Source organism: Bos javanicus, chromosome 1 (genome assembly GCF_032452875.1).
Source record: "Bos javanicus breed banteng chromosome 1, ARS-OSU_banteng_1.0, whole genome shotgun sequence".
In the NCBI taxonomy this organism is placed as follows: Eukaryota; Metazoa; Chordata; class Mammalia; order Artiodactyla; family Bovidae; genus Bos; species Bos javanicus.
This window is the reverse complement of record NC_083868.1, coordinates 70,610,757-70,754,935: the sequence shown is the minus strand read 5'-3', so window position 1 is coordinate 70,754,935 and position 144,179 is coordinate 70,610,757. Positions and strand designations below refer to the sequence as shown.

At 44.9% G+C, this 144,179-nt stretch overlaps 3 protein-coding genes and 1 long non-coding RNA gene across 12 annotated transcripts; 2 read left to right on the top strand and 2 right to left on the bottom strand.

The window, feature by feature from the left end:
- The first annotated feature begins 13,263 nt into the window (after positions 1-13,263).
- MUC4 (mucin 4, cell surface associated) lies at positions 13,264-41,021 on the top strand. The gene is made up of 24 exons (XM_061411387.1): positions 13,264-13,855; positions 14,932-15,051; positions 16,607-16,740; positions 17,629-17,793; positions 18,508-18,663; positions 19,988-20,118; positions 22,105-22,193; positions 24,385-24,564; positions 24,749-24,859; positions 25,625-25,744; positions 26,300-26,508; positions 27,405-27,495; positions 27,912-28,079; positions 28,594-28,695; positions 29,331-29,564; positions 30,665-30,802; positions 32,458-32,639; positions 34,160-34,319; positions 35,254-35,433; positions 35,822-35,895; positions 37,361-37,425; positions 37,511-37,749; positions 39,581-39,743; positions 40,432-41,021. Exons 1-21 carry the CDS (start codon positions 13,264-13,266, stop codon positions 37,391-37,393), a joined length of 3,369 nt encoding a protein of 1,122 aa, XP_061267371.1. The 3' UTR covers positions 37,394-37,425; positions 37,511-37,749; positions 39,581-39,743; positions 40,432-41,021.
- A 9,814-nt stretch (positions 41,022-50,835) lies between these two features.
- MUC20 (mucin 20, cell surface associated) lies at positions 50,836-64,855 on the bottom strand. The gene is made up of 4 exons (XM_061411376.1): positions 64,597-64,855; positions 56,405-58,537; positions 53,950-54,041; positions 50,836-51,195 (listed from the first exon to the last, which is right to left on the bottom strand). Exons 1-4 carry the CDS (start codon positions 64,694-64,696, stop codon positions 51,127-51,129), a joined length of 2,394 nt encoding a protein of 797 aa, XP_061267360.1. The 5' UTR covers positions 64,697-64,855; the 3' UTR covers positions 50,836-51,126.
- A 17,508-nt stretch (positions 64,856-82,363) lies between these two features.
- LOC133244325 (uncharacterized) lies at positions 82,364-92,041 on the top strand. Its single transcript, XR_009735365.1, has 2 exons — positions 82,364-84,961; positions 91,543-92,041. It is a non-coding gene; the product is annotated as an uncharacterized LOC133244325 (long non-coding RNA).
- Positions 89,415-140,538, bottom strand: RUBCN (rubicon autophagy regulator). Of its 9 annotated transcripts, none has more exons than XM_061411029.1 (22): positions 140,266-140,538; positions 126,328-126,481; positions 119,968-120,051; positions 117,292-117,451; positions 116,326-116,432; positions 115,129-115,282; positions 113,962-114,495; positions 112,534-112,578; positions 110,351-110,446; positions 109,531-109,646; positions 108,396-108,603; positions 107,776-107,880; positions 105,612-105,686; positions 98,985-99,045; positions 97,988-98,120; positions 96,961-97,106; positions 96,317-96,381; positions 95,039-95,277; positions 94,444-94,505; positions 93,856-94,009; positions 92,436-92,529; positions 89,415-92,208 (listed from the first exon to the last, which is right to left on the bottom strand). In XM_061411029.1, exons 1-22 carry the CDS (start codon positions 140,328-140,330, stop codon positions 92,030-92,032), a joined length of 3,036 nt encoding a protein of 1,011 aa, XP_061267013.1. In that variant the 5' UTR covers positions 140,331-140,538; the 3' UTR covers positions 89,415-92,029. The 9 variants fall into 9 exon arrangements, with proteins under 9 accessions (XP_061267013.1, XP_061267027.1, XP_061267035.1 ...); XM_061411043.1 differs by having other exon boundaries at positions 115,189-115,282; XM_061411051.1 differs by lacking the exon at positions 105,612-105,686.
- Between the last annotated feature and the right edge of the window lie 3,641 nt (positions 140,539-144,179).

Here is a 144,179-nt window from a genome sequence, read left to right as displayed (position 1 = left end):
GGGTTCCAATCGTCCCACATCTTCATCTGCAAACAGGGATAATTTTACTTATTTCTCATTCCAATTTGGATGACTTTTAATTTATTTTTTTTTTCTTGTGTAATTGATTTGGCTTGAACTCCCAGTGCTTATCTTGGACAAGTTACTTATTAAGATTGAGTCTCAGTCTCTAATTTGTAAAAGGAGGGCACTTAACTAGATCTCTAACATAGCCTGTTTCTTTATAATTTCTTCCCTTTCTAGAAGATACTTTTAATAGAACAAGTTTTCTATATGATAATCTTTTATTTACACAAAAGTAGATACTGGCTAGAATTTTATTCTATTAACTGTTGGATTCTTCTCAATATTTATTAAATTTTGTATTGCTTGACCTTTGGGCTATAATTTTTTGTATTATACAGCTTACTTGCTGGTTCAAATGGTAAAGAATCCACCTGCAATACAGGAGACCCAGATTCGATCTCTGGGTGAGGAAGATCCCTTGGAGAAGGGAATGGCAATCCGCTCCAGTATTCTTGCCTGAACAATCCCATGAACAGAGGAGTCTGGAGGGCTATAGTCCATGGGGTTGAAAGAGTCAGACACGACTGAATGACTAATACTAATATCCAGTACTGTGTTGAATAGAAGTGGCGAAAACAGGCACCCTTGCCTTGTTCTTGATCTTGGAGAGAAACACTGCAGTGTTTCACCATTGAGGATGATATTTGCTATGGCATTTTCATATATGACTTTCATTATAATGATGTAGTTTCCCTCTACTTCTAGTTTGTTGAGGCTTTTTATCATGAAAGAGTGTCAAATTTTATCAAATGCTTTTCCTGCATCAGTTTAGATGATCATGTCATTTCCCACCTTCATTTTGTTAATATGATATATCACATTGATCAAGTTTCTTATGTTGAATCAATATTGCTTTTCAGAAATAAATCTCATTTGGTCATGGTGTATAATCCTTTTAATACACTGCTGAATTCAGCTTGCTATTGTTTTGTTGAGGATTTTTACATCAATGTTTATAAGGAATATTGTCATAAGGGATATCATTTTCTTTTCCTATAGTGTCTTTGCCTGGGTTTAGTATCAAGGTAATGCTGGATGTTAGAAAGTAGTCCTTCCTCTTCGATTTATTGGAAAAGTGTGAGAAGGATTGGTGTTCTTCTTCAAGTGTTTGGTAGAATTTACTAGTGAAGCCATCAGGTCCAGTGCTTTTCTTTGTTTGTTCAATCTCCTTACAAGTTGTATGTCTATTTAGATTTTCTATTTGTCCATAATTTAGTCTTGATAGATTTTGTGTTTCTAGGAGACACATTGATCATTTTATTTAGGTTATCCAGTTTGCTGGTATATAATTGTTCATAGTAATCGCTTATAATCCTTCAAATTTCTCTAGAATTGGTAATAATGCCCCCATTCTTATTTAGTTTTAGTTTTAGTAATTTGAGTTTTCTTTCTTTTTTTCCCTTTAGTCAGTCTAGGTAAAAGTTTATCAATATTGGATCTTTCCAAAGAACCAACTTTTAGTTTAATTAATTCTCTCTATTGTTTTTCTATTCTCTATCTCATTTGTTTGCTCTGATCTTTATTATATCTTTCCTTCTGCTAGCAGTGTGCTTATTTTATCTTCCAAAAAACCAAATTTTGGCCTTATTAATTCTGTTTTCAACTGTTTTTCTATCACTAAACTCTGTTCTTAATTATATTGTTCATTCAGCTTTCTTTTTCTTTTTTATCTTTCTGGTTTTTCTAGGCCATCTTTTCACTGAGGATTTCAGGTTATGCAGAAGATACTCAATTTATAGAAAACATTTCTTATACATTATCTGGCATTTGCAGGTTTTGTAAAGGCTTATCTCTTCTGTCATTTTGCTGGAAATGGAGCTGCACTACTTCAATGAACAAACAAAAACCTTTACTTAAGAATTTGGGTTGTGCAATCATAAAACTTTTGCTACTGATATTGATTTTAACAGAGGTGATGCAGGTTCTGAAAAGGTTTAATTGCTGCTAAGTTGCTTCAGTTGCGTCCGACTCTGTGTGACCCCATAGACAGCAGCCCACCAGGCTTCCCTGTCACTGGGATTCTCCAGGCAAGAACACTGGAGTGGGTTGCCATTTCCTTCTCCAATGCATGAAAATGAAAAGTGAAAGTGAAGTCGCTCAGTCATGTCTGACTCAGAGACCCCATGGACTGCAGCCTACTGGGCTCCTCCGTCCATGGGATTTTCCAGGCAAGAGTACTGGAGTGGGTTGCCATTGCCTTCTCTTAATTGCTGAGAATCTATAATAAGTTTAGTAAGTTTGGTATGTAAATAGCTTCTGTCTGGTGACTCAAAGCCAGATGACAGAGTATTGCTTTTGTTTATGTTCTTAGGGAAATATAATGTCTGATGATAATTGCAGAGGTATGTCTTCCAATCCAAACTAGAGAAACGGAGTTTTGCAAATTTACTGAGGAGAGAGCAAGTATAGAATATGGAGTCCTATAAGCAAGTCTACTCATTATTCTGAATAAAGGAAGTCCCTTTTTACTTATTTTTTTTTTTAATTTTATTTTATTTTATTTATTTATTTTTTTTTTTGCAGTTATTTTATTTTTTTATTTTTTTTTTATTCTTCCAATTTTATTTTATTTTTAAACTTTACATAATTGTATTAGTTTTGCCAAATATCAAAATGAATCCGCCACAGGTATACATGTGTTCCCTATCCTGAACCCTCCTCCCTCCTCCCTCCCCATACCATCCCTCTGGGTCGTCCCAGTGCACTAGCCCCAAGCATCCAGTATCGTGCATCGAACCTGGACTGGCATCTCGTTTCTTACGTGATATTTTACATGTTTCAATGCCATTCTCCCAAATCTTCCCACCCTCTCCCTCTCCCACAGAGTCCATAAGACTGTTCTATACATCACTGTCTCTTTTGTTGTCTCGTACACAGGGTTATTGTTACCATCTTTCTAAATTCCATATATATGCGTTAGTATACTGTATTGGTGTTTTTCCTTCTGGATTACTTCACTCTGTATAATAGGCTCCAGTTTCATCCACCTCATTAGAACTGATTCAAATGTATTCTTTTTAATGGCTGAGTAATACTCCATTGTGTATATGTACTACTGCTTTCTTATCCATTCCTCTGCTGATGGACATCTAGGTTGCTTCCATGTCCTGGCTATTATAAACAGTGCTGCGATGAACATTGGGGTACACGTGTCTCTTTCCCTTCTGGTTTCCTCAGTGTGTATGCCCAGCAGTGGGATTGCTGGATCATAAGGCAGTTCTATTTCCAGTTTTTTAAGGAATCTCCACACTGTTCTCCATAGTGGCTGTACTAGTTTGCATTCCCACCAACAGTGTAAGAGGGTTCCCTTTTCTCCACACTCTCTCCAGCATTTATTATTTGTAGACTTTTGGATCACAGCCATTCTGACTGGTGTGAAATGGTACCTCATAGTGGTTTTGATTTGCATTTCTCTGATAATGAGTGATGTTGAGCATCTTTTCATGTGTTTGTGGAAGTCCCCTTTTAAAGTTGAAGCAGATTGCTCAGATAAGTGCTTAATAAATACTTGTGGAACTGAAAAAAAATAAAATTGAAGCAGAGTCATTTTGGGTGAAGTAGAAACCCAAGGACTTTCTAACACAGGTCTGCAGCTCAATCTGTGCATTTATCCATACCGGCTTAGAAGCATGTCACCTGTAATTAGTTACTATTAATAAATAGTAGGTGAGTCACTTTCAACAAATTAGAGCTACAGGGTGAGTCACTTTTTAATTAATTAGAGCTGATTCATAGTCACTCTCCCTCACTTGAAAGTCAAAGTTTTATTGAAGTATAGTGGACTTAACGATGTTGTATAAACTTCTGCTGTACAGTAAAGTGCCTCAGCTACACATATATATCCTTTGCCATTATGGTTATCACAGGATATTGAATATACTTCCATTTACTATACTGTAGGAACTTGTTTATCCATCAAATCGCTTTTTTAAGAAGAGAAAGTGGGGAAGATCTCCTGGAGAAGGGAGTGGCAACCCATTCCAGTATTCTTGCCTGGAGAATCCCATGGACAGAGGAGCCTTTCAGGCTACCACCATGGTGTTGCAAGAGTCAAACACAACTGAGTGACTGAGCACAAACACACATTCACAGTTGACAAAATTACTTTTGAAGCCTTGAATGAATGTCAGAGCACTCAGCACCTAGAGGAGTGTTTTGAGAGGGCCGAATCCTAACCACTAGACCACCAGGGAGCGTCTAGAGGAGTGTTTTGAATCTGGCTAATCATGAAAAATCCGTCCCCTTCTCGTAAGTATTTTAAAAAAACAGCTATTCAAAAGGGAGAGGATATATATAGATATCTATGGCTGATTCATGTTGATGTTTGACAGAAAACAACAAAATTCTGTAAAGCAATTATCCTTCAATAAAAAAATTATTAATTAAAAAAAAAAAAAAACTGGCTATTTTCCCCTTGGAGAAAAGAGCTCTTTTCAAAGAAAGAGTAGTGTCTTAGCCTTAATGTTCATGTTTCTTAAGAGAACATCTCCTGATTAATGGGAAAAGTATTTCTGTAAAGAACTAAATACTGCAAATTTACTAAAACTGGATTCATTGTTGTATACAACAAATTGTATTGGAAAAAATTTATTGTCCACCTAAGGGTTAAATCAAAAAGATGTTAGCTCTGTGTTTTTTAAAAGAAAATTTTTTTTTAAGTTAAAGGTAGTTTGGGTGAAAAAATCAGATAATGTACCTGAACTAATGTAAAATATAAAATGAAATTAGATTGTCATCAATAAACTGCTACTATTATTCCTCTGTCTTTAACACTGGGTATAGACTTTTGTTGAGAGTATCTATAAAAAGGGCCATCCAATGACTTTTATGGGCCCTAGGCACTTTTGTCTTCCTGGGCTTCTTCCTCTGATTAAAAAAAAACAACATTAAAAGCTATATTTTATGACTGTGTTGGACTAATGCAATCAAAGGTGGATCATTATTACATATTCATTATTATTATATTGATTTTTCCCCCTTCTGATTGAAAAAGAAAGTAACAGGAATGTATCCAAAAGTAGCTTAGGCCCGGCTCTGTGCCTCACCTACTTGCCCGCCTGCTGGCAATTGTAAGGCAATGGTGCCTTGAGAAACAGCTTGCTGAGGTTGGTCTGTTTTCAGGACCTCCCACGTGATTTTACAAATAACCAGAACTCATATTACTCCCAGTTAAAAAGAAAAGTAGGGAAAGTTCTGGATTGTAGGAAGAGGGACCACCCAAAAAGATGACAGTAAAATGAAATAAAAAATATATATCTGAATATAAGAGAGTCCTCCCCCCGAAAAAAAAAATATTCCAGAGAAGAGCGAGTCACTTATACACTTGAGTCCTCATAAATTCTCTTGTATTATTAGGTGCACTCCCAAATGATTTGGGCTTCCCTGGTAGCTCAGTTGGTAAAGTATTTGCCTGCAATGCAGGAGACCCTGATTTGATTCCTGGGTCAGGACGATCCTCTGGAGAAGGGATAGGCTACCCACTCCAGTATTCTTGGGCTTCCCTGGTGGCTTCCCAAATACTTTATACTGGTAAACAAAGTCATGTGAGACAGTACAAGTAATTGACGTGTGCTGTCAGCAGTACATATATCTAGTGATATTAGGTATTCAAATACACAAGTTCATAATGTTTCCCTTTTCTTGCTTTTTGAAGAAGGTCCTGATGGGTCAGCAAAATTCTTAGGTGTTTGAGATGAGATACAAGAGAGAAAGGCTTCCCTGGTGGCTCAATGGCAAAGAATCCTCCTGCCAATGCAGGAGACATGGGTTCGATTCCTGAGTTGGGAAGATACCCAGGAGAAGGAAATGACAACCCACTCCAGAATTCTTGCCTAGGAAATCCCATGGATGGAGGATCCTGGCAGGCTACAGTCAAAGGGATCCCAAAGAGCTGGACATGACTTAGCAACTAAACAACAACAATGAGAGAGAAAGAAAAGAACTCAAGATTGTCGCTGGTGGGGGGGGTGGGTGGAGGCGGGGAGTGAAAACTTTTTAGAGATGGGATTAGGAGACAGGTGGGAAGGAAAACTGAGAGATGAACACTAGGTTAAGGAAAAGAAAAAGAGGCTATGAAAAATACAGAAGGCTATTCATTTCCTTTATCATGTTTGAACAATATTTGTATAAGATATGCAAAATTTTGAAATTTTGTGATTGAATAAACAGTGTGTGTATTTTAATTAAAACACTGTTCTAGGATGCAAGCTCATGTAGCTTGGCTTCCATATAAGCCTTATATGGGGAAAGTTGGAGTGTATTGAGCCAATTTCAATGAGCAAACCCAGAAAATTTATGGTAATGGAGAAAATGTTAGCACAAAGACGTTCATTGCAGTATTATTTATGACTAGGTGGCACAGTATTGGTAGAAATCTTGTTGTTTGTTGTTTAGTTGCTAAATCATGTCAAACTCTTTATGACCTTGTGGACTGCAGTCCATCAGGCCTCCCTGTCCTTCATTATCTCTCGAAGTTTGCTCAAACTCATATCCATTGAGTCAGCGATGCCATCCAACCATTTCATCCTCTGTTGCCTCCTTCTCCCCTGCCCTCAAACTTCCCCATATCCAAGTCTTTTCTAATGAGTCACCTCTTTTCATCAGGTGACCAAAATATTGGAGCCCCAGCTTCAGCAACGGTACTTCTAATGAGTATTCAGGATTGATTTCCTTTAGGACTGACTGGTTTGATCTCCTTGCAGTCCAAGGGAGTCTTAAGAGTCTTCTCCAACACCACAGTTTGAGAGCATCAGTTCTTTGTCACTCAGCATTCTTTATGGGCCAACTCTCACATCCATATATGACTACTGGAAGGACCATAGCTTTGACTCTATGGACCTTTGTCTGCAAAGCGATGTCTCTGCTTTTTAATATATTGTCTAGGTTTGTCATAGCTTTCCTTCTAAGAAGCAAGAGTCTTTTAATTTCATGGCTGCAGTCACTGCTGCCAATGATTTTGGAGCCCAAGAAAATAAAATCTGTGATTTTGGAGCACGAGAAAAGAAATCTTAGACATGGTTTAATAATTAATTCTGCAGCCATTCATTATGAAGCACTGTGATATAGAGTGCTACATGTGAAAAATAATTGTGTTATAAACTCCAACATCACAGAAGGAAACTCTCTTGTCTCATGAGTCCTTGTATCTTATATTTACAGGCACTGCCCAAACCCAGTGGGCATCTTTGACAAGCAGAAACTGTCTGACAAGCAGTGTTACTGAGGACCTGTCCCCTTCCAGCATCAGCCACACACATCCCACATCATCAGAACTGATGACAGGAACAACCTCAGCCAACATCACTGTAGGTCAAGCAAAGGAAATATCACCCTCTGATACTAGCAGCTTTGATCCAGTCACCTCAGCAGTCTCAATAGCAACTGGAGGAAAGAGACAATCAAAGGCATTTTATTCCAGTTCCACTACTCAAAACTATCAGACTCAGCTCAGAAAGACCAAGGAAGAATCCCAAACCACCACTACCACAGAAGTGAGGCAGTCATTACCTTCATCCACTTCAAGTGGACATGCAACACAATTGAAAACTACCCATGGCAAAACAATCTCTTCAGTCTCATCTGGCATGAGTCACACGCTTGCAACAAAATCAAAAATGTTGACAGCACCAACCTCAACAGACAGAACGTTCTCCCCATCAAATGTAAGCAATACATCTCCAATGACATCAGCATCTTCTCAGAACCACCAGACCCCGAGCATGAAAACCACCAGAGGAACACAAACCACCACCATCACAGCTGTGAGAACATCAACTGTCTCATCATCGACACGTGCACACAGATCTACAGAAGGCACTTCCCAGAGGACATCTCCTTCAGGTACAACAACCACTTCATTCCTACCCCATGTGAGGTATACACCTACAGTAACATCAAAAATATGGAGAACAAAGTCCTCAGCAGACACCACTGTAGGAAGCCCGAGGAACACATCACCAACTCTACCGAGACATATCCATCCAGTCTCCACAGTGTCAATGACAACTGGACCAGAGAAACAATCAACTTTACCCCCTTTCACCACTTCTACTGGGAAAACATCAGCATCTTCTCAGAACCACCAGACTCCAAGCATGAAAACCACCAGTGGAACTCAAACCACCACCATCACAGCTGTGAGAACATCAACTGTCTCATCATCAACACATGCACACAGATCTACAGAAGGCACTTCCCAGAGGACATCTCCTTCAGGTACAACAACCACTTCATTCCCACCCTATGTGAGGCATACACCTACAGTAACATCAAAAATATGGAGAACAGAAACCTCAGCATACACCACTGTGAAACCCGAGGAACACATCCCAACTCTCCGGGACATATCCATCCAGTCTCCACAGTGTCAATGACAACTGGACCAGAGAAGCAATCAACCTTACCCCCTTCCACCACTTCTACTGGAAAACATCAATGTCTCCTCAGAACCACCAGACTCAAGCATGGAAACCACCAGTGGAACTCAAACCACCACCATCACAGCTGTGAGAACATCAACTGTCTCATCATCAACACATGCACACAGATCTACAGAAGGCACTTCCCAGAGGACACCTCCTTCAGGTACAACAACCACTTCATTCCCCCCCCATGTGAGGCAAACACCTACAGTAACATCAAAAATATGGAGAACAAACCTCAGCAGACACCATGTAGGAAACCCGAGGAACACATCACCAACTCTACCGAGACATATCCATCCAGTCTCCACAGTGTCAATGACAACTGGACCAGAGAAACAATCAACTTTACCCTTCCACCACTTCTACTGGGAAAACATCAGCATCTTCTCAGAACCACCAGACTCCGAGCATGAAGACCACCAGAGGAACACAAACCACCACTATCACAGCAGTGAGAACATCAACTGTCTCATCATCGACACGTGCACTCAAATCTACAGAAGGCACTTCCCAGAGGACACCTCCTTCAGGTACAACAACCACTTCATTCCCACCCCATGTGAGGCAAACACCTACAGTAACATCAAAAATATGGAGAACAAAAACCTCAGCAGACACCACTGTGGGAAGCCCGAGGAACACATCACCAACTCCACCGAGACATATCCATCCAGTCTCCACAGTGTCAATGACAACTGGACCAGAGAAACAATCAACTTTACACCACTTCTACTGGGAAAACATCAGCATCTTCTCAGAACCACCGGACTCCGAGCATGAAGACTACCAGAGGAACACAAACCACCACTATCACAGCAGGAGAACATCAACTGTCTCATCATCGACACGTGCACTCAAATCTACAGACTTCCCAGAGGACATCTCCTTCGGGTACAACAATCACTTCATTCCCACCCCATGTGAGGCATACACCTACAGTAACATCAAAAATATGGAGAACAAAAACCTCAGCAGATACCACTGTAGGAAGGCCGAGGAACACATCACCAACTCTACCGAGACATATCCATCCAGTCTCCACAGTGTCAATGACAACTGGACCAGAGAAACAATCAACCTTACCCCCTTCCACCACTTCTACTGGGAAAACATCAATGTCTCCTCAGAACCACCAGACTCCAAGCATGAAAACCACCAGTGGAACTCAAACCACCACCATCACAGCTGTGAGAACATCAACTGTCTCATCATCAACACATGCACACAGATCTACAGAAGGCACTTCCCAGAGGACATCTCCTTCAGGTACAACAACCACTTCATTCCCACCCCATGTGAGGCAAACACCTACAGTAACATCAAAAATATGGAGAACAAAAACCTCAGCAGACACCACTGTAGGAAACCCGAGGAACACATCACCAACTCTACCGAGACATATCCATCCAGTCTCCACAGTGTCAATGACAACTGGACCAGAGAAACAATCAGCTTTCACCACTTCTACTGGGAAAACATCAGTGTCTCCTCAGAACCACCGGACTCCAAGCATGAAGACCACCAGTGGAACTCAACCACCACTATCACAGCTGTGAGAACATCAACTGTCTCATCATCGACACGTGCACTCAGATCTGCAGAAGGCACTTCCCAGAGGACATCTCCTTCAGGTACAACAACCACTTCATTCCCACCCCATGTGAGGCAAACACCTACAGTAACATCAGAAATATGGAGAACAAAAACCTCAGCAGACACCACTGTAGAAACCGAAGAACACATCACCAACTCTACCGAGACATATCCATCCAGTCTCACAGTGTCAATGACAACTGGACCAGAGAAACAATCAACTTTACCCCTTCCACCACTTACGGAAAACATCAGCATCTTCTCAGAACCACCAGACTCCGAGCATGAAGACCACCAGAGGAACACAAACCACCACTATCACAGCAGTGAGAACATCAACTGTCTCATCATCGACACGTGTAAATCTACAGAAGACACTTCCCAGAGGACATCTCCTTCAGGTACAACAATCACTTCATTCCCACCCTATGTGAGGCATACACCTACAGTAACATCAAAAATATGGAGAACAAAAACCTCAGCAGATACCACTGTAGGAAACCCGAGGAACACATCACCAACTCTACCGAGACATATCCATCCAGTCTCCACAGTGTCAATGACAACTGGACCAGAGAAACAATCAACCTTACCCCCTTTCACCACTTCTACTGGGAAAACATCAGTGTCTCCTCAGAACCACCAGACTCCAAGCATGAAAACCACCAGTGAACTCAAACCACCACCATCACAGCTGTGAGAACATCAACTGTCTCATCATCAACACATGCACACAGATCTACAGAAGGCACTTCCCAGAGGACATCTCCTTCAGGTACAACAACCACTTCATTCCCACCCTATGAGGCATACACCTACAGTAACATCAAAAATATGGAGAACAAAGTCCTCAGCAGACACCACTGTAGGAAGCCCGAGGAACACATCACCAACTCTACCGAGACATATCCATCCAGTCTCCACAGTGTCAATGACAACTGGACCAGAGAAACAATCAACCTTACCCCCTTCCACCACTTCTACTGGGAAAACATCAGCATCTTCTCAGAACCACCAGACTCCAAGCATGAAAACCACCAGTGGAACTCAAACCACCACCATCACAGCTGTGAGAACATCAACTGTCTCATCATCAACACATGCACACAGATCTACAGAAGGCACTTCCCAGAGGACATCTCCTTCAGGTACAACAACCACTTCATTCCCACCCTATGTGAGGCATACACCTACAGTAACATCAAAAATATGGAGAACAGAAACCTCAGCATACACCACTGTAGGAAACCCGAGGAACACATCACCAACTCTACCGAGACATATCCATCCAGTCTCCACAGTGTCAATGACAACTGGACCAGAGAAACAATCAACCTTACCCCCTTCCACCACTTCTACTGGGAAAACATCAATGTCTCCTCAGAACCACCAGACTCCAAGCATGAAAACCACCAGTGGAACTCAAACCACCACCATCACAGCTGTGAGAACATCAACTGTCTCATCATCAACACATGCACACAGATCTACAGAAGGCACTTCCCAGAGGACACCTCCTTCAGGTACAACAACCACTTCATTCCCACCCCATGTGAGGCAAACACCTACAGTAACATCAAAAATATGGAGAACAAAAACCTCAGCAGACACCACTGTAGGAAACCCGAGGAACACATCACCAACTCTACCGAGACATATCCATCCAGTCTCCACAGTGTCAATGACAACTGGACCAGAGAAACAATCAACTTTACCCCCTTCCACCACTTCTACTGGGAAAACATCAGCATCTTCTCAGAACCACCAGACTCCGAGCATGAAGACCACCAGAGGAACACAAACCACCACTATCACAGCAGTGAGAACATCAACTGTCTCATCATCGACACGTGCACTCAAATCTACAGAAGGCACTTCCCAGAGGACACCTCCTTCAGGTACAACAACCACTTCATTCCCACCCCATGTGAGGCAAACACCTACAGTAACATCAAAAATATGGAGAACAAAAACCTCAGCAGACACCACTGTAGGAAACCCGAGGAACACATCACCAACTCTACCGAGACATATCCATCCAGTCTCCACAGTGTCAATGACAACTGGACCAGAGAAACAATCAACTTTACCCCCTTCCACCACTTCTACTGGGAAAACATCAGCATCTTCTCAGAACCACCAGACTCCGAGCATGAAGACCACCAGAGGAACACAAACCACCACTATCACAGCAGTGAGAACATCAACTGTCTCATCATCGACACGTGCACTCAAATCTACAGAAGACACTTCCCAGAGGACATCTCCTTCAGGTACAACAATCACTTCATTCCCACCCTATGTGAGGCATACACCTACAGTAACATCAAAAATATGGAGAACAAAAACCTCAGCAGATACCACTGTAGGAAACCCGAGGAACACATCACCAACTCTACCGAGACATATCCATCCAGTCTCCACAGTGTCAATGACAACTGGACCAGAGAAACAATCAACCTTACCCCCTTTCACCACTTCTACTGGGAAAACATCAATGTCTCCTCAGAACCACCAGACTCCAAGCATGAAAACCACCAGTGGAACTCAAACCACCACCATCACAGCTGTGAGAACATCAACTGTCTCATCATCAACACATGCACACAGATCTACAGAAGGCACTTCCCAGAGGACATCTCCTTCAGGTACAACAAGCACTTCATTCCCACCCCATGTGAGGCAAACACCTACAGTAACATCAAAAATATGGAGAACAAAAACCTCAGCAGACACCACTGTAGGAAACCCGAGGAACACATCACCAACTCTACCGAGACATATCCATCCAGTCTCCACAGTGTCAATGACAACTGGACCAGAGAAACAATCAACTTTACCCCCTTCCACCACTTCTACTGGGAAAACATCAGCATCTTCTCAGAACCACCAGACTCCGAGCATGAAGACCACCAGAGGAACACAAACCACCACTATCACAGCAGTGAGAACATCAACTGTCTCATCATCGACACGTGCACTTAAATCTACAGAAGACACTTCCCAGAGGACATCTCCTTCAGGTACAACAATCACTTCATTCCCACCCTATGTGAGGCATACACCTACAGTAACATCAAAAATATGGAGAACAAAAACCTCAGCAGATACCACTGTAGGAAACCCGAGGAACACATCACCAACTCTACCGAGACATATCCATCCAGTCTCCACAGTGTCAATGACAACTGGACCAGAGAAACAATCAACCTTACCCCCTTTCACCACTTCTACTGGGAAAACATCAATGTCTCCTCAGAACCACCAGACTCCAAGCATGAAAACCACCAGTGGAACTCAAACCACCACCATCACAGCTGTGAGAACATCAACTGTCTCATCATCAACACATGCACACAGATCTACAGAAGGCACTTCCCAGAGGACATCTCCTTCAGGTACAACAACCACTTCATTCCCACCCTATGTGAGGCATACACCTACAGTAACATCAAAAATATGGAGAACAAAAACCTCAGCAGACACCACTGTAGGAAACCCGAGGAACACATCACCAACTCTACCGAGACATATCCATCCGGTCTCCACAGTGTCAATGACAACTGGACCAGAGAAACAATCAACCTTACCCCCTTTCACCACTTCTACCGGGAAAACATCAATGTCTCCTCAGAACCGCCAGACTCCAAGCATGAAAACCACCAGTGGAATTCAAACCACCACCATCACAGCTGTGAGAACATCAACTGTCTCATCATCAACACATGCACACAGATCTACAGAAGGTACTTCCCAGAGGACATCCCCTTCAGGTACAACAACCACTTCATTCCCACCCCATGTGAGGTATACACCTACAGTAACATCAAAAATATTAGGAACAAAAAGGTCAACAGACAACACTGTAAGAAACACAATAGACAAATCCCCTTTTGTAACTGGAAGTTCTTCTCCATTCACTCCTAAAGCTTCTACACCATGGCAGTCATCAGTACAATCTACTCCTTTCTACCAGTTCTTCAACTCCACAAACATCTATGGTTTTCCATCCTCACTAAAGCAAAGACACAAAGACCACAGGATGGCCCTGTACTAAAAGTTCAATCTCTACAGATGTTTCTTATGAGATATTTACTCCAGATAAAACAATAACACTCACTTCTCCATCCTTCAGTGACAGCCACACAACTCAGTCAGAAAAAGAACCATTGTCAACACCAGTAGCTGCCAGTACATTGATCACAGAAAGAGCATCCACCTCCCCTGCTAGTATTTCTTGAGTTACATCTGAAGTCTCAACAGTAGAAAACAGGAAGAACTAACCACATACTGCTGTCTGAGAATATCTCAGTTAGCATTTTCCCAGACTCACTGGACACGAGGGACAGAGACCACTGGGGGTATTCTTATCAGGAGCACAAGCTCCAGTATGACTCAAACCTTCAAAACAGTCATGTTTGTATCTCCTTCATCCAAACTGTAATAGTCCCAACAAGGCAGTCAACCCCACTGTCTACCAGCATCTCTCCTCAAGAAGCATCAGCTATTTCTCAAATAGTTTCCACACAAGGCACACAGACCACACAAGAACCCCAAACCATGAATTTATTCTCCCCCATGATGAGCACAATCAAAATAGCCTCATCTGCAACTTCATTCAAACCAAGTGGACACTCAACCTCCAAAAGTGTTCTTCAGGGTACATCCACTGCAGATGAAGTGACAACCTTCACCCCAGCACCCTCCAGGGACAGTCACACAACTCAGTCTACCACCACTATCACAGGACTGTGGACAGCACCAACCCACCACGACACCGCCCTGGGAACCTCAGTTGGCACCTCACTTTCCATAACAAGCACCACTAATTCTTTATTCTCTCAATCAGCCCCTGACCCTGCAGTCACCTGGAGCTCCGCCACCCGATTCACAAGTCACCCCACTCCTCTGTCTGTTACCAGCACTTCTCCAACAGTCACAGGCTCCACCATGAAGGCTGAGACATCAGGTAGGGGGACTCTGGGGTCTTGGTCTCTTACAGTAGCCCAGTTAGCTCAATTCAGCTCAGAGGAGTGCCTGAGAGAGGACGTGAGCTAGCACTCCCAGCTGGAAGTCAGGTCCATGAGAAGATGAAGTCAGTGGCAGGTATGGTGAGTCACAGGCTCACAATCCCCTCTACCCCAGGAGATAACTGCTTTTCTGCAGGGGGTGGTTTGGGGATGACCAGAACACAGGTTTCTAGCTGTCTCTCCCAGCTCCTAAAGTCTGTGACTCTCTTAAATTTTACTACTCTCTGACTGTCACACCCACTCCAGTCTTCTTTCCTTGCCTGCCCAGAAAAAAGCACAACCTCACAGAGGGCAGACTGTGGGGGAAGCACAGCATCACTACCCTCAACAACCTCCCAGACCCTTACCACCTCCACTCCTGGGACTTCTACAGGTACCCACTCCACAGCTGCATCAGTCCCTGTTAACCCTGGGAAAGGCAAGTGATTCCATAGAGCTAGAGCCTCTCTGCCCTGGGAGGAAGAGGATGGAGCTAGACGTGGTGGTTGTAGTTGTGGCAGCTGGATTGTATCTACCAATGACGGCCCTTGTGAGTTGTTGGGGGTTCTGTGGATCTCTCCACTGCTCCATCTGGGTCATGGGAAGTCCAGCTGCTCTCCCTATCCCCTTGATAGGGATGGGTAACTGAGTGTTTAGTCTCATCCTGCTTGCTCACAGACTATGTTGTTTCAAATCAGAAGAGCCCTACAGCGGACAATGCAAGAGCATCAGAGTTGGGTGCCGAGGGCTGGCTTTGCACATGGTGCTGGGCTAGGAGCTAGAGATACAGAAATGACCAAGGGGCTGTTTAGAGAGAGACATATCTTCTGCCTCAGTAGATGCCATTAGAGGAACAAACCCAGGATATTAGGTGCACTTATTGGAAGGCCCTAAGGGAATGTCAGGGGTGGATTCAAGGTGAAGAGGAGGCTTCCTGGAAAGAGTAAATAGGAACTGGGGAGATGAAGTGCCCCATGCAGACAGGAGGGCCTAAACAGCTGGAATAAAGGCATGGACAGGAAAAACAGTCCTGGTGTCACCTGGGGAGGAGATCCCCAAAGAATTTGGGGTTACCAGAAATAAGGTGAAAAGTGCCGAGAAGCAAGGCTGATGTGTGAGGGAATCTTGTAGATAACAGATCCTGTAGATGCCATCACAGCTGGGGTCAGGAAGAAATTTGCGGGAGGCCAGGAGAGCGGTGTAGGGCTTCCCAGGTGGCTCAGTGGTAAAGAATCTGCCTGCCAATGCAGGAGATGCAAGAGACTTTGGTTCAATCCCTGGGTCGGGGACATCTCCTAGAGTAGGAAATGGCAACCCACTCTAAGGTTCTTGCCCGGAAAATCCCATGGACAGAGGAGCCTGGCAGGCTACAGTCCATGGGGTCATGACCCCATGGGGTCATGGCAGGCTACAGTCCATGGGGTCAGGGAAGGCTTCTTGGAGGTGAAATGCCCTACCAGCCTTAATGACTTTGGGGCCCTTGAGAACTTCCTGCTCCTCTTTGTACCGGCCCAGGTGTTCTCCTCTTCCCCTACGGGCCAAGTGCTGGAGACCGGGAGTTTGTCAGGAGGACCGTGGACTTCACCTCACCACTCTTCAAGCCCCAGATCGGCTTCCCCCTTGGCTCCTTGCTCTGGGATTCCCTCTACGTGAGTCCCCAACTGCAACCCAAAGGACAGGACTCACGACCTGCATTCCACAGGCCCTGCTTCCCCTCCAGGACTCAAAGATGGCCCTGTGCCCATGAGCAGCTATGACTATGAGGCTTGTCAGGACCTCCTACGTCTCTGCTGCTGGCTCTGTTTACACACACTATCTTTAATGACAAGGCACCAGCTGAGGAAGACAAGGAGTGAGGCTATACCCTGCCCCCTGCCCCCTGCCCCTGCCACACACACACATGTGGACAGAGTGTTGTCACCTCAGTAGAGAGGTCCTGGGGCCCAGTAATCTCTCCACTGTTTTCATGGCCCCCCACCCCCGCCCTTTTTTTTTTTTTTTGAGTAGGAAGCCCTACTTGGGGAAACTTGACTGATGCTGTTCAAATTTTCTGTAATTATTTTCCTGGTTCCTTGGTCCAAGTACTTCATGTCTCATAGAAGAGGGCCGAATGGCAGTTTTGGCCCTCGACGAGGGGGCTGAGCCAGGACACACTGAGAGAGCCACACGGTGATGCAGTGAGAGTATAAATTCTTTCAGCTCTAACTGATATGGCACAAGCTTCAGGGGCGGGGCCCAAGGGGATTTACCCAGAGGCCTCTGCTCTTTGGTGGGCTGGTCTATGGATGGGTCTGCCACTGAAGCAGGACAAAACCTACCACCTTAGGAAGCTCTTAAGATGTGAGGACTGGCCTAAGAATGAAGAGTTTTTGTGGGAAAACTATGTACCGGGGCTCTCCCAGCAGGCAGGGGGATGAGACCATCCATTTCCAGGGGTTGTTGACATCTCCAGGTTCTACCCTCACGAATCCCAGGAGCTGGCCCAAGTCTGGGATGCTCTCTCCCTGAATGCTAATCGGAGGAACCTTTGTGCTCAGTTCACAGATAATGGCCAAATCGTTTTCCCGAAGTCAGACTACCAGATTTTCTCCTACCCCAACCCTCCCCTTAGAGGCTTTTCAGACTGGGACTCTGTGGCCATGGTGGCTCCATTCTGGGATGATGCTGATTTCTCCAGCAGCCGGGGAACCATATTTTACCAGGTGGGCCTTTCAAAGCTCAGCACACAGGGTTCTCCAGCAGCCAGCAAGGAGAAACAAAGGCCTGTGTGGAGGGCCTTGCTAGTGTTCCTGCTGTCAGAACCCTCCTATCAGGGGGTGGGAACTGAAGCTTATATGAGGGTGGGGAGGAAACAGATTAGGACACAACCATGGGAAGACTGCATTGGGTGGGTTGGCCATCCACTGTTGGAATGAGGTTGCAGGGGGTTCCTCCTAATAAGGCCGAGTCAAGCACGGCCCCTGCGTGTGCTCCTGGGTTGGGTTAATGATTCCACTCAGAGAGAGCTCTCAGTGTAGTGAAAGCTACTGCAGGCAAATGCTGATCGTGCCCTGGCCATGGACAAGACACTGTAGAAGATCCAAATGTGGAGAAGCACACACGTGTCTTAAAGAGCCTCTTGTTGGACCCAGAGAGGTACAAATGGATGCAGGTGGTTGCACCATCAGAGCCAGTTTATGCTAAGAGATGCACAAGTTCAAGTTAGAAGACTTGGGTTTCTGGCTCTTGACTATCCACTTCATAACACCCCATGTTTCCCTGCAGATTGATCTTCAGGTCACTAACTGAAAACACAAGCCTGGGAGGGGGAAGGATGGGAGACATGGGTGGACTAAAGTGAGCAGAAAATGGGGGTCCCTCAGGAGTACTGAGATGGTATCCTTATTTCCTTTTCCATATCTGCCTTCTTTTCCTAGGAATATGAGACTCTCTATGATGACTACAACACACTAGTGCAGAAGGTGGAGTCTTCAATTAACACGTTAACGAAAACCAGAAACTACAAAGCCAGATGGACGCTAAAGATCACTTGGGTTCATGTCCCTGCCTATCCTGCCCAGGTGACCATCGGGGTGAGTGGACCAGTGGGCAATGTCCTGTGAACCACCTGGAAGTCAGGCATCCTAGAATCCTAAGCAGGGACCACTTGTCTAAACTCCTCTCTGAGTCAAGGACAGATGGCTGATTAGAGCACTTCCCTCCCAGCCCACCTCTTTGCCTCCCTATCCCCCATCCCCACCACCTCCAAAACCCCCTGCTCTGTCTCCTCAGCACTTACCACATGGCAGGGGTACTTCGGGGCTTTGCTTACATGCCTCACAGCAGCCAAAGCACTGGGTATTAGAAGACTGAAACATGGAGCATGCAATAAGTAAAAAGTGGCTGTGCTAAGTCACTTCAGTAATGTCCGACTATTTGCGACCCTATGGACTGTAGCCTGCCAGGTTCCTCTGTCCATGGGAGTCTCCAGGTAAGAATGCTGGACTGGGTTACCATGCTCTCCTCCAGGGAATCTTCCTGATACAGGGATGGAACCCATGTTTCTTATGGCTTCTGTATTGGCAGGCAGGTTCTTTACCACTAGCGCCAACTGGGAAGCCCCCCAAATGGCTGGCTATTGGCAATATTATATGGCTCAATCTAATGTAATTATCCACATATTAGAGATGAGAAAGATGATGGTTAGAGAGGTTAAGCAACTGCTCGAGGTCATCCAGCTAGCAGATGACAAAGCCAGGCCTGGAACCAAGGTTTTTCTGTCTCCAGACTCTGGCTCATGACAGAAAAGCATCCAGTGGAGAGGGGCCATGCCTCATGCTCCCCCTAGCCTTCCCTCTGGGGCCTCACCACTCTGACAGTCACAGAGTTCTTCCTTGTGTCTGGTCTGAAGTCACCCATTTCTTCATTGGCTCAGCAAGTTCATTGCTTACTCACTGTGTAGAAGCACAGTGCTCGAAATCTGCCTTCAGAGAATCTCCAGTCTCACCTGCATGGTTCCTCTGTGCTATTCAGGATGACGGGACATTTGGACGATATCCTTAAATATCCCAAAGGAAGCTCAGCAGGCCTCTCTCAGCTCTCTGAGGTCTTGGCTAATCTCTCTGGTTGCTGAAGCTTTCTCAGACAGACCCTCTTCTAACAGGATTCCAGCCCAGAATCCTTTACCTTTCCTCACTGGAAAGAAGTCACAAAGAAGGCAAATCCACCACAGCAGGTGCTTTGACAGTCAGGGTGCAATCTCTGCAAAATTCCAAACTTGCCTGTATTTAAGCCCATGCCTTTGCTCTCAGAGGTCAGGAAAAGGTGATGTGGGTGTCAGAGTGGGGGTGTGGGATGGGTGATGGGACATCCCAGATCTCTCACAGGCATCCCTGTTTGTCTCCAACCAACCCCCAGACCAACACCTACCAAGCCATCCTTTCCACGGACGGGAGCAGGTCCTACGCCCTGTTTCTCTACCAAAGTGGTGGTATGCAGTGGACTGTGACCGGGCGACCAGGCAACCCTGTCCTGATGGGCTTTTCCAGGTAGGACAGGGATGGGCTGGCAGCCATGAGCAAATAATGGGAGGTGGTGCAGAGCAGGGCTTGCACTGCACACACACTCTGTCCCCCAGAACTGGGCAGGACTCTTCCTCGCCAATGCTTCTGACTCACACTGATTCTGGTTTCCACTTCTTTTTGTTTCAAATGCAAAGATCCCGCTTCACCCTGCCATTCCCTTTCCTATCCCAGTTCCGTGCATGGTGATAATAAATCCCAGAGCTTTGACTTCTAGGATTTCCATTGACATTAGCTGACCACTCTTGACTTGTCAAGTATCAGTCAACATTTATTACACCAAGTACTTCAGTTCAGTTCATTTCACTCGCTCAGTCGTGTCTGACTCTTTGCGACCCCATGAATTGCAGCACGCCAGGCCTCCTTGTCCATCACCAACACCAAGTACTTAACAGGCATTATTTCATTTGACAATCACAACCACCCCATGAAGGAGATACTATTTATTATCCATTCTGCAGGTAAGGAAACTGAGGTACAAATGGATGAGTCATTGCCCAAAGAGCTGGAAAGTAAGTGGCAAAGCAGAAAGTTGAATACAAAATATAAGGCTGAAATCTGCCTTTCTGACTTTATTAAAACTTTTTATTTTATATTGGAATATAGGCAATTAACAATATTGTGGTAGTTTCAGGTAGACAGCAAAGGGACTCAGCCATACATATACATGTATCCATTCTCCCCTAAACTCCCTTCCCATCCAGGAACTCCCATCTAGAGTTCCCTGTGCTATACAGTAGGTCCTCATTGGTTATCCATCTTATATATACCAATGTGTACATGTCGATCCCAAACTCCCTAATGATCCCTTCTCCCCATTCTTCTTCCCTAGTAACCGTAAGTTTGTTCTCTAAGTCTGTGAGTCTGTTTCTGTTTTGTAAATAAGTTCATTTATATCATTTCTTTTTAGATTCCACGTACAAGTGATATCACACAATATTTTTCTTTCTCTAAATTATTTCACTCAGTATGACAATTTCTAGTTTCTGATGGGCTGAGAATTAACCTCTCACCCAACAGCACCAACAGCTTGTGTGGTCAGTGGCAAAGAGGGAAAGCAGAGAGATGGATGAGCTGTGGTTTCGGACATGGGTTCCCAAGTGTGGGAATGGCTCATTCTCTAACACAATAGTTTTCAACCATGATGCATGTGCAGTCGGTTGTGAAGGTCCCATGTAAACTGTTACTGGTAATTGCTGTAGATGCCTTTCTCCTAGAATGTGTTTGGGATTGTCCCTGTAATTACACTGCTTTCACTTGCTTTTGAACATGCCCTGAAGGAGAAAGGACTGGAATTATCTAACTAGCTAGGAATTTCCCACCATTCTGAGGGCACCCATGGAAGGTGTCATGCCCATGTGCGTCATCTGTCCCATGTCAAAGAGGAGAAAGGATCCGAGTGGCTGCTCTGAGGCATGACCCAGAGTCTGCAGGCCCCACTCTGGGGTTTCCTCCTTCCTGGAGCAGGGTTTAAATACCGTCCCCGGGGCAGGGGGGTGGGGGGGGGTGGGGGTGGGGTGGCACACACATTGTCCGGATCCTCCTAACTCGAAGACTAGCTCTTAACCTGCACCACCAACCGTCCCCTATAGCACCGCCTCTCCGACACCTAGTTGAAGGGAAACTAACAGGAAAGAGGCCTGAGATGTTGCTTTCAACCCATGTCTCAGGACCAGTTCACTGCAGTTTGTGCTCAGATATGAGATAAATTAGGTCCTCCCACCCCTCCCCCATCTGCCTCCTCCCCAATCCTGCTTAGCACAGGGGATCAGTGATTCTGGCTGGCTGCCTGACCAGCTGGCTCGATAGCTGACGGGCCAACTGATAACTAATGACTGGCTGGACCGAGGGGGTGGCTGGCTGATTGACTCGCTGGATGAATGAGCAACTTGCCAACTAAGGGGAAGGACTCTGTGTGTGATGAAGGTCAGATATTCTTTTCTTTGCCCACAGTGGAGATGGGTATTTCAAAAACAGCCAGTTGACATTCCATCCAGTATGGGAGAAGTATCGTCCAGACCAATTCCTGGATTCCAACTCAGGTAAAAGCACCACTTATCAGACTGGAGGGACTCAAGTCCTCTTCTGTCTCCCACTCCATATGCCGTGACAGTCCTCAAAGGGCAACTCCCGTGCATGTCCACAAAAGGGTGTTTCCATACCATCTGACCTCCCACAGCTGGGATCTGGCCTGGGCACTGCCCAGGGAGCAGCATGCCTTCTGCACCCTCTTGCAGTGCAGAGTGTCCTCCCTGGAATCAGCCCAAAGCCAGCAGGACTGAGTGGGGGCCCAGATCCTGGAAGTGAGGACATGGGTATGGCAGGAGGCGGGGACATGAATGGGCAGTTAGGACAAGTCTCCAAGTGTCCTGTCCCAGAGCTGGATGAGAACCCACATGAGATCTCTTAATGGATCTACAGAGAGGAATTCCAGGGGGTCTGACATCCATTCAGTCACCATTTATCGAGTACCTGCTGTGTGCTGAACACTGTGCTAAGAGCCAGAAGTATGAAAACATTTTTAAAAAGAGCAACTCTGTTTGCTCTCAAAGAGCTCTCACTTTGGTAAGAAGGCCAGTACTTTAGGCTCCAAGGGCCTCCTCCATGACTTGCACTGCCTCGGGGCGCCAAAGGGAAAGAAATGACAGTTTCCAAAGTGTGATAGAACAAAAGATATTTTAGCATTAGAAATTAGCCATGTGGACCATGAAGCATAAATCCAGTTCTGTTTGTTCTGTGGCAAGAAAGTCTGGTAAACATAAGCCAAGTCAGATCATTGGTGCCACCTGGTGGAGAAAGCTGTACTGTGAGCTTGGTGGTGATTTAGTCTCTCAGTGGTGTCTGACTCTTTGTGATCCCATGGACTGTAGCCGCCAGGCTCCTCTGTCCATGGGATTCTCCAGGCAAGAATACTGGAGGGGGTTGCCATTTCCTTCTCCAGGGGATCTTCCTGACTCAGGGATTGAACCTGGGTTTCCTGCATTGCAGGAGGATTCTTTACTGACTGAGCTATGAGGGAAGCTCCATCCTATCAGATTAAGGCCCTTCTATCCAGATGCCTCTGCTTGTGACATAAGGGGTGCAGTGTGATTGTGTGTGTGTGTGTGTGTGTGTGTGTGTTGGGGGAGAGTATCTGGTGTGTTTCTCCTGATTGCGGAGAAAACACACAAACAGATATCATAAAATGACTATCCTTTTCAAAACCTTATCAAACTATAGTCATCTTGATGATTTCTTCTTTTGTGTGGGAATAAGACCAAAATCTAATACATTATGTCCTATTGAATTCTGCTGTATTCTGGAGCCCTGTTTCTCACTCATGGCAGCTAGGGGGGCAGTAAATAACTTACAGTTAATTACATGTCTGGGCTTCCCATGTAGCGCTAGTGGTAAAGAGCCCGCCTTCAATGCAGGAGATGTAAGAGACTCGAGTTCAGTCCCTGGGTTGGAAAGATCCCCTGGAGGAGGACATGGCAACCCACTCCAGTATTCTTGCCTGGAGAGTCCCGTGGACAAAGGAGCCTGGCGGGCTACAGCGCTTAGGGTCGCAAAGAATTGGGCACAACTAAAGTGACTTAGCACTCATGCCCACAATTAAAGGTCTATTTAAATTTCAAACGCTCTTCAGGGGTTCTTCTCCCAGTTACCTCCCCCCTTTCCAAGGATGGCATCTGGGCACAGGGGAAGCTCCCCCAGTTTCATATTGTTGGAGCAGGTGTCTGTTTCACATGCCACCTTCCCTGTGGCTCCCCAGCTGGCCTCTGAACATTGGCCTCTGTCCTGGCTGCTTTAGCCACTGGTATGTCTGTGCAAGTGTCTGAGCGTGTGGCTGGTGGCATCACTCACTGAGATACAGGGTACATAAGGAAGAGCTGGTCTGGGGGGACTGGAAGAACTGGAGCTTAGAGTAGCAGGCAGGAGGGCGGAGAATGGAATACACTGAAGCTTGGGCCAGGGTTTGGCTCTGAGTTGGGTACAGATGAGGTCTCCCTGCCCAGCACTTGTCCCAGGATCTCACCCTAAGATCCAAGTTTAGGGTTCTGAAGCGCACGTCAGAGGGACCTTTGGGGGGAATCACAGCCAATCTGCATTGGGCCCATCCCTGGAAGACTGTCCAGAGTGCAGGAAGTGGCACACAGAGGATGTACTGATGAGTTTTGCTTGTCCCTAAAGCTAAATAAGAGCCTGTGGCCCCATGTCCTGGGATATCCCCTACTTCCTTTGCTTCCCCAGGCCTCCGGGGGCTACAGATCTACAAGCTGCACAGAGAGGAAAAGCCCAATTACCGTCTCCGGTGTCTGCAGTGGTTGAAGAGACAGCCTCAGTGGCCCAGCTGGGGCTGGAACCAGATCTCCTGCCCTTGCTCCTGGAACCAGGGAGTATTGGATTTAAGATTCCAGTCCATCAGCAGAGGTAACAGATCCTTCTGGTCTCTGGCGGCACTCCCACCATCCCTATAAGCCCACTCACTCTCCCTCTGGCCGTGCCTGACCTTTCCCTTTTGGGACTCCCTCCGTCCCTCCTCAGAAACACCCCTGCGCAATGGCTGCTGCCACCACTGACAGCCCAGGCCTGAGAGTGTCTGGGCTTGTTGCAGGCAGCAGGCAGCTGTGCAGCTTCTCCTCCTGGCGTGGGGGTGTGTGCTGCCGCTATGGACCCTGGGGAGAGCTACTCCAAGGCTGGAGAGTGCAGAGTCCTTGGCAACTTGGTAAGTGTGTTGGCAGACAACTTGAGCCCGCGTTTTCTGGAGCTCTCTGTCCTTCTCTGTCAGGGACCAGCTTGGGCTCCACACCAGCAGTGGGACCAGCAGCATGAAGCCTCTCGTCCCTGTTTTCTCCCAGCTGCCTCCCGTCCATTTCCTGACCTTGTAAAAACAGGAAGTTTCCAGCATCCCTTCCAGCTGGCATCCTAGGGATTCCTGATTGAGCTCCTCTTGCCCCGTCTCCACTTGGCCCATAGCCCCAGCTGATAGGGGCATCTTTCTAGCGAAGTGGCAGAGGCCTGGTCTGACCTCGTCAACCTGGACCCAGATTAGCAGGCTGTCTGGGGGAAGACATAGAGTCATCTCTTGCAGAGACCCTCCAAAGGAGCTAGAGGGGATGGAGCGGGGGATGGGGATGGGCCCAGGGGAACATCTGTTCCCTGTAAAGGCAGCAGCCTCCTAGTCCCCAGACCACCAGCCACAGCCTCTTGCTCCCAGCACTTTGAGAGTGGTGGGTCTCAGCCCTCAGCCTTCAAGAAAGGAAGGACCCTGTGCCTGCCCACCAGGGGCTTTGCTGCCCATGTCTCCACCAAGCCCACAAGGGAGACAGTAACTGGTCCATGGCCTAAGGTCGTTGAGCAGAGTGGGATCTGAACTCATGTGGGTCTGACTTCCAAATCACATCCTTGCTGCCCTTATCATCCTGCCCAAACCTCCCAGCTGCATCCTGCAGGTCCTCCATCTCTACTAACATGCTGCTCTTCTGCACAGACCAAGAACTGGAGCTGCAAAACTGGTGTTGCCATTTCAACAGCAACCCCTCCTTCTGCGCCCTGTACCAGCTAAGGAGGCCCCCGGTCAGCTGCGCCGGGTACCAGCCCTCAAGTCTTGGTGAGGCTGCTGGGACCTGGCCCTTCCACTTCCAGAGCCCAAGTGGAAGACCAAGGGAGCGATACGCTCTTGGGGTTTGAACGGGGACAGCACAAGCTTCCTGGGGCAGGACTGTAGTCACAAGGGAAGATGGAGGTGTGTGCAGAGTGTGGCAGAGGAGGGACTTCACCCATGGCCTTGGGGGAGGGGAAGGTGTGGTGGATCAGGGGCTAATGAGGAAGTGGATGGGGTGGGGGCACACAAGTGCAAGAGGAATTTTGGGGAGGGTTAAATGCTCCCTGAGCACCTCCCCAGGCTGAAGTCTCCCAGGCCCTTCTTTCCCTGGTCTGCCCTGCCAATGTGTTAGTTGCTCAGTCGTGTCTGACTCTTTGTGACCCCACAGACTGTAGCCTGCTAGGCTCCTCTGTCCATGGGATTCTCCAGGCAAGAATACTGGAGTGGGTAGCCAATCCCTTCTCCAGGGGGATCTTCCTGACCCAGGGATCGAACCCAGGTCTCCTGAGTGGCAGGCAGATTGTTTATCGCCCTGCCAATGTGGTACCTCCTTTTTTCTAGCCTGGATGGTCGGGGACCCTCACATCACCACCTTGGATGGTGTCAATTACACCTTCAATGGGCTGGGAGACTTCCTGTTGGTCCGGACCCAGGACAGAAACTCCTCCTTCCTGCTGCAGGGCCGCACTGCACAGACACGCTCAGCAAATGCCACCAACTTCATTGGCTTTGCTGCTGAATACCGCTCCAGCAGCCTGCACCCTATCACAGTGAGTTGGAGGTGGGGGCACTCCCCTCACACAATGCCTTTAGCTCAGGGACCTTCAGCTGGAGACTAAGGCCCAGGTGGAAAAAGAGAAGGAGGAAGGGAAGGGGCTAGAGGCAGTGAGGAAGCATCCTGCCAGAGCAGTGGTTCAAATCAGGAGTTTGGGATTAACAAATACACACTACTATAAATAACATAGGCCTTCCCCAGGTGGCTCAGCGGTAAAGAATCCACCTGCAATGCAAGAGCCACAGGAGACGTGGGTTCGATCCCAGGGTTGGGAAGATCCCTTGCAGGAAGGCATGGCAACCTACTCCAGTATTCTTGCCTGGAGAATTCCATGGACAGAGGAGCCTGGCGGGGCTATAAAAAGTTAGACACAACTGAAGCAACATAGATAACCAACAAGGACCTACTGTATAGTACAGGGAACTCTACTCAGTATTTTGTAATAACCTATAAGAGAAGAGAATCTGAAGAATTACATATATATATATTCTATGTATGTATGTATGTTTGAATTGCTGTGCTGTACACCTGAAACTAACATGATTTTGTAAATCAACTGTATTTTAATATACATAAAGAGTCAACCCTGGAGACACTGGCTTAAGGTCCTGTGAGATTGAGGAAACAACATCCAGCACCTTGTATTCCTTAGAGTAAAATAGGGATAATAATATTACCTACCTCACAAGGCTGCTGTGAGATTTAAAAGCTAATCTCTGAAACGTATCTTGCTCAGAGCCTGGCCCAGGCCAAACACCCTCATGCATGGTAGCTAGCATCACCTCATGGTCACACGCCCCATCACTTTCACCATCGTCCAAGCCCCAGGCTCCTTCCTCTGTTTCCAGCCCTGTGCAGGTTGGGCTGAGGTCTCTGCCAACTCCCTTCCAGGTTCAATGGCTCCTTAAGCCCAATAACACAATCCATGTTCAGCTCAATAACCAGACCATAGCATTTGAGACTAACGGTGAAGATACAAAAGGTAGGCTGGGCCTCTCCTGCCTCCCTGGGTCAGGGTCGGCGGGGTGCCCAGCACTGGGGAGCAGGGTGCTGGGGTGGAAAGGCAGTGGTCTTGGGGCGGAGCAGCATGGTCGTCACCCCACGGTCCCTCCAGCAGCTGGGCCGGAGCAACTTCTTCACTGGAGCCAGGCCTTAAACTTCCCTCTTCACGTCTCTCCTTTCTCTGGGGCCTCCTCCTCAGTCCCCAGGGAGAAGAGGGTGGGATGGGCCGCAAGCATGTCCTGTGAGTGTGCTTCTCCAGTGAGAGAAGGACCGTGCCAGGCATCTCCCAGCTGCTTTCAGTCTCTTCTCTGCATCTTTAAACTTTACTGCTGACAAGTCCTGGGCCTCCAGGGCTCCAACGCTGGCTTTTTCCTCATTTGTCTCCCAACATTCTAGACCAGGAGATCTTCAACAGCTCTGGAGTCATAATGACCCACCACGGCTCCACGGTATCAGCCAGTTTCGATGGTGCTGTGGCCATCTCCGTGCTCGCTATCTCCAACATCCTCCACATCTCCTGCAGCCTTTCGAAGGGGTATCAGAACCACACTGAAGGCCTCATGGGTAAGGAGTGGGCAGCACTCTGCCTCTGGAGCAGAGCTCAGATCCCCAGCCCATAGGCAGCTTCCCATCCAGTGCACCTGCGGACATCCCGAGTACAGTCTTCTTTTCTCAGCGGAGGAGGAGGTGGGACCTCTTCAGCGGCCTTTGAGGCTCACTTCCCAGCCTCCCTAAGCTGCAGGCCTGGGGCAGCCGAGGGGCCACTGAGGATGGGCTCTGGAGAGCATGGGGCCCAGCAGCCGCCCTTCCCCCACCTCCCTCCCTCCCTCGGGCTTCACACCCTCCTTTCATCCCCCACGTTCCCTTCCTTCTTTCTCCACTTCCTCCTTTCCCTGAAGCAGAGGGTAGGCTCTGAGGTTATAGTCCTCTCCCCTCCTCCTGAGCAGAGAGCAGATGCCACCGAAAGAGGCTTCCCAGGCCCCCTACTCCTCCCCACATCTCCCTGTGCCCTGTTGGATGCTCCCTGGGGAAGGGAGGGCCACCTCCCAGGGTGGCTGAGTCCTGCTTTGTCCCCCAGGCTTCTGGAACGGCAACCCAGATGATGACTTCAGGATGCCCAATGGCTCCACCGTACCGAAAAGGAGCTCCGAGGAGATGCTTTTCCACTATGGAATGACCTGTGAGTCTGGGCCTCAGGGTCTTTGAGCAGATGGGGCAGGTCCCGGGTGAAGGAAGCTGCTGTTCTGTCCCCCTCAGGCCTATGGGAGCGAGACCTCTGTCCTTCATGAGAGAGGAGTAGAAAGGAAGAGACCTGGGGATGCTGGTGCCACCTCAGCTTTGTCCCCTCCACCCCAGATTTGTCCCCTCCATTCCCATCCCACCCACAGTGCTTCAGCCTGGAAGAGAAGATGAGGGAGGTGGGTGGCCCTCACTCCCTAGAGCGGGGGTTTCCAGACGTAGAATCTGGAAGTCACTCTGTCCTCCCCAATCCCAAACTATATAAAGCAAGGGTTAGGGGTGGACACAGGTGGCACTAGAGATAAAGAATCTGCCTGCCAATTCAGAAGACTTAAGATGCAGGGGTTCCATCCCTGGGTTGGGAGGATCCCCTGGAGGAGGGCATGGCAACCCATTTCAGTATTCTTGCCTGGAGAATCCCATGGACAGAGGATGAGCTTTAGTCCATAGGGCCACAAAGAGTCAGACATGACTGAAGTGACTTAGCACACAGCACACACAAGTGGTAGACACAACAGAATATAGCTGGAGCCCCACCCTGGTGCCACCATCATTGCATCAAATAATGTGTTTCAGGGAAAATCAACGGAACAAGCCTTTTTGGCAAGAGGGACGACCATTTGCCTTCCAGCTTCACCCCTGTCTTCCTTTCACAACTGCTGCGAAACACATCCCTGAATAAAAATTTGACCTCTTCTTGTCATGGAGATGATCAATGCATCTTTGATGTCCTGGCTACAGGAAGCGAAAAGCTTGGAAATGACACTAGGGCGATATTTAGAATCTACCAGCAGATGAACACTACCCTGAGTAAGTGGTGTGAGGCCTGGGGAGGCGTGTGCAGAGTTAGGGCACAGATAAGGCGACGGCCTTCCATGACACTCCTTTGAGCTACACATTTGTAAAATTTAACAGATTGTTTTGCTCAAGCTATTGCTCTACTCAAACCTTCCCATGACTTCCCAGCTCACTTTGTTCTTAATGATGACCTTCAAAGCCCTATCCAGTCTGACCCCATTGCCTCTCCAAACTCTTCTCCTAGGACTTCAGCCCCACTCCCTCCACACCAGCCCCACTGGCTTCTTTGTATTCCTCAGACATGCCTGGCTCCCTACCAACTCAGACTGCACATGCAGTTCTTTTTGCCTGCTATGCTTTGCCCTAGGCTGCCTGGCAGGCTACCCCAGGTGCCTGGCGCCCCTCACCTCCTTCCAGTTTCTATTCAAATGTCACCTTCTCAGCAGTGTCTTTCTTGGCTAACCTGTCTAAAATTTCACACTTACCCACACTTCCTATTTGCCTTCCCTGTTTTGTTTTTCCTCCTTAGCATCTATAACTATCTGTTAATAACATATTTTCTAATTTTCGTAGGTATCTTTTTTTATTATTTGTCTGTTGCAGCATCCTCACTACGTAGAATAGTGCAAACCATAGAGTAGGTGCTCGATAAATATTTGTTAAGTGACTGGCTGAATGAATGAATGAACAATGAAATGGAAATAGCAGGGCTCCAAAACACAGAGGCCAGTGAAAAGGTTACACTCCCTCTCTATTCCTGACAAACACAATGCCGATGACGTTACCCTCGTGGTTTTCAGTCCTCTTCCAAATGTAAAACTCCTCAATAGTCTGAACAACGCTGTCCTCTGATTCACTTCACATTACACCTAGCATAGCATTCTGATCAGGAAAGAACTTGAAATAAATTCTGTCTGGGAAGAAGGTTGGGCAATATAACCACAGCCTGATTTTTCATGGGTTTGTGAGCTGGTGCACAGACTAACTCCTGTTTCTGGAGATGGGTCCCAGCCTGAGGAACGCCTCCTGCAAGCTAGAGGACTGAAAAGAGATGGCCCAGAAGGTAAGGGAGTATCCTGCCTTAAACCCCACATCCCTTCTTTGTGTCTCAGATCGGTACCCACCCTCTATCAAGGGTCCTGATGTGATAAAAGCCTACATGGGACAGACCACAGTGGTTAATTACACCAGCGACGCTAAGGACATCACATTCACCCTCAGAGAAAACTGCACGGACTTCAAGCTCTTTGGTAAGAACACTTGGCTGGGGGTTAGCGGATTAAGTCAGAGTCAAACTTTGGGTAATTTTGCATTATTATATCCTGTGCAACTTCATGTCACTTCTTCACTGGAATATCCAGGACCAGCATTTCTTAGGCATGATCACTATAATTCAAGTGTACACCCGTGGTGGATTCATGTTGATGTATGGCAAAATCAATACAATATTGTAAAGTAATTAGCCTCCAATTAAAATAAATAAATTTTAAAAATAAATAAATTAATTAAAATGATTTCAAGTTTGGAAAAATAAAATAGGTGCCCCGCCCCCCATCGCCAGTGAATAGCAGTGATGGGCTTATGGAGATTTGGCCAGCTAGCTAGATTGCCTCTGGGCATATACAACTTATTCAAAGATTCATTTCATCTCAGTCTTGAAATATGTTACTAAATTTAAAACATTGCCTATCTATTAAGAGAAGGATATCACATGGAACAAGATTTAAGGAAATACAAAACCTTTATTTGGTCCATTTCTCACTATTTTTCTGTTTGTCAACCGTGTTTACCTCACTTTGTCTCTCCTTGTCTGCTTTTCTGTGCTTGGGCCAAGGAAAGCTTCATCTTTCTTTCGCAGGAAATGGTGTGAAGACTCCAGTTCAGGCCTGTAACCATGATCCGGCTCAAGAGTCAAAGCCCAGAGAACTCCCTGGCAGTCCAGTGTTTAAGACTCAGCTCTTACACTTTCACTGCCATGGGGCTGGGTTCAAACCTGGGTGGGGAACTAAGATCCCACAAGCTGTGCAGCGTGGCCAAAGGAAAAAAAAAAAAGAGTCAAAGCTCACAGCAAGTAGCTTGCCTTCTGTTGCCAGCACTAGTTAAGCTGGTGACTGTTCTTTGCTAAACCAAAGCCCTTAGGGACCTTATTCTGAACTCCGAACATGTCTCTGACTCATTTTCTTTCTCTGCGCATAAGAAGGGATGCTTTGGCTGCACCCTGTTGCTCTACATGGCATCCTCCCAGGTGTCAAATTAATGGCACCAGGAAATTTTCCCATCCACTTGGCTCCTATCCTGAAGAGCGACGACCTGGAAGTTACACTCATCTGTTCCCTACTATCAGCTCTTCTCAATCTGCTGTTTTCAGGAGACGTTCTTAAAAACACAAGACAGGCTGGATCAGAAGAGTCCTTATTGATAAGTAGCAGTGTTTCACTGTAGTCTGCTGTCTGAAGCAGGCTGGCCAAAATTCTAGGAGATGAGGGCAGTGAAATCAGGGCGAGGGTGGGGCTGTTGTGAAGCTGAAGTCAGTTTGGCCTGCAGTTTAGCCTGGGGAAGTGTTGGGAGGTTGGGAGCAAGTGTTGGAAGGATCCTGGCCTTCATCCTCCGTCCCCCTCCTGATGAACCATTCTGGTGCAAGACCAGGCGTCTCTTCAAGGGGCGGGGCAACACCTTCTGCTTGTGGAGTGCTGCCCCACAACCACTGAGTTGGGCTGGTGCCACCTCCAGTTTGGAGTGTAATCAGGACCACCCCAGGAAACTAACCTTGCTCAAGGAAATGCCAGAGAAGATCAGAGGGGTGGTCTGAGAGGGGTGGGGGAAATCCAGCATCCACACCTGAGTTATCAGGCAGCAGAGCAGATGGGGCTCCCAACTCTCAACAGTCTCGTCTTCCTTGGGACAGAGAATGGGACATTGCTATGGACACCAAAGCTGCTGGAACCATTTACTCTGGAGATTCTAGCAAGCAGGGACCAGGGAAGCTTGTCATCTGTACTCAAGCCAAGGACAGTGGTCTGTGAGTGCAAGGCAGAGAGCCAGTGTTTGTACAACCAGACCAGCTGGGTGAACAACTCCTCCCTGGAGGTGAGTGTTAGACAACAGAATAGGGGCGGTTTCCCTGTAGGGGGGAAAGGAAGTAGGAATGGAAAGAATGTTGTCCTTCAGCCCCTTTGTGTCAGGTGTGTGTTGGGAGTGGGGTAGTGAATGGAGCAGATACCAATCTCGGGTCACAAACGTACGAAAGTATAAGAAAGAACTTTCTTTAATGCTTGTAGCTCAACTGAATTTTTATCTCCCAGCTCCCATTCAGCCAGGTTGGTAGGAAACTTCCACCTCAGGCTTTCTTGGAGTTTCCCAGTTGTTTCCAGCTCCATGGTTCTGGAATAAGACAGAGAAGCGTGGGGTAGGAAGGTGCCTATGCAGTCCCTGGGCCTGAGTCTACACAGATCCCAGCTCCAAGGGCCCTCCCCTCAGGCTCCGTGGCTTCTGTGCTTTGTTCAGACAAAAGAAATCTCCTGTAAGTTGGCTTAGGGTCCCATCTGCATAGAAACACTGCATAGCCACTGTTTTTTGGGGGTGGGTCATTTTCACGGTATTGGGAGAAGTACAGATCCCCTCTGATCTTAGTCCCCCTCCAAACCCTTTTTTCCCCCCTCTTCCTCCAACTGAAAGAAGCATCTCTTTAGCAGTTTGGAGAAAATCCTTCTCCATTCAAGTTTCTAGCCAAGATACCTGGCCTAAGTCACGAATTTGGCCCCATCTCTTTTGTTTTTTCTTGTCACTTTTGAGGGGAGCCAGAAAGGAAAGTGTTTGGCTGGCAATACTCCACCACCCACCACCTCTTTCACGTCTTACACATACACACCCTCCTCCTGAGGCATGAGCAGAGAATCCCCACTTGAAGGGACGGAGGTAGAGGAGTCCAGAAGGCAGAAAATGAAAAAAATACAGATTGGGGGAGGCGGGGTGGGAAGGGGGAGAGATTGAAATCCATACAGTATTTTAGATAATCCAAGATACCTAGTCTTGACAGTAGAAAGTATTGAAAAGTTCCATTTCAGGGAGCTTTCGAGCATCATCTAGTAGGGGAGATAGAAAGAGAGACGTGAACTTGCTGAGAATCTGGTTGGTTCCCCTCCCTGTGCCCTTGTTCTAGTTACCGCTTGCTCTCACCGTGCTCAGCACCAAGTCTCCTTCTTGGGTGGGAGTCAGCAAGGGAAGGGAGAGCAGCAAACTGGGGCTTATGTGGGATCCAGTATTCCAGAGATGGGAGAATATTTTTTTAGCCACCATCTTACCCTAGAAAGGATTTCAGGCAAGGGAATTTGCTGTGAGAGGGAAGAGGCTGGGACCCCGGGGCAGGGGCTGGGCACAGAGCTCAGGATGGCCCAGGGAGGCCACATGGCCTGGAGGACAGCCTGCCCTTGACAGGATCGGGTGGGCCCAGGGCCTGTTGGAGAAGGTGGTCAGTGGATACCAACATAATTAAGACAAGGACTTGGGATCCATGGGTTTTAAGACCAACAGGGTGGGTTACAGCAACACCCCAGAAACCCTTAATGGTCCAGCTCCTTGGCCGCCCAGTGATGAGCAACCCATTCTAGGCAGCGGACTGCAAGTGCGATGGGAATACCTTCGGCCGCTACTGCAACTACTCCAAGGACCCCTGTGACGAGCAGTGCTTCCCGAATGTGAAGTGCATTTCCGGAAAGGGCTGCGAAGCCTGCCCCCCGCACCTTACTGGGGATGGACGTCACTGTGCATGTGAGCTGGGAACAAGGCCTTGGCAGGAGGAGGTTCTGGGGACAGGTGACATCTCGAGGGAGGGCCTAACCATTTCTCCCCACTTTCCAGTGAGTCTTTAGAATGTTCAGTGCAGGTAGGTATGATAAGGAGGTGAGGTGGGTATCGTAGGTGTGAAGCTGAAGAAGAGGTTGTACAAGCCTGGGGGAGGGGTCAGAGCAGAGCAGCCTTGAGGCACTGTTGGGAGAAACCCAGGGCAAGAGACTGAAGACGGCCTGGAGAAGGGAGGAGACTTCCAGCAGCATCCGGGGAACCAGAAGCCAGTGGCAGTGGGCCCTCAGGCTCCTGGGGATTTTCAGATATGCCGGGCCCAGGGTCTCTGCATTTCCCCAGTCAGGACATTTGGGGGCAGGGGCTGCTGTGGGCATCTGGCAGCATGGGTGCCTCATCTTCCCTTTGAGTCCTCCTCCCACCATCTGTTCCTTGACCTCTGAGCCACCAGAGTCACTGGGGACATCACAGTGAGGCGTCCACTAAGCCCCTGAAGCGCCCCAGTGAAATCTAGAGACCACTACATATTCAGAGCAGAGACCAGAGAGGGTAAAACCACGGCCTCATAAATGCAGAAAAGGGGACGGAAGTGAAGAAAACGGGCTGGTGGGTTTTCCTGGAAGAGGGTCCTTTCCTGATGGGGAGGGTCTGATAAACACTCCATTCCCTCAGTGGAAGTGAGAGAACCCTTACCTAGCAGAGAAAAAAAGGGTCGCCTGGCAAAGGAATGTCTGGAAAAAGAAGAAGGATAGTTTGGGGTTCAGAGTGGCCCACAGATGGAACATAGTTTAAGCGGGCTTTGTGAGAAAGAAACCTAGCCTGTCCTGGGAGCAGCTTTCCCTGGGCTGGGGCATGCCCGCTGGTGCCTAGTGTGGTGCTGCTGACCTCTTGGCTCCCCCTGCAGCTCTGGAGAAACCCTTCCTCTGTCAGAATAAGTCCTGCCCTGAGGACTACTGCTACAACAACGGCTTCTGCTCCGTCTCCCACACTCTGGGCTGCCAGCCCGTCTGCACCTGCCCCTCGGCCTTCACCGACGCCCGCTGCTTCCTGGCTGGGAACAATTTCACTCCAACCGTCCATCAAGGTTAAGACCAGATCCTCTGCCATCCCCACTTCTCTCGTCTTGGGTGAAGTTGGGGGACTCCAGGGACCAGGCTAAATCCCTCAAACCCACAGGACAGAGCTCCAGATTTCCCTCAGGTGGTGGTAGATTGTAGGCTATGAGAGCGAGTGGGCGGCAACTGTCACAGCGGGAATCGCTGGCCTGAGCCGTCTGCTGAGAAAAGATTGAAGGTGACCTCACAGCTCAGCACAAGTCAGGGGACCCTTGACCGTAGTCCAGGGTGCACTAGGGTGAGGGTCAGCAGACTTAGCCACTTCTTCTGTGACCTTCTGTCAGCGTAGGATAGTGTGGTCTCTCTGAGCTGGGTAAACCTGTGAGGTGATTATGAATCTGCTTTTCCCATCTCCAGAGCTTCCTTTAAGGATCATCCAGCTCTCGCTCACTGAAGACGAAAATGCCTCCCAAGCAGATGTCAATGCCTCGGTCAGTGCTGCAGGCCAGCTCTGGGTGGAGGGCGGGCCTTGGCAGGTTTAGGCAAGGTTTTAGCCCTGGCTTCTGCCTTCTGAGTTTCAACATCCATCTGGATTCTACTGCCAGAGGAGGCAGGAGCCTCTTGCTCCAGGGAAGGCTGAGGATGAGGAAGGCAGGAAGGCCCAGGATGAAGATTTCCAAGTGGGGTGGAATGGCCAACTCTCAACAGAGTCCGAGGTGACTGGGTCAACACAGCCTCTCCTCCTGAGCATCACTTGGGACCTGCACTTGGATATTATATGGAAGAAACAGAGAGGGTGTTTCACATCAAGGAAACCTTCCTTGACTTCCCCGAGGGACGTCCTCTTCCTGGCTTCCATGCCCTAGTCATTGCCTCACAGGCACAGTAGCACAGTAGGTGTTACTGAGGCTCTCGAGTCCTGCTGCTACTGCTGCTCAGTCACTTCTGTTGTGTCCGACTCTGTGTGACCCCCGTGGACTGCAGCCCGCCAGGCTCCTCTGTCCATGGGATTCTCCAGGCAAGAATGCTGGAATGGGTTGCCATTCCCTTCTCCAGATGATCTTCCCAACCCAGAGATCGAACCTGGGTCTCCTGCATTGGCAGATGGATTCTTTACCACTAAGCCACCAGGGAAGCCCACATAGAATCCTAGCTGGGCTCAAATCCTGGTACTACCACTCACTAGAGCAGGTATAATGATTAGACAAGTTATTTGATCTTCCATCTGTAAAAACAGAAATGATGATAGTTCTTAGGTCAATGGTTTGTATGAAGGTTTAAATGATTATGTAAAGTGCTCGGTTCAGTGCCTAGAACACAATGTGTTAAAAAAGATTGTCCAAATAATTATTACTGCTGCTATTACTACTACAGCACTCTACACTCTGTTTAGTAAAATCTGTTGACATTTGTATACTGAGCCACACTATGGCCTTTGAGAATGGACTGTTCCTAAGTCATACTGATATCCCCTGCACCTGACTGTCCCCTAGGTCTGGCTAAATATAATTGATGTTCATTATACACATGGGGACAGAATGAATGGGTAAGTCAGGAATTAGAGGCAAGTTAGGAGCTATTCACTGAAAGTCCGTCACTCACCAACAAACTTCTATTAAGCAGGGATTGTGTGCCAGTCACCAGACTAAGCTGGGGTGTCGGGATGAAGAAATGATAAGAAACATTCTGGCGGTCCAGTGTCCTCATATTCAAAGAAGGAAATAGGGAGTTCCCTGGTGGCTTAGTGGTTAGGATTCCGAGTTTTCACACCTGTGACCTGGGTTCAATCCCTGGTCAAGGAACTGAGTTCCTGCAAGCCGAGGGGCTCTGCAAAAAAAAAGACAGATATAGAGAGAGACAGGGATGAATAAGTTCATTGAAGTGGGAAGGGTCTCCTCTGTGGACTGGGCCTCACCCTTGCTTCCACTCCCCACCCAACCCCCATCTCTGCTCTAGGTGGCCTATAGACTGAAGAACCTGGAATTGTAGGCCTTTCTCTGGAACAGACAAGTGGATCAAACGTAAGCGGGACTGTCCCTGCCTGGTCCCCAGGTCCTCCCCCAAACTCCTCTCCCCTTGGCCCCTCACTGTGCCCCTCCCGTACAGTAAACCCTCAACGGCACCAGCCTCAGGAAGCTCCCTTCGCCACTGGAACATCATCTCTGAGTTCCAGTACCGCCCTGAGGGCCCTGTCATTGACTTCCTGAACAACCGGCTGCTGGACGCAGTGGTGAAGGCGTTCTTACCCCCGGCTCCCCAGATGAGGGCGAAGAGAAGTGGGGGGCCCAGGAACAACGTGGCCTTCCATTCCATCTCCAGGAAGGACGTGAACAGTGTGATGGCTCGTGAGTCACTATCTGGGGGATAGCTCCTGGGATAGGTGAGGGGATAGGTAGGCAGTGAGAGCCTGTCAGAGGTCTGCAGCCCACACAAACCCATAGCTGAAATGTATTCTACAGTGGGCCACAGATAAGAAGCAAGTCAATTTAGTTTTTTTGTTGTTGTTGTTGTTTGTAATTTTTGAGAGAAATTGTGAACATTTTACCCACTAGCCTTCTAGATTCAAGAACAGGAGCACAAAGTACTACTTGGTGAGTCCCCATGTGTATAATCCCCAGCTGCTGCTTTCCATCGCTGCCAAGGTTTTTCTCTCTCTAAAACTGTTAATGATTTGGTTAAAAGGCCATTGCACTTCATAAATATAAACAAAGACATTCCTTCTGGCTTTGGCCCCCAACTGGAGATAGTAAGTTGAAAGCTGGAGACCTGGCCCATGGGCAGAGACTCCCTTCCTGAAAAAGTGTGACCCTCTGCAAAAGCCATCCCTAATCCAGGTCTGAGTACCCCCACCTGGAAAATGAGATGGGATTTCCGAGGTCCCTTTCAACTCTGACAGCCCCTAATTATGCTGGAACAGGAATAAGATAGGTTGGCAAACTTGCCAGAGAAGGAAAGAAATAGCTCACTCTATTTTTTGAAGTCAGGCAGAGAACTGCCAGGGACTATGCCAAACCCAAGAGAAGCTGCTGTTACTTGGATCAAACAAGAACTTCTTTTAAAATCCAGGCTAAGCCTTTTCCCTCCCAGCGGCAAAAATTTGAAATCCTCCAAACTACTATGTGTGTGTGTGTGTGTTTGGGGATGGGGAGAAGTAGGGTTGGGGATAAGGCAATAACTACTCCAGACCTGATTGACTTTTAGTAGCAAAAACAAAACCCCCACAATTTTTATGATACAAGTACAATATGTTTATTATAGAAACTTCAGGAAACACAGATTAACAAAAAGAAAAAAAACTCACCTATAACCCCAAACTCCAGAGACAAACCCATTTTGTGCATATTCTTTTGAACTTTCTTGTCTGCATAGGAACCTTCACATAAATAAATATCAATTTATTTATTTTTTTATGATAAAAGGATCAAGTCATGCCTAATGTTTGATAACCTCCTCGTTACTCAAATAATTGTGAACATAATGGTTGGATGGCTTCACTGACTGTATGGACATGGGTTTGGGTAGACTCTAGGAGTTGGTGATGGACAGGGAGGCCTGGCGTGCTGCGTTTCATGGGGTCACAAAGAGTTGGACATGACTGAGCAACTGAACTGAACTGAATGCCTTGTCTATTGTATACACATTCCATTTGGTATTTTATAACATACATGCTATATTTTAAACAGAATGTTATACTAATAGTGACCATTTATTGAGGGTTACTGTGTCAGGCAGGTACTGAGTACTCTGCATATATTATCTCATTTAAACATCTAAGCAAGGTAGTTTCCTTTTAAAAATAAGGAAACTGAGGTTGAAAGAGTTAAGAAATTTCTCCTAAATCACACAACTAGTTAGCAGTAGAGTTTGAGTTTCAGTTCAGTCTGGCTGACTTCAAAGCATACGCTCTTAACCAATGCATATCTGGAGCTTATCAGTTGCAAAATATGCTTTGTTTTTGTTAAACAAAGCACCCTTTTTGTTAAACAACTCCACCCTCATGAAACATTGCTGCTCTTATAAACCATGCTGCTCTGAACCTTCATGAACACGTGTAGTTTTACTGTGAGTTCTAAGTATGTCTCAGGATAAGTGCCTGAACATGCAATTCCTCACCGAAAAGGTATGGGCTTGCTGTTAATCAGTTGTTTCCATGTTCACTTGTGTCCTACCCGACAGTGAATGTGAGCATGCTGGCAACTTACTTGCAATGCAATGGCTACAAGGACTACCACCTGGTCTACAGCCCCCAGGGTGGCTTCACCTGCGTGTCCCCCTGCAGTCAGGGCTACTGTAAGCACGGAGGCCAGTGCCAGCACCTGCCGGATGGGCCCCGCTGCAGGTACCTCATGGTGTCTGAAAATTAGGACGATTCCCTTTGCCACTGAGAGAACGGGGATCAGAGAAAAGGGGAGATGGGAAAAAATGTGTGAGTGCCCATGCTGGGTGGAGAATAAAGATAATATATTACCTCTGCAACTCAGACCAGCTACTTGGGGGCAGGGGGGTATTATGCCCATTTTAAAGATGAGAAAACTGCAGCTTAGAGAGCATAAGAAACCCAGTAAGTTAAGTAGCAGGATCCGGGCTCCAAAGCCAAACCCTTACACATGATCTTACTTCTTGGGTGGACAGCCTGCTATCTCCTGGTAGAAATGGAACCCTCTGTCTTGGGTCTAGACCCGGCCCTCCTTAAGATTACCACTCAAGGGTGGTCCTCTCAAACTGGCGCCCTTTGCCCTGTTACTTCATCACCAGTAGTGAGGGGAGCGCACTGAGCCAAAGGCCTGCTAAGGAGAAGGGCAGCGCCACCCGGGCCCTCTTATCACAAGAGCGCCCTCCCTCTTCGCTCGTCCCCACTTGCAGACACACCCAGCCCGCTCCGCATCTGCTCCATGGAGAGTTAGGGGCAGGGCTGGGTTTGTGTCTGCGCATGCTCACCTGCGGCCAACCTTTGCAGGAGAGGAGGGATGGGGAGGATCAGCGCTAGCCTCCTCCCCTGCTGACCGCGTCCCCTCCTCTGTCCCCAGCTGTGTGCCCTTCTCCATCTACACGCCCTGGGGCAAGCGCTGTGAGCAACTGAGCATGAAACTCGGAGCCTTCTTCGGGATCCTCTTCGGGACCCTGGGCGCCATCTTGCTGCTGGGGGTCGCGGTGTTTGTGATCCTGCGTTTCTGGGGCTCCCGGGCCCGTTTATCCTACCGGCTGGACTCCGAGAGCTGAGGCCTCGCCCCGAACACGAACACGGGCTGCTGTGGCCTAGGATACCCCCGGACCCACCCCAGCTTCACCTGCACACACTTTCAGGCATCGTGCTTTTGGGATACTGGAAAAAGGATGATGACTGATGACGATTCATTATTCTTCAAGAATGATTAATGGAAATGAATAATAAAGTCAAGAGCACACCTTGTCAGTACAGAAGACACAGAGGCTGACAGGAAGAGGTCATAAAGATCTATTATAAAAATAGATGGGTTCTCACGCAGACCTACCCACAGAGAGGACACCGACCTACAGAAATATGGCAGTCACATATCAAAGTTGATGAGGTGATGGCTCGAAATTTAAAACCAAAATGCATTTGCGTACAAAACTCTCCAGTTCACTTCTAATTAAAGCCTATTAAAAAAAAATCCCTCTGGCTTTTTGTGTTTCCAAAGTCATGGATTTCATTCATGATTTTCCTCTGATGGCTGAAGGCCTTGGCACAGACGGTGGAGGGAGCAGAGGTCAACTGGACTCAGTCCTGCTTCAGCCCTCAGTTACTCCATGTTGGGAAGTTGGGTTGCTCCAGCCCAGACTTGGATCTTTTCTTCAGCTTCCACATCACTTTCTTCCCCTCCCCACAACACAAGCCAAGGCCTGGCCCTCTGAGGAGGATGGTGAAGATACCCCAACAAGGAGTATCCCCAACTCTCTCCGAGGACCCCTCCCTGCCTTTCTGGTCTGCTGCTGACTGTGTTCCCTGGAGGAAGGATTGAATCATGACAGCTCCCTTTCCAGGAGCCACTCCATCCTTAGATCTAGGGTCCCCAACCCATGATACCCATTTCTCTTTCCTTTCCTGGGTCCCAGTCAGAGCTTTTGAGCTGCTCCATCCCATAGTTCCTTAGCCTCATTCTGCTTGTTCCCAGGAACTTGATCAATTTCCACCCCATCCTTCTCTCTTAGCAGGTAAAATTTTATCCATATCTGATAGAACAAATCCAGCAACAACCGGTCCACACCTCCTGTGTCTAGAGCACCTCAGTTCCAACTCTATGCAGACACTAGATAGTTGCCTTTTGGTCTTATCCCAAACCCATAGAGAGAGAGAGAATCTGATTGGTCCAGCTTATGTCAGTTGTCCATCCCTGATCCGAGCAAGTGTAGCCATAGGGTATAAAAGGTGATCACATGATACAAACTTGATGTTCAAGCTCAGACTTATAGATGTGTGTGAGTGATGTTGAAGGAAGTTCCCAGAGAAGCTAGATCTCTGGTCTAAGCAGAGCCTCCAAACTGCTTTTCATTAGATAATGACTTCTCCCAGCAGATGAAGCTCCTGCCAATATGTACAACGCTGTTGTTTTACCTTCAAATGCCCCATAGTGTAATCAAGTTTCCATATAGAATCACATTCATTTAATCACAGCATTCATGTGTCAAGAATTAAGTACACTGGAATTTCCTAGTAGTCCAGTGGTTAGGACTCTGCACTTCTGCTACCTCCACTAGAAGGGGCATGGATTCAATCCTTGATTGGGGAACTAAGATCCTTTATGTTGCATGGTGCAGTCAACAAAAGAAAAAAAGAATTAAGCACATAGCTCAAATGGGTTCACTAGTGAAAATTATTTAACTTTTCAGGAAGAAATTCTACCAACTCTAAAATCTCTTTCAGAAGATTGAACCAGAGGAAGTCTTCCTAACTCATTCTGTAAGATCAGCATTTTCCTAACAATAAAACCAGAAAAACACATCAGAAGAAAATAAAGTTATACATCAATCTCTCATAAACATAGATGTAAAATTTTCAACAAAATAGTAGCAAATCAAATCCAACTATGAATAAAAGTATTATACACCACAACTGAGTGGCATTTGTCCCAAGTCTGCAAGGTTGGTTCAACTTTTTAAAATAAATTAATGTAATTTATCATGTCAAAAGACTGAGAAAGAAAGAAATATGATCATATCCATGCTGCTGCTGCTGCTGCTAAGTCGCTTCAGTCATGTCCGACTCTGTGTGACCCCACAGACGGCAGACCACAAGGCTCCCCCGTCCCTGGGATTCTCCAGGCAAGAACACTGGAGTGGGTTGCCATTTCCTTCTCCAATGCATGAAAGTGAAAAGTGAAAGTGAAGTCATTCAGTTGTGTCCGACTGCTAGTGATGCCATGAACTGCAGCCTACCAGGCTCCTCCATCCATGGGATTTTCCAGGCAAGAGTACTGGAGTGGGTTGCCATTGCCTTCTCCGATCATATCCATAGATGCAGAAAAAGCATTCAACAAAATTCACCACCTTTTTATGGACTTCCCAGGTGGCTCAAGAGGTAAAGAACCCGCCTGCCAACATGGCAGGCATAAGAGGTGTGGGATCCATCCCTGGGTCGGGAAGATCCCCTGGAGGAGGGCAGGGCAACCCACTCCAGTATTCTTGCCTGGAGAATCCCATGGACAGAGGAACCTAGCGGGCTACAGTCCATGGGGTCTTGCAGAGTCGGACACAACTGAAGTGACTTAGCACAGCGCAGCACACAGCATAACACCATTTTATGACCAAAACTTTCAGCACAATAGGTCCTTAGCTTGATAAAACCTTCTTTCTCTTTCTCTCCAAAAAACCCTACAGCTAACATCAAGCTTAATGCTGAGAAACTCAAAACTTTTCAGCTAAGATCTGAAATAAGACAAGGATGTCCCCCTCTAGCTTCTCTCACCTCTAAGGCAAGAATGTCCAAAATCACTGCAGATGGTGACTGCAGCCATGAAATTAAAAAGTGCTTGCTCCTTGGAAGAAAAGCTATGACCAACCTAGACAGCATATTAAAAAGCAGAGACATTACTTTGCCAACAAAGGTCTGTCTAGTCAAAGCTATAGTTTTTCTATTAGTCATGTGTGGATGTGAAAGTTGGACTATAAAGAAAGCTGAGCACTGAAAAACTGATGCGTTTGAGCTGTGGTGTTGGAGAAGACTCTTGAGAGTCCCTTGGACTCCAATGAGATCCAACCAGTCCATCCTAAAAGAAATCAGTCCTGAATATTCATTGGAAGGACTGATGCTGAAGCTGAAACTCCAATACTTTGGCCACCTGATATGAAGAACTGACTCATTTGAAAAGACCCTGATGCTGGGAAAGATTGAGGGCAGGAGGAAAAGGGGACGACAGAGGATGAGATGGTTGGATGGCATCACCAACTAGATGGACATGAGTTTGAGCAAGCTCCCGGAATTGGTGATGGACAGGGAAGCCTGGTGTGCTGCTGTCCGTGGGGTCACAAAGAGTTGGACATGACTGAGAGACTGAACTGAACTGTCCACCTCTTACCACTACTTTTCAACATTGTACTGGAAGTCCTAATTCAGTAAGACACACACAAAAAAATTTTAAGGTATACAGATTGGAAAGGAAGAAATGAAACTATCATTGCTCATAAATGACATGATTGTCTATATAGAAAATTTGAAAGAATTTTTTTTAATCTTCTAAAACTATTAATAATAACAAGATTGTAGTATACAAGATGCACAAAAGTCAATTATTTTCCTATATACCAACAATGAATAAACAAAATTAGAAATTAAAAGCACATTATCATGTATATTAGCAACCAGTAGAATTAAATACTTAGGTATAAATCTAACTAAATATGTTGTTGTTGTTGTTGTTTTAGTCATTGAGTCATGTCTGACTCTTTTGTGACCCCATAGTCTGTAGCTCACCAGCATCCTCTGTCCATGGGACGTCCCAGGCGAGAATACTGGAGTGGGCTGTCATTTCCTTCTCCAGTGAATCCTCCCAACCCAGGGATGGAACCCGCATCTCCTGCATTGACAGGCAGATTCTTTATCACTGAGCCACTAGGGAAGCCCAATAAAATAAGTACAATATCTACATATGGAAAACTATAAAACTGATGAAAGATATCATAGAACTAAATAAATGGAGAGATACTCCATGTCCATGGATCGGAAGACTTAGTATTGTCAAGAAGTTCTTAATAGCTCTTCCCAGCTCAATCTATAGATTCAATGCAATCCCAATCAAAACCCCAGCAAGATTTTCTATAGATAATGACAAACTGATTCTAAAGTTTCTGTGGAGAGGCAAAAGACCTAGAATAGCCCATTCAATACTGAAGGACAAGAACAGAGGCCCTATATTACTCAACTTCGAGGCTTTTAAGTACTTTATAAACTACAGTAATCAAGACAGTGTGCTATTATTAAAGGAACAGACAAACAGATCAATGGAACAGAATAAAAAACCTTACAAATAGACTCACATGAATACAGTCAACTGATCTTTGACTAAGGAGCAAAGGCAACACAATGAAACAAGATAGCTTTTTAAGATAACAAGATAGCTGGAACAACTGAACATTCACATGCAAAAATATGAATCTAGACACAGGCTTTACACCCTTGACAAAAATTAACTCAAAATGGATCAAGATATAATGTAAAACACAGAGCTGTAAAACTGGACATTAACATAGGAGAAAACCTAGATGACTTTGAGTATGGTAATGACTTTTCAGGTACAACACCAAAGGCATGATCCATGAAAGAAAGAATTGATAAGCTGGACTTCATTAAAATTAAAAACTTCTGTGACAATATCAAAAGAATGAGAAGGCAAGCCACAGACTGGGCAAAATATTTCAAAAGATAACATCTGATAAATAACTGTCATCCAAAATATACAAAGAACTCTTAAAACTCAGGAACAAGAAAACAATCTAATAGGCAAAAGACCTGAGCATAGACCTCACTGAATAAAATACATGGATGGCAAGTAAGCTATGAAAAGATGTTCAACAGCACACATCATTGCTGCTGCTGCTGCTGCTAAGTCGCTTCAGTCGTGTCTGACTCTGTGAGACCCCATAGACGGCAGCCCACCAGGCTCCCCCGTCCCTGGGATTCTCCAGGCAAGAGTCCTGGAGTGGGGTGCCATCGCCTTCTCCGTCACACATCATTAGAAAACTGTAAATTAAGACAATAAGATTCCACTCCACATGAGAGGCTTCCCTGGTGGCTCAGTGGTAAAGAATCCTACTGCCAATGCAGGAGATGTAGGTTTGATCCCTGGGTTGGAAAGATCCCCTGGAGAAGGAAATGGCAACCCATTCCAGTATTCTCGCCTGGGAAATCCCATGGACAGAGGAGCCTGGCAGGCTATAGTCCATGAGGTCACAAAAGAGTCAGACATGGCTGAGCGACTAAACAACACACACCCATGAGAGTGGCCAAGATCCAGAACACTGACAACACCAAATGCCATAAGGATGTGGAGCAAAAAGGATTCTCATTCACTGCTTTGGGGAATTGCAAAATTGTGCAGCCACCTTGGAAGACAGTTTGACAGTTTCTTACAGAACTAAACATACTCTCACCATATGATCCAGCAGCTGCACTCCTTGGTATTTACCCAAATGAACTGAAAACTTACATCCACTACAAAAACCTATACATGTACATTTATGGTAACTTTATTCATAATTACAAAATTTGGAAGCCACAAAATTGTCTTTTGGTATCAGTTCAGTTCAGTTCAGTCACTCAGTCGTGTCTGACTCTTTGCAACCCCATGGCCTGCAACACACAACGCTTCCCTGTCCATCACCAACTCCTGGAGCTTGCTCAAACTCATGTCCATCGAGTCATGATGCCATCCAACCATCTCATCCTCTGTCATCCCCTTCTCCTCCTGCCTTCAATCTTTCCCAGCATCAGGGTCTTTTCAAATGAGTCAGCTCTTCGCACCAGGTAGCCAAAGTTTTGGAGTTTCAGCTTCAACATCAGTCCTACCAATGAACACCCAGGACTGATCTCCTTTAGGATGGACTGGTTGGATCTCCTTGGAGTCCAAGGGACTCTCAAGAGTCTTCTCCAACACCACAGTTCAAAAGCATCAGTTCTTTGGCACTCAGCTTTCTTTATAGTCCAACTCTCACATCCATACATGACTACTGAAAAAAGCCATAGCTTTGACTAGACAGACCTTTGTTGGTAAAGTAATGTCTCTGCTTTTTAACATGCTGTCTAGGTTGGTCATAGCTTTTCTTCCAAGGAGGAAGCATCTTTTAATTTCATGGCTGAAATCTACAAAATGCTATGATACTTGAGACAATGAAATACTATTCAGCACTAAAAAGATATAAGCTACTAAGCCATGAGAAGACAAGAAGGAAAGTTTACGTACCTTATGATTCCAAATATATGATGTTCTGGATAAGGCAAAACTATGGCATTGGTTAAAAAAAAAAAAAAAATCAGTGGTGTCCAGGGACTTAAGAGGAAGGGAAGGATGAATCAGCAGAGCACAGAGGATATTTAGGGCAGGAAAATTACTCTGTACATCACTGATGGCAAATGCATGTTATAATACATTTGTCAAAACCCATAAAATATACAACACCAAGAGTGAAGGTTAACATAAACAATGGACTTTGGGTGCTAATAATATATGATCATAGGTTCATCAATTGTAACAAATGCACTCTGATGGGGGATGTCAATGGTGGGGGAGATTGTAAGGTGTTGGGGAAAGGGGCTATATGGGAATTCTCTGTACTTTTGGCTCATTTTTACTATGAACATAAAACTACTCTAAAAAATAAAATTTATTAACTAAAAAACAGTAAAAATTCATGTTCAGACACCAAACTTCTTCTCCCATTGAGAGATGAAGAAGGAGCAGAAAGACAGAATGTGCATGATGGATGATCCTATCAGAAGCAGCAGTGCTGTCCAAAGCCTAAGAGAAGGTTGGGGGTTTGCCACAGCAGAAGGAAACTCACAGACTGGAAAAAGGGAAGAAGTGGGGACACTGGTAGGAGAGGAGGCATTAAAAGTAGGGTTGCCAGATTTAGAATAAAATTACAGGAAGCCCAGTTAAATTTGAATTATTTACAAATGAAATTTCAGCATAAAATTCCTGTGAACTATTTTGGACATCCATATATTTTAAAAAGAACTCATTGTTTATCTGAAATTTTACTCTAACTGGTTGTCTTATATTTTATCTGGCAACCTGGTCAAAATGGTTGGGATGCTGTGCATAGAGAGAGGGTGTCACGGCAAAGGAGGATGGCACCTGGGAAGAACAGGCTTAAATCAAGGACACAGCTGCACGTTTCCATCAACTCCCTGGCTCTGTGATTCTGTCACTTATACACCTGAAATAAAGAACTGATGGGCTCTTCTTCAGGGCTGCAGGCAGAGAAGAAGGAGCAGATCATTCATCCCCACCTCTGGTTGGTGACAGGCGGCTGAGACACTCTCAGTGGGCACTGGGGGTCAAAGGAAGCTGTTTGGGGAGAGGTTTGAACACAGATACCCCTGCCCAGCCTTCCCTGCTCTCAGGAACCTTCCAAAAACTCCCTGTGGGCCTGAGAAAAGCAGCTTTTAATGACCAGGGTAACGCATAATTGATCACTGACAGGATATACCAATGTACTTATTTATTGATACCAAAAACATGCCCACTCATTGGAATTTAGGGTGCATCTATGGGATTAGTTACCATTCACTGCTTTCTGCTGCCTGGTGGCTGGTCCCCCTCACAAGGGATGAAGGAAGGACAAGCCGAGGCAGAGGCTTCAGTTAAAGTCTATCATCAGAAAAGTTCCACCTGCTGTTGTCCTCACCACGGCCTTGCATTTTTGCCTTCTGAGTCTGCGCTGAGTCACAGGCGACTTTAGACAGGCTGTCTTGTTTAGTCCCCACCCACCTTTGTCTTCATGAAATATGTGGCATCTTCATCTCACATATACACACCTTTGAAGCTTAAATAATTGGAGAATTTTCTCCAAGCACTGATGGTTCTTGCTGGTTTGGTAACTTCTGCTAACTTTGGTCATTTCCAGTAATTCTCCTTCCCTCTTTCTCTCTCTTTCACACACACACACAGAAGCATAATTAAACTCTTACACCTTAATTCCTAAATACTTCTATCAATAGTTGATGTAGCCCATATTTTACAGATTTTTTTAGCTTCCGATATTAGAAATCACCACTGTATGTACATGTATGTCCTTATATGTATGTAATTAAGATTAAATTATCCACTTTAATAGGTATCATCTGTTTCAAAGAAAGGAAGAAAAACGATTTTAAAATTGGATTTATACAACAGCAGTGTTATATAAGCTGCTGTCCATTCATGCCTAACTATAGTGCAGCTTAATTATATATTTTTTTCAAATATATCATTAAATTTATCAAATTTAAGAAATTAAATATACATTCTATTCAACACTGAATGCCATTTTCTTACCTTTTAAAGCCCAGTGCTCATATTTCAAGGTCATCTGCTCACATGGCCCATCACCTAAGTCATTCAGCAAATATCTAAGTGCTCTCCATGGCTCTGTGCTAGGTTCTGTGGCTACAGAGATGGGTATTATATGGTGCTTTGTCCTGATTTAACAAAACTGTAAATAAGTAAATCAAGACATAGCATGTTAAGCGTAAAGAAGAAATGAAGAGACTAAGAAATTAACTCCTCTTTAGGGAATTTGAGAAAAGCCACCGTGAGAAGGTGCTGGATGGACTGGGCTTCTAAGCATGAATAGGAGTTTTCCTCTCTGCTAACTTTAAACCATGTGGGAAGAGACATCTTTGAATTCCCCAAGGCACACAACACGGTCTTTCTTCTGTTGTTGGTGTTGAACAAATACACTGAGATGAAAGTTTACATTATTTTTGTCCAATCTACTTTGTAAAACTCCACTCTGCAAAAGGAAGCGGGTCAATTAAATACACATACTCCCCTTATTCAGAGTCATATCCTAGTTGTTATATTTCCTTCTTTTACTTAACAAATATTTACTGAGACCCTTTTATGTGCCAGGCACTGTCCTAGACACAGGGATACTGCAATGTATAAACTCTTCATTCTAGTTGAAGAAGACGTAATAAATAAGACAAATAAAGTATGTGTTATGTCAGGCTGTGATCAGTGTTACAGAGAAAAAGCAGAGGAGAGTGGTCAGTTAGACCCACTGAGAAGGTGGGAGAGGCGGAGGAGTTAACCATGTGGATGTCTGGAGGAGAAGCGTTCTAAGCAGACTGAGCATGCATTCAGGACCTGACACATTTGAGGAACAGCAGGTAAGTCAGTGGGGCTCATGTGCAGTGAGCAAGTTCAAGAGGCTGGAGGAGGTGTGCGGCTCATGTACAGTTTTGCAGGCCACTGTAAGAGTGTGGTTTCTTCTGTGAATAACATGAGGGTTAAGAGCAAAGGAGTGGCAGAGTCTGCCATACCTTATAGAAGGACAGCTCTGGCTGATGTTCCAGGACTAGACAAGGGGTGAAGGGTAAAGGTAGAGACAGGGAGACCTGTTAGGAAGATACTAGTCACCCAGGTGAGAGATGATGTCAACTTGGACCAGGGTGAGAGCAGTGAAGATGGGATCACATGCTGAGCATATTTTGATGACACTAGAGCCAACAGAATTTCTTCATGAACTGGATTTATAATGTGAAAGAAAAAAAAAAAACCCAGAGAAATAAGAAAGAGTTCCTTGCAATTGACGTTAACTGAGATGAGGAAGATGTAGGCAGAGCAGGTTTAGGGGTAAGCTGAGTACTTTGATCTTGGAAATATTGAATATAAGGTGCCCCTTGGTGGAGATCCACTCAGAACCACGCACAAGGAGAGGCTGAACATATACATTAACAATGGTTTTGTTAGATACAACTAGACAACTCCAGACAACCAGAGGTGGGATTTTAGACATGTCTTTCTCCTCCCCTCCTCTTCTCAATTCTTTTTTCTCCTTCCTCGGTCCTTTTGAATTTCTCTAAGCTTTAAAAGCAAGTTTTACTTCTATAATAGAAAAAAGTCCACATTTAATTTTTAAAAGACAATATGACTTGTGAGTTATGGGGAAGGAATGATTGAGCACTGCTTGTCAAGAACTTGAAATTCAAGTCAATTTACCAAGCATTCTCTGTGATCCTACTCCAGCCCAGGTGTTCTTCCGGGTTCAAGGAATCCTGAGATAAATAGATGTGGGTCCTGATCTGAAGGAGCTCACAGTTCAGCAGGCCTCAGGACCAGTGCTGTAATCAAATTTCAACCCAAGAACCAGAGAAGCATGAAGGAGGGAGGTAGCGGTGAAGGTGCACAAAATTCCTGTACCATATAAAGTTATCCCTGAGCCACACTGAGTATACTTTTAACGCTGGATGCAAGCACACAACAGGTGAAAGATGGGGGATCAGCTCACTCTTTACTGAAGTACAACACATATGCCAGCGGAAGCCCAAGGTCATCTGTGCAACAAGGGGCAGACCCCACCCCCTCCCTACACACTACCCCCAGGCATATGTGAGCCAGGGTCCCACTATTGGGTCTGGGTAAGGCCATGATCTGCTGATCTACATGGGAACCTTCCAGGTACATGTCTTCACAGTCACATGGCTCCAGATGTGGTGGGGCCCAGGTCACAGGCAGAACTTCTCCCTTCCGCACGCAGCCGTGCCTGGTTGCAGCTGGTGTTCTTCAGCCACTCCTGACACGCAGCAGGGAGACTTGGACAGGAAACGCAAGCATGTCCAGTTTATGGCTGATCTGGTAGGCAAAAGGAAAAGGTGGTACTTCCAGCCCTTGTGGCCCGTGAGCTCACCACAGGCCAAGAACAGGAAGGGACAGAGGACGTATGAAGAGGCCAGTAGCACTTCCTGAGCTTCCTGCAGGCTGGGCACAGGCTCTGTCATTCCTACCATTTAAATCCCGCAGTAACATTTATAAAGCAGGGACTTCTCTGGGAGCTCCTGCCTGTCAAGGCAGGAGACTCGGTTCCATCCCTAGCTCAGGGAGAAACCTTGGAGAAGGGAATGGCAACCCACTCCAGGATTCTTGCCTGGGAAAATCCCATGGACAGAGAAGCCTGGTGGGCTATAGTCCAGGGGGTCACAAGAGAGTTGGACATGATTTAGAGATTGAACAACAAAAAACCTTATAAAGCAAGTTATGTGTGTGTGTGGGTGTGTACGCACACGTGTGTGTGTGTGTGCTCAGTAATGTCGAGCTGTGTGCAAACCTTTGGACTGTAGCCCACCAGGCTCCTGTTTCCATACAATATTTCAGACAAGAATACTGGAGTGGGTTGCCATTTCCTCCTTCAGGGGATTTTCCCATCCCAGGGATTGAACCTGCATCTCTTGTGTCTGCTACATTGCTGGGGGATTCTTTACTGCTGAGTCATCGGGGAAGCCCCATAAAGCAGGTAGTACTAGCCTCATTTTACAAGGGAGGAAAGTAATACGGAGTAACTTACAGAAGTTCACACAGTTAGGAACTGGAGCTCATACTCAGATCTACCTAACTGCAAAGCTTCTTGTTTGACCTCTGAGCTTTCACCAGTAACCAGCTCACAGCAGAAACTGATACCCAACACCTGCATGGCCTGGTTCCTACACCTCAACTGATCTGCTCCCATCTCCACACCTTCTTTCTGACCTCTGAAATAGTTTCCAGTTTGAGGGGTTCAAATCTGACATAGCTTTAGCTGATTCACACTTGCTACTTGGATTATCATGTGCCCTGGGAATCTGTCATTTATTTGGCTGTCCCTCTTCAAAACCCCATGCTGTGTTCGTTGTTTAGTTGATAAATCATGTTTGACTCTTCTGAGACCCCATGGACCCCATGGACTATAGCCTGCCAGGCTACACTGGAGTGGGTTGCTGTTTCCTTCTCCAGGGGATCTTCCCCACCCAGGGTTCAAACCTGCATCTCCTGCATTGGCAGGCAGATTTTTCACCACAGACCACCAGGGAAGCCATGTTCAGAGACTTTCTTATGGGAGTCCTAAGGCCCCCCTTCCACTAACAGACCTGCTGCTAAGTCACTTCAGTCATGTCTGACGCTGTGCGACCCCACAGATGGCAACCCACCAGGCTCCCCCGTCCCTGGGATTCTCCAGGCAAGAACACTGGAGTGGGTTGCCATTTCCTTCTCCAATGCATGAAAGTGAAAAGTGAAAGTGAAGTCACTCAGTTGCGTCCAACTCTTCGCAACCCCATGGACTGCAGGCTACCAGGCTCCTCCACCCATGGGATTTTCCAGGCAAGAGTACTGGAGTGGGGTGCCATTGCCTTCTCCAACTATTGGGCTCAAATATTCCCTCTTCCCATCATTCCTTGGCAGCAAGATGTGGACATAAGAGTTAGGCTGAGCTGACTCATTCTAACCTTCCAGTGACTCACACCATCCCCCCAAAATACAATCCCAGAATTCCAGCACTAGAAGCTTTGTCCAGGGATCTGGGTTTTAGGAGAATTTTCCCAGCTTCTACAAATACAATCTTGATGTCCATCTAGAGCATACATCTATGGTTTTTTTCCCCTTCTGTCTAGCATGCCTACTTCCTTTGTAGTCTCTCATTCCATTCCATGTGGTTCAGGTCAGGCTGTCGGTTGTGGTAGCCCTTCCACGTCCATGAGCTCAGGCCTTCCTTAGGAGGCACTTGGCAAAGACAAGTGCCTTGTGAATCTGGCGCTGTCACAGCTGCCTTTCCTTACATATGAAAGACTCTGCGAAATGAAGGGAGCAGAGCTAAGAGGGGAAAAGAAAAGGAAAATCCTGATGATTCTGTTTGAGCTTCTGGATCCAGCCAGAGCTGAAGCTGGACAGCCACTTCTAGGTTTTTTAGCCAATTCCCTGCCTTTTAAATAAGCTCCCATGCATTGGGTTGCTGCCACGTGCAACTAAAGTCCTGACTATCTGTCCATTAATAACATTAACCTTCTCCCAGGGGCCAGAAAGCCTGATCTTCCTAGGGCCTAAGGAAATTGGGATGAGGGAAAGAATTTTTTTTTTTTTTAATATAGCAGAGAGGGGAGTTTAGTACTCAGACAAAAACAGGCAGAAACAAAGCCAGGGAGAGATTCTTAGATTTCATTCCTAACACTCCACAAGAAACTGCTGCTGCTGCTGCTAAGTCGCTTCAGTCGTGTCCGACTCTGTGCGACCCCATAGATGGTAGCCCACCAGGCTCCCCCATCCCTGGGATTCTCCAGGCAAGAACACTGGAGTGGGTTGCCATTTCCTTCTCCAATGCATGAAAGTGAAAAGTGAAAGTGAAGTCGTTCAGTCATGTCCGACTCTAGCGACCCCATGGACTGCAGCCTACCAGGCTCCTCCGCCCATGGGATTTTCCAGGCAAGAGTCCTGGAGTGGGGTGCCATTGCCTTCTCCACCACAAGAAACTAGACCCTCCCTAATGTAGCAGCAGCTCTTCTGTATCCTGCAGATCTTCCCCAGCATCTCCAAGAACCTGTCGCTCTCCTCCACTCCCCGGCACAAAGAGTGCCTGCTCACCTGATGCATCAGCCTCTCTGCCACGCTGGGGTCAGTGAGGTCTTCAGGGGAGGCCACGTTCAGCCTCAGGAGGAGGAAGCCTCCATCTGCGCCTGCAAGTTGAGAACCGTGAGAAGACAAAAGCATGGGTAAGTCATTTCCCGAATCAGGATGTGAGCTGTGGTCTCCAGCTTCTGTCCCTACTCTGTAGATGTGCGCCTACGCTCATGTATAAGTGTGTCTGTGTTCACACAGAGTGTTCCCTCTCTTCACTGCAGAGAAAAGATGCCTTCTCTCCAGTAACTGGACCCATCATAATGTCCTCCCAACAAGAGGGAAGAAAATGAGCAGTAAAGGCCCCCTCCACATGTGGAGAAGTCAAAAGAGTAGTATGAGGAAGGAGAAATGAAAGTGGATCTAGAATATTCTGAAGGCCTGGGAGCCTTGGATGAAGCTGTTGGGAACGGGGCCAGCCAGAGAAAGGCCGCAGAGAAGCTGGTCTCTGAGGGGGTGTGCTTGGCCAGTTCTTCCAGCTCTAAGGTGGCAGCTGTCTTTCAATCCAGCCTTCCTGACTTAGAGGCTTTGTAGACAACTTCATTCTTTCCTTGAGCCTTAAGCTTTACCTGCCACCTTTTAGTCAATTCTTCCTATCAGAATACTATTGGAATTAATCCAGCAATTGCACTTCTAGAAGTTTATCCTACAGAAAATAACACAACTGAAAAATGTATTATTTACTGCAGCACTGTTCATGATAACAAAAATACTGGAAATGACCTAAATGTCCATCCAGAAAACATGGGTTAAAAAATTATGGTAAAACAAAATACTGAGAAGCCATGCCAAAAGATAGCTTTGTATCAAGAGATCTGTGTTTATCACATGTCGCATTTGCATAAAAAAGAAGAAGATAGATATTGTCTATAGCTATATGATATAGTATCAATATCTATATTATATTGCTGTAATAAAAGGTATCTTCCCTCTTCCTTTTTATGCTTCCGTGTGCATACTGCATGTCCAGAAGAGGATTCACAACAAAGTGATACCATCAGATATGTATGAAGGGCAAACTGGGTAATGAGGGGACAGCAATAGAAGAAAGCCATTTTAAGATATAATCTATATACTTATTGAAATTTAAATCATGTCAATGTATCATCTAATCAACACATAATACATGAAATCTTTTTAAAAGAAAAATATTAATACATTAAGCTTTAAAAATCAAAGCACAACAGGAGACTCTCAGTTTTGGAATCAAACAGACTTTCATTTGGAATTCCACTGCTCCTTTTTTAACCGTCTTTAAATGTATTTCCTCACTTGTCAGGTAGAGTAAGAACACCCACTTCATAAAATGGTTTTGAAGGTTTAGTTAGAGGAGATAACATGCAAAGCCTGCCATCAGAGACAACCTTCAGCTGCTGCCATGCTTACTGGCTGTGAAATGTTTTTCTATCACCTCTGCCTGAAATTCAAAAGATATTCAGTAAGGTGGTTGTGATTAATATTTTTATTTCACCTTCCCCAAAAGGCCTGGCAAGCAGAAGATACTGCTGGGATGAGGCATGAGGAAAGATGATGGGAAGTGAAGGTGAAGTCTCCATGCTGACTAGAAGCTGGGCTGACTGCTGACAAGGGACTTCTTCCCTACAGAAGTTGTTTCCAGGTATAGCTTTCAACTCCCAAATCTTTGTCCAATTTATTGATTGATTTTTAAGCCATCATTTACACTTGCAAGTGCTATTTAATTGCTGTCAGGTCCGACTCTTTGCAACCCCATAGACTGTAGCCCGACAGCCTCCTCTGTCTGTGGGATTTCCCAGGCAAGAATACTGGAGTGGGTTGCATTTCCTTCTCCAGGGGATCTTCCTGACCCAGGGGCTGAACCTGCTTCTCCTGCTTGACACCTGGGAAGCCCCCACCATTTATGTTACCAATCTCATAAAGTGCATCCTGCGAGCTAAACTCTCATGGGGTCCCAGCTGCTCAGAGGGCAGCCCCTTGGGCCTTATTTCCACTTGGAGTAGCTCTGGCTGAACCAGAGGCTTTCAGAGCATGAAGGCTATGTCTTTTAAATAAAATTTGGCCCCTTCCTGGTGCACAGTAGTTACTCAACAGTTAACCTCATAGAATGGCAGAACTGGAAAGGACCTCACTGCAACCCCCTCCAGCTACTGGCAGTGAAACTGAGGCTCAGAGGGGAAAAGCCAGGCCGGGACCTGTCCTACATCACTCAGGGCAAAGACAGGATTCCAAACCATTTCTCCACACTTCCAGCACTGAACTTTCTCCATACCCTACCTTAATTCTGCTTCTTACTGGTTTTGTTACTAGAACATCATGAAGAGGTGACATCTGAGACAGGGCTCAGAGGAAGCCTCCAGATTCATTTTTCCTTTCTCCCATCTCCTTAAACACACAGATGCCAAACTTCAAATTCCCAAAGATTACACACGGGGGAGCCACTCACCTGGGGTAATATCTGTCCACCTTGTCCGAGCAGTGCTGGCCGAGGTTGTTGAGGGCTTCCCTCCACCTGCGCTGGCTGTTTTCAAGGTCTTTGCTGAGTCTGTGGTCTTGGCTGAGGTGACGCTTGTTTCTGAGCTACTGTTGGTCGAGGCTGTGATCTTGCTTGAGGAGACACTTGTTTCTGGGCTGCTCTTGGCTGAGGCTGTGGGGCTGCTGTTGGCTGAGGCTGTGATCTCGGTTGAGGAGACACTTGTTTCTGGGGTGCTGTCGGCTGAGGCTGTGGGGCTGCTGTTGGCTGAGGCTGTGGTCTTGGCTGAGGTGACGCTTGTTTCTGAGCTACTGTTGGTCGAGGCTGTGATCTTGCTTGAGGAGACACTTGTTTCTGGGCTGCTCTTGGCTGAGGCTGTGGGGCTGCTGTTGGCTGAGGCTGTGATCTCGGTTGAGGAGACACTTGTTTCTGGGGTGCTGTCGGCTGAGGCTGTGGGGCTGCTGTTGGCTGAGGCTGTGGTCTTGGCTGAGGTGACGCTTGTTTCTGAGCTACTGTTGGTCGAGGCTGTGATCTTGCTTGAGGAGACACTTGTTTCTGGGGCGCTGTCGGCTGAGGCTGTGGGGCTGCTGTTGGCTGAGGCTGTGGTCTTGGCTGAGGTGACGCTTGTTTCTGAGCTACTGTTGGTCGAGGCTGTGATCTTGCTTGAGGAGACACTTGTTTCTGGGCTGCTCTTGGCTGAGGCTGTGGGGCTGCTGTTGGCTGAGGCTGTGATCTCGGTTGAGGAGACACTTGTTTCTGGGGTGCTGTCGGCTGAGGCTGTGGGGCTGCTGTTGGCTGAGGCTGTGGTCTTGGCTGAGGTGACGCTTGTTTCTGAGCTACTGTTGGTCGAGGCTGTGATCTTGCTTGAGGAGACACTTGTTTCTGGGGTGCTGTCGGCTGAGGCTGTGGGGCTGCTGTTGGCTGAGGCTGTGGTCTTGGCTGAGGTAACACTTGTTTCTGGGATGCTGTCAACCATAGACAGATGGAAAGAAGGAAGAGAGCTCCTGCTGATAGGGGGAATGGGCCCACTGGGTGTGGTGTGTGTGGCAGAAGTCTCTGAGGAGGTGGAACTCGTGGTGGAGGTTTCTTCGGAGAAGCTGTAGACCATAGCTGAGAACCCAGCAGGGGAAGTCACTTTGCTTACTATTGTCGCATCCTCTGTGAAGACTGGAATTATCCCTGAGATACTGATGTCGCTTGTTGTCTCAACAGAGAGGGCTGAGCTTTCTTCCAAGAGGTTCTTGCTGACTGTCACCAAGGTTCCACTTGGGGTGGTAGCCTTGGCTGCTGTCGTTTCCTTTTCTGGGGTGCTACTGAGGATGACTGTGACCACAGGTGTGACTAATTCCGTGGCGTGGGCTATTGTCCAGGTCTCAGCAGAGGTTGTATTCCTAGTAAGGTGTGATTTTGCTTCAGTGGAGTCAGGCAAGGCTGACCTCTCAGTGGGGGACAGGGCCTGTCCTCCTGAGGAGCTGTAATCTATGTGTGAGGTCCCAGGGATGGCAGCAGTTGGTTCTGTTTCCGTAACTCTGCAGTTGATCACCTTGATGTTGGTGATGTAGGTAACCAAGGCTTTCGTCAGAGCAGTGATGTCTGCTGACAGGGCTTGTGAGGTGGTGATGGCTGGAACTGAGCTCTCAGAGGAGGCACTGCTCTCTGAGGATAGGGCCTCAGTTTCTCCAGAAGTGTGAATGAATCTCAAGATTCTCTTTGCTTCTTCAGAGCTGTCAAAAGTGCAAAGGTTCTCAAAGACAACTTTCCAGAGCTCACTGCCTGTGACAGTGTCCACTGTGGTCCTTACACGTCCTGTGGGGCTGCCACCTGTGGATGACGCCACCGTGGGAGTAGTGATCACAGCTGTGAACTTGGAAGGCTTTCTTGTCATGAGAGCCATGGTCTTGTCTTCCCTGGTCTCTGCTTCTGAAATGGTGCCGCCTCTGATGAAGGTCTTATCAAAGGTCTGGGTGCTCAGGGTTTGAGTTTCCCAAGAGATGTGGTTTGACACAGAGGGCTCAATGAGGTCAGTAGCCTGAAAGCCTTCCTCTGAGCTTGTCCAGACCTCCGGAGTGACAGCAGGCAGCTCTGTGTGGCCTGATCCACTGGGGCCTGTGTTGGGTAAGAGCAACTCTGTGAGCTGTGAATCCCAGGGCACTAACTTGACACAGGCTCTTAGATTTATCCCTGGGCACTGCTGGGAGGAAGCAGGGAGGAGGGATCATTTGACCTTATTTTTCAACTATATTTTCAAGGAAGAGGAAGCGATATTGGGAAGACAGCCCCATGCAGCAGCCATGGAACTGGGATTGCCCTGGCTGAGGTCCTCTGATGGCCCACTTGAGGCAAAGAAGTATGAAGTGAAGTCGCTCAGTCATGTCAGACTCTTTGCGACCCCATGGAGGGTAGCCTACCAGGCTCTGTGATCCATGGGATTTTCCAGGCAAGAATACTGGAGTGGGCTGCCATTTCCTACTCCAGGGGATTGAACCCGGGTCTCCTGCATTGCAGACAGACGCTTTACCGTCTGAGACACTAGGGAAGCCCTTTAGGGAAGCACTTGAGGCAAGCCAGCCCCCAAATCGAGACACTTATTGGTCTGAAGCCATCAAAGTGAATGTGTGGCCAGGATCCCAATTCAAGGGGGAGCAAAGAAAAGCAGAAGATCCAAGTGAGCCAAGAACTGTGGAGCAGGAACCAAAACTCTCAGAACTTTCTGAAAGAATCCTTGTCACCTTCCTATAGAATTTTTTTAGCAAACTTCAGGAGTAGTGGAGGACAGAGACACCTGACCAATCGTAGTCCATGGGGTCACAAAGAGTCAGACACGATTTAGTGACTGAACAACAACTCCATAGGGCAGAATGTCTCTGCTTGCTTGAATGACCCTCTGAGGTCATGTGAGTGGAGGGCCAGCAGCCGTTTGTTCCCCAGGGGAGGCTGCAGCAGAATTATATATGAGCTGATAGATGCCTCTCCTGTCTGTCGAGGGGGAGGGGCCGAGGTATCTCTTGAGGCTGCTGCTGCTGCTGCTAAGTCGCTTCAGTCATGTCTGACTCTGTGCAACCCCATAGGCGGCAGCCCACCAGGCTCCTCTGACCCTGGGATTCTCCAGGCAAGAATACTGGAGTGGGTTGCCATTTCCTTCTCCAATGCATGCATGCATGTTAAGTTGCTTCAGTCGTGTCCGACTCTATGCGACCCTACAGACAGCAGCCCACCAGGCTCCTCTGTCCACAGGATTTTCTAGGCAAGAATATTGGAGTGGGTTGCTATTTCCTTCTCTGATCTCTTGAGGAGGGTTACCAAATTTAGCAAATAAAAATACAGGCTGCCCAGTTAAATTTGTCAGATAAATAAAGAATAATGCTAATGATAAATATTTTTTAGTATGTGTATTTCTCAGGTAATATTTATTGTTCAGTCCCTCAGTTATGTCTGACTCTTTTCGACCCCGTGGACTGCAGCACGCCAGGCTTCCCTGTCCTTAACCGTCTCCCAGAGCTCGTTCAAACTTACATCCATTGAGTCAGTGATGACATCCAACCATCTTGTCTTCTGGTGTCCCCTTCTCCTCCTGCCTTCAATCTTTCCCAGCATTGGGGTCCTTTCTAATGAGTTGGCTCTTTGCATCAGGTGGCCAAAGTTTTGGAGCTTCAGCTTCAGCATCAGTCCTTCCAATGAATATTCAGGGTTGATTTCCTTTAGGATTGACTGGTTGGATCTCCTTGCTGTCCAAAGGACTCTCAAGAGTCTTCTCCAACACCACAGTTCAAAAGCATCCGTTCTTTGGCACTCGGCCTCCTTTATGGTCTCTCACATCCATACGTGACTACTGGAAAAACCAAAGCTTTGACTATACAGACCTTGATAGGCAAAGCAATGTCTCTGCTCTTTAATATGTTGTCTAGGTTTGTCACAGCTTTTCTTTCAAGGAGCAAGCACCTTTTAATTTCATGGCTGCAGTCACCATCTGCAGTGATTTTGGAGCCCCTAAAAATAAATTCTGTCATTGTTTCCATTGTTTCCCTATCTATTTGCCATAAAGCGATGGGACTGGATGCCATGATCTTCATTTTTTGAATGTTGTGTTTTAAATCAGATTTTTCACTCTCCTCTTTCACCTTCATCAAGAGACTCTTTAATTCCTCTTTGCTTTCTGCCATAAGGGTGGTGTAATCTGCATATCTGAGGTTATTGATAGTCCTCCCGGGAATCTTGATTCCAGCTTGTACTTCATTCAGCCTGGCATTTCGCATGATGCACTCTGCATAAAAGTTAAGTAAGCAGGATGACAATATACAGCCTTGATGTACTCCTTTCCTAATTTTGAACCAGTCTATTGTTCCATGTCTGGTTCTAACTGTTGCTTCCTGACCTGCATACAGGTTTCTCAGTAGGCAGGTAAGGTGGTCTGGTATTTCTATCTCTTTAAGAATTTTCCACAGTTTGTTGTGATCCACACAGTCAAAGGCTTTAGCGTAATCACTGGAGCAGAAGTAGATGTTTTTCTGGAATTCTGTTGCTTTTTCTGTGCTCCAATGGATGTTGGCAATTTGATCTCTGGTTCCTCTGCCTTTTCTGACTCCAGCTTGAACATCTGGGAGTTCATGTTCACTTACTGTTGAAGCCTAGCTTGGAGAATTTTGAGCATTATTTTGCTAGCGTGTGAAATGAGTGCAATTGTGTGGTAGTTTGAACATTCTTTGGTATTGCCCTTCTTTGGGACTGGAATGAAAACTGACCTTTTCCAGTTGTGTGGCCACTGCCGAGTTTTCCAAATTTGCTGGCATAGTGAGTGCAGCACTTTCACAGCATCATCTTTAAAGATTTGAAATAGCTCAGCTGAAATTCCATCATCTCCACTAGCTTTGTTTGTAGTGATGCTTCCTAAAGCCACTTGATTTTGCACTCCAAGATGTCTGGCTCTAGGTCTGTGATCACACCATTGTGGTTATCTGGGTCATTAAGATCTTTTTTGTATAGTTCTTCTGTGTATTCTCGCCAACTCTTCTTAATATTTTCTGCTTCTGTTAGGTCCATACCATTTCTGTCCTTTATTGTGCCCATCTTTGCATGAAATGTTTCCATGGTATCTCTAATTTTCTTAAAGAGATCTCTAGTCTTTCCCATTCTATTGTTTTCCTCTATTTCTTTGCATTGTTCACTCAGGAAGGCTTTCTTATCTCTCCTTGCTATTCTTTGAAACTCTGCATTCAGATGGTATATCTTTTCTCCTTTGCCTTTTGCTTCTATTCTTTTCTCAGCTATTTGTAAGGCCTCGTCAGAGAACCATTTTACCTTTTTCCATTTCTTTTTCTTGGGGATGGTTTTGATCACCGCCTCCTGTACATGTAATATGTAAGACATACTGAAAAAGTCATTACCTGAAATTCAAATTTACCAAGTGTTTTATCTAGTAACCCTACTCTCAGAAGGAAAAAGACAAAAGCATATGCACACTTTTGGGGGGTTCTGATGGTTTAAGATGGCCTTTTCTGAGACCTACTGTCCCAGAAGTACCCAAGGACCCTCAGGAGGGCCAGCGCCATTTGGTCATCTCTCCCCAGGATATCAGAACAGGCCCTTGGCTTGTCCTCTTGTGTCTCCCCCTGGATGATGAAGGAACACTGGGCTGAGAGGCAAGAGACTGCGTTCTAGTCATAGCTGTGTTGCCTGCTAGCTGGAGTCTGATGATTTACTGGTGCAAATCCTGACTCTGTCTCCTACCAGTGAGCGTCTCCTACCTGCCTTGTCATGGGGGTGAGCAGCAGAGAGGAAGGGGAATACGGAAGCGCTTCCATTGCTAAGCCTTCCGGGGATCGTTAAGCATCCCTCCCCGAGCATGTCCTCTCAAGGAGTCACCTGAGAGCTCGCGACCTGCTTTCATACAGCAAGAGTTCCAGGCTGTGCCCACGTGCTGCTTATGCGGTCATGGCCCCTTGTTCTCACTGCCCATTCGGTGTTGTCTACCTACACACACAAATCACACTTTTCCAGGGATATACTTGCTTCTCCTCACTTCAGTTTCTCTGAGGCTCCTCAGTCCCCACAGCTGGAGGCAGAGCTTCTCTGCGGCAGCCCACACAGCCCGAAACCCAACCATGGGGTCTGATGCTGACCTCCCCTGACACATTTTCTTCCTTTCTTGGGAGCCCCGTGGTGTTATCCTGGTGTGGAACCTCCTCAGGCTTCTCAAACCCATCGCCTGTTCGTCTTCGGGGCTCTTACGACCCCCAACCCAACTCTCTTACCTGCCCAGGGTCTTCTCAAACAGAGCAAAGCCCATCCTGGCCCTTGATAGCTCTAGAGTGCTGCAGCTCTCCTGAACCATTTCCTCAAATCAAACTTGGGGAGAGGAAAGCATGTAGACTTTGGACCCAGAATTCGAGTCCCCTCTCCTCTGTTTGCTTGCCGCTTACCAAACTTGTGACCTGGCCAGGTCTCCTGGCTCCATGCCTGCGTTGTCCCATCTGTAGAATGGAGCTTGAGATACCTAATTCACTTGGTTGGGAACACTACATTAAATGTGTAGCACACACCTGGGAGATAATGAGTGCAGGAGGCAGTGTGGTCCAGTTTAGGCATGATGTGTGGAATAAAATCCTGGCTCTGCAGAGTTACTTCATGCTGGTAAGAAGCCTCAGTCTCCTCGCTTAGGCGGCAGGGGGTAGATGAGGGTAAGAATGTATCTCTCACAGGGTTATTGTGAGGATTAAAAAGCTAGTGACAGGGGTATATGCAAAATCTCTGTACCTTCCTTTCCATTTTGCTGTGAAACTAAAACTGCTCTAAAAAAATTAAGTTTCAAAAGACAATGTGTGATAATGATGTGTCACTGTAGATTTCTCAGTTGTAACGCATGTATATTTCTGGTGAGAGATGTTGATAATGGAGGGGGTGGTGAGAAGGTGGGAGACAAGGCTTCTTTAGGAATCATTGCACTTTCTGCTCAGTTTTGTTGTGAACCTAAAACTTCTCTAAAAAACACAGTCTATTTTTACAAAAGATAATGCATGTGACAAGCTTGGCACCATTTCTGTTACAGGTCAAGGTTCGTTCTTTTCTTTCATAAAAGCCCTGCCTCTCTCGGAATCCACCCTCCACAAGCCGCCTGTGACAGTCAGACTTTTCAAACAAAAACACGTTTTTACAATAAGCACCTACTGTATAACACAGGGAACTCTGATGAACGAACATCATGTGACAGCTTGGATAGGAGGGGAGTTTGGGGAGAATGGGTACGTGTATGTGTGTGGCTGGGTCATTTTGCTGTGCACCGGAAGCTATCACAACATTCTCAATCAGCTACACTCCAATATAAAATTTTTTTAAATTTAATGGACTTTTAAAGGAAATCTGTGCTAAAACATTAACTTGGAGGAGAAAGAATCTTGTCAAGCCACATTCTTTGGCTTTAATCAGATTTATCACCAGCCTGCACCTGCTGACTCCCTATTCTTCCCTCCACACATACTCACACCCCACAGGCATAAAGACAAACCCATAGCAACCTCACATTTGCATGGACTGCAGCCTCACACGCACTTAAGCTGACCCTTTGCCACTGTGTACTCTTTATCAATGACAGTCATACTTCAAGTGGGGCAGCCCAGGTGGCTCAGTGTTAAGAATCCATCTGCCAAGGTAGGAGCCGAAGGAGATGTGGGTTCGATCCCTGGGTTGAGAAGATGCTCTGGAGAAGGAAATGGCAACCCACCCTGGTATTCTTGCCAGGATAATCCTATGGACAGAGGAGTCCATGGGGTCACAAAAAACCAGATATGACTGAGAACACACGCACGCAATACTTCAAGTATAGTTTTATGCGTGCTCAGTCGCTTCAGTCATGTCCAACTCTTTGCCACCCTAGGGACTGAAGCCCACCAAGCTCCTCTGTCCATGGGATTCTCCAGACAAGAATACTGGAGTGGGTTGCTATGTCCTCCTCCAGGGGATCTTCCTGACTCAGGGATCAAACCCACATCTCTTATGTCTCCTGCATTGGCAGGCAGGTTCTTTACCACTAGCACCACCTGGGAAGGCTGTATAGCTTTTTGATTGATTGTAACTAACCCAAAAGAGCTACTTTCCCCCACAAAGAGCTGTAGTATAGAAACTCCCACCCAGAGTCAGGAGAGAAGCCCACAGGCACCCTCTCACCTCCTTACCTGCAGAGCTCCTGTGGGCCCCAGCCTCCCAGCAGCAGAAGAAAAGGGGCAGAGCCAGGCACCAGAGAAAGCTCATCGTAGCTGGGATTCCGGCCACCATTGCCAGCAGCTCTGCCCACTCCTCTCACTGCCACCTTTTCCTGCTTCCTCAACCCGCGGAGGATGGGCGGGCCGCCTGCTTAGGTGTGACTAGCTAGTTTCCAGGATGCAACCAGGTGATCACAAGTGCACAGGCTGAGAGCTGGCAGGCTGTGTGTCAGGACTGACAAGGAGCCAACCCTCCTGCCCCCCTTGACCACTGACTCCTCCTCCCTAAGTTTGAAGATACGGAATCCTTTCTACAGTGACATTCACCCCCTGGTTCCTGCAACCAGGGAAACCATGGCACAAAGTGTTTCATACATGCTCCCCCTTCCCACAAGCTTCCCCCGCCACCCTGCCCCCTGTGCATGGGATTTTGACTTCTAGTTAGAGAGACTTGGGTTTTATTCCTAATTCTGGACTTATTACCTCTATGAACATGAAAGTGAAAGTCTCGCGCAATAGTGTCCGACTCTTTGAGATCCCATGGACAGTCCATGGAATTCTCCAGGCCAGAATACTGGAGTGGGTAGCCTTTCCCTTCTCCAAGGGATCTTCCCACATTGGAGGCGGATTCTTTACCAGCTGAGCCTCAGGGAAGCCCTATTACCTCTATGGTCAAGGGCAAACTAAAGAGCTTTCTGAACCTCAACCTCCTGATCTGTAAAATGGGCCTAATCCTTACCTTACTGGGCTGTTTTTTGAGGATCACATGCAATAAAAAGGCTCTAACATAGCACCTACATACTTGGTGTTTATTGAAAACATATACATTTTAAATGCTCAATAAACGAACCCTGATGTCCACTCGGATCCTCAAGTCATATAAGGAACAGCCCCCTGAGGTTTGCAGGAGACAACTCTCTAGTGTAGGGAAGGACTCTGATCCCTAACATCCTTCTGTCTTTACATCCTGGGCTCCTCCGTGCCAGCCAGAGGCAGGGTCCTGTCCTGGGCCAGCCTGTAGGTGCAGGGCAGGGAGCGCACACCTCGAAGAAGGGAAAGGGTAAGTAACGGTAAGTCCTGTCCCCAGGCCTAGGAAGGGGGACACTGAGGGTAATAAATGAGGGAAGTTTAGGGATTTGGCCACAAGAAGGGGAATGAGGCTGCAGAATATATTTCAAATGCCCCAGTGAAGAATCTTATCCCCTCAAAGGACCCAGGACGTAGGCTGTTATGGCCATAACCAGAGGCCAGACAAGGTACCTTGGGGGTCTTAAGGCCAGAGTTTTGTGGAGAAAGCAGTTCTAGAGCAGAGGAAAGCTTGTTGGACAAGCATCAAGAAGACAAGCATCAAGAAACCACAAAAATCTCATGGCAGGAAGGAACTTTAAAGTGGAATCCAGAAGGTCTAGGCTCTGTTTCCAGCTCCTTCCTTAATTATGGCCTAGAGGCTGTGTGATCTTGCACAAGTTATTTGGCTTCTATGGGCCTCTGTCATGGCCTCTGAGGTCATCTTGGCCCTGACGGCTGAGGATCTGCTTCCTGTAAGACACTGGCTTCTAGAATTTCACCCTGGGGACTTCCCTCGCAGTCCAGTGATTAAGACTCCTCAGTTACAATGCAGAGCGTTTGGGTTGGGTCCGTGACTGGGGAATAAGATCCCACATGCCACAAAGGATGGCCAAAAGCTTTTTAAAAGTAAACTAAAAACAGAACCTCCCCTGTGTTGGGATAAAGGGCTCTGTGGCCTGGAAGGAGAAGGAAGTCATTCTAGGGAACGGGGTGGGGGTGAGGAGGGTGGGCAAGAAGACTCAACGAGAGGAGAGGGGGTCTGTCTGGGACTCAGCCCAGCACTTGGGATCAGGGATCCTGGACCCCAGTTCCAACCACACTGTTAATCTGTAGAGGCTTCCTGCCAGGCTGAGCCCTTCCACCATCCTGCTCAACCTCAGTCCTTCACTTTATAAAATGGGAGAAATGAATTTCCCTTTGGGGGAGTTTAGGAGGCCCTGGGGCCACAGCAAAGACCTGAATTCTATTTGATCAGATCTAGTAATGAGTCTAGCGGTCTGCAGTCCATGATGTCTCAGAGTCAGACTCGACTGAGTGACTGAGCATGCACACAGTAATGAGTGAGTGATTTAGTATGAAGTTTCACCCTTGAGAAAACAGGAGAAATTCAGCAAGAATGTGCTACCTTCTGCCATCTCCCTCTCCTCCTGACCCACCTGTCTGCCCCACCCCAGCGAGGAGAGAGACTTCCTCATTCCAGCAGCTGGTGGCTTAAACTACAGACCGAGGTACTCCAGGTACCCTTTTCACCCCCCACCATGGGATTTCCTTCTCTATTTCCTTTTTCTTTTCATCATCTAGTAATCAACAGCTCAGCTCCAGCCCAGTTGCCTATCATGGGATCTAACCAGGAATCTACTAAAAGGGAAGCCTGACTGAATGCTTTCCTGGGTTTTGCTGAATTTTGTCAGTCCATCTTCCTCTGTACCTGGGGGAATTTCCAAGGCTGGACATATGACTTTTGACCTTGAGGCCATAATAGTCTTAACCAGAAAGCTCCTGAGCATTTTATTCAGCCCATTTCAGGTCTCACCCTGAATGAGCATAGGAGGCTAGTTTTATTAGTTTAGCAAACATGTGTGGAACACCTTACTGGATGTCAGACACTGTTCTCGGCACCCTGGATACATCAACTGAGTAAAACAGATCCCTGCCCTTGTGGAACTAACTCCCTGGTGAACCAAGAGAGTTCAAACAATAAACATAATAAGTAAGTGAATGGTATAGGGATGAATATTATGGAAAAAAAGGGGGGGGGCAAGATAGGTAAGAAGAACCTGATGTGTGTGGCATGCAGAGATGAGGGGCAGGTTGCAGTATTAAATAACACTATGGGACCTGAGCCATGACTCCAAGTTGGTGAGAAATTTAGTCAAGTGGATACATGGGGAAGAACACTTCAGACAGCAGAACTCAGAGAGAAAGATCAGAGACTAAGGCAGGACCTAGATCAAGAAACAGCAAAGAGCCCATGTGACTGGAGCCTCATGAGAGAGCAGAGTTGGGGGTCAAGGGAGTAGGTGATAAGGCATGAGTGATAAAGGGCCTTGCCAGCCTTGGGGGCTGTTCTCTGAGTGAGCTGGGAGCAGCCCCTGGGGAGTTTTGAGCTGTGGAGTGATGAAATCTGACTTGGGATTTGGAAGGACCACTCTAACAGCCCTGTGCTGAAACAGAAACTGGGAGTTAGGAGGTTTTGCCCTAGTTCAGGTGAAAGAGGAGGGTGGCTCTGACCATGATGGTATCAAAGGAGGTAGTGAGAGTCAATCAGATTCTGGATATGTTTTGAAAGTAGAGCTGACATGATTTCCTGCTAGATTGATGTGGGCTGTCAAAGGAAGAGAGAAACCAAGAAAACTACAGATTTCTCAACCTGAACCAATGGAAGGATGCAGTTGTCATTTGGGTCTGGCTTTCTCATCAAGAATATTTAGAACTCCCTCCCCCTCAATAAGCCAGTGCACATTTTAGGGATGAATTCGACTCAAGACAAGGGTATCCAGTAAAGCCTAAGCACTGGCCTGCAAAGGGTCTGATAAAAGAGTTGACCCAGTAAAATGTCCTTGAAATATAAGGTTCTAGATCTGCTAGGCCACTGAGCTATAGCATAGCCCCACAGGCCGCAGCAAACAAGTTCTGTGTTTGTTGGGAGGCAAAGCTTTTTCCTCGTCCAACCTGGGTGCAGTGACTGGAGGCCAGCTAACTGAGAAAAGACAGATGAACAGAAGAAGAGACAAAGTTTACTTACACGTGCACCATGAAGCTGTTCTCACCGAAAAACCAGAGATAAAGATTTCTACATCGCCTTTAACAAAGGCACAGAGCTTAGCACTTCTGTGGGAAAACATGGAAGGTACCATTGGCAGTCTATCTCCATGTCAGCTGAAATTGGCTGGAAAGTCCCTTGGACAGGGATTAATGGCAGCTGTATTTTTAGAAGGCTCTGCTTTAGTCAGACAAGAGAAGTTCAGATAACATTTCTTTCTGCATCTTTTGTAGGTCAAATGCTTCCCTTTCAAATAATCTTTATACTTCTCTGGTGGGCTAGTGGCTAAGACTCCAAGTTCCCAATGCAGGGGCCCAAGGTTCGACCCCTGGTCGGGGGAGTAAATCCCTGCAACTAAGAGTTCCAATACCAAAACTTAAGATCCTGACTCAGTGCAGCCAAATAAATGAATTTTAAAAATATTAATATTTATACCAGGTCTGTGGGTCTGAGTGAGTCCCTGCAGGTACCAAATGTGTAGATAAAGAGAGGTGGGAGGAAGCATCTAAGTTTGCAAAGCCCTGAGAACAGACCCCTCTATACCCTAACCCCTATTTCCTTGGGTTATAGCACGGAAACCTCTGTTTCTGGGGAGCCCTCTCTTCCTTCATTTCTTTTATTAGGGTACAGTCCACATAGAGTTAGCTCTGCCAATCTCAAGTAGTATACAGCTTGGTGAATTCTTAAAACTCAGCATTCAAAAAACTAAGATCATGTCATTCAGTCCCATCACTTCATAGCAAATAGATGAGGGGAAAAAATGGAAACAGTGACAGACTTTATTTTCTTGGGCTCAAAAATCACTGTGGACAGTGACTGCAGCCATGAAATTAAAACATACTTTCTCCATGGAAGGAAAGCTATGACAAACCTAGACATTGTATTAAGAGGCAGAGACATTCCTTTGCCAACAAAGGTCCATATAGTCAAAGCTATGGTTTTTCCAGTAGTCAAGTACAGATGTGAGAGTTGGACCATAAAGAAGGCTGAGTGCCAAACAACTGATGCTTTCAAACTGCAGTGCTGGAGAAGACTCTTGAGAATCCCTTGAAAAGCAAGGAGATCAAACCACTCAATCCTAAAGGAAATCAATCGTGAATATTCTTTGGAAGGACTTACGCTGAAGCTCCAATAACTTTGGCCACCTGATGTGAAGAGCCGACTCATTGGAAAAGACCTTGATGTTGGGAAAGATTAAGGGTAGGAGGAGAAAGGAGCGACAGAATATGAGATGGTCGGATGGCATCACCAACTCAATGGACATGAGTTTGAGCAAACTTCAGGAGATAGTGAAGGACAGGGAATCCTGGTGTGCTCCAATCCATGGGGTTGCAAAGAGTTGGACATGACTGAACTGAACTGAACACCCAGGATGCATTCACTACTCAGATCAGGATATAGGATGTTGTCAGCATCTCAGTAGGCTCCCTTGTGTCCATTTCCAGTCAATATCCCTCCAAGAACCACCATTCTCACCTCTATCACCATAAAGTATTTCTGCCTATTTTTGAACTTCAAATAAATGGGACTATGCATACATAATTTCTTGCATCTGACATCTTAACTTTATTCCTGGGAAATTCACCCATGTTATTGTGTATAACAGTGGTTCATTCTTTTTTTGTTTTAAGGTAGTATCCATTGTAGAAATATACCACAATTAATTTTTTCTATTTTCCTATTGATGGATTTCTGGGTTATTTCTAGTCTTTTGCTATTCTGAATAATACCACTATCAATAATCTTGTATATATCTCAGGTATGTATACATACACCCAGGAATGAAATTGCTGGGTCACATGTCTAGCTTTAATATACAGCATCAAACAGTTTTCTAAATTAATTGTGCCCACTTATACTACACCAGCAACATATGAGAGTTCCAGTCTCCATATTCTCATCAACACTGGTTTCACTGGTCCTTTTAATTTTAGACATTTTTGTGGACCTGAATTTCTCATTGTGATTTTTGACTTACATTACAGGGAGCCCTCTGCTTTCTCAGGGCTTTGCCCAGGTTGTATGCCACTGCCAGGGAAATGACTTTCATGGGAAAGATACTAGAGGGACACAGGGAGGAATGATGGAGGGCTGGGTAGAAATCAAATTTGCATGCACACGTGCACCACCTGTACACTCAACTAACGCGGAGCCTGTGCCGGTACTGGAACATCTGTAGGGACCCTGGCTGGGGTGAGGGATAATGAAGGAGAGACAGGAAAGAATGGGATGGAGTTTCTAGGCATTTGGAAGGAATGAGCACTGACTCAAGAAAGGAGAAAGGGCCTGCAAATCAGCACTGTTGGGCTGTCTATGAGGCCCACAGCCTGATCCCCACTGGAGAGGTCACATTCCACATTGCCCTGAAAAACTCTTCTTGGCAAGGAAAGGACATCTCAGGCTCTGGAGGTGTGGGTGGGGCTCTCCCAAACAGGGTCCAGGGCTGTCTCTCCCTCACGTTCCTACATCCCTGGGCAGGAAAAGACATCTGCGGCTGGAAGAGCTGAGGCATAAAGCATGTGCTCCATAGAGCCAGGAGGTGGGACAGCTTTCATGCACCATTTCAAGTCCTCTTTGCCTTGCTGCCTATTTCAGCCACTGCTGCAGGGACCAACTTCCCACCAGTGAGCAGGCAGAGCCTTGCCACGTGCCATCTGGCCTCTGTTCCAGGACCTCCCTGATACTGAGGCTTGGGATGCTTCTGGGGGCTATTCAGCCCTCACACACAGCAGTGAAGAACTGGGAGAATTGGGCCCTGGGGAGCAACTCACGAGCCAAGGGGAATGGGGGCCCACAGACAGATGCTCCCTGTTTCATTACTGGGACAGATGGTTCTCAGACACGCTTCTTGGAAGGTCCCAAGGATGGAGCAGCCATCAGCCATAGCAGGGGCCAACTGGCTAACACCTTTTGACTGGCTCTCCCTTCTGCTCTGTGCCATTTCTCCTTTCCCCACTCCTCTGGATCATGTCTCTAAATAACTCATTCAGGCTCTGCTTTCAGAGAAACTAAACTAAAACAGAGCCACTACCCAATAACTAGGCTCTGTGCTGACAGGGCATCCTATGCTATTATCATTTTCTAGAAGCCAATGTTCGGATTAGCAAAGGTCTAGAGCGAGCCTTGGATGGGGATGACCAGTCATTCTGTCTAGCTGGAACCAAGGTGTGGGAGAGGGACCAGCAGGAGATAAGGCCAGAAGCGTGCCTTGGGTCCATAGAGTAGAGGACTCAGCAGGCCACGCACGGGCAGTTAGCCTTATTCTGGAGACAGTGGGAGGCCAGTGGTAGTTTCTGAGTGAGGGGAACTGACAACACCAGAGCTCTGCTTTGCGGGGTATGATGTGGTACAATGTGGGCTGGGACCAGTAAGGGCGAGAGGCCCAGTAAGGGGCTGTGACGTAGGACTTGGGCAGTGGCATATGAAGGGGGCAGATGTGAACTGTGTTGTGAGGTAGAATTCAAAATACTTGGCACCTTGCAGAAGAAAACCAGGGCATAGAGATGTGAAAAATGCTCCTGAGCTTTGGAGTCCAGGAGGCTGGCAGGAAGGGCACCAGGCACAGAGCAGGAGGAAAAGCAGATCCAGGAGGAAAAGACAGCTTCAGTGGACCCCAAAGCCAGCGGCATCATTTTTTCTAGTGCTTTGAAATCCTGCTCAAGGAGGCCACTCCCAGTACACCAGAGGAAGGTCCCCTGCCACTTTTGGCGCCGTGGGAAGAGAAGGGGGTGGGCAAGAGGTCACAGGCCTCAGGCCAGGCTATGTCAGGACTCACAGGCAGTACTACAGAGCCCGGGAAGGAGTACTGAGGAGAGAGGCAAGAATTATTCAGTCACAGCACCGCTAGGGTTTTACTTCCTGCTTTCAAGATACACATTTACTATATTCACTGTAACCATCACAAAACAATAAATATCATGAGCCAAATTTCTGTTTTATAACTTCTTGTACTGATTTTATGCACATTTAAACATGTTTAGGACAACAGCAGGTTTCTGTCTTCCTCTGGTTGAACCAACGGGGAAGCAGACAGGGGGGTGGCAGCGGGGAGAGCTGCAGCGCCACTGGGCCCGGTGTTGCAGCCCTGGCAGGTCCAGGGCGGGAGGCTGAGCTCTGCTCCAGGGGCCCTGCTGGTAGAGGGCAGGGGAGGAGTTCCAGGCAGGCATCAGGCTCTCTTCTTGAGTCCCTTCACGGTGATCGAGAGGGGCAGCCCCGGGAGGTTGGTTTGGAGAAACTGCCGGACCTGAGTGAGCAGTAAGTGAAGGCCTGTTCCATTAGGTTTCCCCAAATCACAGTGCTGTCTTGTCCATCTGCCAAGAAGCAGACCTTTGCACAAGAACCCTACAAGGCAAGCTCTAGGATACAGATGAGGAAAGGAAGGCTCAGAAAAGTTAAGAAGGCTGAGGGCTTAAAGTTAGCCAGGATCTGAACCCAGGTCTATCTGGATTCAGATGGACCTGTCCGAGCTCTTTCCATTGTCCTGGATGCCTTTCTTTCTGCCCAATGCTGTAACATGCCAGGGTGGGGGCCAAGAGCTTTCCTCCAATGCTGAGCACAGCTGGACAGATCAGGGCTGAAGCCAAGACTCAAAAGGAAAATAAAGGACAGAGGATGATTTAAGGCAGAAAACGGCAAACCACAATCTGTGGACCAAATCTGTCTTTCTGCCTGTTTTTTTGTATAAATCACAAGTTGAGAATTTTTTTTTTACGTTTTTAAATGGTTGAAAAAAGTCAAAATAAGAATGGTATTTCATGACACATGAGAATCATATGAAATTAAGTGTCAGTGTTCATGGGCAGGAACCCTGGCTTCTACCATAAATCCGTGGTTGCCATGGTGCCCCACCCACCTCAGGCCCTTTGCCCTCTTTGGTAATTGCTCCTTAACTTTGGGTTCTAGAGGCCAGGGAGGCAGGAGCAGCTTGCTGGCCACCCCTTCTAAGGGCATCTCCAGGGCACTCACCATGCTCTGCATCCAGCTTACATCACTTCTGACAGCTTTGGACGGGTTCTCCATCCTCAGCACCATTTGCAGCATCATGCTGGTAGTTTGAGGAGCTGAGAAAACACGGTGAAAGCTCCTGTCCTCATCCCTGCCTCCCACCCACTCCTGTCTGCCCTCAGAAGTCTACCCAGGAAGGGTCAAGAGGCATCTATACTGTAGGAGAAGCAGGGACCGTTAAGGGGAGCCAAGCCACCCTTATTTCCCCACCCTGTTCCCCAACCACCAACAGCTGAACCTCTCCTTGTGGGACCCAGAAAAGTAGCTCAGGGAAGAGCAGCAGGTAGCGAGGAACAGTGGGCAAAGAAAGCTGGGAGGAATGTATAGGCCCTTTTGACATGAAATGGACAAAATGTCAGGATCTTGGGAATGTCAGGGACCTTAGGAATCACCCAGTCCACACCCTGGCCTTGGCCTGAAGTATAGGCAAGGGCTTGCCTCTGTCAGTCACAGCCTCTAGCTCTCCTGGGGGTGGAAAGGAGCCTGCATGTGCGTTCCTGGGCTTGCAGAGGGCATGGTGGTCTGGGCAGCAGTCTGGTACCACATGGCAGAATTCATCACAGTAACAGCTTCCTCTCCTGCAGTGGTGATCCATTCCAATGCAGCAGAGGGGCTGGGATTGGAAGCAGCTGCCTGGAGAAAAAGGGATGTTAAAAAGAGACAGATTGGGCTTCCCTGGTGGCTCCGTGGTAAAGAATCCACCTGCCACTGCAGGAGACACAGGTTCGATCCCTGGTCTGGGAAGATCCCACATGCAGTGGAACAACTAAGCCCGTGTGCCACAACTATTGAGCCTGTGCTCCAGAGCTGGGGAATCACAACTACTGAAGCCCGTGCACCCTAGGGCCTGTGCTCCACAACAAGAGAAGCCACCACAATGAGAAACCTGTGCGCCACAACTAGAGAGCAGCCACCACTCACCATGAGTGAAATCCAGTGTAGCAATGAAGAGAAAAGCCAGTGTGGCAATGAAGAGAGAAGCCAGTGTAGCAATGAAGAGAGAAGCCAGTGTAGCAATGAAGACCCAGCCCAGCCAAAAATCAATCAATAAAAAAATATTTTAAAGAAATAGATTTAACAAATAGTGCTGGGACACTGGATATTCATATGCAAAAGAATGAATTTGGACCTCTACCTCATACCATATACAAATGTTAACTCAACATGGATCACAGACCTAAATGTAAGAGTTAAAACTATAAAACTCTGCATGTTGTCGTGAGCTTGGATTAAGCAGTAGTTTCTCAGATGTGGACTTCCCTGGTGGCTCAGATGGTAAAGAATGTGCCTGCAATGCAAGAGACCCGGCCAGGTTTGACCCTGGGTTGGGAAGATCCCCTGGAGAAGGCAATGGCAATCCACTCCAGTATTCTTGCCTGGAGAATTCCACCAAAACCACAGTGACAAAAGAAAGAATAAAGTAGACTTGATCAAAATTTAGAAGATTTGTGCTTCTAGGGATACTGTCAAAAAAGTGAAAGGACAACCCATGGGATGAGAAAACATCTGCAAATCATATAGGTGATAAGAGAATTTTATTCAGAGTATGTAAGAACTCTCACAAACTCTATAACAACAAAGACAAATAACCCAATTTAAAAATGAACAAAGGATAGAGGCTCAAGAGGGAGGGGATACATGTATACATGTGGCTGATTCATATTGATGTATGGCAGAAACCAACACAATATTGTAAAGCAATTATCCTTCAACAGTACGTGAATTATGTACATGAATTATGCTTCAACAGTATGTGAGCCGAGAACGTCCAGATGTCCAAGCTGGGTTTAGAAAAGGAAAAGGAAAAGGATCCAGAGATCAAATCGCCAAATTCCACTGGATCATAGAAAAAGCAAGAGAATTGCAGAAAAACATCTACTTCTACTCCATTGACTACACTAAAGCCTTTGACTGTGTGGATGACAACAAAATGTGGAAAATTCTTAAAGAGATGGGAATACCAGACCACCTTACCTGCCTCCTGAGAAATCTGTATGCAGGTCAGGAAGCAACAGTTAAAACCAGACAAGGAACAACACACTGGTTCCAAATTGGGAAAGGAGTATGTCAAGGCTGTATATTGTCATCCTGCTTATTTAACTTACATGCAGATTACATCATGAGAAATGCCTGGCTTGACGAAGCACAAGCTGGAATCAAGATTCCAAGGAGAACTATCAATACCTCAGATATGCAGATTACACCATCCTTATGGCAGAAAGTGAAGAGAAACTAAAGAGCCTCTTGATGAGGTGAAAGAAGAGCGTGAAAAAAGCTGGCTTAAAGCTCAACATTCAAAAAACAAAAATCATGGCATCTGGTCCCATCACTTCATAGCAAGTTGATGGGGAAACAATCAAAACAATGATATATTTTATTTTGGGGGGCTCCAAAATCACTGCAGATGGTGACCGCAGCCATGAAATTAAAAGATGCTTTCCCCTTGGAAGAAAAGCTATGACAAACCTAGACAGCATATTAAAAAGAAGAGACATTACCAACAAAGGCCTGTCTAGTCAATGCTATAGTCCAGTAGTCATGTATGGATGTGAGAGTTGGACCATAAAGAAAGCTGAGCGCCAAAGCATTGATGCTTTTGAGCTGTGGTGTTGAAGGCTCTTGAGAGTTCCTTGAATTTCAAGGAAATCAAATCAGTCAATCTTAAAGGCAATCAGTCCCGAATATTCATTGGATGGACTGATGCTGAAGCTGAAGCTCCAATACTTTAGCCACCTGATGGGAAGAGCCAACTCACTGGAAAAGACCCCAATGCTGGGAAAGAGTGAAGGCAGGAGGAGAAGGGGACAACAAAGGATGAGATGGTTAGATGGCATCACCAACTAGATGAACATGAGTTTGACCAAGCTCCCGGAGTTGGTGATGGACAGGGAAGCCTGGTGTGCTGCAGTCCATGGGGTCACAAAGAGTCGGACACAACTGAGTGACTGAACTGAACTGAATTTCAATTAAAAATAAATAAATTTTTTTTAATGAACAAAAAATTTATCCAAAGAGGATATACAAATGGCCTATAAGCACATAATTATCAGGAAAATGAAAATTTGAGTCACAATGAGTTACCACTTCACTACCACTAGGTTAAAATGAAAAAGAAAACAAGTATTGGTAAGGATGTGGAGAAATTGGAACCCCTTACATTGCTGGTGGAAATGTAAAAGGGTGCAGCTACTTTGCAAAACTGTTCGGCAGTCTCTCAGAATGTTAAATGTAGAGTTACCAAACGACCCAGCAAATCCACTTCTGGGTATATACTGAAAAGAACTGAAAATATATGTTCACATAAAAACCTGTCCAAAAATGTTCAGAGAAGCATTATTCATAATGGCCAAAAAGTGGAACTAATTCAAATGTTCACCTGATGAGCAGATAAAACTGTTAGGTAGGTAGAATAGGGAAAAGGAGTCCAAAATGGTGGTGGCTAAAAGACAAGGAAGGTCAAAGGAAGGTCCGAGGACCAGAGTGAAGACTTCAGGCAGAACAAACAGAACAAACAGCACTCCTGGCTAAGCCCAATTTGCATAGGGCAGGCCCAGGTGGAGGAAAAAACATATAAGCGCTTTCTCACGGACTCTCTCTCTCCCGCGTGCGTGCCCTCTTTTCTTTCTCTCTCTCTCTCTCTCTCTCTCTCCCTCCCCACGCACTTCTCCACTCTCTTCTCTTCAAGTCTTGGATTCTCCTGCTATCTTCTAAATAAAATGGAGCTGTAACACTGATTTGCCTAAGAGCTGTAGCACGGTTTGTCCAAGACCTGAGAGCGCCGAGGGCTTTAATGTCCGTTGCTCCAAATCTTTGCTGTGACGAGACAAAGAACCGAGGAACATACACTCGCGCGACAAAACAAAACATGGTATTTCTACACAATGGAATGCTATTCAGCCACAAAAATTGATGAAATGCTGATACATGCTACAGCAGGGAGGTACCTTGAACATATAGTACTAAATGAAAGAAGTCAGCCGTGAAATGTCACATGTTGTATGAGTCTGTTTATGTGAAATGTCTGGAATAGGCAAATCCACAGAGACAGAAAGTAGATTAATGGTAGCTAGGGGTGGGAAGGTGTAGGTAATAGATGGGTGACTGTCAATGATACAGCGTTTCTTTCGAAGGTGATGAAATGTTCTAAACTTAGGTAACAGTGTTGGTTGCACCACTCTGTGAATATGCTAAAAACCATTGAATTGTATATTTTAAAAGGATGTCTTTCACATTATGTGAACTATATCTCAATAAAATTGTTACTAAAAAGAGACTCAGAGAGAAGAGTGACAAAACAAGAGCGACAGGAGTGACAGCAAGGAAAAAAGAGGCAACAGAGAGAACAGGGAAGAGCTGTGACAAGGGGGCAGAGAGAAACCCGCACAGTTAGAAGCAGGTCTCCAAGGTCCTGTTCACAAAACAGTTCACCAACCCCAGTTCCTGCTAATTCCCCAAGGCCTTCAATGCAATTATTATCACAGTGGGAAAGAATTCACACAGGAGACGCCAGTTCAATCCCTGGGATGGGAAGATCCACTGGAGAAGGAAATGGCAACTCACTCCCATATTCTAGCCTGGAAAATTGCATGGACAGAGGAGCCTGGTGGGCTATAGTCCTTGGGATCTCAGAGTCAGACACGACTGAGTGACTGAGCACATGAACACACGCTTATCACTACAAGATGAGGGGGTTATTTTCTGTAAGACGAGGAAGACAAGGCGCTGGCAGGTGGGGACCATGGCCCAAGTAACTTGGTGAGTCTGTGGCTCAGGTTGAAAGGTGCCCCAGGTGCTCTCATGCCCAGAACTCAATGTTGTTTTCCCTTTCCCTTGACCTTCTCATTGCCTTGACCTTTCCAGTCCTCCACAGGACTGGAAAAGGTCAGTTTTCATTCCAATCCCAAAGAAAGGCAATGCCAAAGAATGCTCAAACTACTGCACAATTGCACTCATCTCACACGCTAGTAAAGTAATGCTCAAAATTCTCCAAGCCAGGCTTCAGCAATGTGTGAACTGTGAACTTCCAGATGTTCAAGCTGGTTTTAGAAAAGGCAGAGGAACCAAAGATGAAATTGCCAACATCTGCTGGATCATGGAAAAAGCAAGAGAGTTCCAGAAAAACATCTATTTCTGCTTTATTGACTATACCAAAGCCTTTGACTGAGTGGATCACAATAAACTGCGGAAAATTCTGAAAGAGATGGGAATACCAGACCACCTAATCTGCCTCTTGAGAAATTTGTATGCAGGTCAGGAAGCAACAGTTAGAACTGGACATGGAACAACAGACTGGTTCCAAATAGGAAAAGGAGTACGTCAAGGCTGTATAATGTCACCCTGCTTATTTAACTTATATGCAGAGTACATCATGAGAAACACTGGGCTGGAAGAAGCACAAGCTGGAATCAAGATTGCCGGGAGAAATATCAATAACCTCAGATATGCAGATGACACCACCCTTATGGCAGTAAGTGAAGAGGAACTAAAAAGCCTCTTGATGAAGGTGAAAGAGGAGAGTGAAAAAGTTGGCTTAAAGCTCAACATTCAGAAAACGAAGATCATGGCATCTGGTCCCATCACTTCATGGCAAATAGATGGGGAAACAGTGGAAACAGTGTCAGACATTATTTTTTGGGGCTCCAAAATCACTGCAGATGGTGACTGCAGCCATGAAACTAAAAGATGCTTACTCCTTGGAAGGAAAGTTATGACCAACCTAGATAGCAAATTGAAAAGCAGAGACATTACTTTGCCAACAAAAGTCCACGTAGTCAAGGCTATGGTTTTTCCTGTGGTCATGTATGGATGCGAGAGTTGGACTGTGAAGAAGGCTGAGCGCCGAAGAATTGATGCTTTTGAACTGTGGTGTTGGAGAAGACTCTTGAGAGTCCCTTGGACTGCAAGGAGATCCAACCAGTCCATCCTAAAGGAGATCAGCCCTGAGTGTTCTTTGGAAGGAATGATGCTAAAGCTGAAACTCCAGTACATTGGCCACCTCATGCGAAGAGTTGACTCATTGGAAATGACTCTGATGCTGGGAGGGATTGAGGGCAGGAGGAGAAGGGGACGACAGAGGATGAAATGGCTGGACGGCATCACTGACTCGATGGACGTGAGTCTGAGTGAACTTCGGGAGTTGGTGATGGACAGGGAGGCTTGGCGTGTTGCGATTCATGGGGTCGCAAAGAGTCGGACACGACTGAGCGACTGAATTGAACTGACCTTCTCATTAGGTTCGCACTTGCCTGGGGCTTTGTTTAGGGATAAGCTGGAGGACATTCCAGAGCTGACAAGATCAACAGGGAGCAAGCCACACAGAGGATGTGGGGCCAGGTGTGGCTAACCCACTCTGCTGTGGAAACAGAGGCCAGCAGATAGGTGTCTGGTGAAAAGGGAGCCAAAGACCAACCCACTCTCAAGGTGATGGTGGAAGGGGCTGGAGTGGTGACCTCTGAGTTTGGTCTGGCTTCTGCCTCATGTTCTGGTCAGCAGCCTCCTGCTAATGATCAGTTTCCCTTCTCACACCAGCCCCCTTCCCGAACGCCTGGTTCAGGGTCAGGTTGTCACCAAGACCAGGAATCAATCAAAAGATGGTCCCAGGAGGACTTCCGTGGTGGTCCAGTGGATAAAACTCCATGCTCCCAATGCAGAGGGCCCAGGTTCAATCCCTGGTTGGGGAACTAAGATCTCACATGCTACAACTAAGCACAAGTGGCTTAACAACTGAGCCCACGCACTATAAGGCTCATACACCACAACTAGATAAGCCCATGTGTTGTAATGAAGACCCAGAACCACCTAAACAAAAATTTTTTTTTTTTTAATCACTCATTTCAAAGATAGGAGCAGTCCCAGGGACCATACAAATGAGGACCATAGCCCATGTGGGAGTCAGAGATCAAGTCAGTGGTCTAGTGATATCAGCATTTATTTTAACAGTTTGGGATGGAATGGAGTGGAGTGGAGTGGAATAGAATAGGAAATATCCACATATATTGTATATGTAAGTGTAAGTTTCTTGGACTTCTTTTTGAAAATTTTGTTTGCTGTTATATACATGTATTTAAGTACTGGATCAAAGGATGAAATATATTTCTTAATGTGGATTATGGCCAGAGAAGTTTGAAAGACACTGATCTAAAAATGGAAAAGCCATGTTCTTAAGGTCATGCTTGAGTGGGTGATAGAGCTGAGAGAGGAACTAGCAATCCTGACTGTTTCCCTGTTTTCCCCACAACATCCAGGCACAAGGTTCTCCTTCAAAAAGCCTCCGGATGCACTGGCCACTGCCCTCTGGCACTCTCTAAACACACCGCACACTCCTGCTTTTGAGCCTTTGTTCAAGCTGCTTCCTCTGCTTGGAAGGCCCTTCCCTCTTACACCCAGTAGAAGAAAACATTCTTATCCTTCAAGGTCACGATTAAATTCAGTCTTCCCAGGGTTGCTAAGGAACTAGCTCATTATTTTGAGAGTGATAAATGAAGACTCATTTATCCAGTTTTTCCACACAAACCAAATAGTTGAAGAGGGAAAGGTCTTCTTTATAGAAGAACTCCAGCTAACAAATGCAGAAGGAATGACAGAAGTAGAAAACCACCATTTGTCAATTCCCAAGCCCCTTTTATGAATGAAAAAATGGATCTAGGTGACAATCATCACTGGAAGTTAAAATCATTAGAGAAAGATCGAGGGGGACCTTTTTTGAACAGACCTACGTATGAACGCACCTGGCTGATGAAGTTTAACATCAGTAAAAGTGAGATGACCAGACATTGCTCGTCTCCTTCACGATACAGTGGGAAGCACACAGCGTCACCTGCAGAACATTCTCACCAAAAGATATGAGCCTTAACTACCAGATTTCAGGTAATGCAACGGACAGAGGAGCACCCACAAACATCAGATCAGACAAATCCAGAATGCAGGGCTATCTACAAGACAAATGGCGTGGTTTCTTCAATAAATAAACAGCATAAAAAAGAAAAAGGGCTGGTATAGATTTAAAGAGACTTAAGAATATAACAACTAAATGTAATGTGTAGACCTTGTTTAGATCCTGATTCAAATAAGCCAATTGCACAAAGGCCTTTTTTGACAGTTGGAGAAATATGCAAACTGATAGGTATTAAGTGGTAGTAGTTATTTTCATTATTTCAGCTCTGATAAGGTATTGTGGTTATATTATTTTAATATGGTAGATAAGAATTTGGGCAAAGTGTTGATAATTTTCAAGCTAGCCAATAGGTCCACTGGGTTCGTTAAACTATCAAATTTAATGAATACATTTTCATAATAAAAAAATTTTAAAATAAATATGATCTATCCTGAGAGGACTTCCTACATCCCCTAGCTGGGATGTAGAGTTTAAGTTTTTCCTTTTACCCTTAAAACCTATTGATTTCATTATGTTAACATTAACATAGCATTAATCCCTGTCTCAATCATTGTTACCATCTTCTTTCCAGAAGTGTGTATCTGTCATCCTACCAGCTCATCAAAGGCAGAAAATGAATCTCTGTAGTTTCATTATCAAGTAATTTATATTTAGTTCAAAAGATCTGAATTGAACTTGGGCTCACACTTGCGCTCCCAGGGGCATCCAAATGTCAGGACAGATTTACATTTCCTAACAGCGCTGACCAGTCCCATCAGAAAAATGACAGCACAGTAAAAGGGAGAGGAAGTCCACCCCATGGTGAGCAAGCACTCATTCATTCACTCATTTATTCCTTTTATTCTATTCAGTGACTCTCTGAGCCGGGTACTGTGGTGGATCATGGAGGTACATTCCACTGCCCTGCCCTACCCGACAGTCCAGAGAAACACCTTCCAGGAGCTCAGTCTAGTGAAAGGAGAGGCATCCCACTACAGGTAACCAAAGCATCGCCATACTGCATGGTAAGTGCTACACCACAGGTAAGAGGAGAGGGCTGCGGGGTTGGCGGAGAGGCAGTGCACCCATCAGGAAACAGTTTTCTGGTGGGGAGGTGACAGCTCAGGGACTCCTCTGTGACCATCCCATTGGCTTCAGATGAAGAGGCTTATAGCAGTGACAAGCTGAGAGGCCAGGAAGAGCCCCAAGTAAGGTGAGGTGAAGAACCCAATGCTAATAGTTTGCAGCCCTTCAGAATAATATTCTTTAAATATGTTTGACAGTGTTATAGAGAAGAGGGTAAGCATGGCCAGGGAAAGGTGTGGAAAGGGGGCATGAGGCAGACTCCTCCTCCCTTTACAGTTTTTACAAGCAACATATTAAGACATCTTTTGTTGCTTACGCACATCTTAAGGCTCCCATCCTTGCAAAAAGTATTCCTACCAGTGATACCCAGTTTCCTCCCAAAAGATATTCTAGCAGATATAGCTTTCTCCATCCCACTGCATTTCCAGGAATATTTTAGCAAACCACATGGGTTGGTACCCAGTGAGTCTGCCTCTGAATCCAGATCTGGGCTTGTCACACCACCTTCACTCCTAGCCCTCTGACAGGGCACATTCTAGAGCTTTGTGCTGCCTCCACTCATAAGAACCTCTTCTAGACATTCCTCTGGACTCTCCAACCAAAATGGACCTTTTCAAGTGAACCACGCAAAGACATCTTATAAATATGGATGTGGTACATAGAGAAGCCACTTTAAGCACTGGTAGATGCTTAGTAAATGTCTGAACAAATGAATTATTTCATTAATAAATTAGCAAACATAAAAGGATCATGCCAGGGACAAAAATGGTTGAGTAAATGAATGAATGAATGAATAAGAAAGAGACGAGAGGCCAGGTCCCTTTGACCTGCTAGCTTGGCTCCTCACCTGTCTCCTGGTTTGGGGCCACAGGGCTCAGCCACAGTAGGAGGAGAAGAATCAGCCCCATGGCTGCAGGCATCAAGCAGAGACAGTGTTTCAGGGACCAAGAACAGGACTTTTAATACCTACTCTTTCCAATCAGGTCATTTGGCAACCTCACAGGGAGGAGCCCGCTGACATCTGGGCCATCACTGGCAGAGGGCAGGGGTGTCACACCGAGACAGGGGCACAGGTGTTCCAGCTGCTTGGAATAGCTTGGTCAAGCAGAGGTAATGTGCCAAGAAGAAATTTCCTATCTCCTGGTGTTTCCAGGCCTTTGGGAAGAGCAGAATCAGAGAAACCAGAGTGATTGCTGCCAGGGACTATGGAGATCATCTGGTCTGACCAGCCCATTCTATATAGATAAGGTTCTATCTTATCTTATAAGGCCCAGAGAAGACAAGAGGTAACCCAAGTTCACACAGCTCAGTTATTATAGAGCTGAGGTGTAGAGCTTGGTCTCCTGGCTCACTCCAGTGTTCTTTAAACCAAATGTAGTAGAGGAATTCAGAAATCCCCCTGGAAGGGCCCATCAGCCTGGAAAATCAGCAGGGCAGCTCTATTTCCCCCTAGCTGGTGTAAGTTGTCTACACCGCAGGAATGCTGACAGAACAGGAGGAGGTTGAGACATAGAAATTTGAGGAGACTGTCTACTATAGGAAAATGTGAAAAGTAAGGTGACTCCAAAATCCTTTAAGCTAGGCTTCAGCAGTATGTGAACCGAGAACTTCCGGATGTACAAGCTGGGTTTAGGAAAGGCTGAGAAATCAGAGATCAAAGTGCCAGCATTCACTGAATCATGGAGAAAGCAAGGGAATGGATGGATAGATGAATGAATACATAAATGAATGATTGCTGGGCTGCAGTGGCCCCTTTCCCCTCCCCTGTTGAATAGTCTTCTCACTCTTGGCCTGTGAAGATCTCACATCTAAGTTAAATATTGGGAAGAGAAGCTTAGGGCTTCCCAGGTGGCTCAGTGGTAAAGAATCCACCTGCCCATGCCGGAGATGTGAGTTTGATCCTTGGGTTAGGAAGATCCCCTGGAGGAGGGCATGGCAACCCACTCCAGTATTCTTGCCTGGAGAATTCCATGGGCAAAGGAGCCTGGAGAGCTACAGTCCCTAGGGTCACAGAGAGTCAGACACGATTGAACAACTAAGCATGTAAAGAGAAGCTTGAGAACTTGCTGAAAATCAAGTTTTGGCTTCCTGTGAATCACATCTAGTTTGTAACAATAAACAAAGAACCTCAGAACAAGTAAAAATTTTGTACTGTAGCTTCTATCTCTGGTTGGAAAACATTTGGATATTCTATCAACTTCAGCAGTCTTTTGCATGTCTTCAGCATTCTTCTCTCAGCTTACCTTATAGACATAACAATTTTTAAATACCTAGTATATTTTTAGGGCATGTAAATATCATCGTATCTCCTGGCGAGAAAAAGCTGGCAGTTTAATAATAAAGTGAGTGAAGGACATTTGGAATGTTATCTACTCTGATAATGACTGTTGAACAAAACAGAAACAGTTGCAGACAAAGTTGAGGGAGGAGAAGGGAGATGAAGACATTTTCATCACTTCAAGATTTGGGAAAGCAATCACTGCAGATATTTGCTGGCATGAGAAAAGACAAGAGAGCTGAGAAGGGAGGTAATCAGATGCAAGGTCAGAACAATCCCATCCCCTGTCTTACAATGTCCTTCTTGTTGGTTCTTGTTCCCACTGACAGGCAGAGAGGGAAAACATTCAAAGACAGAGGGGTGGGCACCCACAGAACTTGTCTGTAGGAGAGTCCCCTGGAGATCTCTGATCTGGGGAAAACCAGCAGGGACACCTTAAAGACAAGTAGTGCAGACAGACTAGAGAGCCCCAGGGTCAGCTGGCTTTATAGTCATCTCAGATTTGGACGAGTTTGGGCTCTTTGGTTGGAAGAAATCAGACCTGCTCCTGCTGGTAGTAAAGAGGTAGAGACAGAACAGTCATTACAGAGATCCATGTGGCAAAGGGGAAAACTGATCACATTCATCTGACTATAGGACCCAAACATGGGCTGACCCTGTTAGGGTCTCCTCTATCTAAGACCTCAGCATAGGTTCTTCTGGCTTAATTTGGAAGGCCATGTGTGGCGTCTTTGGGGATATCACTGGGATTTTGCAGAGGAAATGCTGCTGAGCTCAGGGTGATTAAAGAGGACAGGAAAGACCATTGCTGCAGCAAAGGAGATCCTTGTCAGGAAAGATCCTTGAAGCGGCACTTCATGTCTGCTTGCCTCGACACAGAACAGGTGATTCCTTACATTCATTCATTTCATTCAGTTACTTGTTTATTTGTTCTATTTGGGAAAATACTAAATAACAACATTGTGTGACAAGTGCTCTAACAGGAGGTTGAGAGAGAGTGCCAAGGGCTCACAGTGGGCAGGTAGCGTAGAATGCAGGCAGGGGACACTGTGATGTAGCTGAGCGAGCTCTCAATAGAGGACAGATGAAAGTGCAGTTTGGAAACAGCCAATAGTTCAGGGAATGGCAGGAGCTCAGGCTATGAAGCTGAAGTGTGGTCATGGATTAAAGGTCCTTTATGTGCCAGCAGAAGAAACCCAACTTTACCTTGTGGGGAGAGAACTGTTGGTGAGTTTTAGGTAGGGGAGTAAGACCCCATGGTAATACTTTCTTCCTTCCCACTGCTCCAATCTCCTTATTCCCACCTTGGAGGGCAACTGGCAATATTTATCAAAATTACAAACGCACAAATCTTTTGTGCCAGTCATTCCTCTTTGGAGAATTTACCTGACAGATATGCCTGCACCCATGTGAATGACACAGGACCAGGTTTTCATGGCAGCATCATTTGTATTAATAAAAGATGGAAACAACTTCAATGTCTCTCAATAGATAAATGGTTGAATCAATTATATTCCACCCATACAATGGAAAATGTATGAGTGAGTGAGTGAGTGAAAGTTGCTCAGTCATGACCCCCATGGATTCTAAAAAAAGAATAAGAGAAACTTTTATTGAGTGATGTAGGAAATTCTCTAAGATACACCGTTAGGGGGGAAAAAAGCAAGGCACAGAAATGTGTATACAGTATGCTAGTTTTTAAAGAAGTGTGAAGAATTTTATATATATATATATATAATTTGCTTTTATTTGCATAAAGAAACTCTGTATGGATGAAAAAAAAAGTCACAAGTGACTATCAAAGGGGATAAGGCAGAAACTGGACACATGGCTACAGAAATGGAAGAGACTTCACTGTATTCTTTTCTGTGGATTTTAATCATGTGAATGTATTACAAAAGTACATTTAAATATTATTAAGTAACCAAGAAAGAGAGAGTGAGGGAGGGAAAGAAAGGTAGGGGTGGGGGGCTCTATCATTCCCTTTCCCCTCTGCAGGCTTCATTTCTGCTTTCGTATTGCCAGAATTTTCTTTCGGTGAGCTCAGTGTCTAAGGGCTTCCAGTGGTTAAGGGAAATGCACAACTTTTCTTTCAGACCTTGGTGTAGAGAGATCTATTGTTGGCATCTGGGCTGAATTTCTTTTTTTCGATTCTAAGTAGAGAAAGGCAGGGAGGTGAGGAGGGAGAGAAGAGGAAGGTACCTTTTACTTTCCTCTCTTTCCCTCACCGCTGCTAGTGTTGAAGCAGTTTTGTGCTTGCTGTGGAACAGGAGTTTGCTGGAGAGGCCAGGAGTCTGTTCCTGCAGTGGGCCAGGGGGAATGGGGAAATAAAGCCATTCAGGAACCACAGGCATCACTAGAAAACAGGTGAGAAATTGCAGAGGCTGAGAAAAGGACAGGACTTCCCTTGGGTTTGTTTCCTAATGATTACAGGTCACCTGTGCTGCGCTGTTTCAGACTTGAGTCTTAGAGGTCTGCTGTAGCTGCTTTCTTGGCAGGGGACGGTCACTAGTACTCCCAACATCCTAAGAAACTCCCAACCATGCAAGGCTTCTTTTAACCCAGGAACTCTCATCTCGCTGGTCTGGTGTTAAGTTTACCTCCAAAACCAGAGCGCAGCTCTCTGCTTTCTGTTCCTCCCCCAGAAGCAGTTCACAGAACTGAGGAAGGCAAGGGTGTATGCCAAGCACACCCTCGTGTTCTCCACGCTCCTAGAATAGTAGCTCTAAGTAGATTCTCTTTCCTTTTTAATCACATTCATCTTTGATCCCAGGAACATCAAGCTCACAGTGGGAATGCCTGGGCCATCTGGCAGCTGCTTCACCTAAGTTTTATAAGCGGTTTGATACCCTGGAGATTAGAAGTGGGAGAGGACTCTGACTGGCAGAAGAGCCAGCAGGATATGGCGGGCATGGTGATCCCTTGCTCCCATCCTCTAAGTCAAACGTTCCAAGGAAAAAGGAAGTTGGGCTGGGCCTCGCTTTAACCAGGGTGCTATAAAAACTAAGCCCTCTCTTTATACCATTAGAGGGTAAAGTAAACCTACACACATTTGGGGCCACAGAAAATGATGACTAACATAGTGCCCCAAAGGATGACTGCCTGGCTCACAGTTCCCCTTTGTGGTGTACTCCCAGTCCTCAAGAAGAAGTCCCCAGCAGAGGCTCAGGAGGTCTGCAAATCCTGCATTTGAGGTTCCAGAGCTGCTTCAGTCTCTGCCCTTTCTATTCCTGGTTGCTCATTTTCCTTGGATTCTGTAATGTATACAAACATTTTTCTAATATCTTGCCCTACCCACCTCACCCACCCCCATTTTTTACTCCCTATTTTAAAATGTCAGAGTTAGAACAAAGCATTTAGAATTTATCTTGTTTTTTAGAGGGTTTGGTGAGATGACAGTGACAATGGTAGGTCATATTCTAGTCTGGACGAACATAATTTCTTTCTCTCCCATCTCCCTGGGATAGCCACATCTTCTGCTCTTGTTTTGCTCTATTTTCTGCAAAAGTGGACGCTGATATTTTTAACCAGATCAGTCACTCCTCTGATTAAAACTCTTCAGTAACTTTCCAATGTTCTTAGAATAAAATTTAAAATCTTTGGTGCCCAATACAATAAAACCTGAAATTCTTAGTAAGTCCTTTTTGCAGTTCCTTGCCCAAACTCCTTCTCTTAGGACCATCGTATATGCTAGTCCCAGTCTGGAGCCCTTGTCTCCCTACTCTCAGTCTCATTTTGAGGGTCTTGGTTAAAGCATCACCTTCTCAGGGGCCCCCTTGTTATTTTTTCACAGCATCTACCCTTTTCCTTCACAGCTCTTATTTATTACAGCTCATAATTACACATTCATTTTGGTAACTCTGGGCAATGTCTGTCTCCCCCACAAGACTCGAAGTCCCTGAGGAGGGAGGGCCTATGTCTGTTTCAGTCCCTGTGACAACCCCTGAGGCCAGTACAGACACCAGCAAACAGTAGGTACCCACATATTTGATGGATGATTAAATAGGGAGAGACTGGCATGGCTGGATAAGGTTGAGATTTAAGATAAGAACCTGAATCTGTGTGCTAGTGGTAGAAAAGGAATGAGATTTAAAGAGAAAAATCACCACAACGTGACAACAGGTGGTGAGGAGACACTGCTTTCCTAGTCAGAAATGCCACCTGACTCAGAGGAGGAAATGAATTTGCAAACCAGGGTGACTAATGGTTAGGTTTGAGGAAATATGATATTTACGTTGGCTTTAGACATACTGGCTGGAGCTGACCAAAGGACACTGAAGGGGAAATGTTCAGAAAGCTGCAGGGTGTAACTGGAGCTCCAGCAGGCCAGAAGCATGAAAGAGAAACTCAGAGAGGGTTGTTCACAGAAGTGGGGACTGAAGCATCTAAGACAACTCAGACTCTGTGGAGAGGAAGATCTGACTCGCTTCAGGGGGCCGTTACACCAAGGGGACCGGTAGTGGGCACACCCCATGCATTGTAAAGTGCTACAAAGTACTTTATACACAAAGACATAGAGGTCTAGAACGGTGAACTGATCTGCTCAAGGTCATGTGGCAAGTCAGTGACAAAGCATTCCAACCCACTTTTCCTGACTTGTAAGGTCCAATTTTCTTTGCATCGTAACAGAAATTTCCTGAATTTTCCAACACGTCCACTTTACAGTGGACACTCAATACCACTTCCTGATAGTCAAGATAGGCAAGTAAAAAGCAGAATTTCATTTCCTTAGTTTATTAAAGGTGACAATGATACGTTAGGCTGTGTATGAATTACAGCAAGTAGAAACTCAGTTTGGAACACGAGTTGTACACACACGAGAACATCTCTGTTTAGACTCTTGCTCCTTTTATGTGAATTCAACAAAAGCTCTAAAGTCTTGGTAGAGAGAGTTAATAACAGCCTCATTTAAGTGGAAAATATCTGCCTTCCACTCTTCTGCTATGTCTTGAATCTTGTCTCCACCTTGCAAGCAAACTCTTTTTTCCCTTTATTTATAGAAAAGAACACATCTCCCCTCCTATTTCTCTCAGAAGGAACTCTCTTCAGTGCATTCAAAGCTTCTCCCCACAATAGTGGGGATTTTCAGATACTGATAAGTTGCAAAGTGCTTTCAAAACACCCCATCCTCTTTCCACTCTCCCCCTACTCTCAAATAAATAAATAAATGGTATCTGGACAGTGAGGAGAGCAATGTCAAGGTCACTAAAACAGATATGCAGTCTAGAGGGACAGGGTTGGGGAGCTGGAGGAAAAAAAAAAAAAAAGTGAAAACCCAGGAGCACACTGCTGAGCTCAGCTTTAGAAAGTGTCAGCGTCTTCCATCCTTTCATCCTGTGCTACATGAAACACGCACGACAGTAACGAGAGGATATCTTTCCTCCAGTGTAGTGACTTGGAGTAAGGAGCTGGATTTTCAATTTAAACCAGGACTGGAAGTAGAGCTCACCATTTTCACAAACATCTCAGTCTGAATCTGAGGCCTAATTCTCAGCGAAGCTAGAGTTTCACAATGTCATTCCGAAGCTCCTTGATGGACCAGGGAGTTTCTAGTCTGCCCTTCAACACTGGGCTGGGCTGGAGCGCTTTCACAGCCCCTCTGCCCCTGCCATGAACTGAAGGGAGAACAGCCTCAGGGTCTTCCAGCCTGACGTGGCCTTCAGATCCCAAGTCTGAGGCAAAGGGACCAATGCCAGGCATCAACTTCTTCCCACTCCCTCCTGTCCTGGGGGAGCCTCAGCTCTGTTACTTTACCGCCCCTACTACTTCCAGTGACACTCCTGGTTGCCTCCGACTCAGACACTCAGCAGCTTCCACCAACCATGTGCAACTTTCTGTTCAGCTTCCCGGGGCAGCGCCCACAGCAGGTTTTTCCCTACTAGCAACCAACTATGGAAAGACAGGCACCCAGGAAGAAGTCAGCCCCAGAACTAAAATGCTGTGGGCTTTAGTTCACAGAGCTGCCAGCCCTTGGAGCTGTGACCCTGACCAGTGCTTTACAGACAGGTCAGGAGCTACAGCAACTTAAAGAATGCCACAAACATATACACAGTCCCTTCAAAAACTTTTCCCATCAAAACACACATTAACAAAGGGTGTGGGTGTGTGTTAAAATTAGTAATAAGGATGACTGCGTATACTACTGTCACCAGGCTAAAGAGTTAAGTGCATAATTGGCATAAGGTTCTTGTTATCATAAGAACACAGGAACATTCATGCTCACAGCCACAAACTATCAAGTCTTTTAACACCACTAATAGCAGGAAGCTTTCACCTCAACTTTGACAAAAGAAACTAAGCCAGGAGCTCAACCACTGGGGAGGGTCCCAGCCCCACTGCAGGAGGGAAGGGAGAGCATGGAGTTGGGCCAGGCTTCTACTCAGAACTGCAGTGACCTCCTAACAGAGGACAGAGTGGCAAGAGACTCACGGATGAGATGCTGGATGGGGCTTCTGTCCTCAGTTTAAGATGGCACCAGGGATTTGTCTGAGCTTGAAAGGTCAAACCTGCACCAGAGCTATGTTGACTAAAAGGGACCTTATCACCCAAGAGGAGGCCAACAGCTCCTCTGACTGAACAAATGCTCCTTAAACAAGAGTTGTGGCCTCACTTATGCTTGAAATAGTCCTGGTCTAAGTATCAATTCTGGTCTGTGTCAAGTCCCCCAGGGTAGATAAAGAAAGCCAGCCTGTGGTATCATCTATGCCTAAAATACAAGAAAGTTATTACTGCCTCTTCGAGGTGTCTGAAGAGTCCAAGGTAGCAGTAACACTGTTTTTATGGCCTCAGAAGCACCTACATAAGAATGCCCATGACTCAGTCCCATTCTCTGATGCTTCTCCTCAGGGTGTGACCCTGTTCCAGGACTGGGAGAGAGAAAACTCCACACTCCTGTTTCAGCAGCAAAGGAGAAGTGAGTTCGCTGAGAAAGGCCTGGCTCAGAAGCTCCAGAATTAAAACAAAATAAAACTGGAAATGATTCTTGAGATGCAGCTGAAACCAGATCTGGTCCAAGTGGAGAAGGCCATGGATATTGGAAGAACTGGGTCTCACTGTCCACTCCCCTAACAGAGGCACTGGAAGCTTCACTTAGGGACCCATATGTCAGCTCTGATGGAAATGCTTGGTACCTGCAAATTGTCACAACAGACTGGACCCCACCAACCTATATAAGGTTGAATACACATGACATTAGACAGATAATAAAAATTAATAATTATGATAACAGTTAAAAAAAAAAGATAAAACCAAGTGGGGAAAGTCCTTAGGAGGGTGGCTCAGTTCCGCACTATGTGTGACCCTCGCCCCTAGGAAGAGCGCTTTCCATGCTTTCTCAGGTGGTCTCCAGGTCAGTGGCCTCCAGGGCCAAGGCCTCGGTGGGCTCCTCCTCGTAGTCTGACATGTAGGACTCCAGGCTCTGCTTGGCCAGCAGCTCCCTCCGGGCCTGCAGCCGCTCACAGCGGGGACAGCTCCCAGACTTGAAACAAGTTTTATGGTAGCATGCTTTACACTCTGTTCAGGTTGGGAAGGGGAGAGAGAAGAGAACAATCTGTGTCATCTCAGGCTGGAAGCAAGTCACTGCCAGGACCCTTCTTACAGCCGTGGCTTAGTGTACCTATGGTAAGACACAGGGAGCTGCTGAACCAAACCCAGCTTCTGTTAACAGGGGCAACTGACAGGAAATTAATAAGCCCTTGTGCTCTGTCCTTATGGCCAACATGCTGGGCACCAGCTCTCACCTTCACAGATCCGGCACTTGTGGAGCTCAAAGGGGAAGATGATGTCATCTTCATTCTGGCAGAACTCACAGATGAAGCCCTTGGCTTGGCAGAGCTGGGGAGGAAACAGACAGGCAGAAAAGGGAGGCAAAGTTCACCAGGAACTGGCCAAGAGGGTGAACACAAGCGGGGCAAGGAGCAAAATATAAATAAGACTTGAGGGGTTCCAAGGGCTTCCCCGGTGGCTCAGTGGTAAGGAATCCATCTGCAGTGCAGGAGACACAGGAGAAACGGGTTCAATCCCTGGGTCGGGAAGGCCCCTGGAAGAGGGCATGGCAACCCACTCCAGTATTCTTGCTGGGAAAATCCCATGGGGTCTCAAAGAGTTGGATACGACTGGAGCAACTGAGCACACACGCACGAGGAGCTCCAAAGTGTTCTCCAACCTTCAGGAAAGAGACTGGAGCTGGACTTAGCATGACAGCCAAACTGGGCCCAGGCTGGGCAGTGTCAGACACAGTCTTAAGATGGAGACCAAGAAAGGTACGAGTTTGAGAAACTCCAGCCACAAGAGTGGTTCTCAAAGGAGAGATGACAAGAAGGAAGGAATGGGGCCACAAAGGGCTTCCTAAAGTAAAAATTCCAGTGTGGGTAATGATTTGAAATGGGAACCACAACCAATTAAGATGAAATGTAAAAGCAAGGACAGTTTTCCAAAATAATATCCAGCCTTGGGCCAGGTTATAGTGAAATCTTTCCAATTCTCCCTGCTACACAGGAGCTCTACATGTGCCCCATTTTAAGCTCTAATTCTGGGACTGTTACAGCAACACAGCCTGGACATATTCTAAGACAGGGAATTCTAAAAATGGAATTTCTGGTATGTTGGATAGATCAGGAACAATAATAACTTGCATCTACAGAATATTTAAGTTTGCACAGTGGTGGTGGTGGTTTAGTAGCTAAGTTGTGTCCAATTCTTGCCACCCCATGGACTGTAGCCCACCAGGCTCCTCTGCCCATGGCATGCTCCAGGCAAGAATATTGGAGTGAATTCCCTTCTCCAGGGGATCTTCCTGTGGTATTTCCTGTGGTCACAGTGACTGAAAATGCTAAGACAAGACCCTGTCCTTCTCTGAGTCTAATCTAATCCAGGGTCCTCCTCCCACATCATGGCAACTCTTTAGTGAAGACCCACTTAGTCCTGTCCGTTTCCCAGGAGAAATGCCAACACCACATCCTCTTCTAATTCTAGACTCCTTAGATCTGGATGATTTAGCTGTTCATCAACCCTGGGGAGAGCAAGCCTGTGCAATTGCTCTCACAGTGTTAACAGGCCAATTCAACTTCCTGGAACTCAACAGCATGAACCCTGGACCCACGCTTCTCTTCACAACCCTAAGTAAGGGCCCTGCATCGGGCTAGAGCGAGACTTTCTTACCACACATCGCTCTACATGGGCAGCCCCGGCCCTGGTGAGCTCAGCAAGCCGGGGCCCTAGCTCCCCCTTCCTGGTGGCAGTCAGGTCATTCAGTGAGTACAGGTGGAGATCCTCCGTCAGGTGGCCTGGAACGGTGTCAAAGGCATCCAGAAGCCTGCAGGAAATGAGGGGAAGTGGGCAGAAGCAGAGAATGAATCCTTTGTGTGGCCCATGAGAGAAGAAGGATTTCTATCCAGAAGCTGGTTAGGGATGAGAAGGGTCCTAGAGATAATGAGGGTGGGTAACACCCAGCCCACCCAGGCTACCCCACCCTCCCCACAACCAGGCATCTGGAGGGTGAAGTGACTTCTACACCCTTCTGCAGAGTGACTTGGGTCAGCTTGCCAAGAGTGGTGGGCTGACCCTGGATGGAATAACCAGAGAGAAGGATACATAGTTACTGTTGTAGGCTTCTTGTTTACTATTTCTAGAATTTTCTGCATGATCCCCCTACTCTCCTGCTTTACATAACAAGGGCCAACTGCTGGGACACGTTTCTTCCAGAGACACTGACTGAGCCAGAGGTCTGTGGCCTCCATCAAGACTTACTCTTTGGCCAGTCGGCAGGTCTTAAACATGTTCTTCATGTGATAGAGCTGGATCCGCAGCAGCTGAAGAGAAGGGCATTGTGGGGGTGGATGGAGGGGTTGGAGTGGGTATGAAGGAGAGGGAAACAACCATTAGAAAGAAAGTGCCTTTAAACCATTCAGGTCTAGAAAGCTTGCATGCAGTAACCAGAGCCAGGCCTTTCTCTATACCTTTAACTCAACAATACGCTTCAAAGTGACCCCCAGTCAGGGAAGGTCCTTTGCTAGGTCTGCCCCAATCACATACACAGCTGGGAGCCGCTGAAAAATCCAGAATCCAAACTTTTGGCCTGATACCCTCTTCTCTGTTCACTTAATATTTTCAGTGAAGGGGAGAAACACTGCTTTTGCCATCAAGTGCTATCTATAACTCTAGAGCTGCCTTGCCAGGTTTGAGACTAACTAGACGCTTTGGAAATGGCAAGAGAAAGTGCATAGAGAGAGTGAGAATGATAAGATGGTTACAGCTCTGCATGGCAACAGAGAGGATTGTGGTGATCTTGGGAAACCGCTAAGAACAGGGGTAATTTATGCCGTCACCTTTCCGAGGGTCTCACCCGGACATGATTGAGCAGCTTGACCTTCCTATAGAGGGCACTGTTGATGTCCTGCACGTTGAAGAGAGGGTCGTTCCAGATCTTAATGAGCAGGTCCTTGGAGAAATTGCTGACGTAGTACTTGCTGAAATCCCACTTGCGCAGAATGCGGCTGGGGATAACCATCTGGGCATTCTCGTGGCAGCACTGACAGAAGTACTTGCCCAAGTACTCACAGTACCGCAGCCGCTTGATGTAGTCTGAAAAAACAGAAGGTCAACAGGTCAGAGGCGGCTTTCCCAATTATAAGCTGGTGAGGCGGCCTCGCTGTTCCTTTTGAATTAGAAGGAGGGCTGGTCAGTGGACTCCAACCACCTCTGTCTGAGTTGGTTGAAAGCCAACAGAAACCCATACAGTGAGGCCTGTGGTTTCTGTGTCCCAGACTGGAGGCCACTGAGGAAACAAACGCTGCCAAGTTGGGAAGATCCAGTCTCCAAGAACCTGGCTGAGAGTACAGTAAGTCCCCTACATACAAACAAGTTCCATTCTGAGAGCATGGTTGTTAAGTCCAGCTTGTTCACAAGCTCAACAAAGTTAGCCAAGGTATCCAACTAACACAATCAGCTATATACTGCTGCTTTTATGCTTGCTTCTGGACATCCTGGGCTCGAAGTAAAGACACTGTACTGCTGTACTCTATACAGTTGTTGTTGTTGAGTCACTCAGTCACATCCAACTCTTGTGACCCCACTCACTTAGCCCACCAGGCTCCTCTGTCCCTGAGATTTCCCAGGCAAGAATACTGGAGTGAGCTGCCATTCCCTTCAGGGGATCTTCCCAACCCAAGGATCAAGGCCGCGTCTCCTGCATTGGCAGTCGGATTCTTTACTGCTGAGGCACCAGGGAAACTCGCTCTATACAGTACTGAGCAGTAAAGCACACAAAAGCACAGCCACTTGCAGAGGGTGCACGCATGTGACAATGTACACCAGACACGTGAACTTCCGTGCTTGGACATGTGAACATGTGTTCATACCTAAGTTCACAGCTCAAAGGCTTCTATGTAGGGGACTTACTGTACACAATTTTCTCTGGTAATGGGCTTCTAGAAACCATTTTCCTCTGATTACCAGTGTTCTTGCCTGGTCCTACCCCTTCCCTCTTCCAGGCCCCTTTTTTTCCTTTCCCCGGTTCTGTGCTGTTAGCTCCTCTTACTGCCTCTCTGACCAGCTCCCTTGCCCATGTGTGTGAGAGGGGGAAGCCCCTGGAGGCAGCATGAGGGTCAGAGAAGACACTCACCAGGATCAGTCCGGATGCCGCAACCTGCGCAGCGGTAATTCTGCTTGGCCACAGCGATTTTCCTCCTGAAGGAAGGGCAAGGAAAGGGGTTGGCAGATACCAGCTTTATGAGGGCTCTGAGATGTACAGGGTGAGGACACAAACACTGGGCTCCCGGAAGCTGGGAAGGGAGGGGAATTCACCTATTTTTTTTTTTAAGAGTTGGACAAAACAAGCCTATTGGGAGAGCCAATTCAAAGCAAGGATGGCAAGGTTAGAATTTAGGCCTAGGCAGTGACCCTCCCCAATAATGAGCCACAGTTTCTGAACAAATATAAGAGATGACAAATAAAGAGGAGAGAAAAGGAAAGAAAAGCATCCATCCCTCTTAAGAGGAAGGGGAAGAAAACAGCTCATAAAACTATGGGTGGAAGGCAACAGGTTGGGAGGCCAGTGATAAACGACCTCTTTTCCAGTTAGCTCTGGGAAAGAATGGGAGGTCTAAGAGTAAAACTTGCAGACAAGAAGGATAATCCTCTCCCTCGGCCTTTTAGAACTGTGTGGGAGGTACAGCTGCAGATAGAGAGATGAGGGTAAGGAGACAGTTCTGACAATCCACAGAGAAAGTATCTGTTTTCCAAAGGGCACAGCCCCTGACTACTCACGTTGGGGCTGGATGAACATTAAAAATTATCTGTGGCCGGGGTGGCGCCCACTCCAGGTTGCCGCGAACGCGGATACGCAGTTTGTAGATGTCAGCATGCTGCCCATCATCTGGGGAGATGGGCAGTGAGTCAGGGATGGGCAGGAGCTGCAGGAGAAAAGCACAGGTGATCTTCCATGGACAGTCTGGGGAATACACACACTTGACCCTTCTGACCACAACAGAAACATAATGGATCAAAGACTTCTCAGAAACACCTGAGCAAGGGCTTCATGGAACCTCGGCCTCAAAATAAATAAGGGACCAAGCTATTAGAAGTGAGGGCCTTGGGTTTCAAGAATCAAAAGGAATGGAAACAGCACCCCAGTTGGTGGCGCCTCTCGCTAACACTGTCCCTGAGCCACCCTGGGCCTCTTGGTGCGCCAGGATGCGTCATGCCTTATTCAACTGTAGAGCAAAGAAGAACCTTTTTTTCAGTTCTTTCAGATACTCTTCCAGGGTCTCAAGGTGGTCACAGCTCAGGTGTGCTGCCCCCAGGTCTAGTGAGCAGTCATGTGGGGTAAAGACAGTGAAGGAGCTGCCACCTACATGCACAGGCATGTAGGCAGGGATGCACATGAGTTAAGTCTCTTCAGTCATGTCTTGGGTCTTTAAGACCCTAGGGACTGCAGCCCGCCAGGCTCCTCTGTCCATGGAATTCTCCAGGTAAGAATTCTGGAGTGGGTTGCCGTGCCCTCCTCCAGGGGATCTTCCTGACCCAGGGATCAAACCTGTGTCTCTTATGTCTTCTGTATTGGCAGGTGGCTTCTTTACCACTAGTGCCACCCTGGGAAGCCCAAGACAAGCATGCACACATGCCTTCATTTATTCATTTCACACATTTGCAGTGAAGGGCTTCTACAAGTCAGGAAGGAAACACGTACATTCATGCTAAACAGTGGATGTATGACAAAGAAGAACAATATCAGGAAGGCTCACAGCCTTCTGGGGCTGGGCGGTGGGTAGAGAAGTAGAGCTGAAGAACCTACCTTCTGAGGGGCATCGTGCTCTGGAACGAGCCACTCCAGCTCCGAGGCGGCGGGCAGCTGCATCCCCTCAAACTGCTTCAGGAGCCCCATGGCCACTGCCTCAGCAGACGTGGAGTGCAGGAAGCAGTGGGAGCTGAAGTGGAGAGAGTCAAGGAAGGCTGAACAGGGAAGACAGGAGGACAGGAGCCCTCCCTTTGGGACCCGACAATTTACGCAGTGATTTCCAGGCTGAGAGAACACTCACAGCCACCCCAGGCTACAAAGCTTTCTTTCTCATCATTTTCAGACTTCTGTGCACAGTGGGAAACACAGTGGTCCACACAGGGTTCTAAGACTTAGGCTCAGGTACCATTTACTAGCATTCATGACAATGCTGGTTAAGAATTCTGTGTCAAATCCTTTCTCTAAACTTTTCTTTTTTGGAGGCCACACCACACAGCCTATGGGATTTAAGTTTCCTGACCAGGGATCAAACCCATGCCCTCTGCATTGGAAGCGCGGAGTCTTAACCACTGGACCTCCAGGGAAGCCCTAAACTTCAATTTCTTTAACTGCAAAATGGGAATGACAACACCTGTTTACAAAGTTGAGAGAGTCAAACTGCTCTGTGGACTCTAAAGACTATTGCTGCTCCCATGTGAGCTTCTGTCTCCTCTAGCTGAGTCTACTATGGGGAATCTGTTCAATTTGATTTCATAGTCAGAAATCATGATCACTGTTCTCTCTTTCGAGACCTCATCTTCTAGGGGTCTCTGATATAATCAGACTTATCAGAGAAGGAATAATCCACATTGAAAGCTTCACTTCCACCAGAGTCCACCCTGTTTGAACCCATAATCTTCTCTCTCTTTCCCTGGCTCACCACCACCAGGCAGGCTGGTCACATTAACTTTGCTTCTTTGTGGATTCAGATGGTACCACCCCATCCATATGCCAAGAACTGGGTTTATTTCTCCACCCATCCCAAAGTTCTATTTAAAAAAAAATAACTACTTACAAGGACTGAGAGGAAATGAAGGATTTGCTGTTGGAGGGCGTGCTCCTTCTGATGTCAGCATCTAAATGGAAACAACAGTTAAGGGGGACGGGAAACAGAAAGGGAGGAGGTAAGGATAATAATGGACACCAGTCCAAGCTACTGCCAGCTAAGCACTCAGGGCGGCAGCAAGGTGCCACATTCTACGCAGGATAAGGAGCAGAGTCCAGGTGAAGGTCTATATACGATTTATAGTTTGGCTCTGTTCAGGTCACACCAGGCTGAATTAGTGACATTACACACAGCATTGAGAAGGTCAAAGTGGCTACAAATCCAGGTGGAAACACAAACTCTGATTTGGTTTAAAGCAGTGAAGGAAAAAATGAAGCATCCTAAAGGCAAGCAGGGACATACTCTGTACCAAGCAGTGACAAACTACTCTAATTTCTCTCTCATCATCTAAACCTCAAGCCCTCTTAAATTATAAATTCTCAGAAGTAAGAACTCTATCGAGCTCTTTTTTAATTTCAGAATCAGTACCCAGCACAGAATTTAGATCACAGAGGTTACTCATTAAATGTACATGGGATTGAAACTTTGCTTCTAATATCTGACTGCTAGTGGTATCAGCCCTGAATGTGAGAAGTCTTCCATGTCCTTAACAAAGTTTCATGGAAAGACTCCCTTCCTGTCTGGTGGCACAGGGAAGAAAAGAACTTCCCTATGGCTTGGCAACTCCCTGGAGATGCCTGGTAAACAACACATTTTTATGGAGCTATTTAACATGATCTTTACTAGAGAACTTGCAAACACAGTCTTGGGAAATTATGGCAGACTTTCCAAAGCCTGTTTACAATAAAGAATTTGAAGAGGGTTTCTAATAATGATATGATTAAATCTCTAGAGATCTCATCTACCCAAATAATTTTAATAGAGAGAAGGAAATATAGCATTCATGTTCCAGAAAGGCAGACAGAGCCTGTTCAAGTCATGGAAATAGGACTATTCTGATAAGTCTCATCCCTCACTTCCTTTGATGCCTCATGAAAAGACTTTTTCCTAATTAAACCTACACAGTGACCAATCTACTGCATTTAAGCCCCTAAATAGAGTACCAGGCTTAAATGACATCACTCTGCACTTGGCCATGGGTTGCTCAATTGTTCTTCATGTTTCCTCTGTACACATATATATTTGTATGGATCACTAGATTACAATATCTCCTTGTGAGGAAATGAGATCATGTCTAATTCTTCTGTTTAGCCCCCAAATACTTAATACAGTGGTCTGTATACAAGCATATACTCAAATAATATTCCTGGCCTTGAGGGCCAGGCTTCAAAGCTGTAAGTACAAGAGAGGAAAACTGAAACCTCTCAGCTTTCATATGCTCTTTAAGCATAGAAAACCTTAAGACAGCAACAAAATCTTTGACTAGTAAATAATGAATCCTATTTAACAAGTAAGTTCATGTATATCATATGCTCTGAATTTGCACCACCAAAATCCAGTTCCCAAGATACTGCTAGTCTGTATTCCATTCTAAATAGTGCTGTATTTCATTCTAAATAAAGCCCAAGAATACTGGAGTGGGTAGCCTATCCCTTCTCCAGCAGATCTTCTTGACCCAGGAATTGAACCAGGGTCTCCTGCATTGCAGGCAAATTCTTTACCAATTGAGCTATCAAGGATGCCCTCTAAATAGTGCTATTGGAGGGGAAAAAATTCTAGGTAATAACAGATCTCAATAGACCACTGGGTTTGCAGTGCTGATCTGAGTAACACTAAACTGCCTTGGATTGTACGTAAGTCTTGCCTTGTCCTTAAAACCCTCAAAGAGCTTTGCACATGACAGGTTTTCAAAAAATATTTCCTAAATAATTGGCTCAAAGCAAAAAGCAAATTTCAGCCTGTTTAGGATAGAAAAGGAAAAAGAAGAGACAATCTTAGATATCCTTGAGTAAAGAGCTAACAGTTATTGCTGAGGGCCAGGCTACTAAGGAAAACATGGCATGCCAGAGAGGAGAGATGGTGGACAATCCAAGGTTGCTGAAAACTACCCTCTTCATAAAAGCTAGTTAGCAGTTCTTCATCCTCATGTTCTTTGAGAGAAAAAAAGTCTTTGGAAAATAAAGTGAAGTCATACTTTATCCTGTTTCTTCATTTTTACCAGAGGTATAGTAACGTCCTAGCTAATCATGAATATTTCCAAGAGTGCAGAAGGTTACACAAGTTTGGAAGTGAGGATCTTACCCCAAGAGTGGAGAGAGAGAGGCAGTGCCTGATACCAGAGGGACATCACACCTGTCACTGGTCAGTGCCATGAAAGCCTTGTGGATACTAGGCCTCTGCTGCATCCTGCTCACTCTCCAGTCAATTCAAGCAGATGATAGCTTAGTGTGGTTGGAACACTAGCTGAAGATCTGGGTAAAAGTAGATCAGGGTCTAAGATAATTCAGGAGTAAAGAGAGAGAAGAAAGCTACTCAACTGAATGAGTTAAACGTACCCCAAATGAGAGCACTTTAGAAAGAAGTCTGAGAAGCTCTCCTTCCAAATGGAAGTTAACATAATTATGAAATATTTGATCAATTATTTAAGGATAATTGATAAATTCTTTAATGATTTCAAGTGTTTCTGATGCTTTAGATAGGATAAAGCTATTATTATGGACTGGGTAAGTTAAACGATATAAAAACAAACAACAACAAAATAATGACATGTTATAAGAATTTTTGTATGTCCAGACATGGGCATTGGAATGATCAGGGAAGAACTGGTTAAAATCCTGTACGCTAGCAAAATCTGCACATTTTTAAATAAAACAAGCAAGGCAGAAGAAGAGAGTCAACTTCAGAATTTACTGGGCAATCTGATGGGGGGTTTCAACCTGTTTTCCCTTCAGCAGATAAGGGGATATCCAACATTCAGAAATCCAACTCTAATGAATTTTCTGCAACTGCTGATTCAAGAGGAAACACTTTAAAATGGAGAACCACAATTACTCTTGTCTTAGAAGGAGAAAAAAATATATTATTAAAAGAGGGAGGGTGGGGAGGAGCAATTGATTACCTTGAATTGGATATAATTTTTAAACTTGCCAAAAATATAGTTCATGAACTTTCTTCATTATATATTGTAACAATTATCAATTTATTGCCTTTCGGCTCCAAACCTGCCCTTCTTTTTGTCTGCTCTGTGATAATGGAGTTGGATTGAAAACACTCATCTTTTGCCAGCTGGCACACTGCTAAGCTTTGCCAGCAGAGGGCACTGGAGAAACACTGGAGGAGGAAAGGGACTCTCGCTGCTTCTGGTATGCTCCCCTAAGCAGACTCCTGTAGTGCAAGTGACTCCCCAGGGTAAGCATGGCTTCAGAAGGCTGTGCAGCAGAGTGCAACTGGTGGTAGTTTTCATAAATGGCTTCCCTTGCACCTCCTGGGAAAGCTTCAGAGCAGGTGCTGCAGGCCTGGTACCTCCCAAGAACCACTTCCCCTTCCCCCAACACCCCTTGAGTTCTGAGGAACAACACTCCCTGGGGGCAGCCTCCTCCAGCACCCCAGAGAATGGTTTCCTGGTGAGGGTTGTTGGCATGGCAGCTTTCATGAACAACATCACCTGACACTCTCAGGGCAGCTCTGTAGCTTCAGAGAACTTCTCCACCATCCAGTGAGCAAGGAGGCCTGGACCTCAGCCTTGTGGGTATGGCCCTCTTCTACATTCCCTCCCTGTGGCCTCTACTTCGGCCCTAGAGATGGTGACTACTGCTTATATATGCTATTCCTGTATTCTTTAGAGTTCTCTTTACTCCTTTTGAGCCAGTCTCCCACTACTTCAATCTCCCACTAGAGTTACTGATTCTTTATATTAAATTTTCCCTATTCAAATTGTCATGTGGTGTCTGTCTCCTGAATGGACCCTGACTAGGTACATCTATGTGGAAGACTGAAATTCTAGAGAAAGGAAGATTAAAGAACTGATGAAATTGCAGTGGAAAAGGAAGAAGGAAGGAAAAAACGGAACTACAAAACCTAAAAAACCAAAGAAATTGAGAAAATTGCCTGGGATCAGGAGCCTGTGAAAGATATTGTATCAATTTGGCAGATACCATCAGAAGAAACAGATGAAGTTAAAGAAGCCAGACACAAAAGATCACATACTGTATGACTGCATTTATATAAAATGTCCAGAAAAGGCAACTCTATAGAGATAGATTAGTGGTGGACTGGGGCTTGGGGTGTGAATGTAAAGTAACTATAAATGGTAAATTAACTATAAATGGGCATGAGAGGGATCTTACTGAGGATGATGGAAATGTTCTAAAACTAGAATATGGTGGTGGCTGACAACTTGGTACATTTACTAAAACTCAGTGAATTGTACACTTAAAGTGAGTGGATTTTGATATGTAATTATTCCTTAGTAAGATTGTTTTTTAAAAATGGAATAGATGTTAATGAATACAAAGCTTTCTATGAATAAGCTTTCTATGATTACAAGTTTATATCCACTTTACTGCAAGGAAGAAGTAACTTTCAAATCTATTTCCTTCACAAACACTTCTGGCTCCATAAGGTCTACTTGCTGAAATAGGATCTAAGAAAGTGATCATTTTAATCAAAGTATTATAATTATGCAGAGTATTTATCATAGATGATGTCTACAGTATGATGCTTAAGTAACCTTCCTTTGATAGAATCCAAAGAGACACTTCAATAGCATATATTACCCAAGGTGATCAAAAAGAAACCTCTAGACGTGATCAGAAAGATTGCTAATGAGAACTATACTGACATTTTTTAGAAAGACTTTTGTACTAGTGATAAACTTGCTTAAAGATCAGAAACAAATAAGAAAGAACAGAGAGCAATAAGGAAACCTAGAGCAGAGAAAAATGAACTGCAAATTATGCTTTCATAATTGGGAATCTGGGTGTAGAAAGTTAAATCACTACTTTGGAGACACTTTCCCACCAAGCCCTCAAAATGTGTGGGATAGTGGGTCACAAGAAAAAGTAGTACTTTAGTTGAAAAATAGTTCATATTCTTGGTTTATAAAAAATACTTTAAAGCACCCAAAATGGGGGAAGAAAGGATGCTAGGAAGACCAAATAAAAGTATGCTTGATGGCTACAGCAGATTGAATATGCTCCAATTAAGAAGTAGCTGACAGTCAGTAAATGCACATGCAACGGACTTTGGTTGTAAACATATCAGAAACCACTTTTTTTGTTTGATTTTTGGTTCTTTTTGTCACCCGGCATGTGGGGTCCTAGTTCCCCAACTGTCCCCAACCAGGGATTGAAACCATGTGAAATCTTAACCACTTGACCGCCAGGGAAGTCCCAGAAACCAGTTTAAAAGTGAGTTAGGGGAATTCCCTGGCAGTCCAGTGGTTAGGACTCAGAATTTTCACTGCTGGGGCTTAAGTGCCATCCCTTTCAGGTAACTAAGAGGCCACAAGCCACAGGTGTGGCCAAAAAAAAAAAAAATGTGGCTTAGGATTGTTACTTCTCAAGTAAGACTATATTAGGATAAATTATAACAGTTTAGAAGTAAAAGGTCCCTAATTCCTTTTATTTCTCTAAATCTTAATTTAATCTTATACATATAATTATTTCAAATGCAAGTGGCTGACAATATTAAACTGCTAATTAAATTTTTAAATTAATAAAATAATTAACTATTAATTAAATTAATAAAAGCCTGAATTTTGTTGTTTGTGTGTTTTAAAGCCACTTTGAACATCCAACTGCTACTTGTTTTCGGTTAACCCCATCTACAGAAAGTCTACATGTTTGGATCATAAGGCAGTTATTAAGACCAAACATTTGCAGCAGTAAGTCCTAATTGTAAACAAAGTAGGAGAAGAGGTAGCTTTCTGAAAGTTGGCTCTGCAAATTCAAAACTCTGAAGACTCGAAGCTTCTTCTATAGCATTCTATCTGACTTTTGCTGTCTAAATGTGTGTCAGTAACTTAGCTATAGGTTTGAATTATAATTTCTTCACCTGACCACTTCTTTCTACACTGTCCATTACCTCCATCAGCAACAATGACCATTAATCTAAAAGAATCTCTATAGAGAAGGATCAGCAAGGATAATCTCAGAGAAGAGGACTGTTGGACTCATATGAGGAAGAAGAAAAGGAGTATCTGAAAAAATGGGACAAATGAACTTATTTATAAAACAGAAACAGAGTCACAGATGTAGAAAACAAACTTATGGTAACTGGGAGGAAAGGGGTAGAGGGATTACCTGGGAGGTTGAGACTGACATATATACAGTACTATATATAAAATAGATAACTAATAAGGCCCTATTGTGCAGCACAGGGAACTCAGTATTCTGTAATAACCTATATGGGAAAACAATCTAAAAAAGAGCGGCTATTGTATATGTATAGCTGATTCACTCTGCTGTACAGCAGAAACTAACACAATGCTTTTAAGTCAACTATACTCCAATAAAAATTAAAGAAAAAGAAAAGAAGTGAATCATTTCTGGTTGGCTTAAGTTCGGTTTTCCCCAGACACTTCTCTATACCTTTTGGTTCTCATAACACTGACAAGTCACAGGTATGTACAAAAGCTGGTGCAAACATTCACATACATGCATGTATGAGCACACCCACGCTTCTAACACAGGCTACCTGAAAACAGCGAGGCCACTGACACTGAGAGTCCATTCTTTGACCTGTGAGTCAGGTTAGATCCTTCACTACCATCTGTGTAATAATGATTATAAAAGGGGGTCTTTCAGTATTCAGACAGGAAGTAAATTGATGAGAATGACAGTTCTATACCACATGTTCCTGGAATCAGGACTTGACTTTTGCTCCAAATGCTAGCTGACACTGTTTTTAGAAATCTACATCCACAGTTAAGTTTTATATACATATATAAATTGTTATATATTATATTGTTATTATTGTTATATATTATAAATATATGTATATATATATATACACACACACACACACACACACACACACATTGGTCTCTGTTCAGTTTCTGGCATAGAGCTCTTAGAAACTTTGAAATTTCCTAAGTGATAGGAATGTCTATTATTCATAATGAGCCCTTTCCATTAAATCTGAGTTTAAGTTAATCAGATGACTCCTGGGGCCACATAGACAACTTCAGGAAGGGGCTGGTTGCCAGAAGAAAAAAGTAATTATAATATTAGAATTTTTAGCCCCACCTCAGGAACTCAGTCACCAATGGCCAATGATTTAATCACCCATGCTTACTTAATGAACCTTGATAATGATGAGGTTTGGGAGAGCTTCCTGGTTGGTGAACAGGTCGATGTACTGGGAGAGTGGCATACCCTGACTCCATGGAGACAGAGGTTCCTGTCTCCATGGAGACACTGAGGACAGTGTCTCAGTGTCTGAGACACTGAGGAGCTGAGGACACTTTGGGACCTTGCCCTGTGAACTTCCCCTTCACGTGACAACTCATTTGTATCCTTTATAATAAACTATAATCATAGAGTGCTTCCCCGAGTTCTACGAGTCATTCTACTTAATTATCAAAACTGAGCGGGGAGTTGTAGGAACTCCCCTAGGAGTTTGCAGTTGTAGGAACCCTGGGGGTTGCAGTTGGTCACGGAGAAGTACAGGCAGCCTGGTGACCCCACTGGCAGCTAGCATCTAAAGATGGAGCCGCCCCATGGGATTGAACCCTAGATCTGTGGGCTCTGTGCTAACTCCAGGAATTAGTGTCAGAACTGAAATGTAGGCCATTCAGTTGGCGTACAGAAAACTGGAGAATTGTTGGAAAACCACATACCAAAAAAAAAAAGTTTTAAGGGACTATCTATTATTGTTATAAAGAGAAATCAGAGGCATTAAGGAGAACAAAGAAGGAAGACTTTCCAAAGACCTGGAAAAATATACGTAAAAACTGTATTTCTGAATGGGGGAGAAACCCAGCTACCACACCTGCAGTTGAATGGGTTCTCAAAATTGGTATAAACAGGAAGTCGGAGCCTCATGCAATAAAAGATCTATTCATCATGTTACAATGGAGATCTATAGACACAATTCACCTCTATAAGAAAATTACTCTTGGTTCCAGTCATAGGGTGAGAGCTTATGTCCCTGAACTGTTTGGTTTTCTGTTTGTTCATTTGTTGGTTGCACTGATAGGAAGATGAAGAAATTTATGATTTTCAGGTATGGATTAACCCACTAATCATGGGTCAACCTGATTTAACACAACTGCCTTTCCAGATAAGAGCCCCTCCTCTTCTCTAAGCAGAAGCTCATAAGAATCTGTGATTCTGCTATGCAAATTAGCATGGCCAGGACAGAAAATAAAGCTCTACTTTGAAAAAAAAACTTGACATTTTCCCTCCATTTTGCTTTTTCCCTGCCATGGACTCTTTTTTACCTTTTCTCTTATGATTATAATAAAGCTCCTTTTAAACACTTTGAAACAATTTCATTTGTATTATGGGGCACAAGAGAATAGGAATCTAATTTCACGTAGGTGTGGGCCAGCTTTGGACTGCTAGGAGGAGAAATTAGAGCAAGAGTCTGACAGAAAGCTGCAATTGAGGAAGAAACTCCAGGGTGACATCAACAGCCAGCCCACTTCACTGGAACACTTCCTTTCAGTGTTCTTTTCTGCTTAAATGTTAAATAGGTTTTGTTTTTTTAACAAGAGAAGTTATCCCTTACAACAGCTGACAACATTCCATAATGAACTATACTGAAGACTCCCTATTTAGGGAAAGCTTCTCGGTCTATGATTCCAAACTGAAAGAAAGAGTTAATGAAAGCTCCCTTGAAAAGTGTTAAATCATACCTTGGATTTCAAATTCATCAACCTCATCATCAGCAGAGCCAGAGTCAGAGAACTGTGCTGAATCACGTGAACTGAACTGGGAGCTGCTGGAAGTGAGCCGAAAGCCTGTTAACGTTAAAAAAAAAAACAAAAAAAAAACAACAAAACAGTAATGAACAGGACAGAAAGAAGTGTCCGACACTTTCTAGGGTCACAGGAAAAGCAACCTGGTAGGACTTCAATAGAAAAGTAAACAGAAGCTTGACTGGCAGTTATGCTGGGGAAATGGAAACCAGCTCTCGTTTCCCTTTCTTGTTTCATCTCCTTAAAAGTTTCACATAAGCAGGAAGTACTGCTCTCTGGGAAGGGAATCTGCAACCAGTGGCCTCAGTTCTCCTCCTATCAGAAATCTATTTTTTGGAAGCTATGTCTGAGGTAGAACATAGATGAACTCCAGGACTCTGGTCTAGTAGAAAAAAAAAATCAGAACAACACAGAAAATCTTTCTGACAGCAGAGGAACCCTTGGCTTGGGTATAACATCTCATATGAACATATAAAGACAAAAGGAAGCCCACGAGGTACTATGTCTTATCCAGAAGCCCTCAAGGGGCAGGAACAGGCATTCACAGCCTCACTCACTTCCATGCTCCATCTCCTGGTACCCAGGGAGCAGGTTCTTGGTGCGGATCTGCTGGCGACGAAGGCGGATCTTTTGCTTCAGTTCCTGGATCTCCCTGTCACTGTCCTCCTCCCCTTCCTCCTCTTCTAGGCACTGGCTCATCATGTTGCACTTCATCAGCTCGATGGCAGCGATCAAGGACTCTGATATGCTGAAGTGGGCATTCTCCTGGGGAAGGAGAGCGCCAACAAGGGGACACCTCAGTGACTGGTCTCTTGGAAAGGAACTTCCAAGATGTGCACTGCTTCCATTCGAAACACCCAGAGGAAATGTACACTGCCACCAGAAAGAAAGCTGATGGCCAGAAAATCTGTTCCAGATTCTCTTTGCTCTTGTATCTGGCCATGCCCAGCCTTCCTGTCCCACTTTTCGCATAAAAATATGACAGAGAAGTCAAGTTTTTCCTAAACTGGCAGGCAGGTTCTTTACAATAGTATCACTTGGGAAGCCCATAAAATGCTACAGGGACATTTTCTTTATTACATATCTGAGCCTTAGAACAAAATAGAGAAGCTGATTTCAGGGACAGTCTTTATCTAAGGTTCCAGGGTCAAGGTCATGTGACTAAAATTCAATGTTTCTTTCCCAAGGGAGTTTTTAAGGCAAGATCAGTAGTATTTTTGGACTCAGTGAGGAGCATAAGCTCCCTGAAGAGTTATCCAAGGATAGAACTTGTTGAGCTTATCTTTATGGTGACTTCTCTGTATTGTAGTCTACATGCATGTTACTGCTGTGCGCCCAAATCCTGTTTAGGACAAAAGACACCATACCCCTCTGGCTAGATCTCCCTGCTGCTGCTGCTGCTAAGTCGCTTCAGTCGTATCTGACTCTGTGCGACCCCATAGACGGCAGCCCATCAGGCTTCCCCGTCCTTGGGATTTTCCAGGCAAGAACACTAGAATGGGTTGCCATTTCCTTCTCCAATGCATGTAAGTGAAAAGTGAAAGTGAAGTCGCTCAGTCGTGTCTGACTCTTCTCAACCCCATGGACTGCAGCCTACCAGGCTCCTCCGTCCATGGGATTTTCTAGGCAAGAGTACTGGAGTGGGGTGCCATTGTCTTCATGGGCTTTTCAGTGGCTCCTTAGTGTCCTCACCTTTTCCAGGTCTGCACAGCTGCCGAAGTCCTGCTCAGATAGGTAGCTGATAAGGGACTGTCCTTCTGATGGTCTTCGGAACATGCCTTCTCCTGAACACAGGTACTGACTGCCCTCTGTGGGAAAATGGAATGTGGATGTCAAAAGCTCTGGCTCTGAAAAGCAAATCTTCTTTACAGCCAAGCTTCTTTGAGAAATTTGATGATTTTAATGCTAAAGATGCTCACAAGTCTTTCCCAATAATAGGTTAGAAAGATGTCTACCTTCTAAAGCAGTTTCTCTGAATCTCAGAATCCCAAAGCACTAAGTGCCTAGGTTAGAGAATGGCAGAATAAATGGAGAGAGCCTGGAGACCACCCTTTGACCACCTAAATTTAAAGATGACTTACACATCCTCCTACCCACAAAAAAAACAAAAAACCTGTGCTGCGAATCAGACAAGGAAACAAATGTCTTCTTCCTATGGATAATTTCAATGTGGAGTTTATCTTCTGGTCATTAGGCTCAGACACTCAAAGGCCTCTTTTCAAGGTCTCTCTCACCCACTCAGAGAGCCACTGTAGCTGGCTCACCAGACATTCACGGTGGTAGCACCCACAGCATGAGACGGTGGGACTCCTACAGCAGAGAGGAGCAAGAAAAAATGGTGGGGCCGTGTGATTTCTAGCACAGGGGTTGAAAATGATGAAGGGGAGGGTGAGACTGTATGGTGTGCGCCCTCCACAGAGCTAAGATGAGCCATACAGCTCAGAGCGTGGCAGGCACGGGGGGAGCACAGCAAAGACACGACTGCAGCCTGGCCTTCCTAGTGCTCACTTACCATACTCCATGTACAGAGAGCTGGGTGTGCTGACTTCACTGCTTTGACCAGAGTAGGACAAGGGGCCTCTCAACTTCGACTTATCACTGCAGGATTCTAGTGTCAGTGGCCACCAGGGAGTAAAAACACACATACGAGGTGAGCAACACATATATTCCCAACCTTGGAGTTTCAACATCTAACAGCTCCCATTCCCCACGCCCTCCCGGACAGGAGAGAGGGGGCACACCAATAGGACACAATCCAAGAATGCAGGAACACACGGAGGAAGGGAGGTGGGAAGTCAGTGTATTCTAAGGAGAAAAGAGAGAAAACGAGACCCGGAAGGCAGCAACACAGGCGAAAAAGAAATCAACATGGATTCATGATCGGTTCTTTCCTCTTCCATCTTCTTACCAAGTGTTTCAGGAATATCAGCCAATGTCTGCCCTCTTGATTAACCAGTTTAGAAAACAGTCCTCACAAACACATTGCAACTTTTCTGATCCCTTGACACCAGACTTTAGAACAATATCAAAGGGTTAAAGTCTCTAAAAAAAATACTAGGATATGGCCTCTCTTGAGCCTGAAATATAAATTTGTCATACTTACAAATTGAACCTATTTTTGAACTGGCAGAACAACAAAATAACACCCAGCAATACCCTTAAAAGAAGCATCAAAACAATGCTAGAGAAGCCAAGGATGATGGCCCTGTAACCAAGGGGCTCAGCCCCAGGGCTGTGGACTCAGCCTTCCTGGAAAAGGAAGGGAGGGGTTTCAAAAGAAGGTTACAAGGTAGGAAGTGTCTGGGTAGAAGTTTTCAAGGAATGTTGAGAACTGAAAGGGGAGGAACAGCTGCAGGCACGGTTTGCAGGAAATGGAAACTGATCCTCTCCAAAGGGAAACACAAAATTTCCCAGCGCCACAGAAGGACGAGCAGGCAGAAAAGCAGGTGGGTGCCTGAGAAATGAGCAGGATGTGCTGGGAGAATGAATGACTGAGCAGCATCCAACCCATTTCCCTGACAGATGGTGCCAATCTGTCAACTGCTCCTCTCACAAAAAATGCTCCTACATGGTAAGCAATAACTCCTTGTTCCCCTGGTGGCCCTGGCAGTGGGCTCTGCTCCTCACTACACACCAGCAGTGACCGTGATGTCATGGTGAGAAATCATGACAGAGACAACCTCTGAGGTCCCTAGTCAAAATCAGTGCACAACACACACTCCAATACCAGCACCCTGTTCATTTACCAGGAAAACCCTAGTACAGAGGGAAGGATGATGTATGCGAGAAGCTGCATATGAAAAGGCTGTCCAGCTTTGCTCACTGACCTCACTACCTCCTGATGCTGCCCATTCAACTGATCAGCTCTAATTCTCAGAACTTCCTCATACTGACTTGAAATCTGTCATCTCACAGTTTCTCATCTCCTTAAGGGCAATGCTCTTCTAAACAAAAGTCTTGCAGGCTTGTCTCTCTTTACCCTCTTTGCCAGTGTCTTCAGCCATTCATCATTTTCAGTTCACCCTCACCACTCTGCCTTGCAGACACATTCCAGCATCAGTATCTCCATGCATTATGTACCCAGAATGGAACACACATGCAGTTTGAATACCACTGTGAAAACCAAAGACACAGACTTAAGTCACTAGAAAAATCTTGTGCAATGGCTGGAATGAAGGGGTAGGGCTGGGGGAGATGGAATTTACAGGGGAAGGAAGACAGATAAAAGAAAAAGGAAACAGGGGATTCCAGGCGAGGCAAAAACATGCACTCATATCCAAGATCACAGAAAGAGGAGAAAACATATTCTGGTGTTAATTCAAGGAAAATAAAGTAATTCATAATAAATATTCAGTTATAAGAAAAATTCTGCCATTGATTCATCATGATGTCTTAACAAATAGCAGGCCTCAGTTTCACCTCTAGGCAATACGGGATTGACAAGTATGAATTCTACCTCCCAAAAGCTGCTGAGAGAAGGAACAAGGCATTTGGAAGTCATAAGCAGAAAACGTATCACATAAAAATATTGGTATCATTTTACGACCAGGTCCAAGCATCACAGCAGGACCAGACTAGCCAGGCTTGATTGACACCAGAATGGAAAAGGAAGCTCTGCACTAGGCAAGATGGTCACAGAGGAGCAAAAGGAGACAGGGGGTGGTGGACAGAGAGGAGGAGGACTGGCTCCCAAACCTGCAATGGGATCTTCAACTATAATGGTGATATTCCTGGGGCCTCCTGTATGTAGACAGACAGGTGCAGAGGAGAGTCCAGAAAACGAGAACAGAGAGTGAGAAAAAGAGTGTCTTTTTATCCAGCAAAGGTGGGGGTGTAACTCCTGAGAGGGAACCCTAGTACAGACAGAGTGATGGCACGTATGAGAAGATGCACAGGACCCATACTCCCTCAGACCCTCCTGCTTAGGTCTTCTCTGGCTCCCTTTTCCAATGCAGGTTACTGTGGTTTCTGGAATCCACATGGATTCAAGAATGGGGAGAGGGGAGTTTTACATGCTCAAAGGCCAGCAACCTGCAGTACAGCAGACACCGCATCTGCTCCAGGAGATGTGAAGTAAGGGTCTAACCTATGCAGTCTTCACATCTAAGAAGGCTCATGGGAAGACAGACTTTGAATTGGAGGTTTCTTGGTTTCTGAACCAGTTCCAATGAGCCAACCCACATTCTTGAGGGGAAAACAGAGACAAAAGTTTGCAATTCAGAAGTTTCAGATGAGGGCCTTAGCTCTCACCTTTTAGAAATTATAAACAGAAATCAACAGCAGCTCTAGTTGTAAAGAATATCTTCCTTTTATGCTCTTAATTTTTTCTGCTTTATTTTGATATTTTATATCCAAAGCTTTTCCACCCAGAACTGGATTTCAGCACAAAGGTCCATGTTCCACTTGCTTTTATGGAGATGTTCTTACAAATGAAACCTAACCAAAGACTGCCAGATACCAACAACCTAGGAAAGATGATAGCAGGGAAACACTAAAAGCAGTGACACCCCCCTTGGCCGTGCCTGGGGTGCTCTCTGCTAGCAGCTGGTGTTTGTGTGAGGGTGGTCCCAGGAGCCAAGGCCTCCTTATCCAACTGCCTTTCAGCCTGAATTACTGATGCAGCGGTCAGCGCACCTACTTGTTTACTAGGTCCCGTCACCGGACACTCACTACATCTCTAGTGTTAATCAGGGAACCCTAGTATCAGTTTGCCTCTCTCTTATTGTTATTATATTCTGACCAAACTTCTCAGGGAAGGAATTTAACAGGATTACTTTTAAAGCTCATTAGTACTTCCCCTCTGTCTGAGAGACACATTTAAAACTTAGACTATGATTAGTCACATTATCCTCTGATGCTAAAGAATTATGAAAGAATCCAAGAAAACACTTACTATTTAGCAATGTATAAATGAACAAACGTAAGTATCCTCAGAGAGATTCTGGATTTAGATATCCATATTATATTACAAACTTCTCTTTTTCACTATAAGCAGGATACTCTTCATATCTTCAGAAACATAACTTCTCTTCCTGCCATTTGAAGACCCTTAAGAACAAATCTCCCTTCCACCGGAAATTCCGGAGGCCACCTTTCTGACATGCGGTTGGTGGTTCTCATTACCTGGGGCTCCTCTGGAGGCGATGTTGGTGTCCGAATGGGAGCGAGTATGGCTCTTCTTTGTTCCTCCGGTGACAGTGAGCGTTTGCCCCTCTGAGAAGCTAGATCTGCGAAGGACACTGGACAACTGGCTCTGCCTACCTCCCTCCTGGTCCCCTAGAGAAGAAGCAGCAGAGTCTGGCTTCTGAGAGCTGCTGGAGGAGAACAAATTGGAGCTGCTGCTCTCAGTATTGCTGCTGTGACTCTGACAGCTGGCGGTCCGGCCCCGGGGGTCCTGGTTGCCAATGGCCAGGTACTCAGGCCCCTCGCTGGCATCACTTGGGGAGTCATTCTGGCTGCTGACCCAGGATGCTTCCAAGGGGCTGGTCAGAGTGCTGGAGCTCATCTCATTGGGGGTCGAGGGGGAGTCCTTGGCTAATGCAGTGATTGGAAGGAGAGGGTCTAGGACGGTTTGATCCTCTGCTGCTGAGACAGGCCCTCTGCTTTCTTGAGGTTTTCGGGGCGGGCCAGAGAGTGAAAAGGAAGTAGATCTTCTTTCTAGGATATGAAAAGAAAGAGAAGGGAAAGGTGAGCTGGGAGCTTTTGAGCTGGTATGTATGAAGGGCTTCTCCATAGCTAAGGACTGAACTCCCTAAATTGGGGTGCCCAGGACATATGATGTCACCTCAAAAAAGGTTAAGTCATTCAAAGTAAGTAAAAATTCACTGAGAAGCAGCTAAGCCAAAAGCATGAGCTCTTGAGACAGTGGCTTATTTGCCTACCAGTATGCATTCCCCATCTATAAAATGAGCAATAATAATAATACCTACCTCATAGGACTGTTTTGAGGATTAAATGAGATAATATACACAAACTGCTGGCAACAGAGCCTGACATGTGGCAGGAACTGAAGAAATGTTAGCTATTATTATTGAAATGCCTTCTTGGTGATGTGGATTAGAAACCCAGGGGAAACTAAAAACATCTCTTTTCTCTGTTACTTTAATGATTCTACTGCATTATCTTAGGCTAGTTGCTATATCCTCTTTAAGACTTCCATACTGAGACATGAAGTGTGACAAACTGCACTGACCAGAGGTTCTATTATAGCCAGTGGGTGAGCAACCACTATGTCCTCTGTTTTCCAAGGCTGGAGATACATGTCTTCACAATCCCTCACTGCCCTCATACCTAAGCTGTGGTGGGGGATTTGGTGGAGACTGGAGAAGGACCCAAAGTAGGAATGCTGACCACTGTTGGTTGAAGGAGTATATGCGGAACCAGGCAGAGCTGTCAGGCTCTGGCTCTTTGTCACCAGGAGTGGGCTCTCATGCTTTCTGGCAAACTATGGAAAAAAAAAAAAGTGTCAGAATCAAGGATAGTGGCCCTCAGAGGAAAAGCACAGTATTATAGAAACACTGGCAGAAACTGGCCTTTGGCAGCAGGTTTGAACTGCATCCAGGACCTGTAGAGACAGCACAGGTACCCTCTACCACAGCACACAACTTTGAAATCTCAAAGTCTTGGCAAACATCACAGCTTCTGCAGCTGGAATCCTAGGTGATCAGACCAGGAGTGCTTTATCATGAAGGCAATATAGTAAAGGGCTTAAGTCTATGAACGAGAAGTCAGAAGTCAGACACACTGGGGCTCAAAGCCAGGCCCTATCACAAATTATTTGGTCCAAACTTTGGGCAAATGATTTACCTACTCTGTCCCTCAGTGGCCTCCTTTATAAAATGAGATTAATGTCTACTTTACAGAGTTGTGAGGATTAAATGAGATGACACATGTATTGTGCATAGCACCATGACTGGCATGTAGAGAATATTCAATAGGTGGCAAGCAAGAATCAAAATTTTAAAACCAGGAGAGATAGGGGATCCCTCCACAAGAGAAAGAGGGCTTGTGACTCCATTCTAGCCGAGGCACTGATATTAGTGATGGGACGAGTGACCTGGAGAGTGAAAAATAAGCAACACAAAATAACAAAATTTCCTTGGAGAAAATGATTCTACGTTACATTAGGCTGCACTACATCTGATGCTCTAGCTACAGTCAGCTTGATTCACCATCATCCCTCTGCCGTTTTCTCAAGCCTGCCCTTCAGGAGGTGCTTACTCAAACTAAAGATTTTTTAAGGATGAAAAAAAAAAAAAAACAGACAACTCCCTCCTCAAACAGACCTAAGCTTACTTACAAATAGGCTTTTCACTGCAACATATACTTAATGGTACCTCCTCTTCTTTTCTAAGTTTTCTGTTTGTTTTTAATGAGAGCCTTGCAGCTCATAATTGCCTAAGTGAAGTAGTTTGCTACACAGGGTTATATTATGGTGAGGTCTAGGAGGCCAGAAGACAGACACAGATAATTCCTTGCCCCCTTTACCATAGAAGCATCGATCTGAGCCAGCAGGCGAGGGTTGTTCTGTTCCACTGCTTCCAGGCACTGGAGCATGGCCGTGACATGGGCATCGCTTAGCAGGAAAGCAGTATCTGGGGAGAGAAAACTACTGCAGTGACAGAGCCCCTTAGGGAGAACTTCAGCCTCCCTATGTGGCCCTGGGAGAAGGTCAGGGAAGGAGAGAGGGAAAAGGCAAAGATAAGGAGAATCATATCACTGTGGGTAGAGGGAAACCAGGGACAAATAAAGTACAGGAGAGGCTAAGTCATGTGCAGTATAGCAAAGAGGCCATGACAAGAGGCTACAAAATCAGAAAGACCCAGATATGATCTCTGGCTTTGGGTGATTCTGGCCAATCACCTGACCTCCTTTGAGCTCTGCTTCTCTGATTAGAAAACAGGGGTATTAATACCCAACTCTCAGGGTTACTGTTAAGTGCGTATGTATAAAAAAATAGATAACACTGACTAGAACATAGAAAACTCTCAGTAAATAGTATAAATTCTTTTATTAATGCTTTTTATTGTGGTAAAAGCCACATAATATAAAACTTACTATTTAACCATATTTAACTATCCAGGCCAGGGGCACTAAATACATTCACATTGTTGTGCAACTCTCACCATCATCTCTCTCCCCTATCACTTTCCTAAATTGAAACTCTGTCCATATTAAGACACTCTAAGTCCTCATTCTCCCTTCCTACCCGCCATAGTAGTTATTCTTATTGATCTGTGTGTATAAGAGTAGGGAAATACCTTAACATAGAGCGTGACTGTATTTTACATAAGATGTTAGAGAGAAGACTAGATACATATTTCTGATTAGAATCTCTGTGATATCAAGTAAAAGTATGAGACCCCAGGGTAAGAGTGGGTCTATAAAGAATAGTAAAGTGAAGGAGAATGAGGAAGTCCATGCAGCAATCCTGGAGAGGTAACCTCTACCTACCTGTGTAGAATTTTCTGATGTACTGCCTGTCCCCCAGCAGAGGTCGGAGCTGGGCTGAGAGGCAGTGGCACTGCAGGCTGTGCTGCAGCCACAGCTCAGCCACGGCACGTTCACTCACACCATCCGTGCTGCTCTGGCCATTCTCGTGCAAGCTGATAAACTGAGAGCAAAGAAGCATGAGTCAAAATATACATCCTGATCAATCCAGCAAAGTTGAGGCCTAATGGCATGAAAACTAAACTGAGCAAGGTCAGAGGAGTTAATCAGAGGTATTTACCCTCCAGCTAGCATCTAGATGTTGTAGAGGAAGGAGAAGGAGGGAAGAGATTAATGGCCCTGCTGCTGGTGTGGACCACTGGAAAGGGACTAAGCAGTTAAGACATAATATGCAGCTCCAGGAGAGGACAAAGCTGCTACATCTGTCTCTTTATGTTCTAACTCCAAAGAGGCATCTATTCTGGGATATTCAGAGGAAAAATGAACTTGACCCCCAGGGTTCTCTCATAGAGTCTTCTATTTCAGGTATCCAGGTCAACAAACAACAGTTAGAACTAGACATGGAACAATGGACTGGTTCCAAATTAGGAAAGGAAGACATCAAGGCTGCACACTGTCACCCTGCTTATTTAACTTATATGCAGAATGATGCCAGGCTGGATGAAGTACAAGCTGGAATCAAGATTGCTGGGAAAAATATCAATAACCTTAGATATGCAGATGACACCACCCTTATGGCAGAAAGTGAAGAAGAACTAAAGAGCCTCTTGATGAAGGTGAAAGAGGAGAGGAAGAAAGCTGACTTAAAACTCAACATTCAAAAAACGAATATCGTGGCATTCGGTCCCATCACTTCATGGCAAATAGATGGGGGAAAAAATGGAAACAGTAACAGACTTATTTTCTTGGGCTCCAAAATCACTGTAGATGGTGACTGCAGCCATGAAATTAAAAGATGCTTGCTCCTTGGAAGAAAAGTTATGACCAACCTAGACATCATATTAAAAAGCAGAGACATTACTTTGCCAACAAAGGTCCATCTAGTCAAAGCTATGGTTTTTCCAGTAGTCATGTATGGATGTAAGCTAGACTATAAAGAAAGCTGGGCGCCAAAGATTTGATGCTTTTGAACTGTGGTGTTGGAGAAGACTCTTGAGAGTCTCTTGGACTGCAAGGAGATCCAAACAGTCAATCCTAAAAGAAATCAGTCCTGAATATTCTTTTAAAGGACTGATGCTGAAACTGAAACTCCAATACTTTGGCCACCTGATGCAAAGAACTGACTCATTGGAAAAGACCCTGATGCTGGAAAAGATTGAAGGCAGGAGGAGAAGGGGACAACAGAGGATGAGATGGTTGGACGGCATCACTGACTCAATGGACATAAGTTTGAGCAAGCTCCAGGAGATGGTGAAAGCCAGGGAAGCCTGTGTGCTGTAGTCCACAGGGTCACAAAGAGTCAGACACGACTTAGTGACTGAACAACAACAACCAGAAAAGAAGGCAAGAAAAACCTGGGGTAAGAAATCTAGGAAAAATGCCCCCAAAGATTCTTTACCAAAGAGAAACCACCTGAGCACCTCTTACTGGCTCTCACCACAGCATTCTCTGTTTGAAACGTACTTCTATTGGCTATTTCTAAAAGCAAGGTTTCATAGCCCACAGTCAGTGCAAAAAAAAAAAAAAGTATGGATGGCACTTTCAGGTAGCTTCTAAGAGGAAACGATTATAGCAACACATTTTAGAAAAGAAAGTTAGAGAGGGGGGTTTGGTGGGGAAAATAAAGTGATAAGGACCAAAAAAAAAAAAAAAAATCCATGTAAGAAAATCACTGTGCTCTGGTGTTTTCTCAGAAAAGTGGCCAGAGTGACCACCCTGTTATTTGGTTCCCTAATCATTTAAAAATAAGTTACTTTTCCAGACATCGCCTCAGCAATGAACCTGGCAGTAAGTGTAATATACATGAAACAAGACTGGCCATGAAAAAAAAAAAAAAAGACTGGCCATGAATCAGTAAGTATTGGAGACGGGTGATGGATATTTTGGGTTAATTTCACTAATCTAATTTTGACTATGCTTGAAAATTTCCACAACCAAGGGTTAAATAAATAAACATATATATTTGACAGTGATTGCTGTGGACTAGTTTTGTAACTCTGGCCAAGTTACCTAACCTCCTGGAGCTCTAGCTCTGTCCCTGGCTGGGAATCAGAGCTACTATACTGAGCTGAGAGAACAAGAGAGTAAAGGGCTATAACGGAAGCTAAAGTTGTTGGGGATGTATTAGGTTCCATTTGACACTGGCCTCCAGGAACCTCACATTTTTTTGTATTTGGTGTATCCTCTTCTTCTTAAGCAGTTACCACGTATCAGTCCTACTTACCCCTAACCATTCAGAAAACTTCTTGCCATTTGCTCTGGATTCTGAAAAGCTTCATTCTGGTCCCATATATGCAAATCTTTTGAAAATAACAAAACTTTATACCCCTTCCCTAGAGGAGGGAAAGTGGCCTAGAGCAAGGAGTGTGTAAGGCTTTTTTTTTTTTTTAAAAGCATCCTCCTCTCCAAATCAATCTGACAGGGATAATTTCCTCTCCTTGCCATATGCCAAACCTCTAGCCTAGGAGACTCTGCATACAGAACATCAAACAATGAAGCCTTGTGGTTGCCTTTACTTACCTTCTCCACATGAAGGGCTGAGTGGGGACTGAGCCACCGAATGTCTTTCACAAACTGCCAGTAATCAGTCTGGCGGCAACACACCTGTTTCAGGAACACATAAGGTAAACAAATCATTACCATTGTGAACCACATCTAGTTCTCATATCCATATTCCAAGAGAGGAAAAAGAAAAGCCTAACTTTCCCTTGCCACAATAAAGGTTCTCAACAGCAATCAAAGGAACACATACAGATAGTCACCCTTTTAAAGATCAGCTGTTAAAAACTATTCTAATTGTTCTTTAAAGGAGGTAATATATGCATATGATATAGAAGGTTATACAGCTGACCCTTGAAAAACATAGGTTTGAACTGTGTGGGTGCTCTTCTACGTGGAATTTTTTCAATAAATACATTGGAAAAAAATTTTGAAGGTTTGTAACAATTTGAAAATAACCCATAGATAAACTGCATAGCTTGGAAATATTGAAAAAAAATTAGGAAAGTTAGATATCTCATGAATGCATAAAATATATGTAGATGCTAGCCTATTTTATCATTTACTACCATAAAATGTATACACACCTATTATGAAAAGTTAAAGTTTATGAAAACTTACACACAAACACTTAGGGGCCATAGACGGTGCCATTTGCAGTCACGAGAAATGTAAACAAATATATAGAAGAACATCAAATCATAATTGCACAGTTAATTTTATGTAATTATGTACTACTATAATAATTTTGTAGCCACCTCCTGTTATTGTTTGAGCTCAAATGTTGCAAGTGTCCACTCAAAATGCCATGTGACACTAATCATCTCTGTATGAAATGTTCGGCTCTTCAGTAAAATACATATTGTGGTAAAAAGTGACCTCTCCCAGTTCTCATGTATTTTCCATTGTGTTTAATGTAATAGCAAAAATTCTGAATAGCACTCTGGGACACAGACGAAGTGCCGCTAGCAATGTTGGGAGTGCTTCCAAGAAGCAGAGAAAAGTCATGGCATTATAAGAAAAAGTCGAATCTACACCATAGATTGAGGCCTGCAGGTGCAGTTAGGTCCACCATTTCAAGATAAATGAATCCAGTATAAGGACTATGGTAAAAAAAAAAAAAAGGAAATTTGTGAAGCTGTTGCTGTAGCTACTCCAGCAGGCACAAAAATCTTGTACTATTTGAGAAATAACTTTAATCACATATTGAAAACTCAGCTTTTATGTGGGTACAGGATTGCTATAGGGAAGACATCCCTAAAGACTCTAATATGATTCATGAAAAAGCAAAGTCATTATGTGACAACTGAAAGCAAAAAAGGTGGAGGATCTAAAGCTGGAGAATTTAATGCCAACGAAGGATGGTTTAAAATGTTTAGAAAGAGGTTTGGAGAAGCGGCTTCTGCTGACCAAGAAGCAGCAGACAAATTCACAGAACTGTTAAGAAAATAATTGAGGAGGAAAGAAAAAAAAGAAAAGAACTGAGGAGAAAGGATATCTGCTACAGGTTTTTAATGAAGATGAAAGTACCCTATTCTGGGGAGAGGGGAGAAAATGACACAAAGGACATTAACTGATAAGGAAGAAAAGTGAGCATGAGGATTTAGGACAGAAAGGGACAGGCTTACTCCTCTGTTCTGCACAAACGCAGTCAGATTTATAATCAGGGCTGCCCTTATCAGGGCTGCCCTTATCTACAGGGTAATAACCTACTTTCTTCTAAATGCTTCGATAATTTTTAAATTTTCAGCAAATAAAAACATATGTTATTTACATATTCAGAAAAGAAATAAACAGGGACTTCCCTGGTGGTTCAATGGTTAAGACTCCATGATCCCAAAGAGGGGGCACATGTTTGATCCCTGGTCAGAGAACTAAGATTCCACATGCCGCAGAGTACAGCCAAATATATACATACACATACACAAGAGGTCTTTTTTGTTATTTTTGTTATTTTTAAATTGGAACATCTATATGTCAACTACAGGTTTCTTCTTAGTGGTGGAAAAGGGGGGATCTCTGTACTTATAGTCAGCTCAGAAACTCGGGGGTTAAGCATCTCCACATTTCCAAGCGGCAGAAAAGGGGTTATCAAATACACCATGCCTTGTGGAAAGACTAAAAGGTAGTCCAGATGCAGGATGTCAAGGAAAATGAGATTCCTTTAAGAACAGGGTTATGATGTTATAGCTTCCTAAGGCCCTGAGTGATTAAAAAAAACATAGTTCACATTCCATAACACATCCCTAGAAAAGCACAAAAGAGATATGCCCAGCATGAATCATTGTATCCCTTCCCCCTCCAAGGGCACAACACCCAGAATAGCTTCCTGATGACACAGCAGCTAGAAGCCTTTGAAAGCCTTAATCTTTAGAGAGGAAATGAGAGGGAAAAAACAAGTCCTTGACACAGACTTTAATTTTTAGATCTTTACAAGGCATAACAGAGCAGCAGTGAAGGTGGTATGGATCTTCTGTATTTAATTCTTCTCACTTGAGCCTGTAGTTGCTAATTTGTATGTGGATGATAGATTTGTCTGGTCTGCTCTGCTTCCACCGACTAACACTATTGCTATTTTGTAGGTGACCATATACGTTAATAGTGTTCATTCTGGTGACCAAGTGCCTTCACAGATCTTATTACTTATTCATAACAATAATATTGTGTTGCATTTACCAAGCATCTTTCACTCAGGAATTTCACTTCACTATTTCATCATGACACATTTTCTCTTTCTGGCACAGATGGTAAAACTGTCTTGTGATTACAGTAAAATGATTACTCCAGATGATGATGTAAAATTAGTAACAGAGCCAAGAAAAGAACTTTTTTACTATCAAGATGCAAGTATGTGAACCACTAAATGATGGAGCCTCTAATCTGGTAGGTCCTCAGTCTGGGAAATCTGTATTGGGTTTTTATAAAACCTTTTGGTACAGTTCCCAACTCTGGCTTTGGGAGACTGAGGAGCTGGCAATGCCACAGACTAGTATTTTAAACATCAGGAGGAAGGGCAATCTTATGAGAGAAGATAAGTTTGTTTGGGGTCATGCTGTGTTTGGCCTGTAGGACAGCCAGCCAGATGATAATGTATAGCAGATAGGTAGTTTTGCAGATCTAAAATTCAGCACAGAGGTTTGAGCTGGGGATTGTTAGTGAACACGTGATGGTTAAAACAATGCAAGTGAATGAGACTGTTTCAGGAAAATGTACAAAGTAAGAGGAGATAAGGACATAGGACTGGACTCTATTAAAAACTAAAGTAATGCTCAAAATTCTCCAAGCCAGGCTTCAACAGCACATGAACTGTGAACTTCCAGATGTTCAAGCTGGATTTAGAAAAGGCAGAGGAACCAGAGATCAAATTGCCAACACCCACTGGATCATCAAAAAAGCAAGAGAGTTCCAGAAAAACATCTACTTCCACTTTATTAACTACACCAAAGCCTTTGACTGTGTGGATCACAATAAACTGTGAAAATTCTTAAAGAGATGGGAATATCAGACCACCTGACCTACCTCCTGAGAAATCTGTATGCAGATAGGTAGTCTTACGGATCTAAAATTCAGCATAGAGGTCTGAGCTGGGGATTGTTAGTGTACAGGTGATGGTTAAAACAATGCAAGTGAATGAGACTGTTGTTGTCAAGAAGCAACAGTTAGAACTGGACATGGAACAACAGACTGGTTCCAGATAGGGAAAGGAGTACGTCAAGGCTGTATACTGTCACCCTGATTATTTAACTTCTATGCAGAGTATATCATGCGAAATGCCAGGGTGGATGAAGCAAAGCTGGAATCAGGATTGCTGGGAGAAATATCAATAACCTCAGATATGCAGATAACACTACCCTTATGGCAGAAAGCAAAGAACTAAAGAGCCTCTTGATGAAAGTGAAAGAGGAGAGTGAAAAAGTTGGCTTAAGACTCAACATTCAGAAAACTAAGATTATGGCATCCAGTCCCATCAGTTCACGGCAAATAGATGGGAAAACAACGGAAACAGTGACAGACTTTTATTTTGGAGGGCTCCAAAATTACTCAAGATGGTGACTGCAGCCATGAAATTAAAAGATGCTTGCTCCTTGGAAGGAAAGCTGTGACAAACCTAGACAGCATATTAAAAAGCAGAGACATTACTTGGCCAACAAAGGTCCATCTAGTCAAAGCTATGGTTTTCCCAGTAGTCATGTATGGATGTGAAAGTTAGACTAAAAATAAAGCTGAGTGCCAAAGAATTGATGCTTTTGAACTGTGGTGTTGGAGAAGACTCTTGAGTCTCTTGGACTGCAAGGAGATCCAACCAGTCAACCCTAAAGGAAATCAGTCCTGAATATTCACTGGTAGGACTGAGGCTGAAGCTGAAACTCCAGTACTTAGGCCACCTGATGCAAAGAACTGACTTACTGAAAAAGACCCTGATGCTGGGAAAGATTGAAGGCAGGAGGAGAAGGGGACAGAGAATGAGATGGTTGGATGGCATCACTGACTCGATGGACATGAGTCTGACTAAGCTCTGGGAGTTGATGATGGACAGGGAAGCCTGGCATGCTGCAGTCCATGGGGTCGCAAAAAGTTGGACACGACTGAGCAACTGAACTGAACTGAAAATCTGAGAGGAAGAAATTCCAGGGAAAGAAACTAAGAAAGACTGGTCATAGGGGTAGAAGAGGTCTCTATGAGACTGGAAGATAATGCAACATGAGTCAAGGTCTGATGATGTTCAACAGTGAAGAACACAAGACAGTGTTCAGAGGGAAGATGTGCACTGGATTTGGTAACACGAACTTACTTAAACTCCAGTAGCAAGAACAACAATGGTAAGGGCAGAAGCAAGATTGTGGTGGGTTAAATTATTTGTTCTATAGATTCCGATGTTCATATTTTTTTTCACAGGACAACATGTAACTTGAAACTTAAAAAAAAAAATGAAAGGAATATTTATCAATTACTTCCTATGTACCATGAACTGTGTTAGGCCAATTTGTATGCTGTTTCATTTAATCTTTCTATCAAACATTATGACATAAATAATATTATCATTATTTAGACAGATAAGAAAAAGCTCAAAAAAGATAACATCACCTAATAGTTAAGACTGACAGACAACTTATTACACTTTCTAAAGCTTTTTCAGGTATTATCTCATTTAATTCTCACAACAATCCTATGAGATACATACCAGTGTAACCGCCTCATTTTACAAATGAGGAAACAGAAGTACTAACAGTCATGTAACTTACTCACTACCACACAGTGGTGAAACTGAGATTAAAAGAAGAGCAGTCTGACTCAGAGATCCATAATTATTACTACTGTCATTTTTTTCCCCAAGGACCTGAGCAATTTCAATCCAGGTTCTGTCTGACTCTGAAGATGTCTGTCAATCTACTATACAATGTTGCATCCAAACTCCTTGAGTGAGAGTTTAATAATGATGACCACTGAGAAGAATTCAGTTCTTTAAAGGATAAAAATTGTCCTCAGATCTTCAAAATTCTTTAGAAAGAGGGCCTCACTTTCAGAACTTACTCTGAATAAAGAGAATCTAACATAAGCCAACTTTTCCAGTGAATTCTGAAAAAACAAGAAAACTGGTTTAAAGAGTTTGTTTAGAGGTAATACACACTATTTTGGAAGGGAAGGTAGCACATTAAATCCTATCAACTATGAATATCTTAATACCAATTCATTTTTTCCCATTGTGACTGCTAGTTGAGAATAAACTCTGATTAAAAAAGAAAGACAAGCCGGGCTCAGAAAAAGGTTTCAGGAAAGAAGACTAGGCCCTGACTAGGGAAGTATTTGAGTGTTTGGGAACACAAATTATGCACATATATATATGAGGTTTGATTTTTAAAAAGTGGAGGATCAGATCCAATGACCCACTTGACCGTTCTACCCAGAACCAAACCTTATTTAAAACACTGCAGATGGAGTAACTGCTACTGAGAATTGAAGCAGAAACCACTGAGATTTAACTCATTTTTAATACTCAAAGCTAGTGTTTGAGGATATAAGGAAAAGAAGTTCAACATCAACAAAGTTTATACAGAAAAAAAGTAAGCTATAACTAAAAACTATCATTCATAAGCATCAACCAGTTATCTACAAAATGATATTCAGAGGATAGTCTAAAAAGGACAATATCCTGTAAATATTTCTCAGATATATCCTAGGATACTCTAAAGAGGAAAACCTTAATGATTCATCATGACATTGTCCTTCTCCTCCTCATTATCATCATATTACAGTCCTGATCCCAAGGGCTCACACACGCAGTTGCCTTCATCTTCTCTCTGCCAAGGACTTAATGCAAATGTTTCTTTCCAACAAGTGATCTGGCCAATCTGGCAAAAAAAAAAGAAGCAGTATACATACCTGGTCATGGATGAGCCCATGATGGAGGATGCTCTGCATGTCTCTGCACAGCCGCTCCAGGCCACCATACTTGGACCAGACATTGGGGCTGTTGGCTGACACTAAACCCTCCACAGTAGTCTTCAAATTACCCAGCAGCTGCCAATGCTCCCTCCTGCAAGGCCACCAATTATACCAATGGTTAGTTTCTTTGTTGTACTTGATCATACCATGTCAAAGAAAGTCTAAGACAAGAAGCCTCCTGTCCCACATCCTAACATTCTCTCCCTATTAATTTTTTACTTGGCAGAAAGTGAAGAGGAACTAAAAAGCCTCTTGATGAAAGTGAAAGAGGAGAGTGAAAAAGTTGGCTTAAGGCTCAACATTCAGAAAACGAAGATCATGGCATCTGGTCCCATCACTTCATGGCAAATAGATGGGGAAACAGTGACAGACTTTATTTTTTGGGGCTCCAAAATCACTGTAGATGGTGATTGCAGCCATGAAATTAAAAGACGCTTACTCCTTGGAAGAAAAGTTATGACCAACCTAGACAGCATATTGAAAAGCAGAGACATTACTTTGCCAACAAAGATCCATCTAGTCAAGGCTATGGTTTTTCCAGTGGTCATGTATGGATGTGAGAGTTGGACTGTGAAGAAAGCTGAGCGCCAAAGAATTGATGCTTTTGAACTGTGGTGTTGGAGAAGACTCTTGAGAATCCCTTGGGCTGCAAGGAGATCCAACCAGTCCATTCTGAAGGAGATCAGCCCTGGGGTTTCTTTGGAAGGAATGATGCTGAAGCTGAAACTCTAGTACTTTGGCCACCTCATGCGAAGAGTTGACTCATTGGAAAAGACTCTGATGCTGGGAGGGATTGGGGCCAGGAGGAGAAGGGGATGACAGAGGATGAGATGGCTGGATGGCATCACTGACTCGATGGACGTGAGTCTGAGTGAACTCCAGGAGTTGGTGATGGACAGGGAGGCCTGGTGTGCTGTGATTCATGGGGTCGCAAAGAGTCGGACACGACTGAGTGACTGAACTGAACTGAACTGAAGACCCAATTCTGAGAGGACTGAAGCTGCAAAGAACACTAAGTTTTTAAAATTAAAAAAAAAAAAAAGCCCTCATATTTACATAGCATATTGTTCTTTGTAAGGTGATCTTCATCTACTATCATTTTATCCTCATACAAGTAGCCCATAACCCTGTGTTTCTTGGCTTGTGAGCCATTAAGATCCATTTCTGGGCTTCCCCAGTGGCTCAGTTGGTTAAGATCCATTTCTGGGCAATGACATTATGTGAGCACTATATAAAGAGATGAAGGACATTTGCTGAAAACCAGAAACCTTTGCCTGAACAAAAAAGTCAAAAAACAACTTTTTATTAACTGTATTTCCAGTACTAAGTATATATATCTGTACACAAATATTATAGATAAGAATAAAAATTGCCCATGATTTTCTCCCATGATTTTTTAAGCTAAAATTGAGGCAAAAATGTCCTAAGCTTGCACTAAGCCACTTAGGACACGTCCCCAAGTCAATCAACTATTGGCTTATTCTCCTGGATCATCTGAAGTACTTCAGTGGAAAAGTCTAAAAATTGCTGCCCTAGATGATATTCAAGGTTCCTCCCAAATTCCCAGCATTTTCTCAATACAGCTTCCTACCCAATAAAAATTCAAAACCAGCTGCAATTGAATAAAAAGAATTGGATGCACAGAATCAAATGGATAAGGAAAACATGAGGAGATGCGGTATCAAACTCCTCCTCTTGGGCCCCCGACTGCTATGCTGTACACTTTGCCTAGCTTTTTCATATCTTTTTAGAATGCTGCTCTTTCCTTTTCAAGGACAGTCCTGGGGATGGTTATAATTTCTTCAAGGGACTTTTACCATTACCCGTTTAGCAACATTTAAATAGCTACAAGGGTAGGAGGGTTCTGAATTGAAATCCTTTCTAACTCCATCAGTGCTCAAAACTAACCGCTCCTACATTTTGTACACTTTCTAAGCCATTCTTGAAAAGTGGATGAATAGAGTAATGGCAGACAAATAAAATGAATGAAGCTAGGTCTGGTACAGGAGTATTATCTAAAAAGGAAAAGCCAGATGGCTGCCACTGTGATCTACTCTAGAGCCCTTGAGATCAAGAATTTATTCAAATGGGGAGACACCAGGGTTTTTTTACCCTTATGTCATTAAACATTCGAGTCACCAGGCTCCCCTGTTCTATTTCTCCCCCCACCGAGTTTTACTAAGATGTAACTGACATATAACATTATATTAGTTTAAGGCATACAACATAATGATTTATGTATATACTGTGAAATGATTACCACAATAAGTTCAGTGAACATCTATCGCCTCACACCGTTATAACTTTGTTCCTTGTGATGAGAACATTTAAGATCCACTCTTTTAGCAACTTTCAAATATATTACCACAATACAGAACTGTTAACTATAGTCACCATGCTGTACATTATGCCCCTAAAACTGACTTATAACTTTGTACCTTTGGGCCATTTCACCCATTTCCCCCACCCCCTCATCCCTTGCCTCTGGCAATCAATCTGTTCTCTGTTTCTATGCATTTGGGGTTTGGGGTATTTCACATATAAGTGAGATAATACTTATTTGCCATTCTCTGTCTGATTTATTTCATTTAGCTTAATGCCCACCACTCATGCTGTTAAAAATGGCTAGATTTCCTTCTTTATGGCTGAATAATATTCCCATGTGTGTATCTGTGTGTATGGCATTTTCTTTATCAATTCATCTACCAGTGGACACTTAGGTTGCTTCCATGTCTTGGCTATTTTAAATAATACTGCAATGAAAATGGGGGTGCAGATTCTTTAAGAAATAGTGATTTTGTTTCCTTGGGATACATACACTCAGAAGGAGAACTGCTGGATCATATGCCAATTCTATCTTTAATATCCTGAAGGATCTCCATACTGTTTTTCAAAGTGGTTGCCCCAGTCTACAATCCCACCAACAATGCCCTAGGGTCCCTTTTTCTCCACATCCTCACCAACACTTGTTGTCTCTTGCCTTTTAAATGCTAGCCCTTCTAACAGGTGTGAGATGACACTCTGGTTTTGATTTGCATTTCCCTCATGACTGGTCTTGTGGAGCACTTTCTCATGTACCTGTTGGTCATTTCCCTGTTCTATTTCTAAACCAGTCCTGAAAGATATTTCAAGGTAACCAAGATGCACACAGGACTGAAGTGATCATTAAAAGGCCATTTACTGTTGTACTGTAAGAAACTGCCATCACAGGGGCCAACTGACTGCCAACTTTTGCTTCCGTGACTCTCCATCTCCTATGCTTCCTCAGGGTTAATCTGGCCTGTTCTGACTGACACAATCCCAATAGGTTACAATCAAGTTGTGCAGGCCTGAGAGCCAGTCTGGTTCCTCAAGTGACTCTGCATATCTGTGTTCTGATTCATTCTATATTGATCTTACTAGTTTAAACATCAAAGAACATCATCATAAATCCTGCATGTAGACACTAAGTACCCTAAATCCTAGGGCTTTGATCCCAAAATTTTACAAAGAGCACTGAAACTCTAGAAACCTTGAGCATTCAGATTTATTAACAACTTCTGGATGAACTAAAGAACTTTTCTTCCCCAACATGAATTGTCACTGAGATACCAAAGCTAAAGAATGTGGCTCTTACTCTAAGATGTACCAAATCATCTATATTTGGTACATGCTCAAGGAAATGGCAACCCACTCCAGTACTCTTGCATGGAGAATCCCAGGGACGGGGAGCCTGTTGGGCTGCCATCTATGGGGTTGCATACAGTCGGACAAGACTGAAGCGACTTAGCAGCAGCAGCAGCAGCAACAGCAGCAGCAGCATGTAGAGGTAAAAGTAAACTTTAAAAAATTTTTTTATTTATATAATCAGTCTCTTCAGTGTCTTTGCCTTTTTTAGGATCCTTTTCCCTAATAATATTGTTTTCATTTTCAGAGAGTTAAAACACTAAATTCAACTGAAGCCCATACATAGTGGCTGGATTAATCCATTCATATTTGAATCTTAGATGTCAATAGATCACCATAGGAAGTAAAATATTCCTCCTCATCGTTGACCCAGATTGTTAGCAACTGAGGTCAGTCTTTCCTAAGCTAAACCTGTTTGGTAATAATTATTTGAATGGTATCCTGCATTCACATGTAACCTCATCTGGGCACAGGCAAGGACTAGATTAGGCTCAAAGCAGTCCTTTGTAGAGCCACTTCTGCAAGTATACTGAGTGCTCTTCTTCTTATTATTTTTAAAAATTTATTTATTTGGCTGCATCGGGTCTCAGTTGCAGTGTGCAGGGCTTAGTGTGCAGGCCCCAAGGCATGAGGGATCTTAGTTCCCTGAGTCTCCTGCATTGCAAGGGGGATTCTTAACCACTGGATCACCAGGAAAGTCCCACAAAGTGCTCTTCTTTAATCACCATAAATTAAAAGCAGGTCTTTCTAAGCATCTCACCATATGTCTAGGAAGAACTAGGCCCAAGTGGCAAGGGACAGTATAATCCATCTCTACTTGAATTATTTTTATCAACAAACAGCAAAGCCAATTGCAGAATAAAGTTCTATCTATTTTCTTTTCAGAGGATTTTGACTACATTCTTTGAAAAGGAACAGGAATTACTTAAGCAACTCAAATAAGGATACCCAAGAAAAACAGTTTCCCTAAATGCCAACTTAGTCTTAAGCATGCCAAATCACAATTAAAAGTGACACTCAGGTTAAAACAGTAAAGTTATAAGTAAATGCTATTTTTTAAATAAGTGTTATACCATATACCAATATAAAACTAATCACTAAAAATAAGTGAAATCAATAGTAAATAGTGAGTACTGTGCAACTGTAAAATGAGATTCAATGCAAGAAATATATATTGGTATATCTTCTACATTCAGTGCTCTTTTTAGTGGTAAAAAGAAACAGCTTGAACTTATTAGCATATCCCATCTACAACATGCCAGTTGTCTGGATTGGCATGTGGTATCTACCTGAGACCAGAGTTGAAGGTCAGGCTGTCCCAAGTCAGATAATGATCTGATCCCTGAAATGTGAGGAGAGGTATGTGACATCCATGTATGGAACATCATGAAACCAGTAAAACATTTTATTAGGAAGAGTTTCCAAAGCTAATGAAAGTATGTAAAAGTATAAAAAGCAGAATGTAAAATTATAATTGTGATCTCAACATACATATACTAAGAGAAATAGTGATATGTTAATAGTGTTTACTTTTGGTTTCATAAGGGAACGTAGAGAAGAGAGGAGCTATTTCCGCCTTCCGTCAGGCTAGCAATTAATGAAAGGTCAATAATATGTACCAAGTTTGCAAACAAGAAGCTGGAAAGTACCATAAAGGGTTTTTTAAATACTTAAGTATCAAAGGTATCTTATGCTGACAGACTGTGGTCAGGCAAGCACCTAGGACTTTTAATGCCAGAAAGCATTTCCTGGAAAGAAGTAATGGATTCATTCTTAAAACAAGGAAAAACATAATTAGGGAAATAAGTATCATAACACTGAGGTAGCAAGAAACTACAATGTTTAATTTGTAGTTAACTTTCTTATTTGGCTCTATATTTTCTGTTTTTAATTATATAGTATTTAACTTGTAGAGTATGTAGTTAAATATTTATATGATGCTTTTTAAATAAATAATATGCTTATAGAAAAAACACATTTGACTTTATTATACACCTCTCAGCTCTAAGGATGGAGAAGGAAATGGCACCCCACTCCAGTACTCTTGCCTGGAAAATCCCATGGACGGAAGAGCCTGGTGGGCTGCAGTCCATGGGGTCGCTAAGAGTCAGACACGACTGAGCGACTTCACTTTCACTTTTCACTTTCATGTATTGGAGAAGGCAATGGCAACCCACTCCAGTGTTCTTGCCTGGAGAATCCCAGGGACGGGGAGCCTAGTGGGCTGCCGTCTATGGGGTCACACAGAGTCGGACACAACTGAAGTGACATAGCATAGCATAGCATAGCATAGCTCTGCACAAACCAGCTGTGCAAGTCACTAAACTCCTTAAGTTTCAGTTCCCTTATCTGTAAAACAGATAGAATAGCTGATTAATAAAGAATAACCTACAGAAAGTACTACCATCATGCAGATAATAGTAGAATTACTTTCCTTTTCCTTTGAACTTCCATTGCATAAATCTCATGTTAATGTTCAGCTGCTAAGTGGTGTCCAACTTTTTGCAACCCCCATGGACTGCAGCATGCCAGGGTTCTCTGCCCTTCACTATCTCCCAGAGTTTGCTCAAACTCATGTCCATTGAGTTGGTGATGCCATCCAACCATCTCATCCTCTGTTGTCCCCTTCTCCTCCTGCCTTCAATCTTTCCCAGCATCAGGGTCTTTTCCAATGAGTCAGTTCTTTGCATCAGGTGGCCAAAGTATTGGAGTTTCAGCTTCAGTATCAGTCCTTCCAATAAATATTCAGGACTGATTTCCTTTAGGATTGACTGGTTGGATCTCCTTGCAGTCCAAGAGATTCAAGAGTCTTCTCCAACACCACAGTTCAAAAGCATCAAATCTTTGGTGCTCAGCTTTCTTAATGGTCCAACTCTCACATTCATACGTGACTACTGGAAAAAATCATAGCTTTGACGAGATGGACCTTTGTTGGCAAGGTAATGTCTCTGCTTTTTAATATGCTGTCTATGTTTGTCATAGCTTTTCTTCCAAGGAGCAAGCATCTTTTAATTTCATGCAGTGATTTTGGAGCCCCCCAAAATACAGTCTCTTGCTGTTTCCATTGTTCCTCCATCTATTTGCCACAATAAGCCTTCTTAGCATAAATCTAATAAACCCAATTTTTTAAATCAGAAGGGGTACCTAGTACAAAGCTTTCTTACCCATTCTGCTTCAGAGAAAATTCTGGGATTGGACAGTTTGTGATAATTAGGACCAATTACAGTGCTCAATGCCCAACGAATATCTTAACTGCATTTAAACCAGGGCCGAATCTCTTCCAGCACAGATTCCAAAGCCCTGTTTATGTTCATGGTGCTCTCACTGAAGCAGGATAGCCAGAAAGACTTCCTCAATATTGGATGATCCTGTATACAAGAGACTCAAATCTGCTTACTGAATAGAATGAAAGACAACAGAGTTCATTTTGTGAGTCACATAAGAAAGCCAAACTCATTACCCTACAGTTACATCTTAGGTTGTCTGAGTAGAAGAGTGCTTTACAAGTAAGATACACCAGTGCATACACCAGCACTCCAATAGCAAAGGCAAAGGAGGAAAGATACTGCCTCAGTCACCTCAGTTTTAGGGAGTTTTAAAGTATATTGAAAAGCAGAGACATTACTTTGCCAACAAAGGTCCATCTAGTCAAGGCTATGGTTTTTCCTGTGGTCATGTATGGATGTGAGAGTTGGACTGTGAAGAAAGCCGAGCGCTGAAGAATTGATGCTTTTGAACTGTGGTGTTGGAGAAGACTCTTGAGAGTCCCTTGACTGCAAGGAGATCCAACCAGTCCATTCTGAAGGAGATCAGCCCTGGGATTTCTTTGGAAGGAATGATGCTAAAGCTGAAACTCCAGTACTTTGGCCACCTCATGCGAAGCGTTGACTCATTGGAAAAGACTCTGATGCTGGGAGGGGTTGGGGGCAGAAGGAGAAGGGGATGACAGAGGATGAGATGGCTGGATGGCATCACTGACTCAATGGATGTGAGTCTGAGTGAACTCCAGGAGTTGGTGATGAACAGGGAGGCCTGGCGTGCTGCGACTCATGGGGTCGCAGAGTCAGACATGACTGAGTGACTGAACTGAACTGAAATGAACTCAAAGTAAAAGATAACCATCATTAGAACTAAAACTGGTGCTTCCAAGGTGGCATTAGTGGTAAAGAATCCACCTGCCAAGAGTCTTGGAGAGTCTCTCTTTTGTCTCTCTTGACCCCTGGATCAGGAAGATCCCCTGGAGTAGGAAATGGCACTCTACTCCAGTATTCTTGCCTGAAAAATTCCATGCGCAGAGGACCCTGGTGGGCTACAGTTCATGGGGTTGCAAAGAGTAAACACGACTGAGCATGAGCATGAGAACTAAAACTAAACTATTTCAAAAAGTGCTAAGGAAAGAAAACAGCAGGAGAACATTATAAAAATCAGTTTTAAAAAATGACAGAATTAAGACTTGAGATGAGATAAAAATAACTATCAATGGAATAAACTCAACTATTTCAAATAAAACAGCCAATCAAACAAAAAAGTAGGAGGAAACTATATTAATATCTAGGTTGAATTCAAGGCAAGAATATTTAAAAAGACAAAGAAGGAATAACAAAGATACAGCTCTCATTAGTTCTTATGTATCGAATAACATGGCCTCAAAACATATCAAGCAAAACAACACACACAAAAAACAAAAACTGCAGAAAAGAAAAAGAAAAATGGAAATAGAAAAGGAAAAACAACGGTAATGGAAGATCATGAAAACTAAAAGTAAAAAAGTGATTAGAAGAGCTGAATAATCTACGATGAATAAAGTTGTTCTATTACATCTGGAAAACTACATCCTTTAGAACACTGTTTTAAAGGACATACAGAACAGTCACAGAAACTAGCCTTGTACTAAGGCACACACGAAAAAGTCAACAGATTCTTAAAAGTAGACGTAGTATAAATATATTCTTTGACTAGAAAACAATAAAACATTGAACAAATAACAAAAATAGAACAAACCGGGGTGGGGGGGACCCTTGGAAAATTTTAAACTCTCAAAGGACTCTCTAGGAGGTTAGGAGGCAAAAATAAAATAATCTTGAAGTGATTAAAGAGGTGAAGGTGGTAAAGAGGAATGGCATTATGACTCTTACTGCTTTCTTCTCAAAAGTATCTTATGATAAAATTTTTTTCTTCTCCTAATCAACTGTAGGTTATACTACAAGTGAGCCTGATCCAGAGGAACTAAAAACATGTAAGCATGCTGCAGTTCATTCCTGAAAAAAACGCAGATTTAAATCCACAGCAGCATTGTTCAACTGAACTTTCTGTGATGCTGAAAATGTTCTCTATCTATGCTGTCCAGTATGGTAGCCACCAGCCACTGTGGCCATTAACCACTTGAAGTCTGTGCAGTATGACTAAAAAACCAAAATTTTAAAATTTTATTTTATTTTAACTAATTTAGACATAAATCACCTCAGTGGCTATCATGTTGGACAGAGCTGGTCTATAAACACCAAGGTAGGTTGTTTCTGGAGGAAAGATTACAAAACAAAATAAAAAAACAGAAAAAAACTCCATTTATGGAAGAAGCAATAAAGTAGCTGTAAAAAGCAGAAACAGCTATGCGGATGGTAGATACTGAGAAAAGCTTCAGCTTATGGTCCGTGCTGTCAGCTGATACACCTCCGGCTCCCGGGTTCTGACAATAGAATTTTCCCCCAAAGCTTCAGAGTTATGTTTCTGTGGGGTAGAGGTGTGTACAAATAATTGGACTAGCAGTATGGATCGCCCCCGAATCACGTGATCCACTTGCTTTACCATCAGTGCTATATAGACTTTCAGAGCATGGTCAAAGGAAAAATGGAAAGAAAGGGAAGAAATAGAAAACGAAAACTAACGTGAAAATGTGAAAAATGAACAAAGAGGAAGGGGGAAAAAAAAGAGGCCTTTTCAATAGCAACAGTACCAATAACACCTGCCCGACCATAAGAAGCCGGACCGAATTGCTACTGTTTTCATTCCTTGTGCAAATATTCAATGAATACCAATTATATGCCAGGCACTGTGCTAGGCACCACGCTTATGATAGTTAAAAAAAAACAGTCCTCAGCTCTCAGGGTATTCAGAGTGCAATGGGGGAAATGGGCACTCATTTAAAAAAAAATGCTATAGAGTGAGAAGTACTGTAATAAGAGAGATGGAAAAGGTCAGGTCAACGATGCCTTCTAAAGGAGCATTATTTAAAGGACGACTAAGAGCTCTCCAGGCAGAGGAGGTAACGCAGGAAATGTAGAGGAGCAGGAATCAGAATGATGAGAGAGGAGATGTAAGAGTGAGTGAATGTCACAGTTTTGTAACTGGAAACTTCATATTGAATACCAGAAAAAGTTTTGACTTTCTATTTTCAGTGAGGAATCACTTAACATTTCTGAGCAAAATACTATAGTAACTTTGCTTCTGGAAAAATTACGTTGGTAGCAATGTGGAGGCCATTTGGAATTGAGGGACTGGGTTCAGACTGGGAGCTTAGTCAGGAGGCTACTGGGAGAGTCCACAATGAGAAATAATAAAGGCCTTATTTTGTTTACATCTGCCCAGAATTCATGCCTCTTTCTTTTGGTATCAGAATACTGATTTTTCACAGGGAAATCACCCTTCTGGCACTTGACCCGGCCCATGAAGTACCACAAAAGAATCACCCTATGCCAGGATCCAAGGTTGGGCATATAACTGAGGCCTGATGGAGCAACATATTTCATACCCTGATTACAAGAACAGTAACATTTAAAAAAAAAAAAAACAGTAACATAAGTCAGTTCAAAATTTTTCACTTTTGCTATACCTATTGGCATTGCTCTTTTTCTTTTTTGGATGGATTGTTAAACTTGAAGTTGCCAAGGGTTATCCTGTAGAAAAAACTGCTGAGAATGAAGCCGACACATCAGAAAAAAACAGCACAGAGACAGGGAAAAATTTTTGTTTAAGCACCTACATTTGGCCATTCCTAAAACAATATAAGCCAATATATTTGGAAATGGAGGGGAAAAAAGCTTCAGGAGAAAAATCAGAAACAGAACTCACTCAACTACTTGGATATGGGAAATGAAGGAGAAGTATCAAATTTCACTTAGGTTTCTGGCTTGGCTGACTGAATGGAAAACCCTATTAACTGAGACAGAAGACAGAGGAGGAACAGGTTTTGGTCAATGAAATGAGCTCAGTTTGGAGATACTAAAAAGTATCTTACTACTTGAATTCTGACTATCTGAATCACTAAACCAGGAAAACTGTAAGTAGTTGCATTCCAAGATCAGATGGAGATGGCATAGTCCAAGTCAGCTGAGGGTAACACAACAGTGCTAGAAGAACCATTCCTATTACGGTTCAGTCATTTCATCAGACACCCTCCAAACAATCGGTATTTAGGAAAGTCTAGGAAAAGTGAAGTATCATCCCTAAGCACTAGAGCACTTTTCCAGTGATTACTAGCTAGATGGAAAGCAATAGGGGAATCTATGACATTCCACTCCAAGGATGAAGTTAAAAGCTGGGCCAAGTGACTTCCCTGGTGGTCCAGTGGTTAAGAATTCGCTTTGCAATGCAGGGGACTTGAGTTCTATTCCTGGTTGGGGAACTAAGATCCCACATGCCACTGAGCAACTAAACTTGGGCGCTGCAACTACTGAGCCCAGGTGCCACAACTGGAGAGTCTGTGCATCACAATGAAAGATCCCACATGCCGCAACTAAGATTGGATGCAGTCAAATAAATAAATATTAAAAAAAAAATTCTAGGCCAACACCCCAGTCCCCAGTTTGTTCAATTTGGATAGAGAAACCACAGAAGGAGGAAGCACAAGCAATAATATCATTGCAAACAGCAAGTGGAAGAACACATGCTCATCTTATTTCAAGAAAACTGGGGAGGGGAAGGAAGTAGACATTTTCTGCACTCAGTACATATCAGCACTCTCTGAGGAGCTTTTTGCACATTATCTTACTGAATCCTCACCAGTCAGGAAGGTATCACTCTTCCCATTCAGGCTGGATAAGTCAAGTTAAGCAGTAGAGCTAGAATTCAAATGCAGCTCTACCTGGCTATAAAGCTTATGCACATTTCACTCCATCAACTGCTTTCAGAATATAATTTTATTATATTAAATATATTTAATATATTAAATATATCTTTCATATATTTAAAAAAATGATGCCATCTCATCAAGAAGATGTCTTCTGAATTGGGTGTTTTATTGGCCAAAGAAAGGTTAGGTTTGCAGTGATCCAGCCACAATGCCTCAATTCTCAGGCACGAGTCATGTATTTTATTTACCATTTGACTACCCAGAACTAAAGAGGCCATCGGCGTCACAAAGTCCCATTAAATAAATTATTCTAAGTTAACTAGTCACCAACAGAGAGTAGACTATGTTAACATTAAGAGTGATTTCGTAGGGATAATCCCCCTACTGAAATTAAGTTTTGACTAAAGTTCCTTGGTAAAGAAGCAAGCATGGAAAGAATAATAGAAAAAGATATCTGCAAAGGAGAAGCCTTAGTAACATTAATGACAGGCAAAGAATGCTATAAATTTATTACCTCATACATTTCTTTGTCCCAGCATATTAGCACAGTGAGAGGTAGTATAGCATAGATATTAGAAGTAGAGCCTGCCTGAATCCCAGTTCCACCAAGGATTTACTGTATGACCTTGGCAAATTATTTATCCTGTCTATGTCTTAGCTTCCTCACCTGTCAAATGGTAATACTATAGTACCTATCTCACCCAGCTGTTATGAGGATTTAATAACACTCGTAAGGCTCTTAAGCAATGCCTGGCATGTAGTAAATAAGTATTTGTTAAATACATTAAATAAATAAATAACTCAGCTGGGAGGAAATCTGAATTTCCAACTTAGCCTCTCCCACATGAACTGGTAGTGGAAAATAAAAATAATCCTAAAATTTGTTTATAAAGTATATAGGACTTTTTACAGGAAGCATTTCACAGACATCTGGAGGAAGAATAAAGAGCCAAATATACATAAGCAGAAACTGAAACATGGAAAAGGGAAGTAGGCTCTTCAGTTTCACTGAACACATCATTCACAGATCTCATGCAGTAACCCCAAGTCCTGTCATCCTTGGTTTTGTACAGCAAGCCACAGGCTAACCGTGCACATAAAAGAGGAGTCACTCTTTAAAATAGCCAGGTCTTCACTCATGTACAAAATCTCATTAATTTTCCCCTGTTGATATTTTTTCAGAGGTAAATATTCCAGTCTTTGGATTCTAGCTGCTCCGGAGACTCTAACTACATCTGAATGTTTTTAAAAGTCAAGAAGGACTTCCTTAAGCCACATTCCTGCTCTATCCTGTCCATTCCAGATTCTTAAGAGGTTAAGACCACAGTTATTAATGAAGCAACACCTACACAGAAGTACAGCTGGAGTCCAAGCCAACATTCAGCTTTTCTAATTTCTAGAAGGTAAGAACTCGATAGCAGTTTCATATAAATAAATGGGAAATCGCTTAGCTGCAATGTGAGTAAGGAGTGACGGGTTTAAATACAGGGGGTTCCTGTCACTGTCTGACAGGGATCCAGCATTGACAAAGGGCACGCACGCAATTGCTAGTCTCATTAGCAAGCACTCCCATTCCACTGCTAGTCTCATTAGCAAGCACTCCCATTCCACTGCCTTTACAATCGCCCACTTTCACCCACAGGCCCTCCTTCACGCCTTCTTCCTCACACTCATTTTGCCTAAGCTTCTGTCTAGGCCACTCACAATGCCCAACCTTTGCTCCCAGAAATTCTTACTTCAGCCTTCTTAATACTGGCCTGAACTGCTGTCACCGCAAGTTTCAGTCGGGGCACCCACCTTGTCCCCTACTGATATCTGTAGTCTCTGGCCTATGAAATCTCACCACAGCACCTCTCAATGTCCACCTCCTGTCCAGCAGCAGCCCTGGGTCTGAATTTTACCCACTACTGCACACCCTCCACCGCCCCCCGCCCTCAGCATAGCCTACCTTTCCTCCTCTCTCCCTAAGCCCGTTCCCTCGTCCGCCCGATCTAACCTCCCCGTCTCTCCTTTCAGAATTTCTTCCCAAACAAGTCGCCCACAACAGCAGTCCTCCTGTCCGTCTCCTCGTGCTCTGGGAGCCTTCCCAAGCCTCTCCCGGCTTCAGCGCATCCATCCGCGCGCGACTTTTCCGAGCTCACCTGCTCTCCTCCGGCAAGCCCTTCTCGCAGCCGCCAAGCTCCATTCCCGCGCCCTCTGGCCGCATCCGGGGCTGCGACGTCGCCTCTTGAGAGGCGTCCCTGTCGCTTCGCCCCTCAGGGCTCCCAGAGCCCCTCGGGAATCAAGGAGGCACCCACGGCGGGTGGGCTCAGAGTGATGCACTACGGCCGGGTGACGGCAGCAGCATTGATTGCTGCCTCAGCTGCGGATTCTTTCCCTGCCACCCCCTACTTCCGGCTCTGAGAACTACAACTCCCAGCAAGCACTTCGAAGGCCCAGCCGCTACCGGCATGCACCGCCCTATCCAATCCGAAGCTGCGCTCGCCGCGGACTTCAGACCCTGGCTGCTAGCTTTCCCTAGTGCACCTCACGGGCAGTAGGGGCCTCAAAAGTAAAGCTGCCCTAGTCTCCAGAGTTCCTACTGGAGTGGACCGTTACATACGCCTGTCACACTTCACCTTTGGGGCCAAACTCGGTCAGAGGTCTAGACTCGAAAATAACGCTGGTCTTAATCCAAGAACGGTTAACCCCACTTCAGCCTACCCAGGTTTAATATCTGTTGGTGGTGTTTGGGGTCCTCAACAATTTTAATAAAGAACTCACAAACTCAGAAGAGCTCAGGTTGCTTTGGTGTCACAAAGGAAGAGCAGGAGGGAAAGGCTTTGGGGAAAGCTTTCCTGGAGGACTGATGTCAGAACAGTTTTTTTATGATGAGTATGACAACCTAGAGAAAGGAAGAAAAGGTGAGAGGAAGCACAGACATGAGGAAGTTGGTTTGGGAACAGCTGATCCTGAGTAGTAATCAGAGGTGGGACGAGGTGAGGAACAGAATGGTGTGAGTGAGCAGGCAGACAAGATCATGAAGCCATTCTGAGTTTGGATTTTATCCTGAGAACAATGAGCAAATCAAGAGGTGATTCGATCAAACCGGCTTCAGTTCAGTTCAGTTCAGTTCAGTCGCTCAGTCGTGTCCGACTCTTTGCGACCCCCTGAATTGCAGCACGCCAGGTCTCCCTGTCCATCACCAACTCCCGGAGTTCACCCAGACTGACGTCCATTGAGTCAGTGATGCCATCCAGCCATCTCATCCTCTGTCGTCCTCTTCTCCTCCTGCCCCTAATCCCTCCCAGCATCAGAGTCTTTTCCAATGAGTCAACTCTTCGCATGAGGTGGCCCAAGTACTGGAGTTTCAGCTTTAGCATCATTCCTTCCAAAGATATCCCAGGGCTGATCTCCTTCAGAATGGACTGGTTGGATCTCCTTGCAGTCCAAGGGACTCTCAAGAGTCTTCTCCAACACCACAGTTCAAAAGCATCAATTCTTCGGTGCTCAGCCTTCTTCACAGTCCAGCTCTCACATCCATACATGACCACTGGAAAAACCATAGCCTTGACTAGACGGACCTTTGTTGGCAAAGTAATGTCTCCGCTTTTGAATATGCTATCTAGGTTGGTCATAACTTTCCTTCCAAGGAGTAAGCGTCTTTTAATTTCATGGCTGCAGTCACCATCTGCAGTGATTTTGGAGCCCCCCAAAATAAAGTCTGACACTGTTTCCACTGTTTCCCCATCTATTTCCCATGAAGTGGTGGGGCCGGATGCCATGATCTTCGTTTTCTGAATGTTGAGCTTTAAGCCAACTTTTTCACTCTCCACTTTCACTTTCATCAAGAGGCTTTTTAGTTTCTCTTCACTTTCTATTTTTTGACAATGTGGAGAAGTAATGGGTATGTACTATGTTGGCTAATGCTATGCTAAGTCACTTCAGTCGTGTCCGACTCTGTGCGACCCTGTAGACGGCAGCCCACCAGGCTCCCCTGTCCCTGGGATTCTCCAGGCAAGAACATTGGAGTGGGCTGCTATTTCCTTCTCCAATGCATGAAAGTGAAAAGTGAAAGTGAAGTCGCTCAGTCGTGTCCGACTCTTAGCGACCCCATGGATTGCAGCCTAACAGGCTCCTCCGTCCATGGGATTTTCCAAGCAAGAGTACTATGTTGGAGGGAAGGGCAAAAGAAGGGATATGAGAAGAGGTTGGACGTCCCTAGAGAGGCCAAGCAGGTAATGCCTGTGAGTGAAGTGAGCCAGTTGTAGAAGAATGGCTGAAACTCTGAACTGGACTGTCCATACTGCCTTCAAGAAGGAAAGTCTCAGCTATGGTTGAATGTTTGAAAATATTCTGAGCTTTTAGTAAAACTGGAATCCGCCTTTTAAGTAAAATTTCCGATTTTTAAACTATTGGCCACATTTTTTTTTTTAAGTGTGAAAGTTGTTTGTCGGCTAAGTCATATCTTATTCTTGTGACCCCATGGACTATATAGCCTGCAAGGTCCTCTGTTTATGAGATTTCTCAGGCAAGAATACCAGAGTGGGTTGCTATTTTGTTCTGCAGGTGATCTTTCCAACACAAGGAGGGAACCTGGGTCTTCAGCATTGCAGGTGGAGTCTTTACCTCTATGCCACCAAGGAAGCCAATGTAAATAATACACAGGCCAAGGAAAAAAAAAGCCCATAGAATAAATGTACCCTTTGTGTTACTAGTTTGCAAATCCAGGCCTAAACTTGGGCAGTAGCTGTAGCAAACAAGGAGGCTGGGATTAGAGCCATGGAAAGGCAACAGAATCAGCATTATTCTGCTAGGGAGGGATCTAATTTAACTACATAAAGACTAGTTGCTCTATTAAAAATCATACATGACTTTTAGGAATTTTCAAACTTAAGAAAACTTCTGTGAATTAAAAGGGGAAGAGAATTTTAATGCAAAATGTGCTTTCAAACTTCCATTTATATAAAAAATACTATTTGTTCAAACTTTCTCATATCTTCCTTATAAAGGGTTATACTTTTTAAGAAAGGGGCAGTGTTAGTCATTGGGGTTTCAGAACCTTCTATGTCTACAAATGTATGAACTTCATTTATTGGCATATGGTATAATCCCAAATTAATGCCACCTGGATTTTAACATATATTTACACTAAAGTCAGCTTTATCAAGAAATTCTAGAGCTAAAATTGTGGTAAAAGTTCTAGAAAATAGGAATTTCCTCATATGTCCCAAACTGGGTTTACACTTTTTTTTTGGTCCACATGGAACAACTCACAGGAACCAGGGGTTGAGCCTGGGGCACCTTGCAGTGATAGCACTAGTGACAGTGATAGTGCAGTGATGGTGTAGTGCAGTGATAGTGTAGTGCAGTGACAGTGCAGTGACGGTGATAGTGCAGTGACAGTGTAGTGCAGTGACGGTGGCAGTGCCGCGACGGTGTAGTGCCGTGACGGTGACAGTGCCGCGACGGTGGCAGTGCAGTGACGGTGTAGTACAGCGACGGTGATAGTGCAGTGACGGTGGCAGTGCCGCGACGGTGTAGTGCCGTGACGGTGACAGTGCCGCGACGGTGGCAGTGCAGTGACGGTGTAGTACAGCGACGGTGATAGTGCAGTGACGGTGGCAGTGCAGTGACGGTGTAGTACAGCGACGGTGATAGTGCAGTGACGGTGGCAGTGCAGTGACGGTGTAGTGCAGTGATGGTGGAGTTCAGTGCTAGTGCTAGTGCAGTGATAGTGATAGTGCGGTGACGGTGTAGTGCAGTGATGGTGACAGTGCAGTGACAGTGATAGTGCAGTGACGGTGACAGTGCGGTGACAGTGATAGTGCAGTGACGGTGTAGTGCAGTGATGGTGACAGTGCACTGATGGTGATAGTGCAGTGATGGTGATAGCAGGGAGGCCCAGCCATTGGACTGCCAGGGAATTCCCTACACTTATGTTTTTTAAAGCAGTCAATTAATAAACGTGACAACCTTTAGCCATGTGCCCACTGCCCAATCCCATCATTTTGCTTTCCCTCACCCCAGGTAGCCATATTCTGAATTCCTCGTTTATAATTCCACTGCTTCTCTT

Bases quoted from the DNA above. Each gene is read 5' to 3' on its own strand.
- MUC4 (XM_061411387.1), top strand. From the start codon at position 13,264: ATGACAACTGGACCAGAGAAACAATCAACCTTACCCCCTTTCACCACT. The intron at 22,194-24,384 runs GTAAAAGCACCA...TTGCTTCCCCAG, and splicing joins ATTCCTGGATTCCAACTCAG to GCCTCCGGGGGCTACAGATC. The intron at 28,696-29,330 runs GTGAGTCTGGGC...AATGTGTTTCAG, and splicing joins TTTCCACTATGGAATGACCT to GGAAAATCAACGGAACAAGC.
- RUBCN (XM_061411029.1), bottom strand. From the start codon at position 140,330: ATGCGGCCAGAGGGCGCGGGAATGGAGCTTGGCGGCTGCGAGAAGGGC. The intron at 115,283-116,325 runs GTAAAGGGGGCA...TTTTTTCCATAG, and splicing joins CTCAGATCGATGCTTCTATG to TTTGCCAGAAAGCATGAGAG. The intron at 105,687-107,775 runs GTATGATTTAAC...ATTATTACACAG, and splicing joins TGATGAATTTGAAATCCAAG to ATGGTAGTGAAGGATCTAAC.
- MUC20 (XM_061411376.1), bottom strand. From the start codon at position 64,696: ATGGTGGCCGGAATCCCAGCTACGATGAGCTTTCTCTGGTGCCTGGCT. The intron at 58,538-64,596 runs GTAAGGAGGTGA...TACCCAACACAG, and splicing joins GGCCCACAGGAGCTCTGCAG to GCCCCAGTGGATCAGGCCAC. The intron at 51,196-53,949 runs GTGAGCAGGCAC...TTTGCCTACCAG, and splicing joins CAGAGAGGCTGATGCATCAG to ATCAGCCATAAACTGGACAT.